Source organism: Ascaphus truei, chromosome 4 (genome assembly GCF_040206685.1).
Source record: "Ascaphus truei isolate aAscTru1 chromosome 4, aAscTru1.hap1, whole genome shotgun sequence".
Taxonomy (NCBI): domain Eukaryota; kingdom Metazoa; phylum Chordata; class Amphibia; order Anura; family Ascaphidae; genus Ascaphus; species Ascaphus truei.
Window position 1 is genome coordinate 101294247 of NC_134486.1, and position 144179 is coordinate 101438425.

Below are 144179 nucleotides of genomic sequence, written 5' to 3' on the forward strand. Positions count from 1 at the left end.
TATCCTTCCCGGTTTCTGGGATTGTCCTCTTAACCTGATGGAGTGTTCCCTAACTTTCTGCCAACCTATCCCATAGGGCATGACCTTTTGGGTAGATTTGTCATTTGAAATCTGTAAGCGAAGACTGTGGTTATGACAACGGCCAAAGAGCCACATAATACAAACAGGAAAGCCATAGAGAACTCTGCGCTTGTGATGATGTAACGTATTTGTGTGCTACATTATGGTGCAGAAGTAGTGAATGTGCACATTTTGCACACATATATTTAAGGAAGACCAGAAATATATAACACTCACAATATCAGACTCAGAATACAGAGCGTTACAGTTTATTAAGTGTAGACTTCTCATTGATTTAAAACATGCTTCACATTTGATTAAGCGTCTTGACTGGAGGGTTCACTATAACATCCTCACTTTGCCTTGCAGGAATGTTTTATAAGTGTTTTCTGAATGACTAATGGCACTTCATAGACTTCAAAGCGACACAGGAATTTCTGTAAGATTGAGATAAGCCAGTTATCTTAGAAACCACCAATGTAAAATATACATTTCTTAAAAAAAAAACAACTGAACATGTGAGAGGAAGGAAGCAAAATGATGGCGTGCCTATCTTGTATTTAAATTATAATACATGGGGTTACTTATTTTGGAACACATTGGCCCTTTTTCAGTAAACTGGAAGGAAAGCACAATTGTAGTCGCTATCGCAGCTTACTAAATAAAGGCCATTGACTTTAATGAGACCTGAGAGATTGCCTGCATGTCCATAGTAGGATAAATGATGAAAGGAACAAAGGGCACAACGGATTTAGAATATCCAAACTCATTTATTGAGCCAACACAACGTTTCGACCGTACTGGTCTTTATCAAGTGACATAGTGGCATAAACATAATCCCTTCAAACAACATATAAATAGTGCTCCAAAACCCCATAATGCAACATGTTCAATCAGTGATGATGGTGTTCATGTTCTGAACAAGTCCACCCTTCCAATGAAATGTCCATATTCGTAATAAGCTTATCTCTATCAGATGTTTTGAGACACTCCTGTGTCTCATGGGATCTTTTGCATTCTCCTCACTTCCTGGTTAATCGGCGGTGTCCATCTTGATGATGTCATCCATCCGGGTCAACGGCTTGTTGAGAACACTCCCCATATCCTGGTTCCTCGGCGGCGTCCATCTTTAATGATATCATCCATCTTTGAAAACATATGGGTCCTCCGTTCCTGGAACGCAATCCTCGCGCTATGCGTTTCATATTCCGCGTATGCGAAGTCCATTTAGTCCTCGATTTCCTTCAATCTGCTTCTCTTTGGACCGCATGAGGCGCAGACTGCGTGTCACTATCTGCGCATGCGCTAGTTGATCCGCCCGCAGTAGGAGTGATGATCAAATCTTCAATCTTCCTCTGTGGTGGTCCCGCGACGTGTCCTCATCTCCTTATATTCAATGGGTGGGGGTGGGGAGGGAGAGAATGCGTTGTCTTCATCATCATAGATTCGTAATGAGTATAAAAAGAAAGAAAAAAGGATGGAATACATCAGCACAGCACTGTGAGCTACTTGCAAAATATATCTTCCTACAGTGCAAAGTGAATTATAATAAAAATAAAAAAGTGATTAAAAGAAAGGTTTGTCTTTGTCATATTTATAATTCACAACCCTTTGAGATATACAGACCTTACAGTTTTTATCTAATACAGCAAGCAGTGGCAGCAACCTATAGCTAGTGGAAAAGAAACAATATTTATCTTTCCTCTATGAAGCACCCTAATGACAAAAAGTCATTCAGTCCATTGGGATAAACAGTGTCTAATGTATGAATCCAGAAGGATTCACGCTGTAGTAGTAAAACATCCTTGACTAGACCTGCCCTGGCTTTTTTAACATGCTCAATACCCATTAGTTTTAATGAAGATATTGGGTGATACGATTGTATCACCTGCACAACCACAAATATAGTGTACATGATTAAATGTCCATGTGGATTATGTATTATCGGTAAGAGCAATCGTATGCTCAAAACAAGATTTATAAATTTATAAGAACATAAAAGTAAAATTAACCATCGTGCAGACGATACTGCTCTTATCAGACATTGTAGTGATTTCAGTCACCCAATATCTTTATTAAAACTAATGGGTATTGAGCATGTTAAAAAAAAGCCAGGGCAGGTCTAGACAAGGATGTTTTACTACTACAGCGTGAATCCTTCTGGATTCATACATTAGACACTGTTTATCCCAATGGACTGAATGACTTTTTGTCATTAGGGTGCTTCATAGAGGAAAGATAAATATTGTTTCTTTTCCACTAGCTATAGGTTGCTGCCACTGCTTGCTGTATTGGATAAAAATTGTAAAGTCTGTATACCTCAAAGGGTTGTGAATTATAAATATGACAAAGACAAACCTTTCTTTTAATCACTTTTTTCTTTTTATTATAAATCACTTTGCACTGTAGGAAAATATATTTTGCAAGGAGGTCACAGTGCTGTACTGATGTATTCCACCCTTTTTCTTTTTTTTTATACTCATTACGGATCTATGATGATGAAGACAACACATTCTCTCCCTCCCCACCCCCACCCATTGAATATAAGGAGACGAGGACACGTCGCGGGACCATCACAGAGGACGATTGAAGATTTGATCATCACTCCTACTGCGGGCGGATCAACTAGCGCATGCGCAGATAGTGACACGCAGTCTGCGCCTCATGTGCTCCAAAGGGAAGCAGATTGAAGGAAATCGAGGACTAAATGGACTGCGCATACGCGGAATATGAAACACATGGCGCGAGGATTGCGTTCCAGGAACGGAGGACCCGTATGTTTTCAAAGATGGATGATATCATTAAAGATGGATGCCGCCGAGAAACCAGGATGTGGGGAGTGTTCTCAACAAGCAGAGGACACGGATGGACGCTGCCGATTAACCAGGAAGTGAGGAGAATGCAAAAGATCCCATGACACACAGGAGTGTCTCAAAACATCTGATAGAGATAAGCTTATTAAGAATATGAACATTTCATTGGAAGGGTGGACTGGTTCAGCACATGAACACCATCATCACTGATTGAACATGTTGTATTATGGGGTTTTGGAGCACTATTTATATGTTGTTTGAAGGGATTATGTTTATGCCACTATGTCACTTGATAAAGACCAGTACGGTCGAAACGTTGTGTTGGCTCAATAAATGAGTTTGGATTTTCTAAATCCGTTGTGCCCTTTGTTCCTTTCATCATCTATCCAGGACTGATCACAAGCTTTCGTACAAACATTGGAGCACCGGTAACTGTATCTACTTTGTTTATAATTTAAGGAGTGCTGCATTTTCCCTTTCTGTCTGGCATAGTAGGATAAAAACATAACAAATATGAAATTGCTATACAGTATATATATATATATATATATATATATATATATATATGTCAAAAAATAAATAGATGATACCGTTCTGTGGCTAACGAAATGCTTTTATTTGTGCGAGCTTTCGAGATACACTGATCTCTTCTTCCGGCGATGTTACAATGAATGAATCAAGCAAAGGGTATACTTAAAAACAGTGTCTCTTGGAATGTTATCTGTGCTTGTCCTTCCTCCGGTGTGGATGAGATTTATGGCTAGAGGTGTTAAATGATTCCTGAATGTAAGTGATGTAAGAGTGTGTGTGTGTGTGTAACTGTGTGAATATAAATGAATGGAGAGCCCACAGTGTATTCAGTGCTTTACAAAAGAGGTGTGTGGAGTGGGAGTTAATATAAATGGTGTGGGTAGGTGTGGAAATGTGAGAGATAGTAGCATAACTAAAAGTGTGTGTGGATACTATTTCTCTGACTCTGGCCATAAGATGAACGATCTGAGGGTTGCCATACTCTAAGGTAATCTTAAAACACCGAAAGAGAGACGGTTGCATGAATATACATTTATGCTACTGTTCGGGACACTTAATGGTGGCCTAAACAGAGATCGAAATTTTATGAGTCATTACTGACACAAGTGAACTCTCTTCCCATGAGCGCTAAAGACCATGTCTGTACATACTGTGCTATATGTATGCACACATAGCTGTCTCTTACACATACCAATACTCCTTGTTTTTCCATCCCTATACACCAATAGGGACCACATAGTATCCACACACACTTTTAGTTATGCTACTATCTCTCACATTTCCACACCTACCCACACCATTTATATTAACTCCCACTCCACACACCCCTTTTGTAAAGCACTGTATACACTGTGGGCTCTCCATTCATTTATATTCACACAGTTACACACACACACTCTTACATCACTTACTTTCAGGAACCATTTAGCACCTCTAGCCATAAATCTCATCCACACCGGAGGAAGGACAAGCACAGATAACATTCCAAGAGACACTGTTTTTAAGTATACCCTTTGCTTGCTTCATTCATTGTAACATCGCCGGAAGAAGACATTAGTGTATCTCGAAAGCTCGCACAAATAAAAGCATTTCGTTAGCCACAGAACGGTATCATCTATTTATTTTTTGATTATTGATGCTCGGCTAACGCGGTACTGATACCTCTATATATATATGTATTATGTATGTATATATATATATATATATATATATATATATATATATATATATATATATATATATATATATATATGTATATGTGTGTATGTTTAATATAAATTTACTACCAAAAATATTTTGCATGGGGTGATATAAATATTGTTTATTTTAATTTTACATAAATAGAATGGTTCACATATACAAACTTCAGTAAGACATTGTTTAAGAAAATTCTATTACAGAATTTTTCATTTTTATTCGCAGGGATTTTAGTAATAGCTTTGCATTGTTTTGCATTGCTTACATTATTTAATATTTATTTATATAAAGTAGATGAATTTCTATCAAACGACTGGTGGAATGACACAATAAGTAAAAGTGGGGCACATTTATGGAAGAAATAAGTGGTGGTACTGTCAAAGCTAAAGCCGCAATTGTTCCATTTATCAAAGAAATTACTGTACATAGAATCTACAGTGAATGAGTTTCATAAACACATGAGAAAAAGGAATGACATTAAACTGATTTGGTGCCACCAGAATGCCTGGAGAATTATTAAAGGAGCATTTCCTCAGACTCATTTCCCCCCCCATTTTTTTCACTCAGAGCTAAACACCACTAATTTCAACACTGAGGACCTCCCAGTTCCAGTGATACTTACTGGGTTCAAATCTCCCAGTGAGGAAAAAATGGCTGCCAATAGTAAGCTGCAACATCATGGCTTGGTGTTTTCTATTGCATGGCCATTTTAATCCTTTTTAAAATACAGGAAGTTTCTTGGGAATCAGGGGGGTCATTGGAGCTGCAAATAATGCAGTTCAGCTCTGAAGGACCCCTCTGTGTCAATCATGTAAAAAAAAAAATATAGATTATTAAGGGTGAGTTGTTTATTTAATTTTTATTATTATTGTTTATTTGTAAAGTGCCGACATATTCTGCAGTGTGGTACAGTGGGGGTACAGAGATTTGATGGTTACATAAACAGTTACATACAAATATGGACAAGCATGCAAAACAGATACAAAAGGTAATGAAGGGATGTGAGGGAACAGGATCAAGGGGGCTGGTTGTCCATAGTCCAGACTCACAAACATAGACAATGATTTACCTTAGCCAGGTTTGAGCTCTGAATCAAAGCACAGGATTCGGCGCTTTTAGTGGCGCCTTTCTTGCACTGTGTCCTTCCAATTTCCACTTCCAAGATATAATTTATTCCAGCAAGGTACTGCCAGAAAAGTTAAAAGGGGTATTACTATGGAAGCCTTTGGTATCAGTGTATCATATTCTTTTCTAGAATGCATACAGCATATACAGTTGTTTTCTGTGACCATAATAAAAATATAATTAGAATTTAACTAGACTGCGATTATATATACTTTTTAAAGTTATGCGGCATTTAATAATTAAACCTAGAATAAAATAAAGGCGTCAGTTGCAAAGGAGACTCCACAGACAGGCTCAGCTTACCAATATATGCTAAAAAGAGGAATACTTTGTTATGCTATTGTTTGAGTTTTGTCTGCAAAATATTTAATAGACAAAAATAAAACTGTGGAATCTTGATATACTTTAGTATTCAATACAACACACTACTTATCATTGAAAAGCTAACCAACGATGTATGAGCCAATTGTAATTACTTTATATTCAGTGCATTCTGTTTCTCTCGCTTATTAAGATTCCTCTGATGATTTGTTTTAATCAAAATGTATATTCATTCAGTCAAAAGTTTGGATTGTATTGAACATTACAATTGTTGCCTTTTTGTCAGGTTTATCTTACGTGTAGAGAAGGAAAAGAATGCCGGTGCACAGCACAAAAGTATCCCAGGCTGGAAAAAATGCACTTTATTGGTACATCCAAAAAAGTTAAAAGAATGAAAACACTCTTATCTTACTTTTAAACATGTCTGTAATTGTAACTAATGTAATAATGTTGTTAACTTAATATTTTGTAGCCAAGACATATTTGAACAGGAAAGAACTTAATGTATTTTCCTTCCTGATCAAATATATATATATATATATATATATATATATATATATATATATATATATATATATATATATATATATATATATATATATAATCTCCAATAAAGAATATCACTTGTGAGCACATTCACTGGGAAATGACATGCAAATGAGCACATAATGTGTCACCTTTTGCCTGAAATCCATTTTTACATGGAACCCCCATATAAGCAAATGCTCTGCTGTTCACACAGCTTTTAAGCATAGCATGGGATTAGATGCAAAGCCAGTCAAACCACACACAGACATGTTACATATGAATGTGCTCACAAGTGATATTCTTTAATGGCTATATGTTGACGTGGAGGTTTTTTGTCGCTTTTTTCACCCACAAAACTTAAAATGTATATACTGTATATATGTACATATATTTATAGATAAAAACAGAAAAGTTGCGCAAAGAATATTAGTTGGAATGTGATTAAACAATATAATTAATAAAATGAACACTATAATACTAAACACAAACATATATTAATCACACTTTTTTCAAACACACAAAGAATATAGATAAATGAATAATCTTAGCAGGAAAATAAAACACACTCTAAATGTGCAACTTATAAATGAACAACTAACAAGACAAACAAAACATAAAATATAAATAAACCAGTCCCAATGATGGAAGTCCAAGTTCAAAAATCAGCAAAATAATGAGATGGAGCTAAGGGGTCCAGGCAGCTCTCCCATGATGAACCACATCAAGATTAGACCTACTGTAGGAAAAGAAAAGAACAGAGAGTGCACGCCCCATAGTGTATAACAGTATTTAATAAAGGCAAAAGGGGGATGGAGGGTGGGAGGGGAAAGGCAAACTTACAATGGAAAACTGTTAAAATAGCATTTGTGAATCAATAATATCACCCCCAGCTGGACACTTTATCCAAAGTGAAAGTGGAGCAGCCTGAGTCCTGTTGCAGGGAAGTAATTGCGGAAATCCTCCCGGTCTCAGAAGTGCTCTGAGTCTGGTCCAACCCCACCAGACTCTGCATGATGATGTAATTGCCTGCACCTTACGCGTTTCATCACTACCCTGTGACTTTTTCAAAGGCTTAATCCTAATGGGTTTAAATACCCCAATGTTGCTAACAACATATAAACAGGAAGTGATACACCAATCCACAAAATGGCTGACTTTTAAAATGCATCTGCTAAATTCATAAGATATAAAAACCTTACATTAAATAGTTTACAAACAAATATAACAATAAAGGTACAGACAAACAACCATAATCCAAGGAACAAATGAATGAATAAAATACATCTTATACTATATTAGTGAAAGCACTGTATGTTTGCCTGCCTGCCTGGATGTCCGGAGTCCCTAGGGGAAATCTCATTGGTCCCTTGGCCCGCCCGCCCCCGCACACCTCTCATTGGCCTGAGGCGGAGTGACGGGCCAAAGGACACACAGGGACACACACACACACACACAGGGAACACAGGGACACACACACACAGGGAACACAGGGACACACACACAGGGAACACAGGGAACACAGGGACACACACAGACACACACACACACACACACACACACACACACAGGGACACACACACACAGTGACAGACACACACACACACACACACACACACACACACACACACACACACACACACACACACACACACACACACACACACACACACACACACACACACACACACACACACACACACACACACACACACACACACACACACACACACACACAGTGACAGACACACACACACACACACACACACACACACACACAGGGACACAGGGACACACACACACAGTGACACACACACACACACACACTGTTACATACATTAGCGGGGCTCACAGTGTTAGCAGCACCCGCGCGCACCTCCTCCTCTCCCCGTGTCTCCCGCGCTTTCACCCCGACCCCCCCCTCCCCCGGCGCCGCTACAGTCAGCGGGACACACACGCTATTATTACCCCTTCAGCGCCCCCCCCCCCACCCAGTGTCAGCGGCCGTGCGAGACCCCCCCTCTATATCTCCCACCTCTCCCCCCCCCCCACATATACATGCCCCCCCCTCCCCGGCGCTACAACTCACCCCTCCCCGGCGGGGGAACAGCCAATGGCCAGGCAGGCTGCCTCGCGGCGCCGAGTGCCCAAGATGGCGGCGCCCGGGACACAGCGGGGGAGCGGCCACAACACGCTGCCTCCCGCCTCAGATCCACGTGGGACCTGCCGGATGGGTGAGTGAGCGGCCTTCACCTCCCCTCACCCACCCATCACCTCCCCTCACCCCCTTTCACCTCCCCTCACTCCACTTCTCCCTTCCACCCCCCTTCACCTCCCCCCTCCACCCCCCCCCTTCCACCCCCCCTTCACCTCCCTTCCACCCCCCCTTCACCTCCCTTCCACCCCCCCTTCACCTCCCTTCCACCCCCCCCCCTTCACCTCCCTTCCACCCCCCCCTTCACCTCCCTTCCACTCCCCCCCTTCACCTCCCCTCCACTTCACCTCCCCTCCACCCCCCCACCTTCACCTCCCCTCCACCCCCCCCTTCACCTCCCCTCCACCCCCCCCTTCACCTCCCCTCCACCCCCCCCTTCCCACCGCCTCCCCCCCCCCCCCTTCCCACTGCCTCCCCCCCACCTTCCCCCTCCTCCTCCTTCCCACCACCTCCCCCCTTCCCACCACCTCCCCCCTTCTCCCCCTTCCCACCACCTCCCCCCTTTTCCCCCTTTCCACCACCTCCCCCCTTCTCCCCCATTCCACCACCTCCCCCCCTCCTCCCCCTTCCCACCACTTCTCCCCTCCTCCCCCTTCCCACCACTTCTTCTCTCCTCCCCCTTCCCACCACTTCTCCCCTTCCCCCCCGCTTCCCTTCCCCCCCCCGCTCCCCTTCCCCCCCCGCTCCCCTTCCCCCCCCGCTCCCCTTCCCCCCCGCTCCCCTTCCCCCCCGCTCCCCTTCCCCCCCTCCGCTCCCCTTCCCCCCCTCCGCTCCCCTTCCCCCCCCCTCCGCTCCCCTTCAATCCCCCTCCGCTCCCCTTTCCACCCCCCCCTCCGCTCCTCTTCCCCCCCCTTCACCTCTTTTTCCCCTTTCCCCTCCCACCCCCTCCCACACTTCCACCCCCTCCTCTAACCCTTCCCCCCCTCCTCTAACCCTTCCCCCCCCTCCCCTAACCCTCCCCCCCCCTCCTCTAACCCTTCCCCCCCCTCCTCTAACCCTTCCCCCCTCCTCCACCCCTTGCCCCCCTCCTCCACCCCTTGCCCCCCTCCTCCACCCCCTTGCCCCCCTCCTCCCCTTCCCGCCGCCCTTCGCCTTCATGCCCGCCTTACCGCCTCCCCACCCCCGCCTCTGCCTTTCACCCGCCCTTACTCCGGCCGCCTCTGCCTTTCACCCACCGCCTCACAGCCGCTGCACGCACTGAACAGACACCCGCCACACTCGACACATACCTGCCGCCACACACACCTGCTGCCTCCCGCCCCTACGCACCGACATCACTGACCCACCGCCTCACACACTAGCAGGACCCCCACTCACAGACAGCACTCACAACCCACGCGCCAGCCGCCGCCTCACACCCTTGCAGGACCCCCACTCACAGACAGCACTCACAACCCACGCACCACCCGCCGCCTCACACCCTAGCAGGACCCCCACTCGCACACAGCACTCACAACCCACGTGCCACCCGCCGCCTCACACCCTAGCAGGACACACGACTCAGATTTTTACATCACTTATGCCACCAAAATATACATTGTACTGTGGTGTGGTTACAATAAACCATTTTTATACAACATCGTATTACATTTTCTTCCATCTTTCTTTTCAATATTATTATCCAACCTTTACAACAAACAGTCACCTATTGTTCCACGATTTATAAATAATACTACCTATTACGCATTTACATCCCGGGCAACGCCGGGTCTCTCAGCTAGTTCAAAATAAAAATCAGACAACAAGTCCAATAAAATAATACAAAATGCACACGTCATCATAACACAACAAATGAAACAACAAACTATACATCCAAAACCAAATATAATCTAATAAAACTAAATCTAATCGACTACAAAATCTAAAAATCGTAATAATGGAGCTATCCAATCCTGAATCCAGGAAGATAACCAGCTAAAAATAACCAAAGATCTTTTCTAAATAGGTCATAAGAAAAAACAAATGGGGTGCTCCACCCAGTGACGCTCAATCTCATAGGTATAAATCCATGAATACTCCAATGTTGGATAAGGAGTGGGTATATAAATGTAATGACCTGTGAGTCACTATGGGAATAAAGTCATCCCAGTACTCAGCTATAAAAGTCAAAAATAAAGTCTCTTACCCACTCCTGTGACATCCAAAGTAGGTAGCAGTGGCGTGCCAGCCATGAAGATAAATCCAGGAACAGCAAAACAGCAGCAAATGGCGCACAGCCAGGGAGCCAGGTGGTATAAAAATCAAACGTCCTTTATTTACATGTACTGAAATAAAGGACGTTTGATTTTTATACCACCTGGCTCCCTGGCTGTGCGTCATTTGCTGCTGTTTTGCTGTTCCTAAATAGGTCATAGAATTAGTTAGTGGTCATAACTACACATAGATTCACTAGAAAATCAAATAACGAAGGAGGACAGGGAAACCAAGACGTCGTCTATAAAGATGGACACCAAAAAAGTTGATATAACTATATATTTTCAATTTATTCTATAATGATGGACCCATAAAACAACCCCAGTGGGGGAGAACGAGTAGTATATGACAACTTTGCCAATATCCAGGGCAGCAGAGCGAACAGGAGAAGAAGAAAAACACGACACCAAATCAAACTATAGTGTTGGGGTCAAGATATTCATTTAATCCACATGGGGTCATGCTCACGCTTCTTCTCTGAGGACTGATCTCTGGAAGCGGACATGCTGAGGGTGATATTATTGATTCACAAACGCAATTTTAAACTTTCCTGTTGTAAGTGTGCCTTCCCCCTCTCCCCCTCCATTCCCCCTTTTCCCTTTATTAAATACTTTTATACGCTATGGAGCGTGCACTCTCTGTTCTTTTCTTTTCCCTGCTGAATCACACGCCACTCAAATAATTATTGATAAAAGCATAAGGATACCTTTCAAATCCTAGCACAGAATGATCATAGTGTTAATATTCTGGGATTTAAAAGCAGTAAACCAGGGTAGAAGTCAACACCAAGTATATATGTAGGTGTATGAGATTTGTGATGACGCTCCTCGCCACATGTCCGGGCTCTATGTATGATTATGTAGGGGCACAGATCGTGGCGGTCTATATATCAAGACAAAAGAAAAGGTTGATCTGGCACACAGTTTCTTTTACATCTTTATCAGTTATGTTGAATAAAAGAAGCTTGTTGGGCAAGCATGTCATTATCCACAGAAGCATATATCAACTTAGACTTGGTTAGATATATTTTTATCCTTAAAGGGGGAATATTTCAGAGAGGAAGAAGGTCCCACATTATACAGTATATAATGTATAACATTTCTCTCCAGACACTAACAATATCACCAAAGTAAGAGTCACTGTGGCCTATAGAGTATATTAGTGCACAGAAAACCTTGTTTTGAAGCATTGCACAAACTTTGCTCCAAATGTATATTAACCAAATGTAGCAGACGTTACCAATGTTAAGGATTTTTCGACACATACAGTATTAAAAGGAGAAAAAGTGACACACAAAGGTGCACAAATTGATAAGTCATTATAATCTGTCATGTAACTCTTCCTATTGACTCTCCCCACAAAACAGTCATTGATACCTCTGCGCAAAGAGGTGCAGCACAAAAATGATGCTATGTCTATGTGCCCCAGTTTCACTCCAAAATTGCTTTAGTACATAAGCCCCACTGTTGCCAACAGACACAGGATGAAAATGGTTCTACTAGCATTCATTTCATGGCAAAACACTGACTTCTACTGTACTGCACCGACACACTTTATTCGAGCAAATACCCAGTATGTACCTGGCAGATACCTGGAATGCGCCGCTCCTCACCTCTGACAAGCCTCGTTGCGTTTGCCTTCCCAGCCTGGGTTCATGCCTGGCTGACGGGCGGCTGATCTGTTAAATGATAATGATTAGGATTTAATAGGCTGCAATGCTTCGCGTGTCTACCAGATGGCATAAATTCATGAATTGTAATGCAGTATATATATATATACTGTGCAGTATTGCAGCCAGCGAGAATAAAATGCTTCAATCCCTGCTTGGAAAATACCTCAATGCACTCGGGCAGAAAACAGTCACAAACCTCAATACACCCGGGTATACCCGAAATCGTGGGACTAGCCGAGCTCGAATAAAGTGTGTCACCAGTGTAGGATGCATGCAGTCAGGGTTGGCTTGATTGCGGTGGCAATGGTGTGACTGCACCTGGCTCCGTGCTTACAGAGGCCCCGCGCGCTTCCCCGACCCAACTTCAGTAATCACAGTTTAATGTGGTTAACATTTAAACGGTGCTAGCCAGGACCGGGAGAGAGCACAGGGATTCTAAAAGGCATCTCCTTTTGCTACCTTGTGACGATACGTCACCATGACAGCACAATGTCACATGACGCCACGGCAATGGCGGTGGGCAAGAGGCTCCGTATATAACGTAACATTGCGTCTGCAGCAGTAGGATATGCTGGCTCCATAGCAGGTACTGTAAGAGGCCCTGGCAAACTCCCTCTGCACTGAGCCCCATGAAAGTCCTAGACGGCCCTGCATGGAACCTGTAAAGTTCTTTTTTGTGGCAATAAAATAAAGTTTAACCATAAAATGTAAACCTAGCACTGAATTATTAGAGGTTTCACAGTCTTATTTGTAATAGACTAAAGATTTTCAAATAATGATACTCATGTAGGAAGTTAGGGTTTACCATTTGCATCTCAGATATATTACCTGGGCTTTGGCTGATATAATTTTCAGAACTTTGTAGAGGTATTCATCCTTTGATTCTTTATTGTACGCATTCACAGCAAAGCTAGCAGCTTTCTTAACCTCTGGCAAGTTGGGATTAATGTCCTCTGGAGCTCCAACACTGACATCACTGGATACAGAAGCTGACGGAAGAGATAAACTCAGTGCAACACTGAAACAAAGGTATAAACCTGCAGCCATGGTGTTATCTATACAATAAAAATTGAGGAGAGAAAAATAAGACTGAAAGAAGAATTGCAGTTTTTATATGCTACTTGAGCACTTATCAAATGCAGAGTCAACAACTAGTATTAACAAACTGATCAGATATCAAATATATGATTTGCTTATTAACAAACAAAGAACTTTTTATTTTAATTTAAATTTGTCTTTGAATTAATATTTATTGTTCCCTATACTGTTTATTCAGTCATTAGTATGTACTGTATGCTTACAGCTCATGTATGTACTGTATGCTTCCACACTTTACAAAAACAGAACACAATGGAAATATGGTACACCACAATTTTCTACTGCACAGTGTAATCTTATCAAAATAAATGTGCATAGCATTTTGAATATGTCCATTAGAACTAGTTAGTAGGTGAACATTTAAACATTGCTGTAACAGAAAGCTCACTGTTCTTTAAACAACCATCTAAAGAATGACTCTGGTTGACCTGATCTTTCAGGATAACACAGCATTAGATCACTCCTCTAGACCTACTATTAGACATGCCACGGGGGTTCTTTATTGAACTGTGATAGTGCAGATCAGGTCACTATCACCCAGAAACTCCCATCGGGGTAGTATCACACAAAAGCTCCCATCGGGGAACTACCACACTACCATTGAATTGCTACAAATTTAGGAAATATTATATATCAGGATTTAAATCATCCTCTTTTCTTTACATTAAAACAGCGTTTTCCAACTCCAGTCCTCAATGAACCCCAACAGATCGGGTCTTAAGGATATCCCTGCTCCAGCACTGGTGGCTCAGTCAAAATGACTGAGCCACTGATTGACCCACTTGTGCTGGAGCAGTGATATCCTTAAGACCTGACCTGTTGGGGTTCCCTGAGGACTGGAGTTGGGAAACACTGCATTAAAAGATTCCTTTGCCATAGAACTCTCTTATGCGAGCTCTTCAATTGTGTATCAAATGTACTTTACACTTTATGGAATAAGAGGGATACATTAATAATATTTTTACTGTAAATCTTCAATTCCTGAAATCTAGTAAGAGAGGTATAACCTTTCCTCATCCAAATGGTTTGATTTGCTTGCTGCTTGAAGCAGAGCTATGTATTGCTAGCTCTTAATGAGGTAGATCAGTGGTTCCGCAACCTCTCCTCCGGGACCCCTGCCCAAGCAATGCTTTATGGATAACCAATGCACTTGCTCACAGAAAATTAATCTAATTTGGATGAATAGAATGTTGGGTGGTTACGTCACATGCCTGGTGGCCAGGAGTCCCTGATGAAAGGTTTGGGAACCACTGGAGTAGATAAATTGGAGTGTGATAACCGTAATCACGCACTATGTGCCATTCAAGTCAATCAATGAGTCTTAATACGTGATTGTTGTGCAATCACGACAATAGCATGCTAAGAAATCTTTCCCAATGGGATCTTCTCATCTCAACATCCAAGAAGCTCTTCCTCCAGTAATATAGAACAAATAGAAGAAAAACACATACACCAAGCTTTAAACCTACATAAAGTGGTGAATGAAAAACGTGATATAACCAAACTGTGATTCACAAATTGATGTGTGCAAGTTCTCTGACTGAGTGTGAATGAGCTGTCCCAAAAATCCAAACAGATATAAAGTGGCGACACCCTTTATTCTAACTCGGCTAGCTCCGCGAATTTCAGATTATCCCGGTTATGTGCGGTTTTGTGTCGTTTTCGCCTGGAGTGAATTGCGTTATTTTCGCGCTCGTGATTTAAGCATTTTATTCTCGCTGTCTGCAATACTGCAATGCCGTGTAAAAACTCATGGGGGCGTTTACGAGCTGTTGTCTTTGAAGTCTAATACTTTCGCGGTTCAACCTACGTCAGTACACAGTCTGTGCGTGCGCGCGCAGTAATAGTAAAATTGCATATTTAAAGTACATGCATTTGCAGTGCTGTGCTGCTGTATGGTACTGTACTGTATGTCTCATTTGAAAATTGTTGAAATGCATAGGCGTGTACAGTACTTTTGCAGTGTAAAGGGAACCCTCGCTACTGACATTGTTTGAGTAGCCCTTTTGGCAATATTGTATCTCCTTTCACATGTCAGTGCTACACACTGTAACAAACATTTAGAAACATTTAGAAACCATACACTGTATCATTGCATATACAGTTCTTACCTGCCCTGTTAGAGTGTATAGAGCTACAGTAGCCTAGAATTTATTTGGGATACATACTCCTTTTTGGTCTACCCGTCCTCCACCTTATTTTTAATTCGCCGCTAACATAGGATTTATGTATTGAGGACCGTATATTTTAATTGAGGATCTCTCCCAATAAATTTGTTTATAACTTGATCTCATTGCACATATTACATCTCTTCCACACCATTCCTTTGAACTTGTGTCTGGTTTGAATCACATTCCTGCTTGACAGCAGTAATTTGCTGCGCATGCGCATGTAACTTCGCCCACCACTGCTTGCTTACTGTACCTGAGTGAGTGACCAAAAAGAAATTTAAAGAAAGAAATTTAAAATAATTTGTTTTTGGGTTCCAGATTTCTGCTCATTCTGACTTAGCCGTTTCAAAGCAGCATGGATTTCTGCGCCTTTACGGTCAATGATAGAAACCTCCTCGCCGGCGTGACCCTTTCTCGTCGCCATTACTGGTCGGACCCTGTTGGGGTCAAGTTAGGGGGTTCCTAACATCTATGGGCAAAATGAATTTTATTTCTAGGTGCCATAGAACAGAAGTTCCCACGCCAATTGGCCGTGAACTTGATGAGGCCCTAGTTCCCACGCCAATTGCGCGATCATTGCTCTTTTTTGACAATGTTGCCGATCTTGCGGCTTTGCGGTCTGGCAGTAAAAAAACACACAACAACATCTCGTTTATTTATGTACAGTACAGCAGGTCAAAACATGTACAGTACAGTAGAGAACAATACAGTCCAGCTCAACAGTATGGTCTTACCTGTGATTACCAAAACAATTTTTATGGTAATTTTTTTTATTTTTCCTTTCTCAACAAGCCTGCAAAAACCATCTCACTGTATAACGATATTAAATCTGTGGAATGTGAATAAATATTAATCAAGAATATACTGTAATGTACTGTATAATATATACTGTATATATACTGTATATATACTGTATATAGAAATATTATTTTTCCGTCTGTACAGTATCTTGTTCCTCATTCTGTGAACAGTACAGTACTTCATTGAGAGAGGAGAGGTTTTGTGTAGAGTATACGTGGCGCTTTGCTCATTTTCTGCAGTTACTGTAGTCATTGTGTTTTTAATCCGTCCCTTGCTGCTCAATGCGCATGAGTCACCCAACCCCCTCTCTCCACAGAGTCGTTAATGTTCTAAATATTGCCATTGTGTTCTTAATCTGTCCATAGCTGAGCTACAAAGCCTCAGTGCGCCTGCGTGTTATCACACCACCCCGCCCCCCCCAACCCTTAGAGGCTTTAAAAGTAGAGTAAAAAAACCATTAACTGATTCATGTTATTTTTTCATTCATTCTTATACTGTCGGGGGGATGGGAGGGATGTGGTTGTTGTCAATGATTACGATAACCAGGAATGTGAATAAATATTTATTGTATTTCATCAGGGAAAAAAAAATACAAAGATAAAAATAATCATGAATAATACATACTGCAGCCTTTATTAAATTCTTCTGGCAGATTGAAATCGGAGAAACATTTACAAAACATCTGTAAAACATGGAGATACATGAAAAATGGACATTTATATGAAAATTAATTAATAATACATACTGTAATGTACTGTATAATATATATATTTATATATAGAAATATTATTTTTTCCGTCTGTACAGTATCTTATTCTTCATTCTGTGAACAGTACAGTATTTCATTGAGAGAGGAGAGGTTTTGTGTAGAGTATACGTGGTGCTTTGCATATACATTTTTCAGGCACAGGTCCCTGTCTGTCCGGTGGAGCTAACAATCTACTGTTTGTTTTTGGTGCCTGAGGCACAGGGAGTTAAAGTGACTTGCTTTTTATGTACTGTATTTGGGGGTTGTATTTGGGGGTTGTATTTGGGGGTTTATTGATCAAATTATTATGATTATGATGAACTGCCTTTTGAAATTACAGTACTGTACTCTACAGTATGTTATTTCTTTGAACTGCAGCACAACTAATCCTTCAGCCCTCCCCCACGCACACACAAACTATTTTAGCCACACACCTCCAGAATCATTCATTTTCTGCAGTTACTTTAGTCATTGTGTTTTTAATCCGTCCCTAGCCAAGCGACAATCGCCTGACTGCGCCTGCGTGTACTCTAATCCTGTTAGAGATGGGAGCTTGCTGCTTAATGCGCATGAGTCATCCAACCCCCTCTCTCCACAGAGTCGTTAATGTTCTGAATATTGCCATTGTGTTCTTAATCTGTCCATAGCCGAGCTACAAAGCCTCAGTGCGCCTGCGTGTAATCACACCACCCCCCCCCCAACCCTTAGAGGCTTTGTTTACGGTAACGCTTTGAAAAATCCCTTCTCGATTTTGAAATGTAAATCCGATTTGCACAGCATTGTGAGAATTGAGAGTAAAAAAACCATTAACTGATTCATGTTGTTTTGTCATTCATTCTTATTCATTGGTGTACTGTAGGGGTGGGAGGGGGGGTTGTGTTTTGTTGTCAATGATTATGATTAGCAGGAAAGTGAATAAATATTTATTTTATTTTATCAGGAACCAAAAAATACAAATATAAAAATAATCATGAATAATACATAATGCAGTCTTTATTAAGTTCTTTTGGCAGATTGAAATTGGATAAACATTTAGAAAACATTTGTAAAACATGGGGAAACATGAATAATGCACATTTATAAGAATATTATTTAATAATATATACTGTAATGTATAATATATATATATATATATATATATATATATATATATATATATATATATATATATACATAGTAATATTATTTTTTCCGTCTTTATCTTGTTCCTCATTCTGTCTACAGTACAGTAGTTCATTGAGAGAGGAGAGGTTTTGTGTACATCATTACTGCTGTTTATATACTGTACATTTTACTGTACAAACAGATTTGACTGGACACCAAACCCCACCTCCCCCCAGGCCACCCTTTTTTCTTGAAACGACAAGAAAACAAAAAAGTAGTGCAGTTACTGTATGTACGTACTGTATTATGGCATTGTGTGATGTGTAGTACTACTGTAGATGGCTGGTGCTGCTTTCTCTTGAAAGACAAAAATTGAGCAGTTACTAGGCAGTTACTTTAGTACTGTCAAACTAGTCTACTGTATACTGGAACTACTGTATACTCTGACTACTGTTAAATTCTATGTACTGTAACCTGATGGCTGGTGCTGCTCACTCTGTAAAGAAAAAACTGTAACTACTGTATACTCTGACTATCTGGAAAGAAAAAATCTGTACCATACTTACCTGTATCATACTGTACTTACAATACTACAGCACAGTACTACTTTCCTGATGCTTACCCATTACGCGCGATGACAATGGGCAACACAGTGGCAATATGGTCTATATATATATTGCAGCGTTCCACGGTGAGTACATCGTTCAAAAAACTCATTATGCCTTTCAACAACTCGTCCTTTTTGGAGGGTTTCGCCACATTCCGGATATGGTCCTTCGGCTGATGCCAGACCATTTCGATCGGATTGAAGTCTGGCGATTTGTCATTGGAAAAAAAGGACAATTAGTTTAAGAGATACAGTACAGTACACAGTGAAAACAGTGTGGGAAAAATGAGACACAGTTACCGCACTTACTCCGCTGGCGTCTTCACCCAGTTGATACCGCGCTCAAGGATATGCGCTGTTGACGTGGTGTGCTTCGGATCGTTGTCCTGGTAGAAGCGGTGACCATTGGGGAACTCGCGTGTGATGCATTATTAATAATAAGCTTTATTCATGATTCCTATAGCAAGAAAAGAAAAGAAAAGTGCTCAAAAAACTGCACAATAGTACAGTACAGTGCATACAGTAAGGCAACACTAGCAAAGTACAGTGCATAAGGCTACATTATATTTGATATATTTTACCTTCAAAGATGACAATGCATCCTGGTCCACGCCTAGAGATGGCACCCCACACATGCAGCTTCACGGGGTGTTTTGGCTGTGGCTTCAAAGATATGCAGCCTTTTTTGTGGAATGCAAAGCTGGCAAATCTCTCCAGTGACACAGTAGACTCATCAGTGAAGATGCAATCCTGGAAAGTCTCCCCACTGTCGATCCATGCCTGGGCCTGGACCACTCTTTTGATTTTGTTTGCATCCCATATCATGGGGTACGCTCTGTAATGACAAGGAATAAAAAAATTTAGCGGCACAGTACAGTACAGTTTCCTAAACAACACTTTTACCTCCTGTACTGTGCAGTACTAACCTCACACGTCCATATTTCCATCCAATGCTGCGTCTCATCTTCATTATGCTGCTCTCGGATACAGTCAGATTGTGCTTTTCCTGCAGAGTGTTTTTAACCCTTAATGCACTCCTCTCATCATTCTCCTCACTTATTTTGTCCACCAGAAGAGTTGTCTCCCTACAATGTAAAGAAAATATATTGATTTATTAATATACAGCAATTTAAAATGTATATAAATATAATGTTGTAATATAAATATAAATATACCAAAAATATATACTGTTGTACGATAAATATAAATATACAAAATATATATACTGTTGTACTATAAATATAAATATATAAAATATATATACTGTTGTACTATAAATATAAATATATAAAATATATATACTGTTGTAATATAAATATAAATATACATCCTATATATACCGTTGTACGATAAATATAAATATACAAAAAATGTATACTGTTGTACTATAAATATAAATATACAAACTATGTTGTAATATAAATCAACAGAAATAACAACAGTAATAGATACAGAACTGTACTGTAGATGTACTGTACTGTATAAAGTACAGTACGTACAGTTTTCTATATTTTTTTCTTGTTAAGTTTTATAAATATACTTACGCATTAGTTACCCTTGGTGCCCTTTTGCGGTCTCTGTTTTTCCCATATGCATGATTGCACACGGTGGTTGCTGGCACATGGAGGTCAGAAGTAGCTAGCCAGCGCTGGATAGCAGCAATTCGGTGTCCGCTCGTGTACATTTCCTTAATTCGCATGCTGAGCTCCTTTGAAAACTTTTTAACAGGCATTGCTGCGAGTAGAAAGAAATACAAACACAAGAATGTGTATTCGATGTTTAGTCGATGTGTATTCTATGTGCAGTCAATACACAAAATGGATGGTGTATTTATACGGTAATGACTCACATTAGAGTACGCCCACTTTCAACACCAGTACCTGGTCGCCATGCATAAAAGGTCACACACTTTGCATAGCCCACCATTCGATGATCTTTATCTGAACTTGCCCTTGTCCAGATACTGCATTGTGCCACCTGCTTCCATAGAGCAACCCCGATTCTATGGACACAGGAACCCACTCGCCTCTGCCGTGCCTGTCAAGCTGAAAAAGCGAAAGGTAGTTGCCGTTTCCACGCCAAGGCAAAAGCGACAGGCTAAGGCAAATAAAGAAAACCTTCTGCTGACCCCAAAGGCTAAGGGTTTTCTTAGACGTAAGCCTCATTATTTCAAGAAGATATACGGTGATGTACTCTCGACGCAAAACGATTGGCAGCCAACCCATCGAACCCGCAGACCACTTCCTCACATACGCTTCGACGACTCTGCTGTAGCTGTCCCGGAAATCTTCAGCCCGTCTTTTCCACCCCCATCTTCTCCGGTTCCATCCGACGACGACGCCGCCTCTGAAATCCACGGGTCACTTTCTCCTTTGCTCTTAGACGACTCTGCTTCTTTCCCGGAAATCCAAAGGTCACTTTCTCCATCCCTCTTCGACGACGCTGCCGCTTCTCCTCTACCGGGTATCCACAGGTCACCTCCTCCACTCTTCCTCGATGTCAATGCCGCTTCTGTCCATGGAACCCCCATCTCATCCTCCGTTGCACCCATCCCCCAGATGTCCAGACGCCATGCACAAGAAGCAGCTCGTTAGACCGGATGCTGAATGGGATAAGTGTGGATCTCCCCGGGAATTCTATTGTGCTAGCAAAGATAGATCTGCTTCTGGAGACAATGCTAAATGTGGAGCAACGTATGCTACAAATGGATCAACGGATGGATCAACAGATGGAGAAGATAGAGGCTGACATAGTGGGCATACATTATTTGCTCAGTGCTAATGCCCCTGTTTCCCCGACGCCGGAGCAGGGGGGTTACATGGATGTGATGAATGGGACCTTCAACCCCGTTCCATCACCAAGCGCACCCCCTCCACCAGAAGATGTAGTGTACATGTATGCCGTTGAGGAGGACATGACAACCCCGTCAAGACCACGCCAGGAGACAACACGGCGACCACGACCGGAGGCAAGCTTCCTCCCAGACAACCTACCATCGCCCGTCGCCTCAAGCACACCAGCTGCCAAAAGACCTACACTCGCTCGCATCGATACGGTGCCCGACATCACCCTGTGCGATCTGCCACCGAAGCTCAGGGAGAAGTATAGGGTGAAGAGTGCTGGTGCACCCCACAAGTATGCCTTGTTCATTTTTAAGCACCATGTTCTCTACTCTTTGTACTGCGACTGGGCCTTCAAAGTGAACTACAATGGGAATCGTGTAAAAAAGGCGCTTCCTGTCAATTTAAGGAAAAACATTCTGGATGAAATGCGACGCTTTTATCCAATTACAGATCCTGTAATGAAAGGCGTTCGAGACTGCATTAATGGCATTTTGCGCCATGCAAGGAATCGGCCATGGATGGACAATGTGGAGGACATTCTGTGAGACCATACTGTTGTGCTGAACTGTATTGTACTGTACATGTTTTGACCTACAGTACCTGCTGTACTGTACTTAAACAAAGGAGATGTTGTTGTGTGTTTTTTTACACAGGACATGCACAACTCCAGTCCCTGGGGGCAGCAAACAGGCACGGTTTTCAAGGTTGTCCTGAAAACCTGCCCTGTTTGCTGCCCTCGAGGACTGGTGCAGGTCTGACTGACAGTGTTGCACACCATCCCACTGTACTGTACTGTATACTGTGTTTCTTTAATAAAGGAGATGTTACTTAAAATGTTTCAACATTGTACAGTTTTTGTAAATAAATGTTTTTGCACTTACTCCACCAATAAAAGAACATGTTGATTTGTCTTACATTGTTTCCATTTGCTCCTTTGACAGTGTAACAAATGTCGAGGCTTACTGCACTGTTTTTTTACTGCCAGACCACAAAGCCGCAAGATCGGCAACATTGTCAAAAAAGAGCAACGATCGCGCAATTGGCGTGGGAACTAGGGCCTCGGTCAAGTTCACGGCCAATTGGCATGGGAACTTATGTTCTAGGGCACCTAGAAATAAAATTCATTTTGCCCATAGATGTTAGGAACCCCCTCACTTGACCCCAACAGGGTCCGACCAGTAATGACGACGAGAAAGGGTCACGCCGGCGAGGAGGTTCCTATCATTGACCGTAATGGCGGAGTAAGCCACGCTGCTTTGAAACGGCTAAGTCAGAATGAGCAGGAACCTGGAACCCATAACTCGGTTCTGTTCAACCTAGAGGGCTCAGATTCGGTCACCATGTAGTCCTAGTTCCAGCAGGATTGCATGGCAAATAGCGACCCTCTCGTGGCAACAGAATGGAGTCAGGGTAATGGTAAATTTAAGGTTTCTGCCATTGACTTGCATGGCAGTAAAAAGCCAATTTTGTAATGTGCTTTTAAACTGTATTTTTGGATCTCCGGTTCAGGGGGACGTGGAAGGCTGATATTTGGCCACTATTGCAAGGGTACTTCCACATGAGGACCAGGCAAATTTCGACCCGCTCAGACCCACAGAACGGATTATTTTAAATTATATTTATATATTTATATTTTAAAGATATTAAAGAATGTACTGTATTGTATTTTGGGTCAAGGACTGTAGTGGTGCAGACTGTTTTGCACACCATCCCACTGTACAGTATACAGTATGTATTGACTTGTCATTCTTTAATAAAGGAGATATTGCGTTTTGCTTTTTTTGTGAATTAAGAATTTGTTTTTAAAACATGTGACTGTAAACCATACTGACTGACAAATGTTTTTACACATGTACTGTAGCAGTAAACCATACACCTGTTGATGTTTTGAATTGCTGTGCACTTAAAATGTATTTACATTGTACAGTATTTGTAAATAAATGTTTTTGTACTTACTCCACCAATAAAAGGACATGTTGATTTGTCTTACATTATTTCCATTTGCTCCTTTGATAGTGTAACAAAATACAGTGTTTCTAGAATGTCGAGGCTTACTGCACTGTACTGTATACTGTAGACATGTTCAATATACTGTAAGAGTACTAAAAAAATAGAAGAATAGAAATACACAAACTGTACTGTACTGTATGTACTGGCAGTGTATACTGTAGAAGACACATAATGTAAGTGATACTGTACATGTAGAATAAATGCATAGTTTTATTTTTTCGGGTTTATTACACAGTATACTGTACGGCCGGAAAACATCAGCATACAGTACTGTTTCAGGTACAGTATTCTATTCTAATCAATAACAAGGGCAAAAAAACTGGAGACGTGGGGTTTTAAATCCGATTCAGCAATGTGCAGGCATTGTCACACAACGCGATATTATCCATCGAAATCCCCCCATTAGCCGTTTTCTTTTCTGAGGAAAAACAGAAAGAAAAGTTTTAATGTACAGTAATGGTCAGCCCCCTAAAGAAGTACCCAGCCAGCCCCACCAATAATTTTCTCCTGTTCACATGCGCATGCGCCTAGCGTTCCACCAATTGTTCAGTATCTGCAGTACAGTACTGTAGAAGCCGCTCAGCCAATGATATTGCTTACAGGAGAATAGCTTGACTTTGGAATCGCACCGATATTTATACAGTATTGTCAAAATAAAAAAAACACAGAAAATAATACAGCAACAATACTCACCATAGTATTTCCCATTCAGCTGGCGCCGGCGCCGGTCCACTGCCGGTCCAGCTTTCTTGATCATCCACGTCGATAGTTTGCAGTGGGACTAGTCCACCTGTAGTCAGCAGGTGAGGCTGGAAATTGCTTAGGTACATGCAAGCTTCATCGAAACTGCACGCGAAAAACAGCTCAGCCTCAGCCTCAGGCTCAGGCTCAGGGTTGTCACTGACGGCGGGACCATCATTGGAAGCCGGTGCTGGTGCATTGCTTGGCAGCGACTGTCGTTTCTTAGTTGGTTTTAACATGACCCTTCGCCTTTTGCCGCCTTCATGATCATAGATACCGGAAAAATCCAGCGATACACACCAATACCCTCCAACAAATTGTGGCTCAATACGATGAAAACAGGGATCGCTACATAACCTTTTCCTTACTGCACGCTTCCACGTACTGCACCGACACACTTTATTCGAGCAAATACCCAGTATGTACCTGGCAGATACCTGGAATGCGCCGCTCCTCACCTCTGACAAGCCCCGTTGCGTTTGCCTTCCCAGCCTGGGTTCATGCCTGGCTGACGGGCGGCTGATCTGTTAAATGATAATGATTAGGATTTAATAGGCTGCAATGCTTCGCGTGTCTACCAGATGGCATAAATTCATGAATTGTAATGCAGTATATATATACTGTGCAGTATTGCAGCCAGCGGGAATAAAATGCTTCAATCCCTGCTTGGAAAATACCTCAATGCACTCGGGCAGAAAACAGTCATAAACCTCAATACACCCGGGTATACCCGAATTCGTGGGACTAGCCGAGCTCGAATAAAGTGTGTCGCCAGTGTATGAGGAGTTGGCGAAAATTTGTAAAAGTCATAGTTTTCGATAAAATACTGATAAATTTGAACAACTGTTGCCATCTTATCCTCTGTTGCATTAATCGCGGCACATATCAAATACGCGTAACTTCTGTCGGGTTTTTGGAAAGCGGGCTGCACTTGAACACTCATGGCGGGCGGGTTTCTGGAGAATACTGTAACCGAAACTGGTCTTTGTCTTTCTTTAATATGAAAAGCCTAAATTGATACATTTTTGCAACCTCTTCCTTCAGTCTCAAGGCCAAGTTACAATAGCACACTGTGGTATATTTTTTTAAACGAAACACCTGCAAGTCGACACATTACTGAAGCGCATGCGCATTACAATTCATGAATTTCTGCAATCTGGCGGACACGCGAAGCATTGCAGCCTATTAAATCCGAACCATTATCAATAAACGCATCAACCGCGCGTCAGCCTGGCATGACCCGTGGCTGGGAACGCAAAATGAACGCGGCATGCGCCAGGTGTAGAGCGTCGCATTCCAGGTACAAGCCAGGGAAAAACCGGTGATTTGTTAGAATAAAAGCTGCCGCAGCAGTACTTCGTTACAAAGTAGTCCTCCTTGGTGCCAATTTCTTTATAGAAGAATTAGTCAAGATGTGGCCTTTCATCCAAGTGTCCAGTTGCTCCTTTTCAATTCAAAGGCACTGTGTAATCGGTCATAAATCGCCGGATTAATGAATCATGCTGCAGGATAAATGTAAAGAAAGAGGAACATAGCGCAATATGTCTGTTCTCTCACAGAGACTGTTGGTGTCTACTCCCGCTTTGTAATTCTGGTGGAGCATAAGCATATATGTAGATCCCTTCTCAGCAAGCTAATCTTATCCTTTCTTATTTCATTCCATTATATTCATAACGATGCAGCTCAGGAATCCCCCAAAAATAAAGGAAATAACATTTCTGGTCTTTTGTTGCCCTTTTAATATGCCGTCTGCAGCATGTGTAGATTGTCGGCATCTCCAGCTGGGGCTGATAGCGTCTCTCCCTGCAGCCATGTTACAGACAGCTCGCCTCCCTTGATGACATCAATACCTACTCTCTGCTTAACGTGCTGCTATGGGTGTTACGGTAGCTCCGCCAAATGCGTTTTGTAAACTCCCTGGGTCACTTCCTCAGTGTAAGGAATCAGGGAACACGCCCCCTGCGGCGTGCTCCCTCCTTACCTGCCGCATCTCTGTTCCCACTCTCCTTATAGAGCATGCACGCACCCGCGGTTCCCTACTCGTACCACGGAGCCCGGCCACCCCGGTCGCGTCACGCATTCTCTCACGCGTGGCGCGTACATGTGACAGCGTGCGCCGCCCTCCAGCTGTGAGTCAACTTCACGCCCCCTTGTGGCGTATTCTCTACCCATGCCTAGTTTCTTTGATGTCTCTCTGTATGGCATGCGCCGCCCTCTAGCTGCGAGTCAAGATTCCCTGTTAATTCTGTGTGTGGCGGGCGCTGCCCTCTTGCCTAGTTTTCCTGATGTCTCCCTGTATGGCGTGCGCCGCCCTCTAGCTTCGAGTCAAGATTCCCTGTTGATTCTCTGTGTGGCGGGCGCTGCCTCTAGCTGCGAGTCTTCCTTCTTATGCATCGCTGCCCCTTAGTTTCTTGGATCGCTCGGAGTTCGATCCTTAAGAGAGGGGTACTGTAACGATGCGCAGAACATGCCCCCTGTTGCGTGTTCCTTCCTTACCTGTTTACTTCTGATCGCCGCCCTCTAGCTGCGAGTCAAGATCATGTGTCTTTAAGTATTCTGAAGCAAGCAACGCCATCTTGCTTTGGCAAACCCTGCCCTCTTCCTCCTGGCAGGAAGTAAGCCTCTCTTTGACTTTCTCTCTGCTATTAGTCTTTTGCTGCCTGCCCTGGTGCCTGCTAGTACTCATCGCATACTGTTCCTGCCTGGACCTCCTTGGGACCTTTACTTATCTCCTGTGGATTCCGGAACACTGGGACAGTCACTCTTATACTACTGAGGTTGGTTTACCGTCGGGTAGTGTAGGTACCTGCTAAGTAGGGTTCACCTTGACGTGGCAGCAGGCTTATAATTCCTTGGCCAATGCATTAGACTAAGAACCCTTATGTTATGTTTAGTTTCGCTGCACCTTGCTGTTTCTGTCACTATGCCTTTAAGAAGTCTGGACGTTCTCCAAGAAGCAATCCTTCTCTGGATGTTACCTTGTGCTCTGGACTCCATGCCCATGTTCCATGTTTCATGTTTCCTGGTTTCCATTTCCAGACTCCTCTGCTGAAGCGTTGGCTTCCCAGCAACCCCCGCGTTGGTGCCTGAGAACGCGTCCACTCCCGCTCTGCTGTCAGAGCATGTGCGCACGTGCAGCTGGATCAGTCGTGTCTCTGAGCTTGACGCCGCACCTCCGGACGCGTCACGCATTCTCCTGCGCGCGGCGCGGTCACGTGACTACGTGTGCCGATCCCAAGCTGCGCGGCAACTTACTCTCTTCGTATCCCCTGCGGCCTCCCCACCTCGCTATTGTGTCCTTCTCCTTTCCCTGCGCTTGTGAGGAGAGCACAAGCGTGACACTCAGTGGTATTGACTAATTCGTGCCTTACCAGGCTTTAAATAGTCCGCTGATATACATTAACTCTGTCTACTAGAGAGCTGTTAATGTAAAAGTCCATGGCATCCAGGCATGCATTCTAAAACTTCGCTTCGAACAGGTACAGTACTATACTTCTCACAGGATATGTTCAAAATTATATTATAAAAAGTCCATATATAGAACATACAACATCATCATATGTATATGTGTATCTGATAATATCATTTATGGGACTGGGAGTATGTACAGTAGATGAATCTTCATATTTATGAAATACTACAAATGTAGGGAAATTAGTACAAGAATATTCTACTAGTCCCCCAAAAAAGCATCTGGGTCAAAATCTATGTTAAGACCATTGAAGGCTAATGTTTGGACAAGGACAAGGCCCTAAATAACTTTTTTTGCAAGGGAATGGATTTTCCCAAGCATAATTGGAGAGGGGAAAACAGGAACAATCAGATTTCTAGAAGGAAAAGCTACTGGATTTATAATCTTAAACATTAGCCCTCGATGGTCTCAAGATAAATTTTGACCTACTGTAGGTGCTACATTTGAAGAATCTCTTAGGTATGGAGGTTAATCCACATGATCCCAGGGAAGGGGGGGTGGTGCCAGTGTTGAAAAGGCAGAGCATTCTCTCCATGGCAGCCAGGCATCTAACCGAGGGAGATGTGGAGCAGTAATTGGAAAACTTGAAAGGCAGGAGAGTTGTATATATATCCGATCAAACCTCCAAATAACAGAGAGAGATGCCTGTGCTGAAAAGGGAGCACACTTGAGGTACCCTGGGAGATATGATTTTGGCTACGCAAAGTATATTTAAATGAGTCACATCCCACGCTACTTAAAAGGCTCTCCATAAGAACTATATTGAATTGACAAGCCAAAGACTAGTAATAGACCCACCAGAACTAGAACCCACAACCACTGCTTTTCAAGAGAGCAGCACTAGCAGTGTGAGCTAAACCAGCTGATGGCTAGCAGAGCATCACTCTAACTGTCTACTATCAAATCTCAAAGGAATATTTATTATCTTGATTGTAACCTTTAAAGTACTTTAAGCACAAAGTAATATGTTACTGAGGCCAGGTACAACACAGGTTTTCTGACACACACACGCACGTAAAAACAAGGTGAAGCACAGCAAATAAAGCAGATGCAGGGAAAAAGTAATATAACAAAGTGACCTGGTAACTTGTGTTAGTAGTACTTCTAATCTTATAAAAGGTAAAGACAATGGGCTATATTTATTAAGCAGTGTTTTGTAGTAAGGCATTTTCGGTGCTGGGATACATTGCAACCCATTCAAATAAATGTACTGTAAGGTGTCTTCCCATGCCAGAAGCTGTCTAGTTTCAGAAGAACAATATAATCTCCCTAATGGGGAAGGGCTCAAAGGGTGCAGGATGCACTAATAAAGAAAACAGGTAGGACTGGATATGATCCCAATATGTTCCCTCCAATAAAGGATAATTGCAATGTTGTGGAATGTACCCTAAGCAAGTCTTACAATAAGTCCATTCAAGAGTATATCTTGTGGAGTTATAAAGTAGAAATTCCACTCAAAAAGTGGAAAAGAGGCACAAATTGTAAATGCCCCAATATCCGGGGGCAACCTCATATTGTAATGACAGTTCAATAATGAATTGAAAGGTACACACACATGAATGAATCAATATCCTCTCCTTTGGTGTAATCCACTTTGTAATAAGGAGTCTTCACTTGCCGGGTGCAATCCCTGGTGTACAATGAGCTGAAGGTAGAATCAGAGAAAAAGGTGGCAAATAGCCAAAAGTCGCCGCACCACATAAATAAATCAGCAAAGAGGGTGATAAATAAAACGATTTAATAAGCAAAAATGAGAGAAAATCACACTAGTGTGATCACAATAGTGTGATTTTCTCCCGTTTTTGTTCTTATTAAATCGTTTTATTTTTCATCCTCTTGCTAATTTCTTTAAATGGTGCGGCGACTTTTGGCTATTTGCCACCTTTTTCTCTAATTTCAGAAGAATGCTTATTAGATATGGTTCTCTATTCCAGAAGATGGTAACGTGCTTTGTACAGGTATAAGCACTGAGACGTACAGCTCAAAAGTATGTTCAGCGATTCAAAAAAATATTCTGAGTTCAGTGATGTCAGCTGGGTTACTTCACACTGCAAGAGCTGCTGCCTGGAAAAGCAGTGGTTGTGGGTTTTAGTCCTGTTGAGTCTGACCATTCCCATCACTTGGTGCCTTAGGCTTATCAATATAGTTCTTATGGAAATCCTTTTAGGAAGTGTCAGTTGTAACTAGTTTAATTATACCTCAAGTGTGCTCCTTTTTCAGCTCGCGTCCATTGAGGTGGGTTTCAGGGTCTGTGGTGCCCTGGAATAGAAGTCTGGTTCCTGGTATCTTGCAGCAGCACAGTCCTTCTGTTATCCAGACAATGTTTATATGAGTCTCATCTGGAAACACAGTCCCTGTGTGTTCAAGAGATCCCCTGCTGTTGAAGCAGGAGGCTTTTCTACCTGTCTGATGAGCCAGGTGGAGACTGGTTAATTATCTCTAGCTGCAATTAACCAGCTCCCTGCTGGATTCTTCAGACCAATACAAGCGTTCAATTGAAGCCCCTTTTAGACAGGAGTTAAGGCCCTGTTACAATAGCTAATAAAGGCCAGCATATCCCAAAAGGTGGGACAGCGGCACGCAACAGAGGGCCTCAGGAAAGAGGGCTCCCGGGTGTTGGCGGATTGACTCTACCTGCAGATTCGCACTGTGTTGCTCCCTGTTTGTTCCGGCCAGAATAAACTTGCGTTATTTAACCTCTCATTCTGCCTGGTGTTTACGATCCCTGTTAAAAATCTGGTCTACCGTGAGACCATGGAAAACTGTAATAATTAATAATAATAATAATGTAATAATTAAACCTAGAATCAAATAAAGGCATGTCAGAGTTGCAAAGGAAGCTCCACAGACAGGCTCTGTTTAACAATATATGCTAAAAAGAAGAATACTTTGTTATGGTTCATTACTATTGTTTGAGTTTTGTCTGCAAATATTTAATAGACAAAAATAAAACTGTGGAATCTTGATGTACTTTAGTGTTCAATACAACACACTACTTGTTATTAAAAAGCTAACCAACTATGTATGATGTCTTTAAATTAATATTTATTGTTCCCCATACTGTTTATTCAGTGATAAGTATATACTGTATGCTTATAGCTCCTGCAATTCCAAACTTTACAAAAAGAGAACACAATGGAAATATGGTTTACCACAATTTTCTACTGCACAGTGTAATCTTATCAAAATAATTGTGCATAAAATGTTGAATATGTCAATTAGAACTAGTTAGTAGGTGAACATTTAAACATTGCTGTAACAGAAAGCTCACTATTCTTTAAACAACCATCTAAAGAATGACTCTGGTTGACCTGAACTTTCAGGACAACACAGAATTAGAAAACTCCTGTAGACCTACTTTTAGAGATTCCAGGGTTTTTCATTATGAACTGTGATATTGCCGATCAGGTCACTATTACCCGGAAACTCCCATTGGGGTAGTATCACACAAAAGCTCCCATCGGGTAACTATAACACTACCATTGTTGCTATAAATATAGGAAATATTATATATCAGGACTTAAATCATCCTCTTTTTTTTTTTACATTAAAAGATTCCTGTGCCATAGAACTCTCTTATGTAAGCTCTTCAATTGTGTATCAAATGTGTATCAAAAGTACTTTAGACTTTATGGATTGAGGCATACATTAATAATGATTTTACTATAAATCTTTAATTCCTGAAATCCTGTATAGAGGTATAACCTTTCCTCATCCAAAGGGTTTGATTTCCTTGCGGCTTGAAGCAGAGTTACAGTATGTATTGCTAGCCCTTAATGGGGTAGATCAGTGGTTCCGAAACCTCTCCTCTAGGACCCCTGCCCAAGCAATGCTTTATGGATAACCAATGCACTTGCTCACAGAAAATGAATTTAATTTGGATGAATAGAATGTTGGGTGGTTACATCACATACCTGGTGGCCAGGAGTCCCTGATGAGAGATTTGGGAACCACTGGAGTAGATTAATTGAAGTGTGATAACCATAATCACGCACTAAGTGCCATTCAAGTCAATAAATGGGGGTCATGCACTAAGCTCCGATAAATCACTTTTAGAGCACAAAGTGCTCTTAGAACGTCATGTCACGCTCAACCCGATGCTCTAAGCAATGCAAACAGGCACTTTGCGCTCTAAAACTGACATTTTTCTGAAATTAAGTCCAACTTTGCTCGTTCGTAACCCTGTTTGCGTTAAATTCTGCCCTTAAGCGGGATGCACTAAGCAATGCAACCTTAGCGTACACGAAAGTTGCGTTGATCAGAACACTTCAGGTCAGAGTAGACACAAAAAAAGCTGGTCTTAGAAAAAATCATTGCTTTTCATTTTTGCATGTGCAAAACCCATACAACAGGCCGGCGAGTGTCCCCGGCTTACCCTGCGGGGGTCCCTCTGCGGGAGCCAGAGGGTCACGCGGGCATCCCGGGGTACCCGCAGGAGTCCCGGGGTACCCGCGGGCCTGCGGTACCAATGTTGCGCCTCCAAAATAATAAACAATATTTATAACTAAATACAACCCCCTAACACATACAGTGATGTGCAAAATTACTATTATCCACATATGGATAATAATGCATTTGCCCATTTAAAAAACATATAACTTTCAATAAATACAGTGAAAACATATTACACTTACCTTTTACAGGCACCAACGATGAAGGCCGTCTTCATCTTCATCTTCATCGTGCCCATGCCCCCTCCAATGCAGCAAAACATACACAAGAATAAAAACATCCAATGTAATGTCCCCTAACCCCTTAATCGCCATAGTGGCTATTAACTGCTACAGTCATTAAGGGGGTAACCCTCCATCACCCACCTCTCGGGAGGCCTACATATCATCCCCCACTAACCCCCCACCCCATGAGGCCTAACCACCCTCACCCACTACCCACAAGGGAGGCCTAACCACATACCCTTGGGGCCAATACCCCCTCCCCCCCACCCCCAGTACCCATAATAAAAACATTACACTGACCCACAATAAACATCATTCTATTTATTAAATACATAACCCATCCCCTGTGCCCCCCCCTAAATACATGATTTATTCTTTTACATACAGGGTTCATACCCCAGGCCCATGGGAGTCCCCGGTGGGCCTGACGGGTCACCTCACAGACCTACAGGTTACCAGCAACATGTTTCACACTGGTTCTGGAGGTCTTTGGTTGGCCCCGCCAGGTGCCATGGCCCACCAGGTGGTCTCCGCGGGTCACCGTGGGCCACAATTGGGTCCCCATGGTAGGCCCGCAGATGTCTGGGAGCCCAGGGTCAGACCCACAGGTGTCTGAGGGGCCTTGGGTGGTTCTCACGAGGGTCTGGTGACCCACGGGTGGTCCCTACGGATCCGCAGTGCCCCCACAGATGTGGGGCCACCGGTTCTTCTCCGCAGATGTCCCCTGTGGACCACACAGCCTGGTACCCGTGAGAAGTCCGAGGATACCTCAGGTGGTCTCCAGAGGTCTCTCGCAGACCAAAGGAACCAACCCTGTATGTTAAAAAAATAATAGAACAGGGAAAAACCCAGGCGCTCCCTCCGAAGTGTATATTAAACGAGGTAAATGCAATAAGTAGTCCCCTCAATGTCGTCGTCTCTCCTATGGCTCTGACCCCAATAGGATCTATCCAGGATCCTTGTTGGCACAGGGATACAGAAAGAAAGGGGGAGCACAGGTAGAGGAATGGTATAGTGATATGTGTAACCTCTAATAAATGATGGTGGGGGTAATAAAAATGGAAACACACTTACACGGCCATGTGTAAATGCTATCCCATCAAGGTTTCTTTGTGGTCTTCTTTTTCTGCTATGATGGTTTTCTATCTTCTCAGATCCAGGTATATTCTTAGGTTCGCCGACGACTTTCCATTCAGACGTCGCCCTCGAGGCAAACAGATATATAAACAAAGTTTAAGAGAGGGTACAAAAATATTATTGGGTGTCAGGCTATGGTGTAAAATAAAGCAGCAATCAACTGCAGTCACTCACACGGACAGGTGTGAGTGCAACCTATGGGGTAGGTATATTTTCTTTTTTCACATGGAGAGTGACCTTGTTCAGTGTCTTATAAACACATGCAGATGGTGGGTGATAAATAATAAGTATAATAATAATAAATATAAAAATGATACTCACACGGCCTTGTGTGAGTAGGCACACATAAAGGTATCTTTTTAAGAAACTTCTTTTAACTCCAATGTTGGCTTCCAAGTATAGGGAGAGTGGCAGGACGCTCCTCCCCTTTAGTAATGAGACGAAGTACAGTCTCAAATGCAAAGTGCCAGTCCTTTATTAAGCAATAAAAAAAAAATACTTAAATAAAACAAAAAAGATAAAAAACGAATAAAAGAATAAAGACAGTCTTAAGGAGGAGTTGTTGTAGGGCGCGTGGCATGCAGCTAAATGCCGCCGTGTCCGGATATGGTGCTGCGTTCCTGGTGTCCTACTCCTCGACGGTGGCTGTGAGTGTCCAAAATTGCTAACAAGAAAGAGCAACACGTTTCGCCCCTTTGTGGGCTTCCTCAGGCTCCGTAGATGGCGGGGTAAGGCTGATATCGGTATATATACTACTGGTAGCCAATCCCCTGTCTTGTAAGCATAAATAGTCTTGATTGATAAAATTAAAACACTGAACTGCTCCGTGCATATCTCATTGGGGGTAAAAACGTCTTTGTGAATACACTAGAAACAAGTGCCGACATGAGCACATAAATAGAGGAACATATAATGATGTTATACGTTATATATATTATAAATGAAGAATTTGACCTACTAGATAAATTCCCGAAGAGAGAAACGAGAATTTTTTTTAGATATGGCCTATCTAGAGGAATATTTAAGGGTAACTAGGATTCTGAGGGGTCTCAGGACAAGTAAAAAACCGACCTTCGACCTAGAAGAAATAGAATACACAGGCTCATGGGAAAACATATTAGATACATGTGGAAGGGATCTGATGAAACTTTTAATCGAACATCACAAACATACACTAGGGAAAATAGATGAAGAGGTGAATGCTATAAAATCAAAATTAGAACCTCTAATGGAACACCAAATATTCCTAGACAGAAATAAAAAACTGTCAGATGAGAATGATGCCTTAGAGAAAAGTCTAGAAATTAGCAAAAACATAAAATTCCAAAGGGATAAGGAAGACTATGAGGAAGGCTTAAATAAAAGGTGGGATAAAAGTTGCTCCAATAATAAAAATTATGACACAAATAGAGATGAGAGTACTCACACACCAGGGAGATACAGAACACACTCTAAAGACACTCATAAAAAGAAAGCTAAACAAGAGAACAACAGTCCAACTCTTCCTCCCCTACCCCCCCCCCCCCACCTCCGCCTATTCCTCCAATAAATAGAAAAGGTAAAGAAGAAAAACTAGAAACCAGTAAGGGAGCTAGAGAGAAGAAACATCAAGACAGAACAATGCCCCACCAATATAGACCTTATCATCAAGGGAGATCCTATCATCCTAGAGGTGGGGATAGGAGAATGGAATATAGAGACAGAAGTCATTACCAAAGGAGAGATTATCACAGTCAAGAGACATAGAGATTGGGAAAGGAGAACCCATCACGAAAGGGATTATGTAAGAGATAGAGAGGATAGAAGAGACATACCAGATTGGAGGGATGAGAGGGAGGAATATAGAGATAGAAGAGAAAGATCAAGACCAAAAGACAGGGAGACAGAAATAGGAGATATGCCAGAAGATCCCCAATCAGAAGCCCAGTTTGGGAAAAAACTAAACAAAATAGTGCGGTAGCTTTTTTAGATCAAAGTCCTCCGCACCCCACATTAATCAAAAATCAATTCGATCCTCTGGCGAATGTAAATACAGAGGAGAGACATCAAGGGAAAAGAGAAAGAGAGGAAAAAGGGGCAGACGGAAGCAACAAAATGAAACAAATGAGGTAAGGGGAGTGTTTAATATTAGCAAAACTACATTCACTGAAACTCAATTAAGCCTGATATCCAGAGGCCTTAATTTTGCTCCATCCACAAAAGCCAGTGGCTTTAATATGTTTCTGGATGCTAATAAATTTCTGAGACTATTGACAATGAAGCGTTTTTTTCTCAACAAGGATGCCCAAAGCAGGGAGACATTAGGGGCAAGTCAAATTATATCACAAATAGACGACCCAGCTAACAATTTCTCACACTCGGAATTACGGGAAAAGTCCAAATTCTATCCAAGCAATAGTAAAGGTCATCACCTGGAGGTATATCACCAACTAGTATCAGAGGACCTAGAAAAACTTGCAGAGAATAGGAAACATCCTAGGGATAATCTCAGCAAGGAAGAAAAAGAGGCTCTAAAGACATTAACGGAAAATAGATCCAGCCGACAAAGGCGGAGACGTGGTAGTGAGGGATACGGAGTACTACTTACAAGAGGCAGGACGAATTTTGGGAGATGAAAAGACCTATCAAAAACTAAATAAAGACCCAACTCAACAACATAAAAAGGAACTTGATTTGATTCTAGATAGGGGCAAAACCTTGGGGATATTAAATAAGAAAGAATGGGGATACATACATCAAGACAAACTCATTTTACCCATCTTCTACTTCTTACCCAAGATACATAAATGTTTAGAAGCCCCCCAGGGAGACCGATCATATCTGGTTTTGACTCCCTCACACAAAACTTGTCCGAGTACTTAGTCGTCTTTCTTCAAAAGTATGCCACTAAAGGAAGATCTTATTGAAAAGATACTATGCAAGTCCTCGACACATTAGGTGAAATAGAATGGCAGGAAGACCTTATACTAGCCACGTGTGATGTCAAATCCCTATACACCTGCATACAACATAAGGATGGTATAGAGGCTATTGATAGCATCATCTCCAAAGATAGAACTATCCCAGCTGAGCAGCGTACATTTATCTTGGACAGTATAGATTTCATTCTGCGATACAACATATTTTGGTTTAATGAAGAGATATACCTCCAGCTATGTGGAACTGCAATGGGGACCAAGTTTGCACCCAGTTTTGCCAATATTTTTATGGCCAACTGGGAAGACAGTAACATCTGGTCCGAACACCGGTTTGGAGCAAACTTGGTCTCTTGGCACCACTACATAGATGACGTATTATTCCTATGGAAAGGGAATGAAGATTCGTTAAAATAATTTATTGAATATATTAATAATAACCAGGTCAATTTAGTATTCACATCGGAATATAGCAGAGAAGCTATAAATTTCCTTGACCTCACCATATATGTCGAAAATAAGGAAATCAAAACCAAAACTTTCTTTAAACATACAGATGCGAACAATTTTCTGTTAACTTCAAGTTGCCATCATCCAAGATGGCTTAACAATATCCCCTTAGGCCAATTTAGGAGGATAAAGAGAAATTGTACAGACATGGAGGTCTTTAAAGAACAAACGCATAAAATAAAGGACAGATTTTTAGAACGAGGCTACAAGCCACAACTGATAAACGCAGCAATAGATAAAACCAACCTGATCCCAAGAGAGGATCTGCTTAGACCATCAACGAAAAGAAAAGACACTACTTTCACGTCAGCGTTTATCACTACATATAGCACAGACGCTGCCAAGGTGAAAGATATTATACAAAAACATTGGCATGTAGTACAGTTAGATCCCATTCTAAAGGGACATATCCCCCCCAGTACCAAAGGTTATCTATAGAAAAGCTCCCTGCATTAAGTCACAGTTGGCACCTAGTACATCTAGGAGAGAAACAGTGAGCAACAACCAAAATTGGCTACCTCCCCCAATAGGCTTTTTTAATTGCATCAGCTGCAAAGCGTGCAAACAAATGATGAAAGGAGACAAAGCGGTGTTTAGCTGTAATGTAACCAAAGAAAAATTTTATAATAAAAAAGCGATCAGCTGCCTTACATATTTTGTTGTATACCTGCTTGCTTGCCTGTGTGGTCTCCAATGTGTAGGACGTACCTCGAGACCTTTGAGGGTACGCATTTTGGAGCACATGGGTAACATACGCAAGCAGGTATTAACACACAGTGTCTCAAGACATTATAGTCTGTTCTACGAAGGAAACCCGGAGAGTCTCAGCTTCAAGGGGATCGAGAGAGTAGATCCACATTGGAGAGGCGGAGACAGATTCCAAAGATTATGCCAAAGAGAAACGTACTGGATCTATAAACTTAAAACCTTGACCCCCAGAGGTATGAACATAGATATAGATCTGGGGGCATTCATATAGTTTCCAGTACTCTTCGCCTCACAGCTTCCCCCTCCTCCCCCCTCCCCTCTCTCCCCCCTCTCTCTCTTTTCTAGATATTATTATTGCCCAATTATTTTACCATCTCTCTTCTAGACATTAATATTGCTTAACTATTTTACCAACCCTGACAGAAAAAGATGGGATTTTCTAGATATGTTTATAGTTCATATCACAATATGTCTTTATTATAAATATATATGTATATTCACTTTTACCATTTCTGATTCTTTCAGATTCATGTCCATAATGTAAATCATATATGTAATATGCTGTCAGAGGATTTTCCGTATGTTCTGATAACTAAAAGTAATTTTTTTTTAAACTTCTGAATATTTATATATATTACCTATGTTTTTAGTATAACAACATGAATATTTTTTTATTTGCTAAATGGCACTATATCTTGGACGATCATTTTAATCCACAGACTATATTACAGGATACTCTGAAAATATACATTCTGATTGACTATATAGTACTTTACATATAATCTTCTTTGGATATGTGCACATACTGTATTGTGCGGAATTTATAGCTCTTGCATATTTATGTGCATATTTCAATATCATTGTATATTGATCAATTAATTTTATTGATATAATGGTTTATTATGTCTCTGTAAGTTTTAACTGATTTATCTACCTTATTAGTCATAACTATACCATGATGTAAATATAGAATAGTATACCACATTACACGTGTATTTAAACACTTTTATACGACTCACATATGGATATCCACTTTATCCATTTAAATATGCCAGTATTATGTTTGGCATACACCTTGAAAATTCTAAAAAAATATAAACACTGATATCACAATTGTATGTGTTTACTTTTGAATGTGCGTCTAAATAGGGGCACACACTACACCTATTCACTCACAATTATATGCACATGTCACACTTCTTATACGTCACATTATAACCTGCAATCAGTTCTTTGCACATCTGCACTTCTACACAGATGTTTGACACCCTGGCAATATTAATATGCCCATACCATGTCACCCAGCACCAATATATTGTTACACTCATTTTTTTCATTGGGACATCATTATATGTTCCTCTATTTATGTGCTCATGTTGGCACTTGTTTCTAGTGTATTCACAAAGAAGTTTTTACCCCCAATGATATATGCATGGAGCAGTTCAGTGTTTTAATTTTATCAATCAAGACTAATTATGCTTATGTAGCCCTTTTTGTGCCTGCATGCGCTAAGTAGCTACGGGTGTTGCATGTACCTGTGGCTTCAGGAGCTCTGAGCCTCCGCTAATTGGGAGCCTGGGGTCATACCCTTACTTATCACGGTGCAGCGCCTCCACTTGCCTAGGATCCCCATAATAGAGAATATACCCTAAGCAAGAACATAACAACCATATTGTGCAACAGCAACCTTTTATGTATTATGCATACTGAACGGAATAAATGCAGAATATATATCTCAACGTTACACACACACACAGTGGCTCGGCCACACCTTATCAGGGATAATGTTCTGTACACAGGTGGCTCTGCCACTCTCCCTAGGAGTATGTCCTATAACCAGTATCTGTATTGTACCATATGGTTTCACACGGATGTCCCAATTAGTTAGTGGGAGGCGGGATCAGCGCCTGTTGACCGGTGTAGGTGCACTTGTAGACAATGATACCTTCCGGTCACTGCGATAACCGTCACACTCCACACAGGGTCCCTTAGCGTTGTTCCAGCCTTTCGCTGACACTCCGTTATGCTGCGCCGTCTGTATCCAATCCAAGATGGCGACCGCAGCTCCGCAGCTCCGCAGCTCCGCAGCTCAAACCGCACTAAAGGGAAACGTCCCTAACCGCTATGGCCGTCCCTACAAAACGTCACCCTACGATGACAGGGGAATGCTCCTCGGGCCTGGGGAAAGTCTCTCACCTAAGCGGGAAGGTCACTGACCCTCCGCTCACGCACACGAGGTTCCGCCAACCTCCTCCTTCACCTCCCTCTCGTGTCTGACCCACCGCCCACACGCATCCTGTTCCTCTCTCCAGAGTCTCGCACCCGATTGGTCCTCAGCCTCAGCTGACTCTCTCACAGTTCAGAGTTCAAAGTGCAACCCCCAAAGTCCCTCCAGATTGGTTGCCTTTCGCGCGCTTTCCTCGCGCATGCGCAGCCTGACTCTTACTCAGTGACCTTACTGGCAAAAGAACAGCATGGCGCCTCCTATGTCAGTGACAGCGCGGAACCCCACATACACATGTATACACATCCTTACACTTACAAGACAGGGGATTGGCTACCAGTAGTATATATACCGGTATCAGCCTTACCCCGCCATCTACGGAGCCTGAGGAAGCCCACAAAGGGGCAAAACGCGTTGCTCTTTCTTGTTAGCAATTTTGGACACTCACAGCCACCGTCGAGGAGTAGGACACCAGGAACGCAGCAACATATCCGGACGCGGAGGCAGTTAGCTGCATGCCCTGCTCCCTACAACAACTCATCCTTAAGACTGGCTTTATTCTTTTATTCGTTTTTTATCTTTTTTGTTTTATTTCAGTATTTATTTTTTTTATGCTTAATAAAGGACTGGCACTTTGCATTTGAGACTGTACTTCGTCTCATTACTAAAGGGGAGGAGCGTCCTGCCACTCTCCCTATACTTGGAAGCCAACATTGGAGTTAAAAGAAGTTTCTTTAAAAGATACCTATATGTGTGCCTACTGACACAAGGCCGTGTGAGTATCATTTTTATATTTATTATTATTATACTTATTATTTATCACCCACCATCTGCATGTGTTTATAAGACACTGAACACAGTCACCCTCCATGTGAAAAAAGAAAAGATACCTCCCCCATAGGTTGCACTCAGACCTGTCCATGTGAGTGACTGCAGTTGATTGCTGCTTTATTTTACACCATAGCCTGACACCCAATACTATTATTTGTACCCTCCCTTAAACTTTGTTTATATATCTGTTTGCCTCCAGGGCCACGTCTGAATGGAAAGTCAATGGCGAACCTAAGAATATACCTGGATCTGAGAAGATAGAAAACCATCATAGCAGATAAAAGAAGACCACAAAGAAACCTTGATGGGATAGCATTTACACAAGGCCGTGTAAGTGTGTTTCGATTTTTATTACACACACCATCATTTATTAGAGGTTATACATATCACTATACCATTCCTCTACCTGTGCTTCCCCTTTCTTTATGTATCCCTGTAAAAAAAATAAACTTGACCTATACATTAAATACATACATCCACACCCCCCCCCAACACATACAGTACAATAATGTGCAAAATAACTATTATCCAAATATGGATAATAGATTATTTGCCCATTATTAATCACATTAACTAGCATAATAACATAAATAAAGTTCTACTGACCTCATCAATAAGAAGCCCCCGTCGCCAGCAAAATCCTTGTCCTCCGTTGCCAACAAAATACATAGCCAATACATTGCAATTACATTCAGATATCAATTAACCCCTTAATCACGTTATCGGATAATAACCGCAAAGATAATTAAGGGGTTAAGCACCCAGGCCCGATACCCACCCTTCACAGGGAGAGAGAGAGAGAACGAACCATGTGACAGGGGCTTGGGGGAGAATGGATGTGACATCATTGAAAGCATGTCACACGGTACTAGAGCCAATCAGAGTTGGGATGTATTTCCCATGCTCTGATTGGCTACGGTACCATGTGAGGCCGGCCATCTTTCTTTTCATGACGTAATCTTAAAGGCAATTGAAGCACAGTCTTTCTGATTGGTTGTGCTTTTATTGCCTTTAAATGACGTCATCATTTTTTTTTCTCGGCCAAAGCACATGGTTTTCAGGGCCGTGGGAACCATATGACGAAAATGTGACGTCATAGGCCTTTAAAAGGCTATGTCGTCTCATTTTGAAGGCAGACGCCGAGGAGGAAGGACCTCCGGAAGAAGAAAGAAGACCAGGGCGTGGCCGAATAAGAGATGAAGACCCCAAAAGAGAGCGGAAGATACAAGAAAGAAGAATACAGATGAAGATGGATTATAAATAGAAGACCCTTGGATTGTTTTGGTTTATTATTTTATTGTTTATTATTTTGCGGTTTATTATTTTATGGGTTCCTGTGCGTGGATTGGTTCGAGAGTAAGCTGTTCAACGGGAGTCGGTGAGTGGGTCAAGTAATGGTAAGTAAACAAAAGAAATGTATTTTATTTAACTTGTTCAATTTTTTTTGTTTTTTTACATGTGTTTTTTTTTTAACCTCTTTGATTTCAGCCTCTGGCACCCACTACTTCAGGAGATACAGGCCCCATTATTGGGTGCCGGTATCCCCTGCAGAATTGAAATGTCCCGGTCACATGACACGGGAGCTTTAAAGTGCAGGGGATACCGGCACACCATAACAGGGCCTGTATCTCCTGAAGTAGGGGGTCCTCGGACCTGAAACCAATGCGGTACAGGCCCTGAGACCCCCTGCTCATGTACACTATAATGAAAATGTATTTATTTAGTGTACGATCGCCTGTACCAGTCTTGCATGGAGATACAGAATCTCCATGCAAATGTTACAAGCGGCTAGCGTACGTAAAGGTTAAGAACGCTAGCAGGGGGGAAAAAAGCAACATGTACGCTGTGGCTGTTCTGAGCTATTTTGAGCGGGTATGTTAAAAAATGGGCTCAAGGCCTTAGTGAATCACGTCCCCGGCTTCACTTTTTAATGAACCTGCTTTTTTGGAAAATCAGAACGCAAAGCCATTGAGCTTAGTGCATAGCCCCCAATGAGTCTTAATATGAGATTGTGGTGCAATCACGGCAATGCATGCTAAAAAAAAATTCCCGATGGGATCTTCCCATCTCAATGTCCAAGAAGCTCTTCCTTCAGTAATATAGAACAAATAGAAGAAAAACACATCACCAAGCGTTAAATCTACTGAAAGTGGTAAATGAAAAACGTGATATAACCAAACTATGATTCACAAAGAGAGATGTGCAAGTTCTCTGAATATGAGCGTGAATGAGCTGTCCCTAAAAACCGGGATGGCAGCCTGGAAAACTTATAGGTTCTTGCCAAAAAGCAAAGCAGATATACTTAGTTGAAAAGTAGACCTCCTTGGCGCCAATTTCTTAATAGAAGAATTAGTCAAAATGTGGCCTTTCATCCAAGTGTCCAGTTGCTCCTTTTCAATTCAAAGGCACTGTGTAATCGGTCATAAATCACCGGATGAATGAATCATGCTGCAGGATATATGTAAAGAAAGAGGAACATAGCGCAATATGTCTGTTCTATCTCAGAGACTGTTGGTGTCTACTCCCGCTTTGTAATTCTGGTGGAGCATTTTAAAATTGTTGATTGCAACAATTTTATTCTTAGATCCAGTTGCCACCACCATCAATGGATGGACGGAGTTCCCTATAGTTAATATAGGAGACAACGTAGAAATTGCACCGAGGAGAACATTTTTACTGACCAGTGTAAAGTGTTAGAGAAACGTTTTGTAGAAAAGAATTATAGCCAGGAAACTTTAGATATGGCATTAACAAAGGCAAAAAATCTACAAAGAAAGGAAGTCTTGGAATCACAGAAAAAGTCTCCCACTAAAAATAAAAACGTATATGATACTGCCTTTCTCACCACTTTTAATAAAGAAGCAAAGAATATAGGAAAAATCCTACGTAAACACTGGCATGTTCTAAAATCAGATACCATTTTAAATGAAATTTTACCAGAAAATCCAAAAATAATTTTTAAAAAGGCACAGAATATTAAAAATTTAATAGCACCAAGCGCCTTGAGAAATTTAAAAGGGGAGAATCAGAGCTGGCTCAAAAATCTGACAGGCTTTTATGGATGTGTATCGTGCAAAGCCTGTCAGCATAAAACGAAAGAAAAATCAAAGTTTATTAGTAACAAAAGCAAAGAAACATTTAAAATCAAACAATACATGAATTGCTACACAGATTTTGTGATTTATGTCCTCCAATGCCCTTGCGGGTTACAATACGTAGGAAAAACTTCTAGACCTATACGTACCCGCATCATAGAACATTTAAGTAACATAAGAAGGGGCATTTTAACTCACAGCGTCTCTAAACATTACGCCAAATACCACAACTCAAACCCAGATAGCCTTAGATTTATTGCTATTGAAAATGTACAACAACACTGGAAGGGACGCTGTAGAGAGATGGATTAAAGTAAGAGAGAAATGTACTGGATTCACAAATTAAACACACTGATTCCAAATGGTTTGAATTCAGATTTTGAGATTTTACCGTTCTTACATACCTAATGCTTTTATAACTTTTAAGCTTTGCCTCCTTTTTCTCGAGATAAGCTTCTTTTGTGTGCCTTTTTAATCTTTTTAACTATTTTTACTAATTATTTAAAAAAAAATTTTTTTAAATAATATTACTTTTCTATGCTTATTATATTTTACCATTAATGTGTATTATATGATTAATAATCTATATGGAATACTACAATGGAGAGTTATGGATTATACTAAGCACTTTATACTATAATTATCTTAATCATATTAACATTATAGAATTTTGCTTTTTAATGTTGAGCAAACCGAGCTGATTCTAACCCTGCCAAATTTTTTGAGTGATGTATGGTTCTAATTTTATAATGTTTTATATAGATGTGATGTTGTTAACAATACTGATGCTCTCTCTCTGTCTTTTCTCCCTCCCATACACATCTTGCTACAAATATTATTCTACTCATTATTCTTGTGGCAAAACTTTTTAATGAGATCTAATTTCCATTGAGATTGACTTTAAGTGAGATTGAATACATATGGTTAATGGAGTGTCTTTATACCAGACCCTGCAGTTTTTTAGTTTTTTTTTTTTAGTTTTGTTTTGAATGTTATTATAATTTATATTATGCTGATTTTATTATGTTTTAATTGTACTCAAGAGTACTATAAATGAAATCATTTTAATTTTATTTTTTGGACCACAGAGTGAACTGTGCCTATGTAAAGGCGATCCTGTGGGTTTAATTATGTGCTGATTGAATTTATTGGATTATCATTAGTAAAGCAATTAGGGAACACCATATAAATACATGACACCCACACTAGTCATTATACTGCTCCTGACGAAGCTGTGTACTACAGCGAAACGCGTAGAGCCAACGAATCTGCAGCAGCTGCCTCCAAGAGAAGACGCCGGATGCTAGAACTCTCCCGCAGACTCTTCACCATCGCCTGTTGCCATCCCTTTCCACCGGATGCGGTCACCCGCGAGACGGAAGTGACGTCACGCGTCACCGCCGGCGGCACGGCTGGTAGCAGAGGAGAATCGGGAGGATACACCGCCGCGATTGTGAGCATTCAATTGCCAAAGATACCCTTACGTGTACAGATCTTTTGTACTTAGTGTGAGTACATTTCTTATCCTTTTAATGATATAAATCCATTGTATTGTAATCTGCACCATTGGGCCGTTCTGTGTCTTCTATTTTGCATATACCATATTGGGAGCTGAATACCTGGAACAGTCTCCTTGCGTGAAAACAGAATGGGGCCAATATACTTCTAAAAGGTATAACCAACTACCTACACATCTCCTGGTTGAACTATATCATAAACACTACACTTTATTTTTATAAGTAAGTTACTCCTCAAGAGCCAAGACGTTTTATTTAATTTACAGCACAATAATATATTGCACTATTATTGCTTTTTCACGTTTTTTACTTATATGAGGTGTTCCCGATTGGATCGCTCCCTTTCCACCCCAAACAAAGACTGTATCTGTGGGAAATCTTAGCACATTTCCTTGGAAAGGTTGAGAAGTATCGTGTTGGGTAACATTTCATGTTTATTTTTATTTTTATTTTTTCAATTTAACACTGTTGATAATTAAGGAACTGTGGCGCCTATGCAAATCATTTAAGTACATAGTGCCAATCAAGTCACTATCACCCGGAAACTTTCATTTGGTTAGTATCACACAAAAGCTACCATAGGGAAACTATAACACTAACATTGTTGCTACAAATGTAGGAAATATATATCAGGACTTAGATCATCCTCTTTTTTTACATTATAAGATTCCTTCGCCATATAACTCTCTTATGTAAGCTCTTCAATTATGTATCAAATGTACTTTAGACTTTATAGAATAAGAGGGATGTTTTACTGAAATCCTGTAAGAGAGGTAAATCCTTTCCTCATCCAAATGGTTTGGTTTGCTTGCAGCTTGAAACAGAGTAATGTATTGCTAGCTCTTAATGAGGTAGATCAGTGGTTCCGAAACCTCTCCTCCGGGACCCCTGCCCAAGCAATGCTTTATGGAAAACCATTGCACTTGCTCACAGAAAATTAATCTAATTTGGATGAATAGAATGTTGGGTAGTTACGTCACATGCCTGGTGGCCAGGAGTCCCTGATGAGAGGTTTGGGAACCACTGGAGTTGATTCATTGAAGTGTGATAACCATAATCACGCATTAACTTCCATTCAAGTCAATCAATGAGTCTTAACATGTGATTGTGGTGCAATCACGACAATAGCATGCTAAAAAACTTTCTCAATGGGATCTTCTCATCTCAACTTCCAAGAAGCCCTTCGTCACGGGAGACCAGTGCTTATAACACAAAAATATCTGGATTCTTTGATTGAACAAAACGTGAGATAAAATAAATTGTAATTTATTCACACAAGAAACACACACAGCTTGATTTACAAAATAACACAAAATAACTCTTGCGGGAATGAGGTAAAACAAAATAAATGGTTTCCAGAACGAAAGTCCACGAAATACAGTCTTTAGGTATCAATTCCCAGGATCGGGGTTGATACGCAAACAAGAGACTCAAAGCCGTCTTTGGGTAGGGGTGCCCCTTGCAGCCCCTGTTTCTCTGCCGAAATAAATATCTTAGGTTCTGCTCTTGCAGAATTTGTTTATAAGTCCTTAGTTCTAATGAACTTTTTTAGTGGGGTACAGTCGTTGGTTGCGATGGAATCGTCTCTGTATCACACGCTATACCTTCAGATGGATCACAGAAGAACACAGTTGAACACCCACCTGATAGCCTGCATGGGCTTATAAAACCCTCCCACGCCTATCTAGGTAATACACAGCCAATCTTGGAGTGGGAAGCAAATTCCCACCCAATGGCATGTTTGCCAACAGTTCCTGCAGCCGGGCAAAGTGCTTCGTGGAATGCCAAGGGACATGCACTAACCTCAAAGACTGTGCGGTCAGTCAAGCCGCCTTCAGGAGCAGCTGTGACGGCCCCTATACTTTGAGGTGGGGAGGTGTGATGTTGAAGGGGTACCCAGGTCTTGAAATAAAGGCATTCTGCTCGGCCTAAGTCAGAAAGAGTGGCTGTAGAGTGTCAGTTCTGCAGCCCAGGGCTGGATGCTGTCCTAGTAATATTATGTAATAACATGTCTAAACTGTGCCCGCTAGGAAAAAGGACCTTATAGCACTGTTTAAAGGGTTAATTGGATAAGCATGCCTGTGGTTATGTGGTCAGTCTGGCATTACAACACTGTATCACTGTGTAACCGCAGACAAGCAAGGGAAGACTTAACTGCGAGCTAAATTGGTTAAGTGGTCTGCAGTCATGAAAAGATGCCGGATTGCAACATTGTATAATGTGGTCTCATCATTCAATTAAGGTCAATTGGTAAAGTGCATCTGCGGTTATCGATTGAGTCCGGGCGCTGCAACATTGCATCCCGGCCCCAAACCGCAGACCGGGGAAAAGTTAAACCACATCACAGCCCACACATAATTAACCAGCTAACTTTTGATAGGAATGTCCTAGCTTTCTAATTTTTAGTATGCAGAGTGCTAGGGGGTAGATATGTAATCAGCTATAGTTATGAGACTCTAACATTTATTTAAAGGCATAAATGAGAAGTAGCTCGGAGTTTAGTATTTTAAAGTTATAGGAACCGGGACATTTACATTTCAGCCAGGCAGGACAGCGGATACATTAAGCATTCACTATTGTCATTTATGATCAGCCATGACAGGGATGAGTCATGCATAAGGTAAGTTTGGACTTCTGAGACTCCCTGTGGAGCAGACTCCAGAGTATCTGCAAAAGTCCTGGCCTTCAAAAGGTAACGACCTGGTGAAAGTGCTAAATGTCAGGAAATGTATATACTGTAAATAGTTTGCCAAGCAGATGTCCGGGCATCCTGCAGAAAGGTAGACATTCTGCCGCCATGCACGGGGGCTTTGTCAGGTATGCTAAGCGGGTTAAGTGTGAAGTTAGCGCATGACCCTCGGCATACATTGTCTAAAAAAGAGCTTTGATCACTCCCCGGTCAAGTTCAATCACAATTGGCGTGGGAAACTTAGGTTCTAGGGCACCCAGGAATAAAATTATTTTTGCCCCTAGAACCTAGGAACCCCCACACTCGACCACCACCGGGTCCAGGGATGAAGGACCCCCGTAAAGGGTCGCGCTCGCCACGTGGGTCACGCCATTGACTCTACAGGGAGCGGAGGTCCCATTGAATCCTATGGCTGCGCCGGCCCATGCATTTCCCATGGCGGTGCCGGCCATATTGATTCTAATGGAGGAGAGCTTTGAAATGGCTAAGTCCGAAATTGTGAATATTGTAAGCCCATATCTCTGGTTCTGTGAGTACCAGAGGGCTGGGATTTTGGTCGCAGGTAGTCACTGTTTTGGTATGACTGCATGGCCAATTCCAGCCCTCTCCTATCAACCAGACAGAGTATGGGCAAATGTTAAAATTGTGATCTCCCCATTGACTTCAATGGCGGAGTTGCTCCATTGAAAGCCTATAGCGGCGGAGCCCATTGATTTCAATAGGAGAGTGAAACGCAGAGATTTCTTTTAGCTTAGAGCGGAGAATCCTGCATTAAAGTTAATAGGGGATTTTAACTTGTTTTTTGTATCTCCGGTTCTAGGGGTCGTGGAAGGCTGATATTTGGCCACTATGGCAAAGGTCCTCCAGCATGAGGACCTGGCAAATTTCAGCCTGCTCAGACCCACAGAACGGATTATTTTAATATGTGTAGATATTAAAGAATGTATTGTATTTTGGGTCTGGTTACAAAACCCAGAGCCCATATGATATATTATTGCTCAGGGGGGAGACAAGTTGTTTACAATAAACCCCCTGATCAAAGGCTCCCCCACCCTGCTTGTGTATGCTATCACAAAGGAAACCAGGACGTGGGTACTTTATGATAAGTGTTGTGTTTCACACCTTGGGACAAAGGCTTTCCTGTCCCAACCAAACTTTCAGATGCCAGTCTTGTGGAAGGGGGGCTAGGGAAATAAGCCACTGATTAGAATAATATCCACCCAGTGGGCAGGTTTTACTGTGCCTATCAAGTGAGGTGGCAAGGAGGGATTGGGTGTAGATAATTGTCCTCCAATGACTTGCACTCAATGCCAGAGTATAGGAGTGGAACTCCATATATAAACGAGTATAAAAGCTCTATACTCAGTGTCTTTCGTGTCTTTCGTGATGTCTTCATCTGAACCTGTATTTCTGAATGAATTGCCAATCCTGTACCTGATGGCTTCATTGTCCAACCCTTAAGTAAGTGTCAATATTTTGTCTGTTATTTGTATAATGTTGTGTGTCCTCCTTCTTTAAGGAATAAACTATATTTATTATATCTACTGCTGCGACACACTTTATTTGAGCAAATACCCAGTATGTACCTGGCAGATACCTGGAATGCGCCGCTCCTCACCTCTGACAAGCCCCGTTGCATTTGCCTTCCCAGCCATGGTTCATGCCTGGCTGACGGGCGGCTGATCTGTTAAATGATAATGATTAGGATTTAATAGGCTGCAATGCTTCGCGTGTCTACCAGATGGCATAAATTCATGAATTGTAATGCAGTATATATATATATACTGTGCAGTATTGCAGCCAGCGGGAATAAAATGCTTCAATCCCTGCCTGGAAAATAACTCAATGCACTCGGGCAGAAAACAGTCACAAACCTCAATACACCCGAGTATATCCGAATTCGTGGGACTAGCCGAGCTCGAATAAAGTGTGTCGCCAGTGTAAGTCGTGTTCAATTCAACCCTGATATTTTGATGTGTATTATAACCTATCACTAGCTACCGTGACAGGGGGGAAGGGGGTATTGATTTATTTAAATGTAGGACATGTTTAATTTTTTGTACATACAGGGTTGGTATCTTAGGTCTGTGGGCACCTGTGGAGACCACCTGAGGACCCCCTGACGCCCACGGGTACCACCTGCGGACCCACAGGGTTCACTTGCGGGGAAGAACTGGGAGCCCACAGCTGAGGAGGCCCGGCGGACCCAAAAGGACCCCCCGAGGGCCCCAGACCCCCATAGGAACCACCGGAGAGCCGCCAGACACCTGTGTGGTCGACCCATGGACCCCCAGACACTCGCGGGCCTACCCGTAGACCCCATTGTGGCCCACGGTGACCCACAGGGACCACCTGGAGGCCCACGGCGCCTAGCGGGGACCACCCAGAGACCCCCAGACACTGTGAGTACCGCCCTCTTGTGCACTGTGGGTCCTGCGGACTCCCTTGGGGAACAATGGGGACAGCCGTAGGCCTGGGGTATTAACACTGTATGTAAAATAATAAATCATGTTTTTATGGGGTGGTAAAGGGGGTGGGTGGGTTATGTATTAATGTTTATTAAATATGTTAATATTTATTGTGGAGCCTAGGAGGTGGGTAGTGGGGCTGTTCAGTGTAGTGTTTTTATTGTTGGTAGTGGGTGTGGGTGAAGGGGGTATTGTCCCAAAGGGTGGGCCTTCCTGGTGGGTAGTGGGTGAGGGTGGTTAGGCCTCATGTGTGGGTAGTGGAGGAGGGTGGTTAGGCCTCCTGGGTGGGTAGTGGGTGAGGTGGGTTAACCCCTTAATTTCTCTAGCGGTTGATAACCGCTTTGGTGATCAAGGGTTTAGGGGACATTAGATTTTCTCTTTTTATTCTTGTGTATTTTTAGCAGCACCGGAGGGCAGGGATGGGGTGAGGATGATGACGGCCTTCATCGTGGGTGCCTGGCAGGGGTGAGTGCAAGATGTATTTATTTTATTTCTGCTGCTTCTTGTATTTGAAATGGACAAATGCTTTATTATCCATATGTGGATAATAGTAATTTTGCCCATTACTGTATGTGTTAGGGTGTGGGGTGGGGGGGTGTATTTATTTTAAAGTATTTATGTATTTATAATTAATTTTTGGGGGCACAGAATTGGTACTGCAGGCAAGCGGGGACCCCCGGACACCTGCGGGGACCATCCGCCGGCCTGTAGTATAATTCCTGTGCATAAGAAAATGTAATTTATGTTAGGGGGGTATAGGGGTTGTTGGGGACACAGGGGGTGGGTAGTGTATTTGATATAGTAATGTTTATTGAGGGCCTAGGAGGTGGGTAGTGGGGCTGTAGTGTGTATTGTTTTTATTGTGGGTAGCAGTCGTGGGTGAAGGGGGTAGTAGCCCCAAGGATAGATGTTTAGGCCTACTGGGTGGGTAGCGGAAGGGGTAACCCCTTCATTACCTTAGCGGTATTAACCCCGCAAGGCCTAAACACCCACCAAGGACCAAATACCCCCTTCACCGACCCCTGCTACCCACAATAAGCCTGGCACGGATGGTTTACCCCTTCATTGCCTTAGCGGTTAGCCGCTAAGGTAATGAAGTGGGCTGTAAATGCATTTTTCATGCATTGGATGCATGCCGGGGGGCTCCGGTGTTGGTATTAATGGTTATCAGCTCCGGAGATACTTTTCGCCACTTAGTCTTATAAAACTGAGTTTGAAAAAATGACAATGCAACGTCAACTTAAATGTCTTTTGGGGAAGATGTTACAATATACTTTATTCTCCTTTGTCACTACTATTTTACAAAGGCAACAGATGACATTCATTACTCTGGTACTTTTATAATAAGAGGAACATAAATGCTATTTATTTAGTAGACGCACGTCTTAACGCAGTATTATTGGTACCTGCCCCTTCCGATCAGTTGCAGAATGGTGCGGGTGTATAACTGGCATCGCCGGTAATGCGGGGAAGGCTGTGGGTAGTTGCGGCGGTTGACTGTGTCGGCGGTGCGCCCCGGCGGCTCCCTTTGCAAGTTGCCGTCATCTTGATTGCGATTGCGCTTGTGCAAGACACAGTATAGGCACGCAAATTGGCCATTAGATAGAATAGGCTCCGCAAGGGATTACAACCCCCAGCAGCTTCAGGGGCTGCGATCACATGGGCGCAAAGAGCCAATCGGGCTTCAGCTTCTCCTGCAGGGAGATATTGATATATTTGGCTCGTCAGCACCATGCCAGTCAGAGCTGGGACACGGAAGGGGTAAGGCTGTGGCACCTGCACTAGGTCAGATATCCCCTATTAGTCCCCAGTTGCCCCGACTCCCCTGTGTAGCTTGTGGTTGCTCCAGGGAAAGGCCCATAGATAGGGACACTGCCCCTGTAGCACTAGCCCATAGGGACACAGACAAGACACGACTACATCCTGTCCTCAGGTGGTCTAGGACCAGGCACCTGCTCCATAAGAGACTCATCAGTGTAGGACCCTCCAGCTGGATACCACCCAGCACGGAGGCGGACTCATCGCTGACATCACTGGATCAGTGGATCCTATCTTCCACCGCACGCCTGGGTGTGGGATCACCCGGCAGGTACCCAACGCATTCTTGCCCCAACAAACACTTTAGTGGGCAGTGCTGTACCAGACATTGGGTGGGGGTATTAACTCCGTGGACACCAGGGTGGTTGGGTGCCTAGGGTTATCTTTGTACTTGGGGTTAAACCCTACGAGGGTAAGAACACGGTGCAAAGGGAAGCATGGTGAAGGGTTTCTGCCCTGCGAGGCTTGTATGTTTTGGAGTGTGACATTATTCTGTGCAGTAAAACTGTTATACTTATACAAGTGTGTCTTATTACATGGAGTACCTGTAACGGGTTCATTCCACTCTGTGGAATCCCGTACAGGTGGAGGTGCTACTGAACCACGACTCAGGTACACCCCAGGTTCCCAGCAGCGGGGGCTCAGGTTTCCTGTGAGCCACAGGTATTGCACCCCACCCACACATACCGTAGATACATATCTTCCAGGTGTTGGGGGAAAGTGCGCTACAATAATACAGTATGGTTTTTTTTTTAATCAGTTGTGTAGTATTAGATAATACTTACTGCATTTCTCTCCCCCCCCTCTCACTTGTTATGCCCTTTAATGGATTTGAATGTATTAAGCTTCATTCTGTGGCCATAGCAAACATTTAGGAAGTCACAGCACTTCCTCTTTTAAAATTGGCAGCTATATTGGGTGCTCTGGGAAGCAGGAACTTCACTGAGCCATCACAAGAGAACAGATTGATTGGCAGCTTAGGTAATTATATTGTCCTAAAGCCAACTCCTGCAGCTCTTAAATTAAAAACAAAAAGGTGGCAAAAGGCAATGCCACTTTAAGTGGATATTTCCGTATTGGCCCAAATATAGTGCTATGTTTTTTTCCTAAAAATGTCCTTCCGAAAACTGTAGTCGTATTATATGTGCAGCTTAACACCTTTTCTTTTTCATGTAGAACACCATCAAAAATTTTTGGTCGTATAATGTGCGAGGCCGTACTACATTCAGGCCAATACAGTACTTTAGCTGTGGTGTTACTGGTAATTACAGACTGTTATTACTATATGAAGGCAATTGCTATTACACATGTGCAAGGACATTTCTTACCCTTTCATCATCCTCTCTAGTTCTTAATCGAGACTCTCGTTTTGCTTAATGACAATCCCCATTTCCACTTATCTTTTTATTTGTCTCTAAATAATATACTGATGCTGTTTAATTCTCTTACACCAATCCTTTCAACCCTCTATTTTTTTTCCAGTACATTTTTTCACTTTTTTAAAACTAATTTTCAATTGGACCCACCTACAGTATTCTTTCTTCTGTATCACTTTCTCCAACCTGCATTATTTTCTTACTTAAACATTTAGCCCTTTTGTAGGCCAGCATCAATTAATTGCATCCTGAATCCATTTGCTCCGCAGCCAGTTCAAGTTCTTCCTCAGCCTGTACACAGCTTTAACCTGGGAACCTACTATCCTTCCCGGTATATGGGATTATCCTCTTAACCTGATGGAGTGTTCCCTAACTTTCTGCCAACCTATCCCATAGGGCATGACCTTTTGGGTAGATTTTTCATTTGAAATCTCTAAGCGAAGACTGTGGTTATGACAACGGCAAGAGAGCCACATAATACAAACAGGAAAGCCATAGAGAACTCTGCGCTTGTGATGATGTAACGTATTTGTGTGCTACATTATGGTGCAGAAGTAGACTCATAAATAGTGAATGTGCACATTTTGCACACATATATTTAAGGAAGGCCAGAAATATATAACACTCACAATATCAGACTCAGAATACAGAGTGTTACAGTTTATTAAGTGTAGACTTCTCATTGATTTAAAACATGCTTCACATTTGATTAAGCGTCTTTACTGGAGGGTTCACTATAACATCCTCACTTGTGCCTTGCAGGAATGTTCTACAAGTGTTTCCTTATTGAGCCATGGCACTTCATAGACTTCAAAGCGGCACAGGAATTTCTGTAAGATTGAGATAAGCCAGTTATCTTAGAAACCACCAATGTAAAATATACATTTTTAAAAAAAAAAAACAACTGAACATGTGAGAGGAAGGAAGCAAAATGATGGCGTGCCTATCTTGTATTTAAATTTTAATACAGGGGGTTACTTATTTTGGAACACATTGGCCCTTATTCAGTAAGCTGGAAGGAAAGCACAATTGCAGTCGCTATCGCAGCTTACTAAATAAAGGCCATTGACTTTAATGAGATCTGAGAGATTGCCTGCATGTCCATAGTAGGATAAATGATGAAAGGAACAAAGGGCACAACGGATTTAGAATATCCAAACTCATTTATTCAGCCAACACAACATTTCGACCGTACTGGTCTTTATCAAGTGACATAGTGGCATAAACATAATCCCTTCAAACAACATATAAATAGTGCTCCAAAACCCCATAATGCAACATGTTCAATCAGTGATGATGGTGTTCATGTGCTGAACCAGTCCACCCTTCCAATGAAATGTTCATATTCTTAATAAACTTATCTCTATCAGATGTTTTGAGACACTCCTGTGTTTCATGGGATCTTTTGCATTCTCCTCACTTCCTGGTTAATCGGCAGTGTCCATCTTGATGATGTCATCCATCCGGGTCCTCTGCTTGTTGAGAACACTCCCCACATCCTGGTTCCTCGGCGGCGTCCATCTTTAATGACGTCATCCATCTTTGAAAACATACGGGTCCTCCGTTCCTGGAACGCAATCCTTACGCTATGTGTTTCATATTCCACATATGCGGATTCCATTTAGTCCTCGATTTCCTTCAATCTTCTTCCCTTTAGACTGAATGAGGCGCAGACAACGTGTCACTATCTGCGCATGCGCTAGTTGATCCGCCCGCAGTAGGAGTAATGATCAAATCTTCAATCTTCCTCTGTGGTGGTCCTGTGATGTGTCCTCGTCTCCTTATATTCAATAGGTGGGGGTGGGGAGAGAGAGAATGCGTTGTCTTCATCATCATAGATTCGTAATGAGTATAGAAAGAAAAAAGGGTGGAATACATCAGCACAGCACTGTGAGCTACTTGCAAAATATATCTTCCTACAGTGCAAAGTGAATTATAATAAAAATTAAAAAGTGATTGAAAGAAAGGTTTGTCTTTGTCATATTTATAATTCACAACCCTTTGAGGTATACAGACCTTACAGTTTTTATCCAATACAGCAAGCAGTGGCAGCAACCTACAGCTAGTGGAAAAGAAACAATATTTATCTTTCCTCTATGAAGCACCCTAATGATAAAAAGTCATTCAGTCCATTGGGATAAACAGTGTCTAATGTATGAATCCAGAAGGATTCACGCTGTAGTAGTAAAACATCGTCTAGACCTGCCCTGGCTTTTTTAACATGCTCAATACCCATTAGTTTTAATGAAGATATTGGGTGACTGAAATCACTACAATGTCTGATAAGAGCAGTATCGTCTGCACGATGGTTAATTTTACTTTTAAGGTGATCGTTTCACCTGCACAATCACAAATATAGTGTACATGATTAAATGTCCATGTGGATTATGTTATATCAGTAAGAGCAATCGTATGCTCAAAACAAGATTTATCGAACATAAAAGTTAAATTAACCATCGTGCAGACGATACTGCTCTTATCAGACATTGTAGTGATTTCAGTCACCCAATATCTTCATTAAAACTAATGGTTATTGAGCATATTAAAAAAGCCAGGGCAGCTCTAGACAAGGATGTTTTACTACTACAGCGTGAATCCTTCTGGATTCATACATTAGACACTGTTTATCCCAATGGACTAAATGACTTTTTGTCATTAGGGTGCTTCATAGAGGAAAGATAAATATTGTTTCTTTTCCACTAGCTATAGGTTGCTGCCACTGCTTGCTGTTTTGGATAAAAACTGTAAGGTCTGTATACCTCAAAGGGTTGTGAATTATAAATATGACAAAGACAAACCTTTCTTTTAATCACTTTTTTATTTTTATTATAATTCACTTTGCACTGTAGGAAGATATATTTTGCAAGTAGCTCACAGTGCTGTGCTGATGTATTCTACCATTTTTTCTTTCTTTTTATACTCATTACGGATCTATGATGATGAAGACAACGCATTCTCTCCCTCCCCACCACCACCCATTGAATATAAGGAGACGAGGACACGTCGCGGGACCACCACTGAGGAAGATTGAAGATTTGATTATCACTCCTACTGCGGGCGGATCAACTAGCGCATGCACAGATCGTGACATGCAGTCTGCGCCTCATGCGGTCCAAAGGGAAGAAGATTGAAGGAAATCGAGGACTAATTGGACTGCGCATACGCGGAATATGAAACGCACGGCACGAGGATTGTGTTCCAGGAACGGAGGACCCGTATGTTTTCAAAGATGGATGCCGCCGAGAAACCAGGATGTGGGGAGTGTTCTCAACAAGCAGAGGACCCGGATGGATGACATCATCAAGATGGACGCCGCCGATTAACCAGGAAGTGAGGAGAATGCAAAAGATCCCATGACACACAGGAGTGTCTCAAAACATCTGATAGAGATAAGCTTATTAAGAATATGGACATTTCATTGGAAGGGTGGACTGGTTCAGCACATGAACACCATCATCACTGATTGTACATGTTGCATTATGGGGTTTTGGAGCACTATATGTTGTTTGAAGGGATTATGTTTATGCCACTATGTCACTTGATAAAGACCAGTATGGTCGAAACGTTGTGTTGGCTCAATAAATGAGTTTGGATATTCTAAATCCGTTGTGCCCTTTGTTCCTTTCATCATCTATCCAGGACTGATCACAGGCTTTCGTACAAACATTGGAGCACCGGTAACTGTATCTATTTTGTTTATAATTTAAGGAGTGCAGCATTTTCCCTATCTGTCTGGCATAGTAGGATAAAAACATAACAAGTATGAAATTGCTATACAGTATATATCAGTATATACAGTATATCTTCCGAAGATGTTACAATGAATGAAGCAAGCAAAGGGTATACTTAAAAACAGTGTCTCTTGGAATGTTATCTGTGCTTGTCCTTCCGCCGGTGTGGATGAGATTTATGGCTAGAGGTGTTAATGGTTCCTGAAAGTAAGTGATGTAAGAGTGTGTGTGTGTGTGTCTGTAACTGTGTGAATATAAATGAATGGAGAGCCCACAGTGTATAGAGTGCTTTACAAAAGCAGTGTGTGGAGTGGGAATTAATATAAATGGTGTGGGTAGGTGTGGAAATGTGAGAGATAGTAGCATAACTAAAAGTGTGTGTGGATAATATTTCTCTGACTCTGGCCATAAGATGAACGATCTGAGGGTTGCCATACTCAAAGGTAATCTTAAAACACCGAAAGAGAGACGGTTGCATGAATACAAATTTATGCAACTGTTAGGGATACTTAACGGTGTCCTAAACAGAGATCGAAATTTTATGAGTCACTACTGACACAAGTGAACTCTCTTCCCATGAGCGCTAAAGACCATGTCTGTACATACTGTGCTATATGTATGCACACACAGCTGTCTCTTACACATACCAATACTTCTTGTTTTTTCCATCCCTATACACCAATAGGGACCACATAGTATCCACACACACTTTTAGTTATGCCACTATCTCTCACATTTCCACACCTACCCACACCATTTATAATAACTCCCACTCCACACACCCCTTTTGTAAAGCACTGTATACACTGTGGGCTCTCCATTCATTTATATTCACACAGTTACACACACCCACACTCTCTTACATCACTTACTTTCAGGAACCCTTTAATACCTCTAGCCATAAATCTCATCCACACTGGAGGAAGGACAAGCACAGATAACATTCCAACAGACACTGTTTTTAAGTATACCCTTTGCTTGCTTCATTCATTGTAACATCGCCGGAAGAAGAGATCAGTATATCTCGAAAGCTTGCACAAATTAAAGCATTTCGTTAGCCACAGAACGGTATCATCTATTTATTTTTTGATTATTGAAGCTCGGCTAATATGGTACTGATACCGCTATATATATATGTACATATATATATATATATGTATATGTGTGTGTTTTTTAATATAAATTTACTACCAAAAATATTTTGCATGGGGTGATATAAATGTTGTTTTTTTTAATTTTACATAAATAGAATGGTTCACATATACAAACTTCAGTAAGACATTGTTTAAGAAAATTCTATTACAGAATTTTTCATTTTTATTCGCAGGGATTTTAGTAATAGCTTTGCCTTGTTTTGCATTGCTTACATTATTTAATATTTATTTATATACAGTAGATGAATTTCTATCAAACGACTGGTGGAATGACACAATAAGTAAAAGTGGGGCACATTTATGGAAGAAATAAGTGGTGGTACTGTCAAAGCTAAAGCCGCAATTGTTCCATTTATCAAAGAAATGATATAGAATCAACAGTGAATGAGTTTCATAAACACATGAGAAAAAGGAATGAAGTTAAACTGATTTGGTGCCGCCAGAATGTCTGGAGCAATTATTAAAGGAGCATTTCCTCAGACTCATCCCCCCCCCCCCATTGTTTTCACTCAGGGCCAAACACCACTAATTTCAACCTCCCAGTTCCAGTGATACTTACTGGGTTCAAATCTCCCAGTGAGGAAAAAATGGCTGCCAATAGTAAGCTGCAACATCATGGCTTGGTGTTTCCTATTGCATGCCCATTTTAATCCTTTTTAAAATACAGGAAGTTTCTTGGGAATCAGGGGGGTCATTGGAGCTGCAAATAATGCAGTTCAGCTCTGAAAGACCCCTCTGTGTCAATCATGTAAAAAAAATTGAGATTATTAAGGGTGGGTTGTTTATTTAATTATTATTATTATTATTATTATTATTATTATCGTTTATTTGTAAAGTGACAACATATTCTGCAGTGTGGTACAGTGGGGGTACAGAGATTTGATGGTTACATAAACAGTTACATACAAATATGGACAAGCATGCAAAACAGATACAAAAGGTAATGAAGGGATGTGAGGGAACAGAATCAAGGGGGCTGGTTGTCCATAGTCCAGACTCACAAACATAGATAATGATTTACCTTAGCCAGGTTTGAGCTCTGAATCAAAGCACAGGATTCTGCGCTATTAGTGGCGCCTTTCTTGCACTGTGTCCTTCCAATTTCCACTACCAAGATATAATTTATTCCAGCAACGACCTGCCAGAAAAGTTAAAAGGAGTATTACTAGGGAAGCCTTTGGTATCAGTGTATCATATTCTTTTCTAGAATGCATACAGCACATACAGTTGTTTTCTGTGACCATAATAAAAATATAATTAGAATTTAACTAGACTGCGATTATATATACTTTTTAAAGTTATGCGGCATTTAATAATTAAACCTAGAATAAAATAAAGGCGTCAGTTGCAAAGGAGACTCCACAGACAGGATCAGCTTACCAATATATGCTAAAAAGAAGAATACTTTGTTATGCTATTGTTTGAGTTTTGTCATCAAAATATTTAACAGACAAAAATAAAACTGTGGAATCTTGATATACTTTAGTGTTCAATACAACACACTACTTATCATTGAAAAGCTAACCAACTATGTATGAGCCAATTGTAATTACTTTATATTCAATGCATTCTGTTTCTCTCGCTTATAAGGATTCTTCTAATGATTTTTTTAAATCAAAATATATATTCATTCAGTCAAAAGTTTGTATTGTATTGAACATTACAATTGTTGCCTTTTTGTCAGGTTTATCTATTTATATTTTACGTGTAGAGGAGGAAAAAACGCCGGTGCACAGCACAAAAGTATCCGAGGCTGGACTGAAAAAATGCACTTTATTGGTACATCCAAAAAAGTTAAGAGAATGAAAACACTCTTATCTTACGTGTAAAAATAAATAAATTCTGCATGTACTATATATATATATATATATATATATATATATATATATATAGTGTATATGATTCAATGCAACAAATGTGACCAAGGTTGCTACATTGGGGAAACCAGCCAAAAATTACAAGGAAGAATGAATATGCACAGACACTCTATACTCCATCACGAAGAAGGAAGATACTGCTCACCTGTGGGACATCACTTCTCACAACCAGATCATTCCATAAATGATTTAAAAATCACAATCCTCAATGGAATGTTTAAAAGCACCCAAGAACGGAAAACATTTGAGCTCAGAATGATAAGACTCTTTGACACCAAAACCAAAGGACTTAATGTGGACATGGGTTTTCTCAAACCCTACCAAAATTGTCTGTAATTATCCTGCTTGCCTCAACTCTTATCCACACTTTCTCTCCCTCCCCCCCCCCCCAGCATCCCTTCCCCTCCCCACCTTTCTTTGACAGTGTCTCCTGGCTTCAAACACTTAACACCCTACCTTATCTACAGTAAATATCTGTTTTTTTTTCTCTCTCTATACACTGTTTTAGCCATTGATTCCTGTGTAAATCAGTATTGCAGACCTGAAGAAGAGAGGAGAACTCTCGAAAGCTTGTCCTATGACATAAATTGTTAGTCCAATAAAAAAGGTATCACCTAATACTGAAGAACTCATTTATTCTGCACTATATATATATATATATATATATATATATATATAGATATAGATATACTGTACTATTAAACATGTCTGTAATTGTTTCTAATGTAATAATGTTGTTAAGTTAATATTTTGTAGCCAAGACATATTTGAACAGGAAAGAACTTAATGTATTTTCCTCCCTGATAATATATATATATATATATATATATATATATATATATATATATATATATATATATATATATATCCAATAAATAATCACTTGTGAGCACATTCACATGTCTTAGACAGGTCTGCAACCCTGCCTTTCAACCATTACCACCTAGCATACAGAGCTTCCACTGCAGTAAGGGATTCTGGGAAATGACATGCAAATGAGCACACAATATGTCACCTTTTGCCTGAAATCCATTTTAACATCCATTTCACACAGCTATTAAGCCCAGCATGGGATTCCTGTAAGTGTGCCTTGCCTCCCCACCCTCCCCTCCACCCCCCTTTTCCCTTTATTAAATACTTTTATACGCTATAGGGCGTGCACTCTCTGTTCTTTTCTTTTCTCGGCTGAATCACACGCCACTCAAATAATTATTGATAAAAGCATAAGGATACCTTTCAAACCCTAGCACAGAATGATCATAGTGTTAATATTATGGGATTTAAAAGCAGAAAAGCAGGTTAGAAGTCAACACCAAGCATAAATGTAGGTGTATGAGATTTGTGATGACGCTCCTCGCCACATGTCCGGGCTCTGTGTATGATTATGTAGGGGCACACAGAACCCCTACAAGCTCATATTGAACTCCCAAAATAACCACAATATATATGCGTATAAGTGTCAAAGAGGAGTGCTACTGAGCATGGCAATATATATTTAAAACCAGGGACAGGGGTTCTGTGTGTTTTGTAATTCTGTTCAGCTGTTCCTAGCTGATTTGGAGGGTGGCTCCTCCTTCCCAAGTTTGAAGCTCACCCCCACCCACTTTGAAATGGTTAAAGCTCACTTCATCTCACCTTCCACACTCATGGGAAATTGTAGACAGTTTGATTGCGACAAATCTAATACAGAGTGCTTTTCCTGGTATTATACAGGTTAATAAGAGCTTCAATCAGACTTAGAACTATGCAACTAATTTTGACAGATTTATTATAAATTACTCTTCCTGGTAATGTACAGGTTATTAAGAATTCATATTAGTGTTAGGACCCTTGAGACGTGGTCTGCCTTGGAGGAGCTCAAGGGCTTACAACACTTTGGCCAAAGAGTTAAACTAAAAGACCATTTTATTCAAAAGATACTTATACATATATATATATATATATTTAGGCACTGTACTGTGTATTTGTGTCATAGGATGTAGTGCTGAGCTCTGTCTGTGTTTCATGTTCTGTCTCTGGTTTTAAATGATTATGTAGGGGCACAGATTGTGGCGGTCTATTTATCAAGACAAAAGAAAAGGTTGATCTGGCACACAGAATTTCTTTTAGTCTTTATCAGTTATGTTGAATAAAAGAAGCTTGTTGGTCAAGTATGTCATTAACCACAGAAGCATACTGTATATCACCTTAGACATGGTTACATTTTTTTTTATCCTAAAAGGGGGAAAAGTACAGAGAGGAAGAAGGTCCCACATTATACAGTATATAATGTATAACATTTCTCTCCAGATACTAACAATATCACCAAAGTAAGAGTCACTGTGGCCTATAGAGTATATGAGTGCACAGAAACCCTTGTTTTGAAGCATTGCACAAACTTTGCTCCAAATGTATACTGCTGCGGCACAGTTTATTCGAGCATTTGCCCGTTCTGTGCCGCAGCAGTAGCCTGGCGCGCGCCCGAGTGTGACGGGCGCGCGCCGAAGCAGCGGAAGAGCGCCCTCCGATCGGGGCGCTCTCCCTCCCGCTGCCGGGTCCGCCGGGTCCCCCGGAACCCCCTGCCGCCGTCCCGCAGATCGCGGGACACCAGGGCTCCCTCGGGGAGCCCTGGACGCGCGTGCAGGGGGCGTAGGCTCCCGAAGACGCGTGACCGCGCGTCTATGACGCGCGGCACGCCGAGGGGCGGCCACTAGCAAGCCGGGAAATCTCCCGGCTTGCGGATCTGGCCGCACTGCGATAAAGTGTGTCGCCAGTGTATTAGCCAAATGTAGCAGACGCTACCAATGTTAAGGATTTTTCGACACATATTAAAAGGAGAAAAAGTGACACACAAAGGTGCACAAATTGATACGTCATTATAATCTGTCATGTAACTCTTCCTACTGTCTCCCCACAAAACAGTAATTGATACCTAAGCACAAAGAGGTGCAGCACAAAAATGATGCTATGTGCCCCAGGTTCACTCCTAAATTGCTTTAGTACATAAGCCCCACTGTTGCCAACAGACACAGGATGAAAATGGTTCTACTAGCATTAATGTCATGGCAAAACACTGACTTCTACTGTATGATGCATGCAGTCAGGGTTGGCTTGATGTCATGGCATCGGTGTGAGAGGCCCCGCGCTCTTCCCCGACCCAACTTCAGTAATCACAGTTTAATGTGGTTAACATTTAAACGGTGCTAGCCAGGACCGGGAGAGAGCACAGGGCTTCTAAAAGGCATCTCCTCTTGCTACCTTGTAACGACACGTCACCATAACAGCGCAATGTCACATGACGCCACGGCAATGGGATGTCACATGACTTGACAGTGGGCAAGAGGCCCCGTATATAACGTAACATTGCATCTGCAGCAGGAGGATATGCCGGCTCCATAGCAGGTAAGAGGCCCTGGCAAACTCCCTCTGCAATGAGCCCCATTAAAGTCCTAGCCGGCCCTGCATGGAACCTGTAAAGTTCTTTTTTTGTGGCAATAAAAAAAAGTTTAACCATAAAATGTAAACCTAGCACTGAATTATTAGAGGTTTCACAGTCTTATTTGTAATAGACTAAAGATTTTCAAATATTGATACTCATGTACAGTAGGAAGTTAGGGTTTATCATTTGCATCTCAGATATGTTACCTGGGCTTGGGCTGATATAATTTTCAGAACTTTGTAGAGGTATTCATCCGTTGATTCTTTATTGTACGCATTCACAGCAAAGCTAGCAGCATTCTGAACCTCTGGCAAGTTGGGATTAGTGTTTTCTGGAGATCCAATATCAACATCACTGGATACAGAAGCTGACAGAAGAGATAAAGTCAGTGCAACACAGAAACAAAGGTATAAACCTGCAGCCATGGTGTTATCTATACAATAGGAATTGAGGAGAGAAAAAGAAGACTGAAAGAAGAATTGCAGTTTTTATATGCTACTTGAGCACTTATCAAATGCAGAGTCAACACCTAGTATTTGCAATATGATCAGATATCAAATATATGATTTGCTTATTAACAAACAAAGAAATTTTTATATTAATTTAAAGTTGTCTTTGAATTAATATTTATTGTTCCCCATACTGTTTATTCAGTGATTAGTATGTACTGTATGCTTACAGCTCATGTATGTACTGTATGCTTCCACACTTTACAAAAACAGAACACAACGGAAATACGGTATACAATTTTCTACTGCACAGTGTAATCTTATCAAAATAAATGTGCATAGCATTTTGAATATGTCCATTAGAACTAGTTAGTTGGTGAACATTTAAACATTTCTGTAACAGAAAGCACGCTGTTCTTTAAACAACAATCTAAAGAATTACTCTGATTGACCTGAACTTTCAGGATAACACAGCATTAGATCACTCCTCTAGACCTACTATTAGACATGCCAGGGGGGTTCTTTATTGAACTGTGATAGTGCAGATCAGGTCACTATCACCCCGAAACTCCCATCGGGGTAGTATCACACAAAAGCTCCCATCGGGGAACTACCACACTACCATTGAGTTGCTACAAATTTAGGAAATATTATATATCAGGATTTAAATCATCCTCTTTTCTTTACATTAAAACAGCGTTTTCCAACTCCAGTCCTCAGGGAACCCCAACAGATCAGGTCTTAAGGATATCCCTGCTCCAGCACAGGTGGCTCAGTCAAAATGACTGAGCCACTGATTGACCCACCTGTGCTGGAGCAGTGATATCCTTAAGACCTGACCTGTTGGGGTTCCCTGAGGACTGGAGTTGGGAAACACTGCATTAAAAGATTCCTTTGCCATAGAACTCTCTTATGCAAGCTCTTCAATTGTGTATCAAATGTACTTTACACTTTATGGAATAAGAGGGATACATTAATAATGTTTTTACTGTACATCTTCAATTCCTGAAATCCTGTAAGAGAGGTATAACCTTTCCTCATCCAAATGGTTTGATTTCCTTGCTGCTTTAAGCAGAGCTATGTATTGCTGGCCCTTAATGAGGTAGATCAGTGGTTCCGAAACCTCTCCTCCGGGACCCCTGCCCAAGCAATGCTTTATGGATAACCAATGAACTTGCTCACAGAAAATTAATCTAATTTGGATGACTAGAATGTTGGGTGGTTACGTCACATACCTGGTAATCTCAGAACGTACTGACGTCATTGGTGATGTGTCCCGAGACTTCCGGGTTCGTCACTTCCGGTTACTCACTGTCTCCAAACATTGAGAAGGTTCCCGGCTTTACAGACGCTCACGGTCTGTATTTTATGCGCCTCAGGGGGGTGGAGTATATTCTATCTGCAATCTATGCCAAAGGTCTGTGCTGCATACATGACTATATCACCTTTTGTTCTCCAATGCCTTGTGCCCTAGTACACCTCACAACTACATGGTAAATAGACGCACAAGACATACAGTAGTATAATCCACAGAATCAGCTTGATGTGGTTACACTGCATGGGCACTGTATACCAGTACCACTGCTTTCATTCACTGTACATGCATGATCTTTTAGAGTGTGTCTTATCCTGTGATAATTTGCACTGACGTGTACTAAGTGTGAGGGTATTTAACACCGGGCACAAGTCGTTGTCTGCTAAAACATCAGGGCAGATTAGGATGCTGCCCTTTTGTTAGACTCGCAGCACTGGTTCATTTGAGTTGGTTACAGTCACAGATCATATAGACCAACTAGACATGTACAGTACCGACCAAATTTATTCTAAAACGGCTAGAGCCGCAAGCCGCGAGGTTTCCCGGCTTTCTAAATGAATCCCCTCGGCGTGCTGCGCATCCCGAAGGGAGCCCTTGTGTCCTCTAATGTGGGGGACGGCGGTGGGGGGCTCCGGGGGTCCCGGTGGACCCGGAGAGGGGTGCCTCGATCCGAGGACCGATCCTCCGAGGCTCCGGCGCGCGCATGGGACACCCTGGCGCGCGCTCGGTTTCTGTCGCGGCCGAGACCAGGCAAAAGTTAGAATAAACTCGGCCGCGACAGTATGCACTCTTCACTGTTTGAGACAATTGGTTGTTGATAAGCATCACTTAACCATACAGTTCACAAGTCTATGCAGAGAGGGCTCCGGGCAAAAGTCGTTGTCTGAAACACCTTGGCAGTGATTACTTACCTGCTATCTTGTTTTACTCACAGCACTGGATTTATGTGTAACATTATATAAGGCTATGTTTCTATTGCATTATACTTTCTCTGAGTCTTTGGTACATACTTACCTTTAATACTAGAGGGTATTCAGACAGCCCATAACTGCATTAGACGTATTGCTCCATTGGCTCACCCCACCTTCATTACATTTTAATTCGCCGCTTGATTAGGATTTTATATTCATTTAGGACATTTATTTTATTTGAGGTAATCTCCCAATAAAGTTGTTTTTAATTTTACTCACCTACATCACTTTAGTATATTGTGTTCTTCATAAGGTCACCCCAATCTCTCACATCAGTATCATTGGCCAGCCGAGTGCTCCCACTATAGGGGTTCTTTTTCTCCTTGTGTTTTGTTGCTTATTTCCCCTGGTCGCAGCACCCCAGTCACGGGCAGCAGCGAGGTACCCTCCTACCCAACCCCCCTTCCTCTTCCCTTTCCCTTGGTTTGTTGGTTACGTCACATGCCTGGTGGCCAGGAGTCCCTGATGAGAGGTTTGGGAACCACTGGAGTAGATAAATTGAAGTGTGATAACCGTAATCACGCACTATGTGCTATTCAAGTCAATCAATGAGTCTCAATACGTGATTGTTGTGCAATCAGGACAATAGCATGCTAAGAAATCTTTCCCAATGGGATCTTCTCATCTCAACGTCCAAGAAACTCTTCCTCCAGTAATATAGAACAAATAGAAGAAAAACACATACACCAAGCGTTAAACCTACTTAAAGCGGTGAATGAAAAACGTGATATAACCAAACTGTGATTCACAAATAGATGTGTGCAAGTTCTCTGACTGAGTGTGAATGAGCTGTCCCTTAAAATAGGGGTGGCAGCCTGGAAAACTTATAGGTTCTTGCCAAAAATCCAAACAGATATACTTAGTTACAAATTAGTCCTCCTTGATGCCAATTTCTTTATACAGTGGCGGCCGCCTTTAGCCTCGTGCAGCTGTAGCGGCGCAACTCTGATAACTGCGGACAGATGCATTTTGTTTTTTTTTTGTCCGGAGTGTATTGCGGTATTTTAGCACTCGTAATATTAGCATTTTATTATCGCTGTCTGCAATACTGCAATACTGTCTAAAAACTCAGGGGGGCGTTTGCGAGCTGTTGTCTTCGAAGTCTAATACTTTAGCACAGGCCTGCACAACATACGGCCCACGGGCCGCATGCGACCCGTCTGGCCTCTCTGTGCGGCCCGCGATGACTCTGGCCGGGCGCCAGTTAATTAAGTAAATGTAAAAAAAAAAAAAAGTTTAAAAAAATGGCGGTGATTCATCCCTCCTCCCTCCCTCTCCCTCCTCCCAGCCCCCTCCCTCCAAGCCCCCAGGTTTTGCGGTGCACGGGGGCAGCAGCAGCATGAGGAGGATGCGGCAGCCGTGTGTTTTTTTCTCTTCAATAGCAGGCTGCCGGGGAGGTCAGAGCATGCCGGGGGCAGGGCTTAGTACCGGGGAGAGAGGATGTGCTGAGCTGATCTAAGAGAGGTGTGTGTGTGTGTGTGAGAAAAACGGGCTGGTGGGGGATGGGTGTGAAAAACAGGCTGGTGGGGGGGTGGTTGTGAAAAACGGGATGGTTGTGAAAAATGGGCTGGTGGGGGGGCGGGCTGCTGACATGTGAGGGGGCGGGCTGCTGACATGTGAGGGGGCTGGGCTGCTGACATGTGAGGGGGGGGTGGGCTGCTGACATGTGAGGGGGTGGGCTGCTGACATGTGAGGGGGGGCTGCTGACATGTGAGGGTCGGGCTGGGCTGCTGACATGAGGGGCCGGGGGGGGAGAGATCCTTCATGCAGAAGGAGCTAATCCTTCATGCAGCTGTACCCTGTTAACCCCTCCCCCACGCACACACACAAGGCTCGCTCAAGGATTTCAAACTCTTATCGACAGACACCTCTACAGAGTCATTCAGTTTCTGAAGCTTGCCATTGTGTTTTTAATCCGTCCCTAGCCGAGCATCACCTCTCTCTCTGTGCCTGCGTGCCTAATTTTCCTATTGTTGTTTTAGAGTCACCTCTCTGTAATCCTCTTTGGGAAGGGAGCTAGCTGATGATTACTGCGCATGACTCACGCATCCAACCCCCCAACCCTTTGAGGCTTTGTTTACGGTAACGCTTTTGAAAATCCCTTCTCGAATTTGATATGTAAATCTGATTTGCACAGCACTGTGAAATTGAGCGTTAAAAAAAACATTATCTGATTCATGTTGTTGATGCAGTAAATTACCACTTTTTGTCATTCTTTCTTTTTCTTTGGTGTGGGTGTGGGGGGGGGTTGTCAATGATTATGATTATCATGAATGTAAATAAATATTTATTTTATTTTATCAGGAACCAAAAAAATAAATATAAAAATAATCATGAATAATACAAAATGCAGTCTTTATTAAGTTCTTCTGTCAGATGGAAATTGAGGGCCGGTGGATAATCATGAATAATGCACATTGATAATAATATTAATTAATAATATATAATATTATAAAATATAGTAATATATTAATATATTTTTTTCCGTCTTTATCTTCTTCCTCATTCTGTGTACAGTACAGTAGTTCATTGAGAGAGGAGAGGTTTTGTGTACATCATGACTGCAGTTTAGATACTGTACACTTAACTGTACAAACAGTTCACAGACTTTACACGATACCATCCCTCTCCCTCAGTCCATCCTTTTTTTCTGAAAAGACAAGAAAACAAAAAAAAAAATGAGTGCAGTTATGTGCATACTGTATTATGGCATTGTGTGCTGTATAGTACTTTCAAACTAGTCTATACTGGAACTACTGTATACTCTGACTACTGGTAAATACTTTGTAACCAGATGGCTGGTGCTGCTCTCTCTAAAAAGAAAAAAATTGAGCAGTTAGGTGCATACTGTATTATGGCATTGTGTACTGTATAGCTACTCCATATTGGATTACAGTATGCAGTTAGTACTGTCAAACTAGTCTATACTGGAACTACTGTATACTCTGACTACTAGGAAAGAAAAAATCTGTGCCATACTTACCTGTATCAAACTGTACTTACAATACTACAGTACAGTACTATACCATACTACCTTCCTGATGCTTGCCCATTACGCGCGATCACAATGGGCAACACAGTCGCAATATGGTCAATATATTTATTGCATCGTTCCACGGTGAGTACATCGTTCCAAAAACTCAGTATGCCTTGCGCCAACTCATCCTTTTTGGAGGGTTTCACGACTTTTCGGATATGGTCAATCAGCTGATGCCAGACCATTTCGATAGGATTGAAGTCTGGCGATCTGTCATTGGAGGGGGAAAAAAGGACAATTAGTTTAAGAGTAACAGTACACAGTAAAAACAGTGGGAAAAAATGAGACACGGTTAACACACTTACTCCGCTGGCGTCTTCACCCAGTTGATACCGCGCTCAAGTATATGCGCTGTTGACGCGGTGTGCTTCGGATCATTGTCCTGGTAGAAACAGTGACCATCCGGGAACTCACGTGTGATGTATTCCACAATCTCAGGCACAATTTTCTCTTGGAAGAAAGCTTTATTCATGATTCCTATAGCAAGAAAATAAAAGTGCTCAAAAAACTGCACACTAGTACAGTACAGTGCGTAAGGCAAAAGCGTGTGACATACATTTTACTGTACCTTCAAAGATGACGTTGCATCCTGGTCCACGCCTAGAGATGGCACCCCACACATGCATCTTCACTGGGTGTTTTGGAGCTCTCCTGCTCCTGGACCCTGCTTTCAGATACGACTTCGCTGTCTTCTGTTACCCCTGGACTCTTGCCTATGGACATCACCATCCTGCTCTCTATTGCCCTGGACTCTGGCACATGGACATCACTATCCGAACTCTAAGACCCAAGGCGTGGCAAGTATACCTTAACCCTTTTTCTACAGGCCTGGCAACGCACTACCACACTCCGGGCATGCCCTGACTGCTGTGGGTGCGTGGTAAAACCCTTCCCACCTCAGTACTGGGGACTGGCCAGGTCTGCGGGCATACAGGTGTTACAGCATGATAGCACATGGTGGTTGATGGCACAACGAGGCCAGAAGCAGCTAACCAGCGTTGGATATCTGCAATTCGGTGTCCGCTTGTGTACATCTCCTTAATTCTCATGCTGAGATCCTTTGAAATCTTTTTAACAGGCATTGCTGCGAGTAGACAGAAATACAAACACAAGAATGTATATTCGATGTTTAGTCGATGTGTATTCAAGGTGCAGTGAATCCACAAAATGGATGATATATTTATACGCTAATGACTCACATTAGAGTACGCCCACTTTCAACACCTGTACCTCATCGCCATGCATTAAAGGTTACACACTTTGCATAGTCCACCACTCGATGATCTTTATCTGAACTTGCACTTGTCCAGATACTGCATTGTGCCATCTGCTTCCATGGATCAACCCCGATTCTATGGACACAGGAACCCACTCACCTCTGACGTGCCTGTTATGCAGAAAAAGTGAAAGGCGGCAGTGGCGGCAGACGTTTCCAAGCCAAGGCCAAAGCCCTCCACAGGGCACCAGGAGCTGTTGACAGAGGGTTTGCTTTAACTTGTTCACTGATTGACATCTGATATCTGCATATGTTCTGTGTCTTTTACAATATTCATGTATTCACATTTATTTTTTGATATCTGATATCTGCTTAGGTGATTTGCCCTCTTTAGACTTTAGATTTATATAATTAGCTGAGGGTGGGATTATTTGACAGTGCGGAGGGACGGCTTAGGGAAGTACCTCTGGGACCCATTGGGACCAGGGGGAATGGGCCAGATGAAGAGGTCACCCCTCGAAACGTCGCCCCCCTAGTTTGCTTTCCTTTTTCCATTTTTGTGATTTTTTCCTTTTGTTTCATGTTTTTTTCCCTTCTCCTTCTTTCCCCTCTACCCCCTTTTATTTTTTGGTTTGCTCTATGGTGATATTTATTCTTGCATTGGCTTATTGGCTATTGTTGCTGTATTTTCAGTTTATTATTAGTGTCATTAAATTATTCATATTCCCTACACTGGTATTCGCTTATATCTATAGCTGTGAGACAGAGAGTGCTGGTACTATCTTTTGGTTTGTTAGTACTTTTGAAGGGAATTAGGGTCCCTTCCTGTGCCGTGCACCCTGCAACCTTGCTGAGTCATTGTGTCAGAGTGCTGTCTATCACACCCCCCATTTCTACCAACCTACATACGCTTGCATCGATACGGTGCCCGACATCATCCTGCGCGAGCTGCCACTGGCACTCAGGGAGAAGTATAGGGTGATGAGTGCTGGTTTACCCCAGAAGTATGCCATGTTCATTTTTAAGCACCACGTGTCCTACTTGGTGTACTGTGGGTGGGTCTACAAAGTGAACTACAAAGGAAATCGCGAAAAAAGGGCACTTCCTGAAAATTTAAGAAGGACTCTTGTGGAGGAATTGCGCCCTATTTTTCAATTACAGATCCTTTAATGAAAATCATTCGAGACTCCATTAATGGCATTTTGCGCCATACAAGGCATCGGCCCTGGTAGGACAATCTGGTGGGTATCGCATTTGCGTGACTGTTCAACTGTTGTTTATTTTTTGTAAATGTTTTTGTAAATATTTTGACTTTCTGTACTTTAATAAAGGAGATGTTGCGTTTTTTAAATTTTCTGAATAAATGTTTTTATTTAATAACACCATACTGTTGTGCTGTACATGTTTTGACTTGCTGTACTTTAATAAAGGAGATGTTGTGTGTTTTAACTTGTATTAATAAAGAAATGTTTTTACTTACTGTACACAGGACCTGCTTAATTCCAGTCCCCGAGGGCCGCAAACGGGCCCGGTTTTCAAGGCTATCCTGAAAACTGGGCCTGTTTGCGGCCCTCGAGGACTGGAGTTGTGCAGGCCTGACTGACTGTTCTGTACACCATCCTACTGTAAATGTTTTGACTTTCTGTACTTTAATAAAGGAGATTTTGCTTTTTTTACATTTTCTGAATAAAGAATTTTTTTTAATTACACCATACTGTTGTGCTGACTGTAAACCATACTAACATAATACATGTAGAATAAATGCATACTTTTTATTTTTTCGGGTTTATTATACAGTATATATAAAAAAGTATTGTATACGTCTGAAAACATCAGTATACTGTTTCAGGTATTCTATCCTACTCAATAACAACAGCCACTATACTGTAGACTCCGGTACGTGTTTTTTTTAACTCAGATTCAGCAATGTGCAGGCATTGTAACACAAAGCGATATTATCCATCGCAATCCCTCCATTTGCAGTTTTCCGCATGAGATGAGAAAGTTTTCTTTTCTGAGGAACAAAAAAAAAGTTAAAGTTTTACTGTGATGGTCAGTCAGTTCCCACAGTCAGTCCCACCAATAATTTTCTCGGGGGGCGTCTCCTGTTCACATGTGCATGCGCCTACCGTCGATGTGATGACGCGCATACAGTATGCGTTTCAAGAAGGTTCCAATGCGCATGCGCCTAGCTTTTAACCAATTGTGCAGTATCTACTCTAGAAGCCGCTCAGCCAATGATATTGCTTACAGGAGAATTGCTTGACTTTTGAATCGCACTGATATTTTCAAAATAAAAAAAACAGAATAAAATACGGCAACATTACTCACCATAGACTTTCCCAATCAGCTGGCGCCGAGCCACTGCCAGTCCCGTATTTTTGATCATACACGTCGTCGACAGGTGACAGCGGGACTACTACACCTGTAGTCAGCTGATGAGGCTGGAAATCGCTTAGGTACATGCAAGCTTGCTCGAAACTGTACTCGAAATCCGGCTCAGGCTGCAGGTATCCGGGAGGGGACAGACAGCAAGGGTTGCAGGTCACCAGATTTCACTGATGGTCGGACCGTTATTGCAAGCTGTCGCTGTCACATTGCTTGCCAGCGACTGACGTTTCTTAGTTGGTTTTAACATGATCTTTCGCCTTTTGCCGTCTCCATGATCATAGATACGGGAAACACCCGGTGATACACACCAATACCCTCCAATAAAATGGGGATCAATACGAAAAAAACATGGATCGCTACATAACTTTTTTCTTATTGCACGCTTCCACACATGAGCATCTGGCGAAAATTTGTAAAATATTAAATACAAAAGTACTGTGACAAGCGCTAGACCTAATATTACAGTGCTGAGCACTAAAAAATTAAGCTGCCTGGTAATCTACTGAGACATCTCATATATCTCAAAACATAATCAATAAACACAAAAATAGATGCAAAACCTGGCGCATAAGTGTGTGATGAAAAAAGTCCCAAATGAGTACTGCTGCGGCCGAGTTTATTCGAGCATTTGCCCGTTCTCGGCCGCAGCAGTTACCTGGCCCGCGCCGGAGGGTGCCGGGCGCGCGCCGAAGCAGCGGAGGAGAGGCCCGCCGATCACGGCTTCCCCCTCTCCTCTCCGGGTCCGCCGGGTCCCCCGGAACCCCCTGCCGCCGTCCCCCACATCGCGGGACACCAGGGCTCCCTCGGGGAGCCCTGGACGCGCGTGCAGGGGGCGCAGGCACCCGATGACGTGTGACCGCACATCGGTGACGCGCGGCACGCCGAGGGGATGCCACTTGCAAGCCGGGAAATCTCCCGGCTTGCGGAACTGGCCACACTTCAATAAAGTGTGTCGCCAGTGTATGTGATAAAGTGATAGTTCCAATTTTACAACCTTGAGTGACCGGTGAGAAACGAACCCAGTTCACAGTTCATAGGGGCAACAAGCAGTTCTTCTCATGGGATGGACTTGATCCTGCATTTATGAAATATCAAGCAGAGAGAGCAAACATTGCGCAGTATATTTGAACAAACAATGGTTATTCCAAAAGCTGAGTTATCTGAAATGCCTACTTACTAGAAGTGGCTAGATCACATGCAGGGGAGAGAAACTGTTCTTTATGCCTTCCTGATCCTTGAAGCCTCGGTTATAGCACGAACCCCTCGTGGTATCCGGTGTCTCCGTGGGTCCTGAAAAGCTGTCTCTTCGAATCCTGTCTTTAAGGGATCCTGCACCTTTTTCTTCGTTAAGGAACAGAAAAAGGACAGAAGATTGCGCAGCACAGTAAAAACTTTTAATGACGCCTTCCTAAAAACATAGATAAAAAATACTCACAAGAGAAGGTGAATATACACACAATACAGAAGTGCTCGGCCCAGCACACACAACACAGCCGCCTCAGTCACTGAGAGTCCGTTCCGGTACCGCGTGTACCTCGCGTGTATCCGGCGCACTTGGGTGACGTCACCGTCTTCAGTTTGACTGGCAGCCGGGATGTCTGGGACACTGCTTCTTAGGCTCCTCCCTACGCGTTTCGTGATGGGGAACGTCACTTCGTCAGGGGAAGGTGGAGCCTCATCAATCCCATGTCAGTTTTATAGCCGCAGATTAACCCCTTACATAGAGGGACCACCTGAGGCTAATGAATAGCAATAAAATAGCAAAAAAATGTTCCTATTGTCCTGGTGATTCTTACCAGCGGGGTTATTTAGGAAGCATCTTCAACAAAAGCACTTTGAAATACAATTACTTCTAAAATGATCCATGACTCTTAATGATAGTCATAAATCACATAAAATACACTTTAAAATAAACTGGATGGGAGCTAATAATAAAGAGGTGTATTGTCCAAAACAAGAAATGACAGGTCATAAAAATGAAGCTAAGTCAAAATCAATTGTAAAAGTCATACTGTAGTTTTCGATAAAATACTGGTAAATTTGAAAAACTGTTGCCATCTTATCATCTGTTATTAAATACTAAATAAGCGTACGTTCTGTCGGGTTTTTGGAACACGGACTGCAGTTGTGCACTCATGTCGAGCCTCTCAGAACAATAAAACAACACCAGACACTGTGCATGTATTTTTTAATATGAAAAGCCTAAATTGATACATTATTGTAACTTCTTCCTTCAGTCCCAAGGCCAATTTACATTGGAACACTGTGGGATTTTTTTTAAACACCTGCAAGTCGACACATTACTGAAGCGCATGCGCATTACAATTCATGAATATCTGCCATCTGGCGGATACACGAAGAATTTCAACCAATTAAATCCGAACCATTATCAATAAACACATCAACCGCGGGTGTGAATGCAACATGAATGCGGTCAGAATGCGGCATGAACGTGGTGAAGTGCGGTGAAGTGCGTGTCATTCGGACAAAATCCCGGAAAAATTTGGAGATGTTGGAGAATAAAAGGGGCCGCGGCTGTAGAAGAATTAGTCAAGATGTGGCCTTTGATCCAAGTGTCCAGTTGCTCCTTTTCAATTCAAAGGCACTGCGTAATCGGTCATAAATCGCCAGATGAATGAATCATGCTGTAGGATAAATGTAAAGAAAGAGGAACATAGTGCAATATGTCTGTTCCCTCACAGAGACTGTTGGTGTCTACTCACTCTTTGTAATTCTGGTTGGCATAAGCATATATGGAGATCCCTTCTCAGCAAGCTAATCTTATCCTCTCTTATTTCATTCCATTATATTCATAACGATGCAGCTCCCAAATAGCCCAAAAATAAAGGAAATACCTGTAACATTTCTGGTCTTTTGTTGCCCTTTTAATATGCCGTCTGCAGCATGTGTAGATTGTCGGCATCTCCAGCTGGGGCTGATAGCGTCTCTCCCTGCATCCATGTTACAGACAGATCGCCTCCCTTGATGACATCAATGCCTCCTCTCTGTTTAACGTGCTGCTATGTGTGTTACGGTAGCTCCGCCCAATGCATTTTGTAAACTCCCTGGGTCACTTCCTCAGTGGTATTGACTAATTCGTGCCTTACCAGGCTTTAAATCAGGCCTGCACAACTCGTAAAGTGAGAAGGGCCGAACTGCTCCAAGGAAAAAAATTTGGGCCGCACGGGTAAAATCATCATCATCATCATCATCATCATCATCATCATCATCATCATCATCATCATCATCATCATCATCATCATCATCATCTCTCCTCCAGCACCTATCATCATCTCTCCTCCAGCACCTCTCATCATCCTCAGATATCTCCCCCAGCACCCCTCATAATCATCCTCATATCTCCCCCAGAACCCCTCAATATCAACCTTTGCGATACTCCCCATCTATCTCTCATACCCCATCTCTCCCCCTCACCCACAAACATAATACTCCCCCTCCACATCAAACACACAATAACCCCTGCACACCACACACATCCAACCCCCCCTGCACCTCACATCACTCTCCCCCCTGCACCTCACATCACTCTCCACCCCTCCCCCCATGCAACTCACACCACTCTCCCCCCTCACAAGGAAAACAGAGTCAGGCCCCACAGCCCCCCACAGCCCATATCAGCAGCCCCCCACAGCCCATATCAGAAGCCCCCCCAAGCACATTCCATTTCAGCAGCCCCCCCCAGCCCTTCCATTTCAGCAGCCCCCCCAGCCCATTCAATGTAAGCAGCCCCCCACCCCCCTCCCATGTCAGCAGCTCCCCAAGCCCATTCCATGTCACCAGCCCCCCACCCCCCTCCCATGTCAGCAGCCCCCACCCCCCTCCCCTGTCAGCAGCCCCCCTCCCATGTCAGCAGCCAGCCACCCCCCTCCCATGTCAGCAGCCCCCTTCCCATGTCTGCAGCCCCCCACCCCCTCCCATGTCAGCAGCCCCCCATCCCCTCCCATGTCAGCACCCCCCACCCCCCTCCCATGTCAGCAGCCCCCACCCCCATCCCATGTCAGCAGCCCCCACCCCTTCCCATGTCAGCAGCCAATGTCAGGAGCCCACAACCCCCTTCCCATGTCAGCACCCCCCCCCCATGCTTACCTGGCGATGGCGGCGAAGCGTGAGGGAAGCGCTCTAGCAGCAAACCCGGAAGTTCCGGGTCGCTCTACACTGCTAGAGAGCGTCCCCGTGCTGGAGGAGTGAGGAGGTTAGGGGAGAGCGCGCACAGACACTGCTGGAGCGCGCTCCTGCTGGAATGAGTCCTTCTTTCCCTACCAGGGAAGAGGGGTAATGAAGGGGGGGATGAAGGGGGTCCATCGTGGGCCGCATGGGGTGCCCCGGCAGGCCGCATGCGGCCCGCGGGCCGTATGTTGTGCAGCCCTGCTTTAAATAGTCCGCTGATATACATTAACTCTTTGTCAACTAGAGAGTTGTTAATGTAAAAGTCCATGGCATCCAGCCTTGCATTCTAAAACATCGCTTCGAACAGCTACTACAGTATACTTCTCACAGGATATGTACAAAATTATATTATAAAAAGTCCATATATAGAACATACAACATCATCATATGTATATGTGTATCTGATAATATCATTTATAGAACTGGGAGTATGTCGATGAATCCCCATATTTATGAAATACTACAAATGTAGGGAAATTAGTACAAGATTATTCTGCTGGTCCCCCAAAAAATAATCTAGGTCAAAATCTATGTTGAGACCATTGAAGTCTAATGTTTGGACAAGGACAAGGCCCTAAATAACTTTTTTGCAAAGGAATGGATTGTCCCAAGCGTAATTGGAGAGGGGAAAACAGGAACAATAAGATTTCTAGCACAAAAAGCTACTGGATTTATAATCTTAAACATTAGACACCGATGGTCTCAAGATAGATTTGGACCAAGGTGCTACATTTGAAGAATCTCTTAGGTATGGAGGTTAGTCCACATGATCCCAGGGAAGAGGGGGAGGGGGGGGAGGAGGGAGTGTTGAAAAGGCAGAGCATTCTCTCCACGGGAGCCAGGTATCTAACCGAGGGAAATGTGGAGCAGTAATTGGAAAACTCGAAAGGCAGGAGAGTTGTATATATATATCCGATCAAACCTCCAAATAACAGAGAGAGATGCCTGTGCTGAAATGGGAGCACACTTGAGGTACCCTGGGAGATATGATTATGGCTACGCAAAGTATATTTAAATGAGTCATATCCCACACTTCTTAAAAGGCTCTCCATAAGAACTATATTGAATTGACAAGCCAAAGACTAGTAATAGACCCACCAGAACTAGAACCCACAACCACTGCTTTTCAAGACAGCAGCACTAGCAGTGTGAGCTAAACCAGCTGATGGCAAGCAGTGCATCACTGTAACTGTCTACTACCATTTCTCAAAGGAATATGTATTATCTTGATTGTAACCTTTAAAGTACTTCAAGCACAAAGTAATATGTTACTGAGGCCAGGTAAAACAAAGGTTTTCTGACACACGCACGTAAAAACAAGGTGAAACACAGCAAATAAAGCAGATGCAGGGAAAAAGTAATATAACAAAGTGACCTTGTAACTTGTGTTAGTAGTACTTCTAATCTTATAAAGGATAAAGACAGTGGGCTATATTTATTAAGCAGTGTTTGGCAGTAAGGCACCTTTGGTGCTGGGATACATTACAACCCATTCAAATAAATGTACTGTAAGGTGTCTTCCCATACCAGAAGCTGTCTAGTTTCAGAAGAACAATAGAATCTCCCTAATAGGGAGGGACTCAAAGGGTGCAGGATGCACTAATAAAGAAAACAGGTAGGACTGGATATGATCCCAATATGTTCCCTCCAATAAAGGATAATTGCAATGTTGTGGAATGCACCCTAAGCAAGTCTTACAATAAGTCCATTCAAGAGTATATCTTGTGGAGTTATAAGGTAGAAATTCCACTCAAAAAGTGGAAAAGAGGCACAAATTGTAAATGAATCCAAAATACGAAATGTGTGCAGCGCACAGCAATTAGTGAGGATAGCAGGTCTGGCAAAATGAAATCCTTTAATGAGAAGCCATAAAATAGAGGGCTGCAATCCTTCTACGCGTTTCGTGCTAGTGCACATTATCAAGAAGTGTCATACACGGTATACAAAACATTTAATTACAGCTGACTGCCGCTTTTCCCGCCAAACCAATGACGTCATAAATCCAAGTTAACCAATACACATCGCTCGTCTAGCGCATGCGCCACACGACTAGGTGCAGGAGGAGCTAAAAAAGCAAAAGAAGCAATTAAAAAGTATATTCCTATACCAGTATAAAAATATATGTGCACCCTCTTGATGAAACAGAGGTCATAATAATCATTTAAACCATTGACTCCAAAAAACAATGTTTTTGCATTATTAAATTATGGTCCTTTGGGCACCAGCATGTGACTCTGTGATCGTTGCCTTCACAGTTTGCCTAAGGCATCATGAGGATGTGCGCGTTCATAGTGTCAACACTGGAGCTTATTTTGCGGTTTATATCATCCACGCATTTGTGTATAGTAATGACAGGGTGAATGGAATTTCATCTCCAATGTTGCTCGTCTGCGCATGCGCGGACCGACGGGACGGAGGAGTGTCTCTTATCGCAGGGCTGGGCTTGTCATAGTGTTCAGATGGGCGCGACCCACTGGGACTGTGGATTGGCTTGTGTATGTGGTAGGGGCTCCTCCTGGACCTAGTCGTGTGGCGCATGCGCTAGACGGGCGATGTGTATTGGTTAACTTGGATTTATGACTAGAAGGAAAGGATGGTGTATACAGCGCTAAAAATAAATGTGAATATAGTGAATACTATTATTATACAACAATGTGGTAAACAATATGTAAATGAGGCAAGGCTGCCAGGAATAACTAACCCAAACACAGTTAGTGAAAAACACAAGAAAAACAATACAGACCGGCGCCTTAAAGTCCAAATAATTGGGCTAAAGATAGGTCCAGAGATTCGCTGCAATGTCCAATAGATGGTGATCCAGTCCAGTGGACAGCAGGCTCCTCAGCAACAACAATGATATATAATGCAGGGGAGACAAGAGGAAAGAATCATAGCGTAACAAGGTAAGAACAGAACATATAACACATGGACATGGACAAACAAGCACATACAACACTAAACAAATAGGCTGACTAATATACAGAGAATTTATTAAACACAATAAAATACAGAAAACTGTTGGAGAGCAAGTCTAGGATCCGGTGTGTAAAACCGGAATCCTACTTACAGCAAGTCCACAGGATACAGGCAGGAGGTGTATATAGTAAAGTGGTCCGGCAACAGCTGTTGGTGGACGCGTGCCACTTGTAGAAGCTTGCAGGTACCTCTTCCGATCGATGCCAGTTTGGGCGTCACTGCAGACAGCTTCTCACGACGCCTTCCGTTCGCGCCCGGAACTGCGTCACAGTGGGCGGGACAGCGTGCCGGAACTCGCTTCTGATATTAATTCTCCTGTATGCCGCAACCAAAGGAACTCCTGCAGGGGTCTGCTCCTATACCAGTTGACTGAAAAATAACTCTCAAAGGCCCAACGCGTTTCGTGCGCATGCGCACTTCTTCAGGGGGTAATTGGCACAGTCCATGATGTCTTTAAATACTGACAGAAGACACACCATTGGTTAAATAAAATTTCTATCAAGATTGACTTATACTGACCGTGATTGGTTAGAATTCCTGTCAGTCATGTCCTGTGTAAAAAGCAGCCTAACACACAAATACTACAGACATATACTACATAAAAACACACACATTTAACAAAAAATATACTATTCATACCTGATACATCTTATCAATCAGAACATTATTAGTATAACAGTTATATAATCAATAATATTCATAACATAATCTATTCCATACTGATGTAGCACATTTTGCACGCTATTGGCTTTTGATTGTGCAAATTTGCAACAGATGGTATTTGTTATCCATATATAACCGCGTCTTTATAGATAAAATTTATAATATAAATAACTATTAATTAAAAAATATATATTTAAAACTATGAATTAAAAAAAAAATTATTTATAAAAATATATTAAAATCCATTAAAATCCATATATATATATATATATATATATATATATATATATATATATATATATAGTTAGAATTAATAACATTTTCATTTAAGAAAGACGCCTAGATCGAAATCAATGTTGAGACAATTAGGTGAGAGGGTCTTTAATTCATAGATCCAGTAGGCTTCACGCCTACCGATCTGCTTTAGTTGATTGCCTCCCCTCCAATTAGTCTGTACGATTTCTATGGCTTGACACTTAAGACCCATCGGATTTCTATTATGATGAATGTTAAAATGATGTGAGACACTATGTGTAATTAAACCTCGTTTTATATTATAAATATGTTCATATACCCTTCTCTGATAACATCTTCCAGTCCTACCTACATATTGCAAGGCACACGGGCACTGTAACAAGTAAATTACAAATGTGGAGTGACAGTTGATTGATGTTTTAATGGTATATGTTTTATCTGTAACATTTGATTTAAAGGTTTCAGTGCTGCTGCTAAATGAACAAGCCGTGCATTTTGTGCATTTAAAAAAGCCCTTTCTTTTGCTGCTTGATTTTGAAACTGAGTTGAGGAAGCGTCCCTTCAGGTGTCTCCTGACTTCTATAGAAAGAAGAAGGCACTTCGTGTCTTTGAAAATGTCATGGATATCGACTCCAATGATATTGCTGATTTAAAAATATACTTTCAGAAATTAGAAAAACTGCTGATTTATAAAACAAGGATCTGGTGGGACATTGTTGCAACAGAGAACTATTTAAAAATGAAAAGAATTCGTAGAGGCTTGAGAGTCAATAAAGTCCCAACTTTTGGCTTTCCTGACAAAACCTTTGAGGAACAGTGGATAGAAACACTCAATAACTGTTCATTCAATGGAATAAATTTTGCAACATAAGTTAAAAGAAAAAACAACACTGGACAATCAGAATAAGGAGTTGCAGGATAAACTATGGAAATTCAAGGACATTGAGGGCTTTTCTAAATTTGATCAAATCTTAGCTAAAACCATAGAAGATGCAGAGAGAGATATAATGATAAGAAAGCAGAATAAATATGATCGTGATCGTATTGATTATGAGAAAAATCAAATCTATAACTGGCAAAGAACCGTTCCTGTTTTTGACTGTTTTTCACAGGATTCATCTAAAAACATGTCGCGAAGATCAACCCGAGTAAATCAATCTTGAAACCGAGTATTTTGACTATCAAAGTGGTGATTCTGAACTATCTGATGTAGAAACAACCTCCCATTCTGTTTTATTTTGGGATATGGAGAGCAGATCCAGTGGTCCACAACGTGGAAATAGTAATTATACCAGAGATGAGAGGCGTCCATCAGATGGAAATACTTCTCGGGGGGATCCTGTTCCAGGGAAATCAACTGATTCCTATCACCCAGAACAACAGTCAAAAAACTATTCAATGTTCAGGAAAAACGAAAGAGAACCAGGAGGGGGAAGAAAAGATGCAGGGGGAAAAACGGCCAACAAAAGGAAGAAGAATTATTGAATAATGTTGATAATGTTATTAATATTTCAGGTGTGGAGTTGTCGCACGCAGAGATCTCACTCCTCAATAAAGGATTAAAATATGCTCCAACTATTGACATCGACCTCTTTGGTGTAGCGGTGGATGTGCAGAAGTTTGTTCGAAAATTAACTTTAAAAAAATTCTATCATCAACCCAATGTTGAGGAGGGGTCTTTGACTGTGACAACTCCTGATGAAATTCCTTTGGAAGATTCCAGTGAACCCATGCCTGATATAACTAATCCTCCTTCCCCCCTCTTAGAATCTCTGGAATCTTTTCGTGATTACTGTACGCTTAGGGATATGGAAGATCTTCATGAACAGGGTAACACTATGGATGATTTGAAACCCATACACTTGGGGATTGGGGGTCTAAACTCAAGGATAAATCTGTTTTTTACCCTACTTTTTTCAAAGGCCCTTATCTCACTATGTTTGAGAACTTGGTTGTTCGCGACCTTAGATTACTAGCTCAGGGCTTTTCCTTTTCTCACTTGGGTTATGACAATCTTAGTAAGGAGGAGCGTGTGGCCATGAAAACGCTGCAGGATAATGCCATGTTAGTCATTAAGAATGCCGACAAAGGGGGTGCTGTGGTGGTTCAGAGTAGGACTGATTACTTTAAGGAAGCCTTCCGCCAACTTGGGGATGTATCCTTCTACTCTGAGCTACCACGGGACCCCACAGATGATTTTTTGAAGGAGCTTCTTGAGCTGGTTGATCTGGGGTCAGCAACACACGTATTGAATAAGGATGAAATGGGCTTCATAGTCAACCTCCATCCGGTGATCCCCATATATCACCATCTCCCAAAGATCCATAAGACTTTGGTCGACCCTCCTGGTCGGCCAATAGTCTCTAGCATTGGATCTTTGGGAGATGGTTTGTCCCGTTATGTCAACTCTTATTTACAGCCGTCCTTCATTTTCGATTCAGGGGACTTATTAACACAACTACAGGATATTACATGGGACCAAGATTTTTTGTGGGTAACCATGGATGTGGTCTCCTTGTATTCGATCATACAACACGATCTGGGCATGACGGCTGTCCGTCATTTTATAGAATGTCCAGGTAGCTCTATTCTTATGACTACATTTATTACGGAATCTATACTTTTTCTCACGCACAATTATTTTCTTTTTGAGCACCAATTTTATTTACAACTTCGGGGGACGGCAATGGGGACGAGTTTCGCCTCCTCCTATGCCAATCTTTTTATGGGGTGGTGGGAGAATAACTTTATTTATAGTAGAACAAATATTTATAGACACAATATTATTTTTTGTAACCGATTTATAGATGATTGGATTATTATTTGGCACGGATGCACGGACACGTTAACGGCATTTTTTGATTATGTAAATGATAACACTTTAGATATTCACTTTACTACCAATCACAATGCACATCATATCAGCTACCTGGACATCCTATTTTATATAGACATGAATCTTAAAATACAATCTGATATTTATAAAAAATTTAATTCAAGGAACTCTTTTTTGAGAGCGGACAGCTGTCACCCCAGATCAGTGACTTCAGGTATTCCAAAGGGTCAGTACGTAAGGCTGAGGAGAAATTGCTCTACTATTAGCGATTTCGTCAGAGGAACTGACCAATAGATTTGTAGAAAGAGGTTATGATCGGGAGACCCTCCAATCCACATTACAAGAGGTAATGGAAATTGACAGAAAAACGTTGCTCCCCTTGAAAAAATCCAGGGTGAGGGATGGCGGTCAAGGGAAGAACTTTTTGAACTCTAATACGGGGACAAGGAGTGGTAAAATTTGCCCCTTGTTCATTTCTCAATACAATAAGTCAAGTGGTCAGGTGAATATTATCATTAGCAGGCATTGGGAATTATTGCGGATGGATCCCATACTCCATGAATACACCGAGAGGGGACCAAAATGTGTATACAGAAGAGCGAAAACATTAGCCACATTTATTTCTCCAAGTGTCATTTCCACTCCTGTGGGTGATCCTGATCGCTTTTTAACTAGGGGATCCTTCAGATGCAATCATTGCAATATGTGTAAATTCATGAAACCATCCAATCATATCTTTTCCCATGGTCCACATAAACGTTACAATATCTATAGTTTTATTAATTGTAATACTTCTTTTGTTATTTATCTCATTAATTGTGGCTGTGGGAAAAGATATGTTGGTAGGACAACGAGGGCGCTTAAGATCAGGATGCAGGAGCATTGCTGACTCATTCGGAAAAAGGATTTGGAGCATCCTGTATCTAAGCACTTTACAGAGAGTAGAGAGGGGGGCATCAATATTTTTTCTTTTATTGGTGTAGAAAGAATCTTCAGAAAGGAGAGAGGAGGTGATATGGTTAAAACTTTGGATTGTAGAGAATCCTATTGGATTTTCATGTTAAAAACTAGATTTCCAGATGGGATCAATATAGAGTGGAATATCAATCATTTTTTGACATGAATCTCCTCTCTCAGTGGTCTGTAAATTGCCCTGTGAATACTTTGACACCTGTAGGGATTTATTAATCTCATTATTAATTCAATATGAGATATGCATTATTGTAATTACTTGAGATTATATAAGTTAAATGATAAAAACTACTTATAAAATGGATTTTTCAAATGAGTTTGATCCTTTAACTATACTTGAAATATAAAAATATGATATATGTATAAATAATACACTTTATATGATATCTGAGTTTATTGTTTATTTTCTGTAACAGTTAAAGATGGGAATGTCAACAAATGCTCTTATTGTATCATTTATGATGTATGGAATGTATTACTGTTAAATATCTCTTTTGGACAAATCCACATATTGTTTTTTGGAGTCAATGATTTAAATGATTATTATGACCTCTGTTTCATCAAGAGGGTGCACATATGTTTTTATACTGGTATAGGAATATACTTTTTAATTGCTTCTTTTGCTTTTTTAGCTAGATAACTGTTTAAATATCTGTATCTTTATACATTTTGTTACTGACTGCCTAATACTAGCTCTCCGTCTGTTTTTGCATTATTAAATTATGGTCCTTTGGGCACCAGCATGTGACTCTGTGATCGTTGCCTCCACAGTTTGCCTAAGGCATCATGAGGATGTGCGCGTTCATAGTGTCAACACTGGAGCTTATTTTGCGGTTTATATCATCCACGCATTTGTGTATAGTAATGACGGGGTGAATGGAATTTCATCTCCAACGTTGCTCGTCTGCGCATGCGCGGACCGACGGGATGGAGGAGTGTCTCTTATCGCAGGGCTGGGCTTGTCATAGTGTTCAGATATGCGCGACCCACTGGGACTGTGGATTGGCTTGTGTATGTGACAGGGGCTCCTCCTGGACCTAGTCGTGTGGCGCATGCGCTAGACGAGCGATGTGTATTGGTTAACTTGGATTTATGATGTCATTGGTTTGGCGCCAAAAACGGCAGTCAGCTGTATTTAAATGTTTTGTATACCGTGTATGGCACTTCTTGATAAAGTGCACTAGCACGAAACGCGTAGAAGGTTTGCAGCCCTCTATTTTATGGCTTCTCATTAAAAAGGCTACTAAAGGTTTTGTGGTACCTCGCTCAAACCCCTAGGTGATTAGATATGGTCGCGTGCTGCCAGGGATTAATGCGTAGGAGAAAAGTGGTGTACAGGGTACACAGAAAGATCCCTAATAAAGGCGCACCGCAGACCTGAGTAGTATTAGATCACCCTATTCGCTGATTTATTTAAGTGGTGCAGCGTCTTTTGGCTATTTGCCTCTTTTTTCTCTAATTTCAGAAGAATGCTTATTAGATATGGTTCTCTATTCCAGAAGAGGGTAACGTGCTTTGTACAAGTATAAGCACTGAGTTGTACAGCTCAAAAGAATGTTCAGTGATTCAAAAAATATTCTGAGTTCAGTGATGTCAGCTGGGTTACTTCACACTGCTAGAGCTGCTGCCTGGAAAAGCAGTGGTTGTGGGTTCTAGTCCTGTTGAGTCTGACTATTCCCACCACTAGGTGCCTTAGGCTTGTCATATCAATATAGTTCTTATGGAAATCCTTTTAGGATGTGTCAGTTGTAACTAGTTTAATTATACCTCACGTGTGCTCCTTTTTCAGCACAGGCATCTCTGTACTCGCGTCCATTGAGGGGCCATCCTCTGGCGGGTTTCAGGGTCTGTGGTGCCCTGGAATAGAAGTCTGGTTTCTTGTATCTTGCATCAGCACAGTCCTTCTGTTATCAAGACAATGTTTCTGTGAGTCTCTTTCTGGAAACACAGTCCCTGTGTGTTCAAGAGATCCCCTGCAGTTGAAGCAGGAGGGTTTCAACCTGTCTGATGAGCCAGATGGAGACTGGTTAATTATCTCTAGCTGCAATTAACCAGCTCCCTGCAGGATTCTTCAGACCAATACAAGCTTTCAATTGAAGCCCCTTTTAGACAGGAGTTAAGGCCCTGTTACAATAGCTAATAAAGTCCAGCATATCCCAAAAGGTGGGACAGCGGCATGCAACAGAGGACCTCAGGAAACAGGGCTCCCGGGTGTTGGCGGATTGACTTTACCCGCAGATTCGCACTGTGTTGCTCCCTGTTTGTTCTGGCCAGAATAAACTTGCGTTATTTAATTCTCTCATTCTGCCTGGTGTTTACGATCCCTGTTAAAAATCTGGTCTACCGTGAGACCATGGAAAACTGTAATAATTAATAATAATAATAATAATGTAATAATTAAACCTAGAATCAAATAAAGGCATGTCAGAGTTGCAAAGGAGGCTCCACAGACAGGCTCTGCTTAACAATATATGCTGAAAAGAAGAATACTTTTTTATGGTTCATTACTATTGTTTGAGTTTTGTCTGCAAATATTTAATAAACAAAATAAAACTGTGGAATCTTGATGTACTTTAATGTTCAATACAACACACTACTTGTTATTAAAAAGCTAACCAACTATGTATGATGTCTTTAAATTAATATTTATTGTTCCCCATACTGGTTATTCAGTGATAAGTATGTACTGTATGCTTATAGCTCCTGCAATTCCACACGTTACAAAAAGAGAACACAATGGAAATATGGTTTACCACGATTTTCTACTGCACAGTGTAGTCTTATCAAAATAATTGTGCATAAAATGTTGAATATATCAATTAGAACTAGTTAGTAGGTGAACATTTAAACATTGCTGTAACAGAAAGCTCAGTATTCTTTGAACAACCATCTAAAGAATGACTCTGGTTGAGCTGGACTTTCAGCACAACACAGAATTAGAAAACTCCTGTAGACCTACTATTAGACATTCCAGGTGTTTTCATTATGAACTGTGATAGTGCCGATCAGGTTACTATTACCCGGAAACTCCCATTGGGGTAGTATCACACAAAAGCTCCCATCGGGGAACTATAACACTACCATTGTTGCTATAAATATAGGAAATATTAAATATCAGGACTTAAATCATCTTCTTTTTTTTTTACATTAAAAGATTCATTTGCCATAGAACTCTCTTATGTAAGCTCTTCAATTGTGTATTAAATGTACTTTAGACAATATGTATTGAGGCATACATTAATAATGTTTTTACTATAAATCTTCAATTCCTGAAATCCTGTATAGAGGTAAATCCTTTCCTCGTCCAAATGGTTTGATTTGCTTGCTGCTTGAAACAGAGCTATGTATTGCTAGCCCTTAATGGGGTAGATCAGTGGTTCCGAAACCTCTCCTCCGGGACCCCTGCCCAAGCAATGCTTTATGGATAACCAATGCACTTGCTCACAGAAAATGAATCTAATTTGGATGAATAGAATGTTGGGTAGTTACGTCACATGCCTGGTGGCCAGAAGTCCCTGATGCGAGATTTGGGAACCACTGGAGTAGATTAATTGAAGTGTGATAACCATAATCACGCACTAAGTGCCATTCAAGTCAATCAATGAGTCTTAATACGTGATTGTGGTGCAATCACGGCAATGCATGCTAAAAAATGTTTCCCGATGGGATCTTCCCATCTCAACGTCCAAGAAGCTCTTCCTCCAGTAATATAGAACAAATAGAAGAAAAACACATACACCAAGCTTAAACCTACTCAAAGTGGTAAATGAAAAACGTGATATAACCAAACTATGATTCACAAATAGATGTGTGCAAGTTCTCTAAATATGAGTGTGAATGAGCTGTCCCTAAAAACCGGGATGGCAGCCTGGAAAACTTATAGGTTCTTGCCAAAAAGCTAAGCAGATATACTTAGTTGAAAAGTAGACCTCCTTGGCGCCAATTTCTTTATAGAAGAATTAGTGAAGATGTTGTCTTTGATCCAAGTGTCCAGTTTTTTCTTTTCAATTCAAAGGCACTGTGTCATGGAACATGAACTGCACTTCTGTTTCACCCCCCCCCCTTTTTTCCTTGAAGTTCTGCCTGTCAGTTTTATTTTCAGCTGCACAGAGTTTGCATAAACATACTGTGCCTGTGTGACATGTAACAATGTTGCATTTCTTGCCTCTGGGCACGAAATCAGTGAGCTGCTACTGCAGCCTCTGAGATCCTCACCAGAATGGGCTAGTCTGCCCCCCCTCCTGTTGGTTCAGGATAGTCTGTCCCAAGGCTATTCCTCTTTCCCACACTGCCCCTCACTTCCTTTTCCACCCTGGAGACAGTGAGTACAGCACCCTTCTATGTAATCTCCCTCGGTGAGGTCATTTCTTTTTACCTGTTTCCAACTATAAATCACCACTACACACCATTCACAAGAACCTGTATTCTGCTGATTTTCCCAATAAAGTGGAGGAAATATTATAGGACTTGGAGTGATTTAAAAAGGGAGCCGAGTTAATGCTATCTGGGGCTAATCACACATCACACGTGACCCTGGCTTCAGAATACACTGTGTATTCCGTCATAAATCTCCGGATGAATGAATCATGCTGCAGGATAAATGTAAAGAAAGAGGAACATAGCGCAATATGTCTGTTCTATCTCAGAGACTGTTGGTGTCTACTCCCGCTTTGTAATTCTGGTGGAGAATAAGCATATATGGAGATCCTTTCTCAACAAGTTCATCTTATCCTCTCTTATTTCATTACATTATATTCATAGCGATGCAGCTCACAAATAGCCCAAAAATAAAGGAAATAACATTTCTGGCCTTTCGGAGCCCTTTTAAAATGCCGTCTACAGCATGTTTAGATTGTCGGCATCTCCAGCTGGGGCTGATAGCGTCTCTCCCTGTAGCCATGTTACAGACAGCTCGCCTCCCCTGATGACATCAATGCCTCCTCTCTGCTTAACGTGCTGCTATGTGTGTTACGGTAGCTCCGCCCAATGCGTTTTGTAACCTCTCCGGGTCACTTCCTCAGGGGTATTGACTAATTCGTGCCTTACCAGGCTTTAAATAGTCTGGTGATGTACATTAACTCTTTGTCTACTAGAGAGTTGTTAATGTAAAAGTCCATGGCATCCAGCCATTCATTCTAAAACTTCGCTTCGTACAGCTACTATAATTCTCACAGGATAATATGTACAAAATTATATTATTAAAAAGTCCATATATAGAACATAAAACATCATCATATGTATATCTGATAAAATCATTTATAGGACTGGGAGTATGTGGATTAACTTCCATAATTATGAAATACTACAAATGTGGGAAATTAGTCCAGGATTATTGTACTGGCCCCCAAAAAAGCATCTAGGTCAAAATCTATGTTGAGACCATTGAGGGCTAACGTTTGGATAAGGACAAGGCCCTAAATGACTTTTATGCAAGGGAATGGATTGTCCAAGCGTAATTGGAGAGGGGAAAACAGGAACAATAAGATTTCTAGAAGGAAAAGCTACTGGATTTATAATCTTAAACATTAGCCCCGATGGTCTCAAGATAGATTTTGACCTAGGTGCTACATTTGAAGAATCTCTTAGGTATGGAGGTTAGTCCACATGATCCCAGGGAAGGGGGGAGGATGGAGTGTTGTACAGGCAAAGCATTCTCTCCACGGCAGCCAGGCATCTACCCGAGGGAGATGTGGAGCAGTAATTGGAAAACTCGAAAGTCAGGAGAGTTGTATATATATATCCGATCAAACCTCCAAATAACAGTGAGAGAAATGCCTGTGCTGAAAAAGGAGCACTCTTGAGGTACCCTGGGAGATATGATTATGGCTACGCAAAATATATTTAAATGAGTCACGTTCCACACTTCTTAAAAGGATTTCCATAAGACCTATATTGAATTGACAAGCCAAAGGCTAGTCAATTACTAGTAATAGACCCACCAGAACTAGAACCCACAACCACTGCTTTTCAAGACAGCAGCACTAGCAGTGTGAGCTAAACCAGCTGATGGCTAGCAGAGCATCACTCTAACTGTATACTACCAAATCTCAAAGGAATATTTATTATCTTGATTGTAACCTTTAAAGTACTTCAAGCACAAAGTAATACTGAAGCCAGGCGAAATGAAATAAAACACAGGTTTTCTGACACGCGTGCACACACACGCACACGCACACGCACACACACACACAAACGTATAAACGAGGTGAAGCACAGCAAATAAACAGGTGCAGAAATAAAGTAATATAACAAAGTGACCTGGTAACTTGTGTTAGTAGTACTTCTAATCTTATAAAGAATAAAGATGGTGGGTTATATTTATTAAGCAGTGTTTTGCATTTAGGCACCTTCGGTGCTGGAATACATTACAATCCATTCAAATAAATGGACTGTAAGGTGTCTTCCCATACCAGAAGCTGTCTAATTTCAGAATAATGCTTAATAGGTATGGTTCCCTATTCCAGAAGAGGGTAAAGTGCTTTGTACAGGTATGGGCACTGAGAAGTACAGCTCAAAAGTACGTTCAGTGATTCAAAACATATTCTTCAGTGATGTCAGCTGGGTTACTTCACACTGCTAGAGCTGCTGCCTGGAAAAGCAGTGGTTGTGGGTTCTCGTCCTGTTGAGTCTGACCATTCCCATCACTAGGTGCCTTAGGCTTGTCACATCAATATATTTCTTATGGAAATCCTTTTAGGAAGTGTCAGTTGTAACTAGTTTAATTATACCTCAAGTGTGCTCCTTTTTCAGCACAGGCATCACTGTGCTCGCGTCCATTGAGGGGACATCCTCTGGCGGGTTTCAGGGTCTGCTGTGACCTGGAATAGAGGTCTGGTTCCTAGATCCTTGCAGCAGCACAGTCCTTCTGTTATCAAGACTTTGTTTCTATGAGTCTCTTTCTGGAAACACAGTCCCTCGGTGTTAAAGAGATCCCCTGCAGTTGAAGCAGGAGGCTTTTCTACCTGTCTGATGAGCCAGGTGGAGACTGGTTAATTATCTCAAGAGGCAATTAACCAGCTCCCTGCAGGATTCTTCAGACCAATACAAGCTTTCTATTGAAGCCCCATTTGGACAGAAGTTAAGGCCCTGTTACAATAACTAATAATGTCCAGCATATCCCAAAAGGTGGGACAGCGGCACGCAACAGAGGGCCTCAGGAAAGAGGGCTCCCGGGTTTTGGCGGATTGGCTCTACCCACAGATTCGCACTGTGTTGCTCCCTGTTTGTTCCGGCCAGAATAAACTTGCGTTATTTAACTCTCTCATTCTGCCTGGTGTTTACGATCCCTGTTAAAAGTCTGGTCTACCGTGAGACCATGGAAAACTGTAATAATTAATAATAATAATAATAATAATAATGTAATAATTAAACCTAGAATCAAATAAAGGCATGTCAGAGTTGCAAAGGAGGCTCCACAGACAGGCTCTGCTTAACAATATATGCTAAAAAGAATAATAATTTGTTATGGTTCATTACTATTGTTTGAGTTTTGTCTGCAAATATTTAATAGACAAAAATAAAATATTACATTATAGATTCATTTGCCAAATAACTCTCTTATGTAAGCTCTTCAATTATGTATCAAATGTACTTTAGACTTTATGGAATAAGAGGGATACATTAACAATGTTTTTACTGAAATCCTGTAAAAGAGGTAAATCCTTTCCTTATCCAAATGGTTTGGTTTGCTTGCGGCTTGAAACAGAGTAATTTATTGCTAGCTCTTAATGAGGTAGATCAGTGGTTCCGAAACCTCTCCTCTGGGACCCCTGCCCAAGCAATTCTTTATGGAAAACCATTGCACTTGCTCACAGAAAATTAATCTAATTTGGATGAATAGAATGTTGGGTAGTTACGTCACATAACTGGTGGCCAGGAGTCCCTGATGAGAGGTTTGAGAACCACTGGAGTTGATTAATTGAAGTGTGATAACCATAATCACGCATTAACTTCCATTCAAGTCAATCAATGAGTCTTAACATGTGATTGTGGGGCAATCACGACAATAGCATGCTAAAAAACTTTCTCAATGGGATCTTCTCATCTCAACTTCCAAGAAGCCCTTCGTCACGGGAGACCAGTGCTTAAAACACAAAAATATCTGGATTCTTTGATTGAACAAAACGTGAGATAAAATAAATTGTAATTTATTCACACAAGAAACACACACAGCTTGATTTACAAAATAACACAAAATAACTCTTACGGGAATGAGGTAAAACAAAATAAATGGTTTCTAGAACGAAAGTCCACGAAATACAGTCTTTAGGTATCAATTCCCAGGATCGGGGTTGATACGCAAACAAGAGACTCAAAGCCGTCTTTGGCTAGGGGCGCTGCTTGCAGCCCCTGTTTCTCTGCCGAAATAAATATCTTAGGTTCTGCTCTTGCAGAATTTGTTTATAAGTCCTCAGTTCTAACGAACTTTTGTAGTGGGGTACTGTCCTTGGTTGCGATGGAATCGTCTCTGTATCGCACGCTATACCTTCAGATGGATCACAGAAGAACACAGTTGAACACCCACCTGATAGCCTGCACGGGCTTATAAAACCCTCCCACGCCTATCTGGGTAATTCACAGCCAATCTTGGAGTGGGAAGCAAATTCCCACCCAATGGCATGTTTGCCAACAGTTCCTGCAGCCGGGCAAAGGGCTTCGTGGTATGCCAAGGGACATGCACTAACCTCAAGGAATGTGCGGTCAGTCAAGCCGCCTTCAGGAGCAGCTGTGACGGCCCCTATACTTTGAGGTGGGGAGGTGTGATGTTGAAGGGGTACCCAGGTCTTGAAATAAAGGCATTCTGCTTGGTCTATGTCAGATAGAGTGGCTGTAGAGTGTCAGTTCTGCAGCCCAGGGCTGGCTGCTGTCCTAGTAATATTATGTAATAACATGTCTAAACTGTGCCCGCTAGGAAAAAGGACCTTATAGCACTGTTTAAAGGGTTAATTGGATAAGCATGCCTGTGGTTATGTGGTCAGTCTGGCATTACAACACTGTATCACTGTGTAACCGCAGACAAGCAAGGGAAGACTTAACCGCGAGCTAAATTGGTTAAGTGGTCTGCAGTCATGAAAAGATGCCGGATTGCAACATTGTATAATGTGGTCTCATCATTCAACATTGCATCCCGGCCCCAAACCGCATCACAACTGGGAAAAGTTAAACCTCAAACCACATCACAGCCCACACATAATTAACCAGCTAACTTTTGATAGGAAGGTCCTAGCTTTCTAATTTTTAGTATGCAGAGTGCTAGGGGGTAGACATGTAATCAGCTATAGTTATGAGACTCTAACATTAATTTAAAGGCATAAATGAGAAGTAGCTCGGAGTTTAGTATTTTAACGTTATAGGAACCGGAACATTTACATTTCAGCCAGGCATGACAGCGGATACATTAAGCATTCACTATTGTCATTTATGATCAGCCATGACAGGGATGAGTCATGCATAAGGTAAGTTTGGACTTCTGAGACTCCCTGGGGAGCTGACTCCAGAGTATCTGCAAAAGTCCTGGGCTTCAAAAGGTAACGACCTGGTGAAAGTGCTAAATGTCAGGAAATGTATATACTGTAAATAGTTTGCCAAGCAGATGTCTGGGCATCCTGCAGAAAGGTAGACATTCTGCCGCCGTGCACGGGGGCTTGGTCAGGTATGCTAAGTGGGTTAAGTGGGAAGTTAGCGCATGACCCTCGGCATACTAATCTGGGCTTTTTGCCAACCTTCCTCTCCCAAGTAATGTCTCGTGATAAGTTATATCTTGCACTAAGCAAAAACACAAATCACAATGTCGTACTTGTAGATTTCTCGGTTCACACTCACTTGCAAGAGTATTGTGAGATTATTATAAAGAAAGGTCACTCAGAGTTTGTATAAGATAAGGTTTGTCATTTATTGTATCACAACAATAATCAGAAATATCACAACAAGCAACTTGTAAGCTTACAGTAAGTTAACAATCCATTTCTAACTATGCAGAGATTATTCAGCTAATATGCTCATCATACTCACAAAACCCAAAGATATTTATGATAGGTCAGCCAGTCTCAGCTAAGTCTCATCTGTGTGGTTCCCCACCTCGGTTCTAATCAATATGGAGTCACGCAAACTTATATAGCATCTTATTGTTTGCTGCGTACGTGATATGATATCATACTCTGTGGTTACTGACGTATGATGTTTACCAGCATTTACTTATGATGTGATTCAGCATCTACAGTTTGACCACATGCCTAACCACTGCTTGTTTACCCCGAGTTAGTTCCCCTTTTATGTGTAGCTACCTATGTCCAAATATCCCGTTCACTTCATAGCAAAACAACCTTTATTTCTAAGACAAAAGTAAGCTATGATTTTGACAATATGCTCTAAGCTGTACTAGGCCTTATAATGATACTATATATGTACCTGTGACCTGTATTAATTATGCTATATGCCATAAGATACTTGTAATCCATAACAAAACATTGTCTAAAAAAGAGCTTTGATCACTCCCCGGTCAAGTTCAATCAGAATTGGCATGGGAAACTTAGGTTCTAGGGCACCCAGGAATAAAATTATTTTTGCCCCTAGACCCTAGGAACCCCCACACTCGACCACCACCGGGTCTGGGGATGAAGGAACCCCATAAAGGGTCGCACTCACCACGAGGGTCACGCCATTGACTCTAATGGGAGCGGAGGTCCCATTGAATCTTATGGCGGCGCCGGCCCATGCATTTCCTATGGCGGTGCCGGCCATATTGATTCTAATGGAGGAAAGCCGCGTGGCTTTGAAACGGCTAAGTCCGAAAGTGTGAATAGTGTAAGCCCATATCTCTGGTTCTGTGAGTACCAGAGGGCTGGGATTTTGGTCGCAGGTAGTCAATGTTCTGGTATGACTGCTTGGCCAATTCCAGCCCTCTCTGATCAACCAGACGGAGTATGGGCAAATGTTAAAATTGTGATTTCCCCATTGACTTCAATGGCGGAGTTGCTCCATTGAAAGCCTATAGCGGCGGAGCCCATTGATTTCAATAGGAGAGTGAAACGCAGAGATTTCTTTTAGCTCAGAGCGGAGAATCCTGCATTAAAGTTAATAGGGGATTTTAACTTGTATTTTGTATCTCCGGTTCTGGGGGTCATGGAAGGCTGATATTTGGCCACTATGGCAAAGGTCCTCCGGCATGAGGACCTGGCAAATTTCAGCCTGCTCAGACCCACAGAACGGATTATTTTAATATGTGTAGATATTAAAGAATGTATTGTATTTTGGGTCTGGTTTAAAAACCCAGAGCCCATATGGTATGTTAATGCTCAGGGGGGAGACAAGTGGTCTACAATAAACCCCCTGATCAAAGGCTCCCCCACCCTGCTTCTGTATGCTATCACAAAGGAAAGCAGAACGTGGGTACTTTATGATAAGTGTTGTGTTTCACACCTTGGGACAAAGGCTTTCCTGTCCCAACCAGACTTTCAGGCGCCAGTCTTGTGGAAGGGGGGCTAGGGAAATAAGCCCGTGATTAGAATAATATCCACCCAGTTGGCAGGTATTACTGTGCCTATCAAGTGAGGTGGCAAGTAGGGATTGGGTGAAGATAATTGTCCTCCAATGACTTGCACTCAATGCCAGGGTATAGGAGTGGAACTCCATATAAACGAGTGTAAGCTCTATACTCAGTGTCTTTCGTGTCTTTCGTGATGTCTTCATCTGAACCTGTATTGCTGAATGAATTGCCAATCCTGTACCTGATGGCTTCATTGTCCAACCTTTAAGTAAGTGTCTATATTTTGTCTGTTATTTGTATCATCTTGTGTGTCCTCCTTCTTTAAGGAATAAACTATATTTATTATATCTAAGTCATGTTCAATTCAACCCAGATATTTTGATGTGTATTATAACCTATCACTAGCTACCGTGAAGGAGGGGGGGGGGGGGTATTGATTTATTTAAATGTTGGACATGTTGAATTTTTTGTACATACAGGGTTGGTACCTTAGGTCTGCGGGCACCTATGGAGACCACCTGAGAACCCCTGGACGCCCACGGGTACCACCTGCAGACCCACAGGATTCACTTGCGGGGAAGAACTGGGAGCCCACAGCTGTGGAGGCCCGGTGGACCCACAAGGACCTCCCGAGGGCCCCAGACCCCCATGGGAACCACCCGAGAGCCGCCAGACACCTGTGTGGTCGACCCATGGACCCCCAGACACTCGAGGGCCTACCCGTGGACCCCATTGTGGCCCACGGTGACCCGAGGGGACCACCTGGAGGCCCACGGCGCCTAGCGGGGACAACCCAGAGACCCCCAGACCCTGTGAGCACCGCCCTCTTGTGCACTGTGGGTCCTGCGGACTCCCTTGGGGACCAATGGGGACAGCCATAGGCCTGGAGTATTAACACTGTATGTAAAATAATAAATCATGTTTTTATGGGGTGGTAAAGGGGGTGGGTGGGTTATGTATTAATGTTTATTAAATATGTTAATTTTTATTGTGGAGCCTAGGAGGTGCATAGTGGGGCTGTTCAGTGTAGTGTTTTTATTGTGGGTAGTGGGTGTGGGTGAAGGGGGTATTGTCCCGAAGGGTGGGCCATCCTGGTGGGTAGTGGGTGAGGGTGGTTAGGCCTCACGGGTGGGTAGTGGAGGAGGGTGGTTAGGCCTCCTGGGTGGGTAGTGGGTGAGGTGGGTTAACCCCTTAATTTCTCTAGCGGTTGATAACCGCTTTGGTGATCAAGGGTTTAGGGGACATTAGATTGTCGCTTTTTATTCTTGTGTATTTTTAGCAGCACCGGAGGGCAGGGATGGGGTGAGGATGATGACGGCCTTCATCGTGGGTGCCTGGCAGGGGTGAGTGCAAGATGTATTTATTTTATTTCTGCTGCTTCTTGTATTTGAAATGGACACATGCTTTATTATCCATATGTGGATAATAGTAATTTTGCCCATTACTGTATGTGTTAGGGTGTGGGGTGGGGGGGTGTATTTATTTTAAAGTATTTATGTATTTATAATTAATTTTTGGGGGCACAGAATTTGTACTGCAGGCAAGCGGGGACCCCCAGACACCTGCGGGGACCATCCGCCGGCCTGTAGTATAATTCCTGTGCATAAGAAAATGTAATTTATGTTAGGGGGGTATAGGGGTTGTTGGGGACACAGGGGGTGGGTAGTGTATTTGATATAGTAATGTTTATTGAGGGCCTAGGAGGTGGGTAGTGGGGCTGTAGTGTGTATTGTTTTTATTGTGGGTAGCAGGGGTGGGTGAAGTTGGTAGTAGCCTCAAGGATAGATGTTTAGGCATACCGGGTGGGTAGCGGAAGGGGTAACCCCTTCATTACCTTAGCGGTATTAACCCTGCAAGGCCAAAACACCCACCAAGGACCAAATACCCCCTTCACCAACCCCTGCTACCCACAATAAGCCTGGCACGGATGGTTTACCCCTTCATTGCCTTAGCGGTTAGCCGCTAAGGTAATGAAGTGGGCTGTAAATGCATTTTTCATGCATCGGATGCATGCCGGGGGGCTCCGGTGTTGGTATTAATGGTTATCAGCTCCGGAGACCCCCGGCATCAATTCCATGCAGGAAAAGGGCCTGATTTTTTCTAAGTCCTGTTTCGCAGCTCATCGCCACTCATCGCCGTTCATCGCCACTCATCGCCGCTCATCCCCAGCTTCTTATCAACTTTTTGTGCCAGGGGATTTGGAGAGGAATTGTCAATTCTAGAATGGCGAGGAGCTGATTGGGGCTACTAGAATTCAGAGAGTTTTTAAAAAAGTGACTTTTTGCCGCGCGACTGCCGGAAAAAAAAATTTGGCAAAAAAAAGGGAGTTTGTTCTCGCCAGATTCTCGCTGCTTACTTAATCTAGCAGGCATTTTTGGTGAGAAAGTGACGAAAAGTGCCTTTTTGACACTTACTGCATAGACCCCTTAGTCTTATAAAACTGAGTTTGAATAAATGACAATGCAACATCAACTTAAATGTCTTTTGGGGAAGATGTTCCAATATACTTTATTCTCCTTTGTCACTACTGTTTTACAAAGATGACTTTCTTTACTCTGGTACTTTTATAATAAGAGGAACATAAATGCTATTAATTTAGTAGACTCACGTCTTAACGCAGTATTATTGGTACCTGCCCCTCCCGATCAGTTGCAGAAGGGTGCGGGTGTATACCTGGCATCGCCGGTAATGCGGGGAAGGCTGTGGGTAGTTGCGGCGGGTGACTGTGTCGGCGGTGGTCCCCGGCGGCTCCCTTTGCAAGGTGCCGCCATCTTGATTGCGATTGTGCATGTGCAAGACACCGTGCATGCACAGTATAGGCACGCAAAGTGGCCATTAGAGAGAATAGGCTCCGCAAGGGATTACAACCCCCAGCAGCTTCAGGAGCTGCGATCACATGGGCGCAAAGAGCCAATCGGGCTTCAGCTTTTCCTGCAGGGAGATATTGATACATTTGGCTCGTCAGCACCATGCCAGTCAGAGCTGGGACACGGAAGGGCTAAGGCTGTTGCACCTGCACTAGGTCAGATATCCCCTATTAGGCCCGAGTTGCCCCGACTCCCCTGTGTAGCTTGTGGTTGCTCCAGGGAAAGGCCCATAGATAGGGACACTGCCCCTGTAGCACTAGCCCATAGGGACCCAGACAAGACGCAAATACATCCTGTCCTCAGGTGGTCTAGGACCAGACACCTGCTCCATAAGAGACTCATCAGTGTAGGACCCTCCAGCTGGATACCACCCACCGTGGAGGCGGACTCATCGCTGACATCACTGGATCAGTGGATCCTATCTTCCACTGCACGCCTGGGTGTGGGATCACCCGGCAGGTACACAATGCATTCTTGCCCCAACAAACACTTTAGTGGGCAGCGCTGTACCAGACATTGGGTGGGGGTATTAACTCCGTGGACACCAGGGTTGTTGGGTGCCTTGGGTTACCTTTGTACTTGGGGTTAAACCCTACGAGGGTAAGTACACGGTGCAAAGGGAAGCATGGTGAAGGGTTTCTGCCCTGCGAGGCTTGTATGTTTTGGAGTGTGACATTATTCTGTGCAGTAAAACTGTTATACTTATACAAGTGTGTCTTATTACATGGAGTACCTATAACGGGTTCATTCCACTCGGTGGAATCCCGTACAGGTGGAGGTGCTATTGAACCACGACTCAGGTACACCCCAGGTTCCCAGCAGCGGAGGCTCAGGTTTCCTGTGAGCCACAGGTATTGCACCGCACCCACACATACCGTAGATACACATCTTCCAGGTGTTGGGGGAAAGTGCGCTACAATTATACAGTATGTTTTTTTTTTTTAATCAGTTGTGTAGTATTACATAATACTTACTGCATTACTCTCCCCCCCCCCCCTCTCACTCGTTATGCCCTTTAATGGATTGCAATTTATTAAGCTTCATTCTGTGGCTATAGCTAACATTCAGGAAGTCACAGCACTTCCTCTTTTAAAATTGGCAGCTATATTGGGTGCCCTGGGAAGCAGGAACTTCACTAAGCGATCACAAGAGAACAGATTGATTGGCAGCTTAGGTAATTATATTGTCTTAAAGCCAACTCCTGCAGCTCTTAAATTAAAAACAAAAAGGTGGCAAGAGGCAATGCCACTTTAAGTGGATATTTCTGTATTGGCCCAAATATTGTGCTATGTTTTTTTCCTAAAAATGTCCTTCCGAAAACTGTAGTCGTATTATATGTGCAGCTTAACACCTTTTCTTTTTCATGTAGAACACCATCAAAACATTTTGGTCGTATAATGTGCGAGGCCGTACTACATTCAGGCCAATACAGTACTTTAGCTGTGGTGTTACTGGTAATTACAGACTGTTGTTACTGTATGAAGGCAATTGCTATTACACATGTGCAAGGACATTTCTTACCCTTTCATCATCCTCTCCAGTTCTTAATCGAGACTCTCATTTTGCTTAATGACAATCCCCATTTCCACTTATCTTTTTATTTGTCTCTAAATAATATACTGATGCTGTTTAATTCTCTTACACCAATCCTTTCAGCCCTCTTTTTTTTTCCAGTACATTTTTTCCCTTTTTTTAAACTAATTTTCAATTGTACCCACCTACAATATTCTTTCTTCTGTATCACTTTCTCCAACCTGCATTATTTTCTTACTTAAACCTTTAGCCCTTTTGTAGGCCAGCATCAATTTATTGCATCCTGAATCCATTTGCTCCGCAGCCAGTTCAAGTTCTTCCTCAGCCTGTACACAGCTTTAACCTGGGAACCACTATCCTTCCCGGTTTCTGGGATTGTCCTCTTAACCTGATGGAGTGTTCCCTAACTTTCTGCCAACCTATCCCATAGGGCATGACCTTTACTGTAGATTTTTCATTTGAAATCTCTAAGCGAAGACTGTGGTTATGACAACGGCCAGAGAGCCACATAATACAAACAGGAAAGCCATAGAGAACTCTGCGCTTGTGATGATGTAACGTATTTGTGTGCTACATTATGGTGCAGAAGTAGTGAATGTGCACATTTTGCACACATATATTTAAGGAAGGCCAGAAATATATAACACTCACAATATCAGACTCAGAATACAGAGTGTTACAGTTTATTAAGTGTAGACTTCTCATTGATTTAAAACATGCTTCACATTTGATTAAGCGTCTTGACTGGAGGGTTCACTATAACATCCTCACTTTGCCTTGCAGGAATGTTCTGTAAGTGTTTTCTTGACTAATGGCGCTTCATAGACTTCAAAGCGGCACAGGAATTTCTGTAAGATTGAGATAAGCCAGTTATCTTAGAAACCACCAATGTAAAATATACATTTCTTAAAAAAAAAAAACAACTGAATAGTGAGAGGAAGGAAGCAAAATGATGGCGTGCCTATCTTGTATTTAAATTATAATACATGGGGTTACTTATTTTGGAACACATTTGCCCTTATTCAGTAAGCTGGAAGGAAAGCACAATTGCAGTCGCTATCGCAGCTTACTAAATAAAGGCCATTGACTTTAATGAGACCTGAGAGATTGCCTGCATGTCCATAGTAGGATAAATGATGAAAGGAACAAAGGGCACAACGGATTTAGAATATCCAAACTCATTTATTGAGCCAACACAACGTTTCGACCGTACTGGTCTTTATCAAGTGACATAGTGGCATAAACATAATCCCTTCAAACAACATATAAATAGTGCTCCAAAACCCCATAATGCAACATGTTCAATCAGTGATGATGGTGTTCATGTTCTGAACCAGTCCACCCTTCCAATGAAATGTCCATATTCGTAATAAGCTTATCTCTATCAGATGTTTTGAGACACTCCTGTGTGTCATGGGATCTTTTGCATTCTCCTCACTTCCTTGTTAATCGGCGGTGTCCATCTTGATGATGTCATCCATCCGGGTCCTCTGCTTGTTGAGAACCCTCCCCACATCCTGGTTCCTCGGCGGCGACCATCTTTAATGACATCATCCATCTTTGAAAACATACGGGTCCTCCGTTCCTGGAACGCAATCCTCGCGCTATGCGTTTCATATTCCGCATATGCGGAGTCCATTTAGTCCTCGATTTCCTTCAATCTGCTTCCCTTTGGACCGCATGAGGCGCAGACTGCGTGTCACTATCTGCGCATGCGCTAGTTGATCCGCACGCAGTAGGAGTGATGATCAAATCTTCAATCTTCCTCTGTGGTGGTCCTGCGACGTGTCCTCGTCTCCTTATATTCAATGGGTGGGGGTGGGGAGGGAGAGAATGCGTTGTCTTCATCATCATAGATTCGTAATGAGTATAAAAAGAAAGAAAAAAGGATGGAATACATCAGCACAGCACTGTGAGCTACTTGCAAAATATATCTTCCTACAGTGCATAGTGAATTATAATAAAAATAAAAAAGTGATTAAAAGAAAGGTTTGTCTTTGTCATATTTATAATTCACAACCCTTTGAGATATACAGACCTTACAGTTTTTATCCAATACAGCAAGCAGTGGCAGCAACCTATAGCTAGTGGAAAAGAAACAATATTTATCTTTCCTCTATGAAGCACCCTAATGACAAAAAGTCATTCAGTCCATTGGGATAAACAGTGTCTAATGTATGAATCCAGAAGGATTCACGCTGTAGTAGTAAAACATCCTTGTCTAGACCTGCCCTGGCTTTTTTAACATGCTCAATACCCATTAGTTTTAATGAAGATATTGGGTGATACGATTGTATCACCTGCACAACCACAAATATAGTGTACATGATTAATGAAGATATTGGGTAATACGATTGTATCACCTGCACAACCACAAATATAGTGTACATGATTAATGAAGATATTGGGTAATACGATTGTATCACCTGCACAACCACAAATATAGTGTACATGATTAAATGTCCATGTGGATTATGTTATATCGGTAAGAGCAATCGTATGCTCAAAACAAGATTTATCGAACATAAAAGTAAAATTAACCATCGTGCAGACGATACTGCTCTTATCAGACATTGTAGTGATTTCAGTCACCCAATATCTTTATTAAAACTAATGGGTATTGAGCATGTTAAAAAAAAGCCAGGGCAGGTCTAGACAAGGATGTTTTACTACTACAGCGGGAATCCTTCTGGATTCATACATTAGACACTGTTTATCCCAATGGACTGAATGACTTTTTGTCATTAGGGTGCTTCATAGAGGAAACATAAATATTGTTTCTTTTCCACTAGCTATAGGTTGCTGCCACTGCTTGCTGTATTGGATAAAAATGGTAAAGTCTGTATACCTCAAAGGGTTGTGAATTATAAATATGACAAAGACAAACCTTTCTTTTAATCACTTTTTTATTTTTATTATAAATCACTTTGCACTGTAGGAAGATATATTTTGCAAGTAGGTCACAGTGCTGTGCTGATGTATTCCAACCTTTTTTCTTTCTTTTTATACTCATTACGGATCTATGATGATGAAGACAACGCATTCTCTCCCTCCCCACCCCCACCCATTGAATATAAGGAGACGAGGACACGTCGCGGGACCACCACAGAGGAAGATTGAAGATTTGATCATCACTCCTACTGCGGGCGGATCAACTAGCGCATGCGCAGATAGTGACACGCAGTCTGCGCCTCATGTGGTCCAAAGGGAAGCAGATTGAAGGAAATCGAGGACTAAATGGACTGCGCATACGCGGAATATGAAACGCATGGCGCAAGGATTGCGTTCCAGGAACGGAGGACCCGTATGTTTTCAAAGATGGATGATATCATTAAAGATGGATGCCGCCGAGAAACCAGGATATGGGGAGTGTTCTCAACAAGCAGAGGACACGGATGGATGACATCATCAAGATGGACGCTGCCGATTAACCAGGAAGTGAGGAGAATGCAAAAGATCCCATGACACACAGGAGTGTCTCAAAACATCTGATAGAGATAAGCTTATTAAGAATATGAACATTTCATTGGAAGGGTGGACTGGTTCAGCACATGAACACCATCATCACTGATTGAACATGTTGCATTATGGGGTTTTGGAGCACTATTTATATGTTGTTTGAAGGGATTATGTTTATGCCACTATGTCACTTGATAAAGACCAGTACGGTCGAAACGTTGTGTTGGCTCAATAAATGAGTTTGGATATTCTAAATCCGTTGTGCCCTTTGTTCCTTTCATCATCTATCCAGGACTGATCACAGGCTTTCGTACAAACATTGGAGAACCGGTAACTGTATCTACTTTGTTTATAATTTAAGGAGTGCTGCATTTTCCCTTTCTGTCTGGCATAGTAGGATAAAAACATAACAAATATGAAATTGCTATACAGTATATATATATATGTCAAAAAATAAATAGATGATACCGTTCTGTGGCTAACGAAATGCTTTTATTTGTGCGAGCTTTCGAGATACACTGATCTCTTCTTCCGGCGATGTTACAATGAATGAATCAAGCAAAGGGTATACTTAAAAACAGTGTCTCTTGGAATGTTATCTGTGCTTGTCCTTCCTCCGGTGTGGATGAGATTTATGGCTAGAGGTGTTAAATGGTTCCTGAAAGTAAGTGATGTAAGAGTGTGTGTGTGTGTAACTGTGTGAATATAAATGAATGGAGAGCCCACAGTGTATACAGTGCTTTACAAAAGGGGTGTGTGGAGTGGGAGTTAATATAAATGGTGTGGGTAGGTGTGGAAATGTGAGAGATAGTAGCATAACTAAAAGTGTGTGTGGATACTATTTCTCTGACTCTGGCCATAAGATGAACGATCTGAGGGTTGCCATACTCGAAGGTAATCTTAAAACACCGAAAGAGAGACGGTTGCATGAATATAAATTTATGCTACTGTTCGGGACACTTAATGGTGGCCTAAACAGAGATCGAAATTTTATGAGTCATTACTGACACAAGTGAACTCTCTTCCCATGAGCGCTAAAGACCATGTCTGTACATACTGTGCTATATGTATGCACACACAGCTGTCTCTTACACATACCAATACTCCTTGTTTTTCCATCCCTATACACCAATAGGGACCACATAGTATCCACACACACTTTTAGTTATGCTACTATCTCTCACATTTCCACACCTACCCACACCATTTATATTAACTCCCACTCCACACACCCCTTTTGTAAAGCACTGTATACACTGTGGGCTCTCCATTCATTTATATTCACACAGTTACACACACACACACACACACACACACTCTTACATCACTTACTTTCAGGAACCATTTAACACCTCTAGCCATAAATCTCATCCACACCGGAGGAAGGACAAGCACAGATAACATTCCAAGAGACACTGTTTTTAAGTATACCCTTTGCTTGCTTCATTCATTGTAACATCGCCGGAAGAAGAGATTAGTGTATCTCGAAAGCTCGCACAAATAAAAGCATTTCGTTAGCCACAGAACGGTATCATCTATTTATTTTTTGATTATTGATGCTCGGCTAACACGGTACTGATACCTCTATATATATATGTATTATGTATGTATATATATATATATATATATATATATATATATATATATATATATATATATATATATATGTATATGTGTGTGTTTTTAATATAAATTTACTACCAAAAATATTTTGCATGGGGTGATATAAATATTGTTTATTTTAATTTTACATAAATAGAATGGTTCACATATACAAACTTCAGTAAGACATTGCTTAAGAAAATTCTATTACAGAATTTTTCATTTTTATTCGCAGGGATTTTAGTAATAGCTTTGCATTGTTTTGCATTGCTTACATTATTTAATATTTATTTATATAAAGTAGATGAATTTCTATCAAACGACTGGTGGAATGACACAATAAGTAAAAGTGGGGCACATTTATGGAAGAAATAAGTGGTGGTACTGTCAAAGCTAAAGCCGCAATTGTTCCATTTATCAAAGAAATTACTGTACATAGAATCTACAGTGAATGAGTTTCATAAACACATGAGAAAAAGGAATGACATTAAACTGATTTGGTGCCACCAGAATGCCTGGAGAATTATTAAAGGAGCATTTCCTCAGACTCATTTCCCACCCCCATTTTTTTCACTCAGAGCTAAACACCACTAATTTCAACACTGAGGACCTCCCAGTTCCAGTGATACTTACTGGGTTCAAATCTCCCAGTGAGGAAAAAATGGCTGCCAATAGTAAGCTGCAACATCATGGCTTGGTGTTTTCTATTGCATGGCCATTTTAATCCTTTTTAAAATACAGGAAGTTTCTTGGGAATCAGGGGGGTCATTGGAGCTGCAAATAATGCAGTTCAGCTCTGAAGGACCCCTCTGTGTCAATCATGTAAAAAAAAATATAGATTATTAAGGGTGAGTTGTTTATTTAATTTTTATTATTATTGTTTATTTGTAAAGTGCCGACATATTCTGCAGTGTGGTACAGTGGGGGTACAGAGATTTGATGGTTACATAAACAGTTACATACAAATATGGACAAGCATGCAAAACAGATATAAAAGGTAATGAAGGGATGTGAGGGAACAGGATCAAGGGGGCTGGTTGTCCATAGTCCAGACTCACAAACATAGACAATGGTTTACCTTAGCCAGGTTTGAGCTCTTAATCAAAGCACAGGATTCGGCGCTTTTAGTGGCGCCTTTCTTGCACTCTGTCCTTCCAATTTCCACTTCTAAGATATGATTTATTCCAGCAAGGTACTGCCAGAAAAGTTAAAAGGAGTATTACTATGGAAGCCTTTGATATCAGTGTATCATATTCTTTTCTAGAATGCATACAGCACATACAGTTGTTTTCTGTGACCATAATAAAAATATAATTAGAATTTAACTAGACTGCGATTATATATACTTTTTAAAGTTATGCGGCATTTAATAATTAAACCTAGAATAAAATAAAGGCGTCAGTTGCAAAGGAGACTCCACAGAGAGGCTCAGCTTACCAATATATGCTAAAAAGAGGAATACTTTGTTATGCTATTGTTTGAGTTTTGTCTGCAAAATATTTAATAGACAAAAATAAAACTGTGGAATCTTGATATACTTTAGTATTCAATACAACACACTACTTATCATTGAAAAGCTAACCAACTATGTATGAGCCAATTGTAATTACTTTATATTCAGTGCATTCTGTTTCTCTCGCTTATTAAGATTCCTCTGATGATTTGTTTTAATCAAAATGTATATTCATTCAGTCAAAAGTTTGGATTGTATTGAACATTACAATTGTTGCCTTTTTGTCAGGTTTATCTTACGTGTAGAGAAGGAAAAGAATGCCGGTGCACAGCACAAAAGTATCCCAGGCTGGACTGAAAAAATGCACTTTATTGGTACATCCAAAAAAGTTAAAAGAATGAAAACACTCTTATCTTACGTGTAAAAAAAAAATCTGGATGTACTTTATTTATATATATACTGTACTTTTAAACATGTCTGTAATTGTAACTAATGTAATAATGTTGTTAACTTAATATTTTGTAGCCAAGACATATTTGAACAGGAAAGAACTTAATGTATTTTCCTTCCTGATCAAATATATATATATATATATATATATATATATATATATATATATATATATATATATATATATATATATATAAAATCTCCAATAAAGAATATCACTTGTGAGCACATTCACTGGGAAATGACATGCAAATGAGCACATAATGTGTCACCTTTTGCCTGAAATCCATTTTTAAATGGAACCCCCATATAAGCAAATGCTCTGCTGTTCACACAGCTTTTAAGCATAGCATGGGATTAGATGCAAAGCCAGTCAAACCACACACAGACATGTTACATATGAATGTGCTCACAAGTGATATTCTTTAATGGCTATATGTTGACGGTGGAGATTTTTTGTCGCTTTTTTCACCCACAAAACTTAAAATGTATATACTGTATATATGTACATATATTTATAGATAAAAACAGAAAAGTTGCGCAAAGAATATTAGTTGGAATGTGATTAAACAATTTAATTAATAAAATGAACACTATAATACTAAACACAAACATATATTAATCACACTTTTTTCAAACACACATAAAGAATATAGATAAATGAATAATCTTAGCAGGAAAATAAAACACACTCTAAATGTGCAACTTATAAATGAACAACTAACAAGACAAACAAAACATAAAATATAAATAAACCAGTCCCAATGATGGAAGTCCAAGTTCAAAAATCAGCAAAATAATGAGATGGAGCTAAGGGGTCCAGGTAGCTCTCCCATGATGAACCACATCAAGATTAGACCTACTGTAGGAAAAGAAAAGAACAGAGAGTTCACGCCCCATAGTGTATAACAGTATTTAATAAAGGCAAAAGGGGGATGGAGGGTGGGAGGGGAAAGGCAAACTTACAATGGAAAACTGTTAAAATAGCATTTGTGAATCAATAATATCACCTCCAGCTGGACACTTTATCCAAAGTGAAAGTGGAGCAGCCTGAGTCCTGTTGCAGGGAAGTAATTGCGGAAATCCTCCCGGTCTCAGAAGTGCTCTGAGTCTGGTCCAACCCCACCAGACTCTGCATGATGATGTAATTGCCTGGACCTTACGCGTTTCATCACTACCCTGTGACTTTTTCAAAGGCTTAATCCTAATGGGTTTAAATACCCCAATGTTGCTAACAACATATAAACAGGAAGTGATATACCAATCCACAAAATGGCTGACTTTTAAAATGCATCTGCTAAATTCATAAGATATAAAAACCTTACATTAAATAGTTTACAAACAAATATAACAATAAAGGTACAGACAAACAACCATAATCCAAGGAACAAATGAATGAATAAAATACATTCAAAATAAAAATCAGACAACAAGTCCAATAAAATAATACAAAATGCACACGTCATCATAACACAACAAATGAAACAACAAACTATACATCCAAAACCAAATATAATCTAATAAAACTAAATCTAATCGACTACAAAATCTAAAAATCGTAATAATGGAGCTATCCAATCCTGAATCCAGGAAGATAACCAGCTAAAAATAACCAAAGATCTTTTCTAAATAGGTCATAAGAAAAAACAAATGGGGTGCTCCACCCAGTGACGCTCAATCTCATAGGTATAAATCCATGAATACTCCAATGTTGGATAAGGAGTGGGTATATAAATGTAATGACCTGTGAGTCACTATGGGAATAAAGTCATCCCAGTACTCAGCTATAAAAGTCAAAAATAAAGTCTCTTACCCACTCCTGTGACATCCAAAGTAGGTAGCAGTGGCGTGCCAGCCATGAAGATAAATCCAGGAACAGCAAAACAGCAGCAAATGGCGCACAGCCAGGGAGCCAGGTGGTATAAAAATCAAACGTCCTTTATTTACATGTACTGAAATAAAGGACGTTTGATTTTTATACCACCTGGCTCCCTGGCTGTGCGTCATTTGCTGCTGTTTTGCTGTTCCTAAATAGGTCATAGAATTAGTTAGTGGTCATAACTACACATAGATTCACTAGAAAATCAAATAACGAAGGAGGACAGGGAAACCAAGACGTCGTCTATAAAGATGGACACCAAAAAAGTTGATATAACTATATATTTTCAATTTATTCTATAATGATGGACCCATAAAACAACCCCAGTGGGGGAGAACGAGTAGTATATGACAACTTTGCCAATATCCAGGGCAGCAGAGCGAACAGGAGAAGAAGAAAAACACGACACCAAATCAAACTATAGTGTTGGGGTCAAGATATTCATTTAATCCACATGGGGTCATGCTCACGCTTCTTCTCTGAGGACTGATCTCTGGAAGCGGACATGCTGAGGGTGATATTATTGATTCACAAACGCAATTTTAAACTTTCCTGTTGTAAGTGTGCCTTCCCCCTCTCCCCCTCCATTCCCCCTTTTCCCTTTATTAAATACTTTTATACGCTATGGAGCGTGCACTCTCTGTTCTTTTCTTTTCCCTGCTGAATCACACGCCACTCAAATAATTATTGATAAAAGCATAAGGATACCTTTCAAATCCTAGCACAGAATGATCATAGTGTTAATATTCTGGGATTTAAAAGCAGTAAGCCAGGGTAGAAGTCAACACCAAGTATATATGTAGGTGTATGAGATTTGTGATGACGCTCCTCGCCACATGTCCGGGCTCTATGTATGATTATGTAGGGGCACAGATCGTGGCGGTCTATATATCAAGACAAAAGAAAAGGTTGATCTGGCACACAGTTTCTTTTACATCTTTATCAGTTATGTTGAATAAAAGAAGCTTGTTGGGCAAGCATGTCATTATCCACAGAAGCATATATTAACTTAGACTTGGTTAGATATATTTTTTATCCTTAAAGGGGGAATATTTCAGAGAGGAAGAAGGTCCCACATTATACAGTATATAATGTATAACATTTCTCTCCAGACACTAACAATATCACCAAAGTAAGAGTCACTGTGGCCTATAGAGTATATTAGTGCACAGAAAACCTTGTTTTGAAGCATTGCACAAACTTTGCTCCAAATGTATATTAACCAAATGTAGCAGACGTTACCAATGTTAAGGATTTTTCGACACATACAGTATTAAAAGGAGAAAAAGTGACACACAAAGGTGCACAAATTGATAAGTCATTATAATCTGTCATGTAACTCTTCCTATTGACTCTCCCCACAAAACAGTCATTGATACCTCTGCGCAAAGAGGTGCAGCACAAAAATGATGCTATGTCTATGTGCCCCAGTTTCACTCCAAAATTGCTTTAGTACATAAGCCCCACTGTTGCCAACAGACACAGGATGAAAATGGTTCTACTAGCATTCATTTCATGGCAAAACACTGACTTCTACTGTAGGATGCATGCAGTCAGGGTTGGCTTGATTGCGGTGGCAATGGTGTGACTGCACCTGGCTCCGTGCTTACAGAGGCCCCGCGCGCTTCCCCGACCCAACTTCAGTAATCACAGTTTAATGTGGTTAACATTTAAACGGTGCTAGCCAGGACCGGGAGAGAGCACAGGGATTCTAAAAGGCATCTCCTTTTGCTACCTTGTGACGATACGTCACCATGACAGCACAATGTCACATGACGCCACGGCAATGGCGGTGGGCAAGAGGCTCCGTATATAACGTAACATTGCGTCTGCAGCAGTAGGATATGCTGGCTCCATAGCAGGTACTGTAAGAGGCCCTGGCAAACTCCCTCTGCACTGAGCCCCATGAAAGTCCTAGACGGCCCTGCATGGAACCTGTAAAGTTCTTTTTTGTGGCAATAAAATAAAGTTTAACCATAAAATGTAAACCTAGCACTGAATTATTAGAGGTTTCACAGTCTTATTTGTAATAGACTAAAGATTTTCAAATAATGATACTCATGTAGGAAGTTAGGGTTTACCATTTGCATCTCAGATATATTACCTGGGCTTGGGCTGATATAATTTTCAGAACTTTGTAGAGGTATTCATCCTTTGATTCTTTATTGTACGCATTCACAGCAAAGCTAGCAGCTTTCTTAACCTCTGGCAAGTTGGGATTAATGTCCTCTGGAGCTCCAACACTGACATCACTGGATACAGAAGCTGACAGAAGAGATAAACTCAGTGCAACACTGAAACAAAGGTATAAACCTGCAGCCATGGTGTTATCTATACAATAAAAATTGAGGAGAGAAAAATAAGACTGAAAGAAGAATTGCAGTTTTTATATGCTACTTGAGCACTTATCAAATGCAGAGTCAACAACTAGTATTAACAAACTGATCAGATATCAAATATATGATTTGCTTATTAACAAACAAAGAACTTTTTATTTTAATTTAAATTTGTCTTTGAATTAATATTTATTGTTCCCTATACTGTTTATTCAGTCATTAGTATGTACTGTATGCTTACAGCTCATGTATGTACTGTATGCTTCCACACTTTACAAAAACAGAACACAATGGAAATATGGTATACCACAATTTTCTACTGCACAGTGTAATCTTATCAAAATAAATGTGCATAGCATTTTGAATATGTCCATTAGAACTAGTTAGTAGGTGAACATTTAAACATTGCTGTAACAGAAAGCTCACTGTTCTTTAAACAACCATCTAAAGAATGACTCTGGTTGACCTGATCTTTCAGGATAACACAGCATTAGATCACTCCTCTAGACCTACTATTAGACATGCCACGGGGGTTCTTTATTGAACTGTGATAGTGCAGATCAGGTCACTATCACCCAGAAACTCCCATCGGCGTAGTATCACACAAAAGCTCCCATCGGGGAACTACCACACTACCATTGAATTGCTACAAATTTAGGAAATATTATATATCAGGATTTAAATCATCCTCTTTTCTTTACATTAAAACAGCGTTTTCCAACTCCAGTCCTCAATGAACCCCAACAGATCGGGTCTTAAGGATATCCCTTCTCCAGCACTGGTGGCTCAGTCAAAATGACTGAGCCACTGATTGACCCACTTGTGCTGGAGCAGTGATATCCTTAAGACCTGACCTGTTGGGGTTCCCTGAGGACTGGAGTTGGGAAACACTGCATTAAAAGATTCCTTTGCCATAGAACTCTCTTATGCGAGCTTTTCAATTGTGTATCAAATGTACTTTACACTTTATGGAATAAGAGGGATACATTAATAATATTTTTACTGTAAATCTTCAATTCCTGAAATCTAGTAAGAGAGGTATAACCTTTCCTCATCCAAATGGTTTGATTTGCTTGCTGCTTGAAGCAGAGCTATGTATTGCTAGCTCTTAATGAGGTAGATCAGTGGTTCCGCAACCTCTCCTCCGGGACCCCTGCCCAAGCAATGCTTTATGGATAACCAATGCACTTGCTCACAGAAAATTAATCTAATTTGGATGAATAGAATGTTGGGTGGTTACGTCACATGCCTGGTGGCCAGGAGTCCCTGATGAAAGGTTTGGGAACCACTGGAGTAGATAAATTGGAGTGTGATAACCGTAATCACGCACTATGTGCCATTCAAGTCAATCAATGAGTCTTAATACGTGATTGTTGTGCAATCACGACAATAGCATGCTAAGAAATCTTTCCCAATGGGATCTTCTCATCTCAACATCCAAGAAGCTCTTCCTCCAGTAATATAGAACAAATAGAAGAAAAACACATACACCAAGCTTTAAACCTACATAAAGTGGTGAATGAAAAACGTGATATAACCAAACTGTGATTCACAAATTGATGTGTGCAAGTTCTCTGACTGAGTGTGAATGAGCTGTCCCAAAAATCCAAACAGATATAAAGTGGCGACACCCTTTATTCTAACTTGGCTAGCTCCGCGAATTTCAGATTATCCCGGTTATGTGCGGTTTTGTGTCGTTTTCGCCTGGAGTGAATTGCGTTATTTTCGCGCTCGTGATTTAAGCATTTTATTCTCGCTGTCTGCAATACTGCAATGCCGTGTAAAAACTCATGGGGGCGTTTACGAGCTGTTGTCTTTGAAGTCTAATACTTTCGCGGTTCAACCTACGTCAGTACACAGTCTGTGCGTGCGCGCGCAGTAATAGTAAAATTGCATATTTAAAGTACATGCATTTGCAGTGCTGTGCTGCTGTATGGTACTGTACTGTATGTCTCATTTGAAAATTGTTGAAATGCATAGGCGTGTACTGTACTTTTGCAGTGTAAAGGGAACCCTCGCTACTGACATTGTTTGAGTAGCCCTTTTGGCAATATTGTATCTCCTTTCACATGTCAGTGCTACACACTGTATCAAACATTTAGAAACATTTAGAAACCATACACTGTATCATTGCATATACAGTACTTACCTGCCCTGTTAGAGGGTATAGAGCTACAGTAGCCTAGAATTTATTTGGGATACATACTCCTTTTTGGTCTACCCGTCCTCCACCTTATTTTTAATTCGCCGCTAACATAGGATTTATGTATTGAGGACCGTATATTTTAATTGAGGATCTCTCCCAATAAATTTGTTTATAACTTGATCTCATTGCACATATTACATCTCTTCCACACCATTCCTTTGAACTTGTGTCTGGTTTGAATCACATTCCTGCTTGACAGCAGTAATTTGCTGCGCATGCGCTTGTAACTTCGCCCACCACTGCTTGCTTACTGTACCTGAGTGAGTGACCAAAAAGAAATTTAAAGAAAGAAATTTAAAATAATTTGTTTTTGGGTTCCAGATTTCTGCTCATTCTGACTTAGCCGTTTCAAAGCAGCATGGATTTCTGCGCCTTTACGGTCAATGATAGAAACCTCCTCGCCGGCGTGACCCTTTCTCGTCGCCATTACTGGTTGGACCCTGTTGGGGTCAAGTTAGGGGGTTCCTAACATCTATGGGCAAAATGAATTTTATTTCTAGGTGCCATAGAACAGAAGTTCCCACGCCAATTGGCCGTGAACTTGACGAGGCCCTAGTTCCCACGCCAATTGCGCGATCATTGCTCTTTTTTGACAATGTTGCCGATCTTGCGGCTTTGCAGTCTGGCAGTAAAAAAACACACAACAACATCTCGTTTATTTATGTACAGTACAGCAGGTCAAAACATGTACAGTACAGTAGAGAACAATACAGTCCAGCTCAACAGTATGGTCTTACCTGTGATTACCAAAACAATTTTTATGGTAATTTTTTTTATTTTTCCTTTCTCAACAAGCCTTCAAAAACCATCTCACTGTATAACGATATTAAATCTGTGGAATGTGAATAAATATTAATCAAGAATATACTGTAATGTACTGTATAATATATACTGTATATATACTGTATATATACTGTATATAGAAATATTATTTTTCCGTCTGTACAGTATCTTGTTCCTCATTCTGTGAACAGTACAGTACTTCATTGAGAGAGGAGAGGTTTTGTGTAGAGTATACGTGGCGCTTTGCTCATTTTCTGCAGTTACTGTAGTCATTGTGTTTTTAATCCGTCCCTTGCTGCTCAATGCGCATGAGTCACCCAACCCCCTCTCTCCACAGAGTCGTTAATGTTCTGAATATTGCCATTGTGTTCTTAATCTGTCCATAGCCGAGCTACAAAGCCTCAGTGCGCCTGCGTGTAATCACACCACCCCCCCCCAACCCTTAGAGGCTTTGTTTACGGTAACGCTTTGAAAAATCCCTTCTCGATTTTGAAATGTAAATCCGATTTGCACAGCATTGTGAGAATTGAGAGTAAAAAAACCATTAACTGATTCATGTTGTTTTGTCATTCATTCTTATTAATTGGTGTACTGTAGGGGTGGGAGGGGGGGTTGTGTTTTGTTGTCAATGATTATGATTAGCAGGAAAGTGAATAAATATTTATTTTATTTTATCAGGAACCAAAAAATACAAATATAAAAATAATCATGAATAATACATAATGCAGTCTTTATTAAGTTCTTTTGGCAGATTGAAATTGGATAAACATTTAGAAAACATTTGTAAAACATGGGGAAACATGAATAATGCACATTTATAAGAATATTATTTAATAATATATACTGTAATGTATAATATATATATATATATATATATATATATATATATATATATATATATATACATAGTAATATTATTTTTTCCGTCTTTATCTTGTTCCTCATTCTGTCTACAGTACAGTAGTTCATTGAGAGAGGAGAGGTTTTGTGTACATCATTACTGCTGTTTATATACTGTACATTTTACTGTACAAACAGATTTGACTGGACACCAAACCCCACCTCCCCCCAGGCCACCCTTTTTTCTTGAAACGACAAGAAAACAAAAAAGTAGTGCAGTTACTGTATGTGCGTACTGTATTATGGCATTGTGTGATGTGTAGTACTACTGTAGATGGCTGGTGCTGCTTTCTCTTGAAAGACAAAAATTGAGCAGTTACTAGGCAGTTACTGTAGTACTGTCAAACTAGTCTACTGTATACTGGAACTACTGTATACTCTGACTACTGTTAAATTCTATGTACTGTAACCTGATGGCTGGTGCTGCTCACTCTGTAAAGAAAAAACTGTAACTACTGTATACTCTGACTATCTGGAAAGAAAAAATCTGTGCCATACTTACCTGTATCATACTGTACTTACAATACTACAGCACAGTACTACTTTCCTGATGCTTACCCATTACGCGCGATGACAATGGGCAACACAGTGGCAATATGGTCTATATATATATTGCAGCGTTCCACGGTGAGTACATCGTTCAAAAAACTCATTATGCCTTTCAACAACTCGTCCTTTTTGGAGGGTTTCGCCACTTTCCGGATATGGTCCTTCGGCTGATGCCAGACCATTTCGATCGGATTGAAGTCTGGCGATTTGTCATTGGAAAAAAAGGACAATTAGTTTAAGAGATACAGTACAGTACACAGTGAAAACAGTGCGGGAAAAATGAGACACAGTTACCGCACTTACTCCGCTGGCGTCTTCACCCAGTTGATACCGCGCTCAAGGATATGCGCTGTTGACGCGGTGTGCTTCGGATCGTTGTCCTGGTAGAAGCGGTGACCATTGGGGAACTCGCGTGTGATGCATTATTAATAATAAGCTTTATTCATGATTCCTATAGCAAGAAAAGAAAAGAAAAGTGCTCAAAAAACTGCGCAATAGTACAGTACAGTGCATACAGTAAGGCAACACTAGCAAAGTACAGTGCATAAGGCTACATTATATTTGATATATTTTACCTTCAAAGATGACAATGCATCCTGGTCCACGCCTAGAGATGGCACCCCACACATGCAGCTTCACGGGGTGTTTTGGCTGTGGCTTCAAAGATATGCAGCCTTTTTTGTGGAATGCAAAGCTTGCAAATCTCTCCAGTGACACAGTAGACTCATCAGTGAAGATGCAATCCTGGAAAGTCTCCCCACTGTCGATCCATGCCTGGGCCTGGACCACTCTTTTGATTTTGTTTGCATCCCATATCATGGGGTACGCTCTGTAATGACAAGGAATAAAAAATTTTAGCGGCACAGTACAGTACAGTTTCCTAAACAACACTTTTACCTCCTGTACTGTGCAGTACTAACCTCACACGTCCATATTTCCATCCAATGCTGCGTCTCATCTTCATTATGCTGCTCTCGGATACAGTCAGATTGTGCTTTTCCTGCAGAGTGTTTTTAACCCTTAATGCACTCCTCTCATCATTCTCCTCACTTATTTTGTCCACCAGAAGAGTTGTCTCCCTACAATGTAAAGAAAATATATTGATTTATTAATATACAGCAATTTAAAATGTATATAAATATAATGTTGTAATATAAATATAAATATACCAAAAATATATACTGTTGTACGATAAATATAAATATACAAAATATATATACTGTTGTACTATAAATATAAATATATAAAATATATATACCGTTGTACGATAAATATAAATATACAAAAAATGTATACTGTTGTACTATAAATATAAATATACAAAATATATGTAATGTTGTACGATAAATATAAATATACAAAAAATGTATACTGTTGTACTATAAATATAAATATACAAACTATGTTGTAATATAAATCAACAGAAATAACAACAGTAATAGATACAGAACTGTACTGTAGATGTACTGTACTGTATAAAGTACAGTACGTACAGTTTTCTATATTTTTTTCTTGTTAAGTTTTATAAATATACTTACGCATTAGTTACCCTTGGTGCCCTTTTGCGGTCTCTGTTTTTCCCATATGCATGATTGCACACGGTGGTTGCTGGCACATGGAGGTCAGAAGTAGCTAGCCAGCGCTGGATAGCAGCAATTCGGTGTCCGCTCGTGTACATTTCCTTAATTCGCATGCTGAGCTCCTTTGAAAACTTTTTAACAGGCATTGCTGCGAGTAGAAAGAAATACAAACACAAGAATGTGTATTCGATGTTTAGTCGATGTGTATTCTATGTGCAGTCAATACACAAAATGGATGGTGTATTTATACGGTAATGACTCACATTAGAGTACGCCCACTTTCAACACCAGTACCTGGTCACCATGCATAAAAGGTCACACACTTTGCATAGCCCACCATTCGATGATCTTTATCTGAACTTGCCCTTGTCCAGATACTGCATTGTGCCACCTGCTTCCATAGAGCAACCCCGATTCTATGGACACAGGAACCCACTCGCCTCTGCCGTGCCTGTCAAGCTGAAAAAGCGAAAGGTAGTTGCCGTTTCCACGCCAAGGCAAAAGCGACAGGCTAAGGCAAATAAAGAAAACCTTCTGCTGACCCCAAAGGCTAAGGGTTTTCTTAGACGTAAGCCTCATTATTTCAAGAAGATATACGGTGATGTACTCTCGACGCAAAACGATTGGCAGCCAACCCATCGAACCCGCAGACCACTTCCTCACATACGCTTCGACGACTCTGCTGTAGCTGTCCCGGAAATCTTCAGCCCGTCTTTTCCACCCCCATCTTCTCCGGTTCCATCCGACGACGACGCCGCCTCTGAAATCCACGGGTCACTTTCTCCTTTGCTCTTAGACGACTCTGCTTCTTTCCCGGAAATCCAAAGGTCACTTTCTCCATCCCTCTTCGACGACGCTGCCGCTTCTCCTCTACCGGGTATCCACAGGTCACCTCCTCCACTCTTCCTCGATGTCAATGCCGCTTCTGTCCATGGAACCCCCATCTCATCCTCCGTTGCACCCATCCCCCAGATGTCCAGACGCCATGCACAAGAAGCAGCTCGTTAGACCGGATGCTGAATGGGATAAGTGTGGATCTCCCCGGGAATTCTATTGTGCTAGCAAAGATAGATCTGCTTCTGGAGACAATGCTAAATGTGGAGCAACGTATGCTACAAATGGATCAACGGATGGATCAACGGATGGAGAAGATAGAGGCTGACATAGTGGGCATACATTATTTGCTCAGTGCTAATGCCCCTGTTTCCCCGACGCCGGAGCAGGGGGGTTACATGGATGTGATGAATGGGACCTTCAACCCCGTTCCATCACCAAGCGCACCCCCTCCACCAGAAGATGTAGTGTACATGTATGCCGTTGAGGAGGACATGACAACCCCGTCAAGACCACGCCAGGAGACAACACGGCGACCACGACCGGAGGCAAGCTTCCTCCCAGACAACCTACCATCGCCCGTCGCCTCAAGCACACCCGCTGCCAAAAGACCTACACTCGCTCGCATCGATACGGTGCCCGACATCACCCTGTGCGATCTGCCACCGAAGCTCAGGGAGAAGTATAGGGTGAAGAGTGCTGGTGCACCCCACAAGTATGCCTTGTTCATTTTTAAGCACCATGTTCTCTACTCTTTGTACTGCGACTGGGCCTTCAAAGTGAACTACGATGGGAATTGTGTAAAAAAGGCGCTTCCTGTCAATTTAAGGAAAAACATTCTGGATGAAATGCGACGCTTTTATCCAATTACAGATCCTGTAATGAAAGGCGTTCGAGACTGCATTAATGGCATTTTGCGCCATGCAAGGAATCGGCCATGGATGGACAATGTGGAGGACATTCTGTGAGACCATACTGTTGTGCTGAACTGTATTGTACTGTACATGTTTTGACCTACAGTACCTGCTGTACTGTACTTAAACAAAGGAGATGTTGTTGTGTGTTTTTTTACACAGGACATGCACAACTCCAGTCCCTGGGGGCAGCAAACAGGCACGGTTTTCAAGGTTGTCCTGAAAACCTGCCCTGTTTGCTGCCCTCGAGGACTGGTGCAGGTCTGACTGACAGTGTTGCACACCATCCCACTGTACTGTACTGTATACTGTGTTTCTTTAATAAAGGAGATGTTACTTAAAATGTTTCAACATTGTACAGTTTTTGTAAATAAATGTTTTTGCACTTACTCCACCAATAAAAGAACATGTTGATTTGTCTTACATTGTTTCCATTTGCTCCTTTGACAGTGTAATAAATGTCGAGGCTTACTGCACTGTTTTTTTACTGCCAGACCACAAAGCCGCAAGATCGGCAACATTGTCAAAAAAGAGCAACGATCGCGCAATTGGCGTGGGAACTAGGGCCTCGGTCAAGTTCACGGCCAATTGGCATGGGAACTTATGTTCTAGGGCACCTAGAAATAAAATTCATTTTGCCCATAGATGTTAGGAACCCCCTCACTTGACCCCAACAGGGTCCGACCAGTAATGACGACGAGAAAGGGTCACGCCGGCGAGGAGGTTCCTATCATTGACCGTAATGGCGGAGAAAGCCACGCTGCTTTGAAACGGCTAAGTCAGAATGAGCAGGAACCTGGGACCCATAACTCGGTTCTGTTCAACCTAGAGGGCTCAGATTCGGTCACCATGTAGTCCTAGTTCCAGCAGGATTGCATGGCAAATAGCGACCCTCTCGTGGCAACAGAATGGAGTCAGGGTAATGGTAAATTTTAGGTTTCTGCCATTGACTTGCATGGCAGAAAAAAGCCAATTTTGTAATGTGCTTTTAAACTGTATTTTTGGATCTCCAGTTCAGGGGGACGTGGAAGGCTGATATTTGGCCACTATTGCAAGGGTACTTCCACATGAGGACCAGGCAAATTTCGACCCGCTCAGACCCACAGAACGGATTATTTTAAATTATATTTATATATTTATATTTTAAAGATATTAAAGAATGTACTGTATTGTATTTTGGGTCAAGGACTGTAGTGGTGCAGACTGTTTTGCACACCATCCCACTGTACAGTATACAGTATGTATTGACTTGTCATTCTTTAATAAAGGAGATATTGCGTTTTGCTTTTTTTGTGAATTAAGAATTTGTTTTTAAAACATGTGACTGTAAACCATACTGACTGACAAATGTTTTTACACATGTACTGTAGCAGTAAACCATACACCTGTTGATGTTTTGAATTGCTGTGCACTTAAAATGTATTTACATTGTACAGTATTTGTAAATAAATGTTTTTGTACTTACTCCACCAATAAAAGGACATGTTGATTTGTCTTACATTATTTCCATTTGCTCCTTTGATAGTGTAACAAAATACAGTGTTTCTAGAATGTCGAGGCTTACTGCACTGTACTGTATACTGTAGACATGTTCAATAAACTGTAAGAGTACTAAAAAAATAGAAGAATAGAAATACACAAACTGTACTGTACTGTATGTACTGGCAGTGTATACTGTAGAAGACACATAATGTAAGTGATACTGTACATGTAGAATAAATGCATAGTTTTATTTTTTCGGGTTTATTACACAGTATACTGTACGGCCGGAAAACATCAGCATACAGTACTGTTTCAGGTACAGTATTCTATCCTAATCAATAACAAGGGCAAAAAAACTGGAGACGTGGGGTTTTAAATCCGATTCAGCAATGTGCAGGCATTGTCACACAACGCGATATTATCCATCGAAATCCCCCCATTAGCCGTTTTCTTTTCTGAGGAAAAACAGAAAGAAAAGTTTTAATGTACAGTAATGGTCAGCCCCCTAAAGAAGTACCCAGCCAGCCCCACCAATAATTTTCTCCTGTTCACATGCGCATGCGCCTAGCGTTCCACCAATTGTTCAGTATCTGCAGTACAGTACTGTAGAAGCCGCTCAGCCAATGATATTGCTTACAGGAGAATAGCTTGACTTTGGAATCGCACCGATATTTATACAGTATTGTCAAAATAAAAAAAACACAGAAAATAATACAGCAACATAACTCACCATAGTATTTCCCATTCAGCTGGCGCCGGCGCCGGTCCACTGCCGGTCCAGCTTTCTTGATCATCCACGTCGATAGTTTGCAGTGGGACTAGTCCACCTGTAGTCAGCAGGTGAGGCTGGAAATTGCTTAGGTACATGCAAGCTTCATCGAAACTGCACGCGAAAAACAGCTCAGCCTCAGCCTCAGGCTCAGGCTCAGGGTTGTCACTGACAGCGGGACCATCATTGGAAGCCGGTGCTGGTGCATTGCTTGGCAGCGACTGTCATTTCTTAGTTGGTTTTAACATGACCCTTCGCCTTTTGCCGCCTTCATGATCATAGATACCGGAAAAATCCAGCGATACACACCAATACCCTCCAACAAATTGTGGCTCAATACGATGAAAACAGGGATCGCTACATAACCTTTTCCTTACTGCACGCTTCCACGTACTGCACCGACACACTTTATTCGAGCAAATACCCAGTATGTACCTGGCAGATACCTGGAATGCGCCGCTCCTCACCTCTGACAAGCCCCGTTGCGTTTGCCTTCCCAGCCTGGGTTCATGCCTGGCTGACGGGCGGCTGATCTGTTAAATGATAATGATTAGGATTTAATAGGCTGCAATGCTTCGCGTGTCTACCAGATGGCATAAATTCATGAATTGTAATGCAGTATATATATATATACTGTGCAGTATTGCAGCCAGCGGGAATAAAATGCTTCAATCCCTGCTTGGAAAATACCTCAATGCACTCGGGCAGAAAACAGTCATAAACCTCAATACACCCGGGTATACCCGAATTCGTGGGACTAGCCGAGCTCGAATAAAATGTGTCGCCAGTGTATGAGGAGTTGGCGAAAATTTGTAAAAGTCATAGTTTTCGATAAAATACTGATAAATTTGAACAACTGTTGCCATCTTATCCTCTGTTGCATTAATCGCGGCACATATCAAATACGCGTAACTTCTGTCGGGTTTTTGGAAAGCGGGCTGCACTTGAACACTCATGGCGGGCGGGTCTCTGGAGAATACTGTAACCGAAACTGGTCTTTGTCTTTCTTTAATATGAAAAGCCTAAATTGATAAATTTTTGCAACCTCTTCCTTCAGTCTCAAGGCCAAGTTACAATAGCACACTGTGGTATCTTTTTTTAAACGAAACACCTGCAAGTCGACACATTACTGAAGCGCATGCGCATTACAATTCATGAATTTCTGCAATCTGGCGGACACGCGAAGCATTGCAGCCTATTAAATCCGAACCATTATCAATAAACGCATCAACCGCGCGTCAGCCTGGCATGACCCGTGGCTGGGAACGCAAAATGAACGCGGCATGCGCCAGGTGTAGAGCGTCGCATTCCAGGTACAAGCCAGGAAAAAAACGGTGATTTGTTAGAATAAAAGCTGCCGCAGCAGTACTTCGTTACAAAGTAGTCCTCCTTGGTGCCAATTTCTTTATAGAAGAATTAGTCAAGATGTGGCCTTTCATCCAAGTGTCCAGTTGCTCCTTTTCAATTCAAAGGCACTGTGTAATCGGTCATAAATCGCCGGATTAATGAATCATGCTGCAGGATAAATGTAAAGAAAGAGGAACATAGCGCAATATGTCTGTTCTCTCACAGAGACTGTTGGTGTCTACTCCCGCTTTGTAATTCTGGTGGAGCATAAGCATATATGTAGATCCCTTCTCAGCAAGCTAATCTTATCCTTTCTTATTTCATTCCATTATATTCATAACGATGCAGCTCAGGAATCCCCCAAAAATAAAGGAAATAACATTTCTGGTCTTTTGTTGCCCTTTTAATATGCCGTCTGCAGCATGTGTAGATTGTCGGCATCTCCAGCTGGGGCTGATAGCGTCTCTCCCTGCAGCCATGTTACAGACAGCTCGCCTCCCTTGATGACATCAATACCTACTCTCTGCTTAACGTGCTGCTATGGGTGTTACGGTAGCTCCGCCCAATGCGTTTTGTAAACTCCCTGGGTCACTTCCTCAGTGTAAGGAATCAGGGAACACGCCCCCTGCGGCGTGCTCCCTCCTTACCTGCCGCATCTCTGTTCCCACTCTCCTTATAGAGCATGCACGCACCCGCGGTTCCCTACTCGTACCACGGAGCCCGGCCACCCCGGTCGCGTCACGCATTCTCTCACGCGTGGCGCGTACATGTGACAGCGTGCGCCGCCCTCCAGCTGTGAGTCAACTTCACGCCCCCTTGTGGCGTATTCTCTACCCATGCCTAGTTTCTTTGATGTCTCTCTGTATGGCATGCGCCGCCCTCTAGCTGCGAGTCAAGATTCCCTGTTAATTCTGTGTGTGGCGGGCGCTGCCCTCTTGCCTAGTTTTCCTGATGTCTCCCTGTATGGCGTGAGCCGCCCTCTAGCTTCGAGTCAAGATTCCCTGTTGATTCTCTGTGTGGTGGGCGCTGCCTCTAGCTGCGAGTCTTCCTTCTTATGCATCGCTGCCCCTTAGTTTCTTGGATCGCTCGGAGTTCGATCCTTAAGAGAGGGGTACTGTAACGATGCGCAGAACATGCCCCCTGTTGCGTGTTCCTTCCTTACCTGTTTACTTCTGATCGCCGCCCTCTAGCTGCGAGTCAAGATCATGTGTCTTTAAGTATTCTGAAGCAAGCAACGCCATCTTGCTTTCTGGCAAACCCTGCCCTCTTCCTCCTGGCAGGAAGTAAGCCTCTCTTTGACTTTCTCTCTGCTATTAGTCTTTTGCTGCCTGCCCTGGTGCCTGCTAGTACTCATCGCATACTGTTCCTGCCTGGACCTCCTTGGGACCTTTACTTATCTCCTGTGGATTCCGGAACACTGGGACAGTCACTCTTATACTACTGAGGTTGGTTTACCGTCGGGTAGTGTAGGTACCTGCTAAGTAGGGTTCACCTTGACGTGGCAGCAGGCTTATAATTCCTTGGCCAATGCATTAGACTAAGAACCCTTATGTTATGTTTAGTTTCACTGCCCCTTGCTGTTTCTGTCACTATGCCTTTAAGAAGTCTGGACGTTCTCCAAGAAGCAATCCTTCTCTGGATGTTACCTTGTGCTCTGGACTCCATGTCCATGTTCCATGTTTCATGTTTCCTGGTTTCCATTTCCAGACTCCTCTGCTGAAGCGTTGGCTTCCCAGCAACCCCCGCGTTGGTGCCTGAGAACGCGTCCACTCCCGCTCTGCTGTCAGAGCATGTGCGCACGTGCAGCTGGATCAGTCGTGTCTCTGAGCTTGACGCCGCACCTCCGGACGCGTCACGCATTCTCCTGCGCGCGGCGCGGTCACGTGACTACGTGTGCCGATCCCAAGCTGCGCGGCAACTTACTCTCTTCGTATCCCCTGCGGCCTCCCCACCTCGCTATTGTGTCCTTCTCCTTTCCCTGCGCTTGTGAGGAGAGCACAAGCGTGACACTCAGTGGTATTGACTAATTCGTGCCTTACCAGGCTTTAAATAGTCCGCTGATATACATTAACTCTGTCTACTAGAGAGCTGTTAATGTAAAAGTCCATGGCATCCAGGCATGCATTCTAAAACTTCGCTTCGAACAGGTACAGTACTATACTTCTCACAGGATATGTTCAAAATTATATTATAAAAAGTCCATATATAGAACATACAACATCATCATATGTATATGTGTATCTGATAATATCATTTATGGGACTGGGAGTATGTACAGTAGATGAATCTTCATATTTATGAAATACTACAAATGTAGGGAAATTAGTACAAGAATATTCTACTAGTCCCCCAAAAAAGCATCTGGGTCAAAATCTATGTTGAGACCATTGAAGGCTAATGTTTGGACAAGGACAAGGCCCTAAATAACTTTTTTTGCAAGGGAATGGATTTTCCCAAGCATAATTGGAGAGGGGAAACAGGAACAATCAGATTTCTAGAAGGAAAAGCTACTGGATTTATAATCTTAAACATTAGCCCTCGATGGTCTCAAGATAAATTTTGACCTACTGTAGGTGCTACATTTGAAGAATCTCTTAGGTATGGAGGTTAATCCACATGATCCCAGGGAAGGGGGGGTGGTGCCAGTGTTGAAAAGGCAGAGCATTCTCTCCATGGCAGCCAGGCATCTAACCGAGGGAGATGTGGAGCAGTAATTGGAAAACTTGAAAGGCAGGAGAGTTGTATATATATCCGATCAAACCTCCAAATAACAGAGAGAGATGCCTGTGCTGAAAAGGGAGCACACTTGAGGTACCCTGGGAGATATGATTTTGGCTACGCAAAGTATATTTAAATGAGTCACATCCCACGCTACTTAAAAGGCTCTCCATAAGAACTATATTGAATTGACAAGCCAAAGACTAGTAATAGACCCACCAGAACTAGAACCCACAACCACTGCTTTTCAAGAGAGCAGCACTAGCAGTGTGAGCTAAACCAGCTGATGGCTAGCAGAGCATCACTCTAACTGTCTACTATCAAAACTCAAAGGAATATTTATTATCTTGATTGTAACCTTTAAAGTACTTTAAGCACAAAGTAATATGTTACTGAGGCCAGGTACAACACAGGTTTTCTGACACACACACGCACGTAAAAACAAGGTGAAGCACAGCAAATAAAGCAGATGCAGGGAAAAAGTTATATAACAAAGTGACCTGGTAACTTGTGTTAGTAGTACTTCTAATCTTATAAAAGGTAAAGACAATGGGCTATATTTATTAAGCAGTGTTTTGTAGTAAGGCATTTTCGGTGCTGGGATACATTGCAACCCATTTAAATAAATGTACTGTAAGGTGTCTTCCCATGCCAGAAGCTGTCTAGTTTCAGAAGAACAATATAATCTCCCTAATGGGGAAGGGCTCAAAGGGTGCAGGATGCACTAATAAAGAAAACAGGTAGGACTGGATATGATCCCAATATGTTCACCCCCAATAAAGGATAATTGCAATGTTGTGGAATGCACCCTAAGCAAGTCTTACAATAAGTCCATTCAAGAGTATATCTTGTGGAGTTATAAAGTAGAAATTCCACTCAAAAAGTGGAAAAGAGGCACAAATTGTAAATGCCCCAATATCCGGGGGCAACCTCATATTGTAATGACAGTTCAATAATGAATTGAAAGGTACACACACATGAATGAATCAATATCCTCTCCTTTGGTGTAATCCACTTTGTAATAAGGAGTCTTCACTTGCCGGGTGCAATCCCTGGTGTACAATGAGCTGAAGGTAGAATCAGAGAAAAAGGTGGCAAATAGCCAAAAGTCGCCGCACCACATAAATAAATCAGCAAAGAGGGTGATAAATAAAACGATTTAATAAGCAAAAATGAGAGAAAATCACACTAGTGTGATCACAATAGTGTGATTTTCTCCCGTTTTTGTTCTTATTAAATCGTTTTATTTTTCATCCTCTTGCTAATTTCTTTAAATGGTGCGGCGACTTTTGGCTATTTGCCACCTTTTTCTCTAATTTCAGAAGAATGCTTATTAGATATGGTTCTCTATTCCAGAAGATGGTAACGTGCTTTGAACAGGTATAAACACTGAGACGTACAGCTCAAAAGTATGTTCAGCGATTCAAAAAAATATTCTGAGTTCAGTGATGTCAGCTGGGTTACTTCACACTGCAAGAGCTGCTGCCTGGAAAAGCAGTGGTTGTGGGTTTTAGTCCTGTTGAGTCTGACCATTCCCATCACTTGGTGCCTTAGGCTTATCAATATAGTTCTTATGGAAATCCTTTTAGGAAGTGTCAGTTGTAACTAGTTTAATTATACCTCAAGTGTGCTCCTTTTTCAGCTCGCGTCCATTGAGGTGGGTTTCAGGGTCTGTGGTGCCCTGGAATAGAAGTCTGGTTCCTGGTATCTTGCAGCAGCACAGTCCTTCTGTTATCCAGACAATGTTTATATGAGTCTCATCTGGAAACACAGTCCCTGTGTGTTCAAGAGATCCCCTGCTGTTGAAGCAGGAGGCTTTTCTACCTGTCTGATGAGCCAGGTGGAGACTGGTTAATTATCTCTAGCTGCAATTAACCAGCTCCCTGCTGGATTCTTCAGACCAATACAAGCGTTCAATTGAAGCCCCTTTTAGACAGGAGTTAAGGCCCTGTTACAATAGCTAATAAAGGCCAGCATATCCCAAAAGGTGGGACAGCGGCACGCAACAGAGGGCCTCAGGAAAGAGGGCTCCCGGGTGTTGGCGGATTGACTCTACCTGCAGATTCGCACTGTGTTGCTCCCTGTTTGTTCCGGCCAGAATAAACTTGCGTTATTTAACCTCTCATTCTGCCTGGTGTTTACGATCCCTGTTAAAAATCTGGTCTACCGTGAGACCATGGAAAACTGTAATAATTAATAATAATAATAATGTAATAATTAAACCTAGAATCAAATAAAGGCATGTCAGAGTTGCAAAGGAAGCTCCACAGACAGGCTCTGTTTAACAATATATGCTAAAAAGAAGAATACTTTGTTATGGTTCATTACTATTGTTTGAGTTTTGTCTGCAAATATTTAATAGACAAAAATAAAACTGTGGAATCTTGATGTACTTTAGTGTTCAATACAACACACTACTTGTTATTAAAAAGCTAACCAACTATGTATGATGTCTTTAAATTAATATTTATTGTTCCCCATACTGTTTATTCAGTGATAAGTATATACTGTATGCTTATAGCTCCTGCAATTCCAAACTTTACAAAAAGAGAACACAATGGAAATATGGTTTACCACGATTTTCTACTGCACAGTGTAATCTTATCAAAATAATTGTGCATAAAATGTTGAATATGTCAATTAGAACTAGTTAGTAGGTGAACATTTAAACATTGCTGTAACAGAAAGCTCACTATTCTTTAAACAACCATCTAAAGAATGACTCTGGTTGACCTGAACTTTCAGGACAACACAGAATTAGAAAACTCCTGTAGACCTACTTTTAGAGATTCCAGGGGTTTTCATTATGAACTGTGATATTGCCGATCAGGTCACTATTACCCGGAAACTCCCATTGGGGTAGTATCACACAAAAGCTCCCATCGGGTAACTATAACACTACCATTGTTGCTATAAATATAGGAAATATTATATATCAGGACTTAAATCATCCTCTTTTTTTTTTTACATTAAAAGATTCCTTTGCCATAGAACTCTCTTATGTAAGCTCTTCAATTGTGTATCAAATGTGTATCAAATGTACTTTAGACTTTATGGATTGAGGCATACATTAATAATGATTTTACTATAAATCTTTAATTCCTGAAATCCTGTATAGAGGTATAACCTTTCCTCATCCAAAGGGTTTGATTTCCTTGCGGCTTGAAGCAGAGTTACAGTATGTATTGCTAGCCCTTAATGGGGTAGATCAGTGGTTCCGAAACCTCTCCTCTAGGACCCCTGCCCAAGCAATGCTTTATGGATAACCAATGCACTTGCTCACAGAAAATGAATTTAATTTGGATGAATAGAATGTTGGGTGGTTACATCACATACCTGGTGGCCAGGAGTCCCTGATGAGAGATTTGGGAACCACTGGAGTAGATTAATTGAAGTGTGATAACCATAATCACGCACTAAGTGCCATTCAAGTCAATAAATGGGGGTCATGCACTAAGCTCCGATAAGTCACTTTTAGAGCGCAAAGTGCTCTTAGAACGTCATGTCACGCTCAACCCGATGCTCTAAGCAATGCAAACAGGCACTTTGCGCTCTAAAACTGACATTTTTCTGAAATTAAGTCCAACTTTGCTCGTTCGTAACCCTGTTTGCGTTAAATTCTGCCCTTAAGCGGGATGCACTAAGCAATGCAACCTTAGCGTACACGAAAGTTGCGTTGATCAGAACACTTCAGGTCAGAGTAGACACAAAAAAAGCTGGTCTTAGAAAAAATCATTGCTTTTCATTTTTGCATGTGCAAAACCCATACAACAGGCCGGCGAGTGTCCCCGGCTTACCCTGCGGGGGTCCCCGCGGGAGCCAGAGGGTCACGCGGGCATCCCGGGGTACCCGCGGGAGTCCCGGGGTACCCGCGGGCCTGCGGTACCAATGTTGCGCCTCCAAAATAATAAACAATATTTATAACTAAATACAACCCCCTAACACATACAGTGATGTGCAAAATTACTATTATCCACATATGGATAATAATGCATTTGCCCATTTAAAAAACATATAACTTTCAATAAATACAGTGAAAACATATTACACTTACCTTTTACAGGCACCAACGATGAAGGCCGTCTTCATCTTCATCTTCATCGTGCCCATGCCCCCTCCAATGCAGCAAAACATACACAAGAATAAAAACATCCAATGTAATGTCCCCTAACCCCTTAATCGCCATAGTGGCTATTAACTGCTACAGTCATTAAGGGGGTAACCCTCCATCACCCACCTCTCGGGAGGCCTACATACCATCCCCCACTAACCCCCCACCCCATGAGGCCTAACCACCCTCACCCACTACCCACAAGGGAGGCCTAACCACATACCCTTGGGGCCAATACCCCCTCCCCCCCACCCCCAGTACCCATAATAAAAACATTACACTGACCCACAATAAACATCATTCTATTTATTAAATACATAACCCATCCCCTGTGCCCCCCCCTAAATACATGATTTATTCTTTTACATACAGGGTTCATACCCCAGGCCCATGGGAGTCCCCGGTGGGCCTGACGGGTCACCTCACAGACCTACAGCTTACCAGCAACATGTTTCACACTGGTTCTGGAGGTCTTTGGTTGGCCCCGCCAGGTGCCATGGCCCACCAGGTGGTCTCCGCGGGTCACCGTGGGCCACAATTGGGTCCCCATGGTAGGCCCGCAGATGTCTGGGAGCCCAGGGTCAGACCCACAGGTGTCTGAGGGGCCTTGGGTGGTTCTCACGAGGGTCTGGTGACCCACGGGTGGTCCCTATGGATCCGCAGTGCCCCCACAGATGTGGGGCCACCGGTTCTTCTCCGCAGATGTCCCCTGTGGACCACACAGCCTGGTACCCGTGAGAAGTCCGAGGATACCTCAGGTGGTCTCCAGAGGTCTCTCGCAGACCAAAGGAACCAACCCTGTATGTTAAAAAAATAATAGAACAGGGAAAAACCCAGGCGCTCCCTCCGAAGTGTATATTAAACGAGGTAAATGCAATAAGTAGTCCCCTCAATGTCGTCGTCTCTCCTATGGCTCTGACCCCAATAGGATCTATCCAGGATCCTTGTTGGCACAGGGATACAGAAAGAAAGGGGGAGCACAGGTAGAGGAATGGTATAGTGATATGTGTAACCTCTAATAAATGATGGTGGGGGTAATAAAAATGGAAACACACTTACACGGCCATGTGTAAATGCTATCCCATCAAGGTTTCTTTGTGGTCTTCTTTTTCTGCTATGATGGTTTTCTATCTTCTCAGATCCAGGTATATTCTTAGGTTCGCCGACGACTTTCCATTCAGACGTCGCCCTCGAGGCAAACAGATATATAAACAAAGTTTAAGAGAGGGTACAAAAATATTATTGGGTGTCAGGCTATGGTGTAAAATAAAGCAGCAATCAACTGCAGTCACTCACACGGACAGGTGTGAGTGCAACCTATGGGGTAGGTATATTTTCTTTTTTCACATGGAGGGTGACCTTGTTCAGTGTCTTATAAACACATGCAGATGGTGGGTGATAAATAATAAGTATAATAATAATAAATATAAAAATGATACTCACACGGCCTTGTGTGAGTAGGCACACATAAAGGTATCTTTTTAAGAAACTTCTTTTAACTCCAATGTTGGCTTCCAAGTATAGGGAGAGTGGCAGGACGCTCCTCCCCTTTAGTAATGAGACGAAGTACAGTCTCAAATGCAAAGTGCCAGTCCTTTATTAAGCATAAAAAAAAAAATACTTAAATAAAACAAAAAAGATAAAAAACGAATAAAAGAATAAAGACAGTCTTAAGGAGGAGTTGTTGTAGGGCGCGTGGCATGCAGCTAATTGCCGCCGTGTCCGGATATGGTGCTGCGTTCCTGGTGTCCTACTCCTCGACGGTGGCTGTGAGTGTCCAAAATTGCTAACAAGAAAGAGCAACGCGTTTCGCCCCTTTGTGGGCTTCCTCAGGCTCCGTAGATGGCGGGGTAAGGCTGATATCGGTATATATACTACTGGTAGCCAATCCCCTGTCTTGTAAGCATAAATAGTCTTGATTGATAAAATTAAAACACTGAACTGCTCCGTGCATATCTCATTGGGGGTAAAAACGTCTTTGTGAATACACTAGAAACAAGTGCCGACATGAGCACATAAATAGAGGAACATATAATGATGTTATACGTTATATATATTATAAATGAAGAATTTGACCTACTAGATAAATTCCCGAAGAGAGAAATGAGAATTTTTTTAGATATGGCCTATCTAGAGGAATATTTAAGGGTAACTAGGATTCTGAGGGGTCTCAGGACAAGTAAAAAACCGACCTTCGACCTAGAAGAAATAGAATACACAGGCTCATGGGAAAACATATTAGATACATGTGGAAGGGATCTGATGAAACTTTTAATCGAACATCACAAACATACACTAGGGAAAATAGATGAAGAGGTGAATGCTATAAAATCAAAATTAGAACCTCTAATGGAACACCAAATATTCCTAGACAGAAATAAAAAACTGTCAGATGAGAATGATGCCTTAGAGAAAAGTCTAGAAATTAGCAAAAACATAAAATTCCAAAGGGATAAGGAAGACTATGAGGAAGGCTTAAATAAAAGGTGGGATAAAAGTTGCTCCAATAATAAAAATTATGACACAAATAGAGATGAGAGTACTCACACACCAGGGAGATACAGAACACACTCTAAAGACACTCATAAAAAGAAAGCTAAACAAGAGAACAACAGTCCAACTCTTCCTCCCCTACCCCCCCCCCCCACCTCCGCCTATTCCTCCAATAAATAGAAAAGGTAAAGAAGAAAAACTAGAAACCAGTAAGGGAGCTAGAGAGAAGAAACATCAAGACAGAACAATGCCCCACCAATATAGACCTTATCATCAAGGGAGATCCTATCATCCTAGAGGTGGGGATAGGAGAATGGAATATAGAGACAGAAGTCATTACCAAAGGAGAGATTATCACAGTCAAGAGACATAGAGATTGGGAAAGGAGAACCCATCACGAAAGGGATTATGTAAGAGATAGAGAGGATAGAAGAGACATACCAGATTGGAGGGATGAGAGGGAGGAATATAGAGATAGAAGAGAAAGATCAAGACCAAAAGACAGGGAGACAGAAATAGGAGATATGCCAGAAGATCCCCAATCAGAAGCCCAGTTTGGGAAAAAACTAAACAAAATAGTGCGGTAGCTTTTTTAGATCAAAGTCCTCCGCACCCCACATTAATCAAAAATCAATTCGATCCTCTGGCGAATGTAAATACAGAGGAGAGACATCAAGGGAAAAGAGAAAGAGAGGAAAAAGGGGCAGACGGAAGCAACAAAAAGAAACAAATGAGGTAAGGGGAGTGTTTAATATTAGCAAAACTACATTCACTGAAACTCAATTAAGCCTGATATCCAGAGGCCTTAATTTTGCTCCATCCACAAAAGCCAGCGGCTTTAATATGTTTCTGGATGCTAATAAATTTCTGAGACTATTGACAATGAAGCGTTTTTTTCTCAACAAGGATGCCCAAAGCAGGGAGACATTAGGGGCAAGTCAAATTATATCACAAATAGACGACCCAGCTAACAATTTCTCACACTCGGAATTACGGGAAAAGTCCAAATTCTATCCAAGCAATAGTAAAGGTCATCACCTGGAGGTATATCACCAACTAGTATCAGAGGACCTAGAAAAACTTGCAGAGAATAGGAAACATCCTAGGGATAATCTCAGCAAGGAAGAAAAAGAGGCTCTAAAGACATTAACGGAAGATAGATCCAGCCGACAAAGGCGGAGACGTGGTAGTGAGGGATACGGAGTACTACTTACAAGAGGCAGGACGAATTTTGGGAGATGAAAAGACCTATCAAAAACTAAATAAAGACCCAACTCAACAACATAAAAAGGAACTTGATTTGATTCTAGATAGGGGCAAAACCTTGGGGATATTAAATAAGAAAGAATGGGGATACATACATCAAGACAAACTCATTTTACCCATCTTCTACTTCTTACCCAAGAAACATAAATGTTTAGAAGCCCCCCAGGGAGACCGATCATATCTGGTTTTGACTCCCTCACACAAAACTTGTCCGAGTACTTAGTCGTCTTTCTTCAAAAGTATGCCACTAAAGGAAGATCTTATTGAAAAGATACTATGCAAGTCCTCGACACATTAGGTGAAATAGAATGGCAGGAAGACCTTATACTAGCCACGTGTGATGTCAAATCCCTATACACCTGCATACAACATAAGGATGGTATAGAGGCTATTGATAGCATCATCTCCAAAGATAGAACTATCCCAGCTGAGCAGCGTACATTTATCTTGGACAGTATAGATTTCATTCTGCGATACAACATATTTTGGTTTAATGAAGAGATATACCTCCAGCTATGTGGAACTGCAATGGGGACCAAGTTTGCACCCAGTTTTGCCAATATTTTTATGGCCAACTGGGAAGACAGTAACATCTGGTCCGAACACCGGTTTGGAGCAAACTTGGTCTCTTGGCACCACTACATAGATGACGTATTATTCCTATGGAAAGGGAATGAAGATTCGTTAAAATAATTTATTGAATATATTAATAATAACCAGGTCAATTTAGTATTCACATCGGAATATAGCAGAGAAGCTATAAATTTCCTTGACCTCACCATATATGTCGAAAATAAGGAAATCAAAACCAAAACTTTCTTTAAACATACAGATGCGAACAATTTTCTGTTAACTTCAAGTTGCCATCATCCAAGATGGCTTAACAATATCCCCTTAGGCCAATTTAGGAGGATAAAGAGAAATTGTACAGACATGGAGGTCTTTAAAGAACAAACGCATAAAATAAAGGACAGATTTTTAGAACGAGGCTACAAGCCACAACTGATAAACGCAGCAATAGATAAAACCAACCTGATCCCAAGAGAGGATCTGCTTAGACCATCAACGAAAAGAAAAGACACTACTTTCACGTCAGCGTTTATCACTACATATAGCACAGACGCTGCCAAGGTGAAAGATATTATACAAAAACATTGGCATGTAGTACAGTTAGATCCCATTCTAAAGGGACATATCCCCCCCAGTACCAAAGGTTATCTATAGAAAAGCTCCCTGCATTAAGTCACAGTTGGCACCTAGTACATCTAGGAGAGAAACAGTGAGCAGCAACCAAAATTGGCTACCTCCCCCAATAGGCTTTTTTAATTGCATCAGCTGCAAAGCGTGCAAACAAATGATGAAAGGAGACAAAGCGGTGTTTAGCTGTAATGTAACCAAAGAAAAATTTAATAATAAAAAAGCGATCAGCTGCCTTACATATTTTGTTGTATACCTGCTTGCTTGCCTGTGTGGTCTCCAATGTGTAGGACGTACCTCGAGACCTTTGAGGGTACGCATTTTGGAGCACATGGGTAACATACGCAAGCAGGTATTAACACACAGTGTCTCAAGACATTATAGTCTGTTCTACGAAGGAAACCCGGAGAGTCTCAGCTTCAAGGGGATCGAGAGAGTAGATCCACATTGGAGAGGCGGAGACAGATTCCAAAGATTATGCCAAAGAGAAATGTACTGGATCTATAAACTTAAAACCTTGACCCCCAGAGGTATGAACATAGATATAGATCTGGGGGCATTCATATAGTTTCCAGTACTCTTCGCCTCACAGCTTCCCCCTCCTCCCCCCTCCCCTCTCTCCCCCCTCTCTCTCTTTTCTAGATATTATTATTGCCCAATTATTTTACCATCTCTCTTCTAGACATTAATATTGCTTAACTATTTTACCAACCCTGACAGAAAAAGATGGGATTTTCTAGATATGTTTATAGTTCATATCACAATATGTCTTTATTATAAATATATATGTCTATTCACTTTTACCATTTCTGATTCTTTCAGATTCATGTCCATAATGTAAATCATATATGTAATATGCTGTCAGAGGATTTTCCGTATGTTCTGATAACTAAAAGTAATTTTTTTTTAAACTTCTGAATATTTATATATATTACCTATGTTTTTAGTATAACAACATGAATATTTTTTTATTTGCTAAATGGCACTATATCTTGGACGATCATTTTAATCCACAGACTATATTACAGGATACTCTGAAAATATACATTCTGATTGACTATATAGTACTTTACATATAATCTTCTTTGGATATGTGCACATACTGTATTGTGCGGAATTTATAGCTCTTGCATATTTATGTGCATATTTCAATATCATTGTATATTGATCAATTAATTTTATTGATATAATGGTTTATTATGTCTCTGTAAGTTTTAACTGATTTATCTACCGTATTAGTCATAACTATACCATGATGTAAATATAGAATAGTATACCACATTACACGTGTATTTAAACACTTTTATACGACTCACATATGGATATCCACTTTATCCATTTAAATATGCCAGTATTATGTTTGGCATACACCTTGAAAATTCTAAAAAAATATAAACACTGATATCACAATTGTATGTGTTTACTTTTGAATGTGCGTCTAAATAGGGGCACACACTACACCTATTCACTCACAATTATATGCACATGTCACACTTCTTATACGTCACATTATAACCTGCAATCAGTTCTTTGCACATCTGCACTTCTACACAGATGTTTGACACCCTGGCAATATTAATATGCCCATACCATGTCACCCAGCACCAATATATTGTTACACTCATTTTTTTCATTGGGACATCATTATATGTTCCTCTATTTATGTGCTCATGTCGGCACTTGTTTCTAGTGTATTCACAAAGAAGTTTTTACCCCCAATGATATATGCATGGAGCAGTTCAGTGTTTTAATTTTATCAATCAAGACTAATTATGCTTATGTAGCCCTTTTTGTGCCTGCATGCGCTAAGTAGCTACGGGTGTTGCATGTACCTGTGGCTTCAGGAGCTCTGAGCCTCCGCTAATTGGGAGCCTGGGGTCATACCCTTACTTATCACGGTGCAGCGCCTCCACTTGCCTAGGATCCCCATAATAGAGAATATACCCTAAGCAAGAACATAACAACCATATTGTGCAACAGCAACCTTTTATGTATTATGCATACTGAACGGAATAAATGCAGAATATATATCTCAACGTTACACACACACACAGTGGCTCGGCCACACCTTATCAGGGATAATGTTCTGTACACAGGTGGCTCTGCCACTCTCCCTAGGAGTATGTCCTATAACCAGTATCTGTATTGTACCATATGGTTTCACACGGATGTCCCAATTAGTTAGTGGGAGGCGGGATCAGCGCCTGTTGACCGGTGTAGGTGCACTTGTAGACAATGATACCTTCCGGTCACTGCGATGACCGTCACACTCCACACAGGGTCCCTTAGCGTTGTTCCAGCCTTTCGCTGACACTCCGTTATGCTGCGCCGTCTGTATCCAATCCAAGATGGCGACCGCAGCTCCGCAGCTCCGCAGCTCAAACCGCACTAAAGGGAAAAGTCCCTAACCGCTATGGCCGTCCCTACAAAACGGCACCCTACGATGACAGGGGAATGCTCCTCGGGCCTGGGGAAAGTCTCTCACCTAAGCGGGAAGGTCACTGACCCTCCGCTCACGCACACGAGGTTCCGCCAACCTCCTCCTTCACCTCCCTCTCGTGTCTGACCCACCGCCCACACGCATCCTGTTCCTCTCTCCAGAGTCTCGCACCCGATTGGTCCTCAGCTGACTCTCTCACAGTTCAGAGTTCAAAGTGCAACCCCCAAAGTCCCTCCAGATTGGTTGCCTTTCGCGCGCTTTCCTCGCGCATGCGCAGCCTGACTCTTACTCAGTGACCTTACTGGCAAAAGAACAGCATGGCGCCTCCTATGTCAGTGACAGCGCGGAACCCCACATACACATGTATACACATCCTTACACTTACAAGACAGGGGATTGGCTACCAGTAGTATATATACCGGTATCAGCCTTACCCCGCCATCTACGGAGCCTGAGGAAGCCCACAAAGTGGCAAAACGCGTTGCTCTTTCTTGTTAGCAATTTTGGACACTCACAGCCACCGTCGAGGAGTAGGACACCAGGAACGCAGCAACATATCCGGACGTGGAGGCAGTTAGCTGCATGTCCTGCTCCCTACAACAACTCATCCTTAAGACTGGCTTTATTCTTTTATTCGTTTTTTATCTTTTTTGTTTTATTTCAGTATTTATTTTTTTTATGCTTAATAAAGGACTGGCACTTTGCATTTGAGACTGTACTTCGTCTCATTACTAAAGGGGAGGAGCGTCCTGCCACTCTCCCTATACTTGGAAGCCAACATTGGAGTTAAAAGAAGTTTCTTTAAAAGATACCTATATGTGTGCCTACTGACACAAGGCCGTGTGAGTATCATTTTTATATTTATTATTATTATACTTATTATTTATCACCCACCATCTGCATGTGTTTATAAGGCACTGAACACAGTCACCCTCCATGTGAAAAAAGAAAAGATACCTCCCCCATAGGTTGCACTCAGACCTGTCCATGTGAGTGACTGCAGTTGATTGCTGCTTTATTTTACACCATAGCCTGACACCCAATACTATTATTTGTACCCTCCCTTAAACTTTGTTTATATATCTGTTTGCCTCCAGGGCCACGTCTGAATGGAAAGTCAATGGCGAACCTAAGAATATACCTGGATCTGAGAAGATAGAAAACCATCATAGCAGATAAAAGAAGACCACAAAGAAACCTTGATGGGATAGCATTTACACAAGGCCGTGTAAGTGTGTTTCGATTTTTATTACCCACACCATCATTTATTAGAGGTTATACATATCACTATACCATTCCTCTACCTGTGCTTCCCCTTTCTTTCTGTATCCCTGTAAAAAAAATAAACTTGACCTATACATTAAATACATACATCCACACCCCCCCCCAACACATACAGTACAATAATGTGCAAAATAACTATTATCCAAATATGGATAATAGATTATTTGCCCATTATTAATCACATTAACTAGCATAATAACATAAATAAAGTTCTACTGACCTCATCAATAAGAAGCCCCCGTCGCCAGCAAAATCCTTGTCCTCCGTTGCCAACAAAATACATAGCCAATACATTGCAATTACATTCAGATATCAATTAACCCCTTAATCACGTTATCGGATAATAACCGCAAAGATAATTAAGGGGTTAAGCACCCAGGCCCGATACCCACCCTTCACAGGGAGAGAGAGAGAGAACGAACCATGTGACAGGGGCTTGGGGGAGAATGGATGTGACATCATTGAAAGCATGTCACATGGTACTAGAGCCAATCAGAGTTGGGATGTATTTCCCATGCTCTGATTGGCTACGGTACCATGTGAGGCCGGCCATCTTTCTTTTCATGACGTAATCTTAAAGGCAATTGAAGCACAGTCTTTCTGATTGGTTGTGCTTTTATTGCCTTTAAATGACGTCATCATTTTTTTTTCTCGGCCAAAGCACATGGTTTTCAGGGCCGTGGGAACCATATGACGAAAATGTGACGTCATAGGCCTTTAAAAGGCTATGTCGTCTCATTTTGAAGGCAGACGCCGAGGAGGAAGGACCTCCGGAAGAAGAAAGAAGACCAGGGCGTGGCCGAATAAGAGATGAAGACCCCAAAAGAGAGCGGAAGATACAAGAAAGAAGAATACAGATGAAGATGGATTATAAATAGAAGACCCGTGGATTGTTTTGGTTTATTATTTTATTGTTTATTATTTTGCGGTTTATTATTTTATGGGTTCCTGTGCGTGGATTGGTTCGAGAGTAAGCTGTTCAACGGGAGTCGGTGAGTGGGTCAAGTAATGGTAAGTAAACAAAAGAAATGTATTTTATTTAACTTGTTCAATTTTTTTTGTTTTTTTACATGTGTTTTTTTTTTGAACCTCTTTGATTTCAGCCTCTGGCACCCACTACTTCAGGAGATACAGGCCCCATTATTGGGTGCCGGTATCCCCTGCAGAATTGAAATGTCCCGGTCACATGACACGGGAGCTTTAAAGTGCAGGGGATACCGGCACACCATAACAGGGCCTGTATCTCCTGAAGTAGGGGGTCCTCGGACCTGAAACCAATGCGGTACAGGCCCTGAGACCCCCTGCTCATGTACACTATAATGAAAATGTATTTATTTAGTGTACGATCGCCTGTACCAGTCTTGCATGGAGATACAGAATCTCCATGCAAATGTTACAAGCGGCTAGCGTACGTAAAGGTTAAGAACGCTAGCAGGGGGGAAAAAAGCAACATGTACGCTGTGGCTGTTCTGAGCTATTTTGAGCGGGTATGTTAAAAAATGGGCTCAAGGCCTTAGTGAATCACGTCCCCGGCTTCACTTTTTAATGAACCTGCTTTTTTGGAAAATCAGAACGCAAAGCCATTGAGCTTAGTGCATAGCCCCCAATGAGTCTTAATATGAGATTGTGGTGCAATCACGGCAATGCATGCTAAAAAAAAATTCCCGATGGGATCTTCCCATCTCAATGTCCAAGAAGCTCTTCCTTCAGTAATATAGAACAAATAGAAGAAAAACACATCACCAAGCGTTAAATCTACTGAAAGTGGTAAATGAAAAACGTGATATAACCAAACTATGATTCACAAAGAGAGATGTGCAAGTTCTCTGAATATGAGCGTGAATGAGCTGTCCCTAAAAACCGGGATGGCAGCCTGGAAAACTTATAGGTTCTTGCCAAAAAGCAAAGCAGATATACTTAGTTGAAAAGTAGACCTCCTTGGCGCCAATTTCTTAATAGAAGAATTAGTCAAAATGTGGCCTTTCATCCAAGTGTCCAGTTGCTCCTTTTCAATTCAAAGGCACTGTGTAATCGGTCATAAATCACCGGATGAATGAATCATGCTGCAGGATATATGTAAAGAAAGAGGAACATAGCGCAATATGTCTGTTCTATCTCAGAGACTGTTGGTGTCTACTCCCGCTTTGTAATTCTGGTGGAGCATAAGCATATATGTAGATCCCTTCTCAGCAAGCTAATCTTATCCTCTCTTATTTCATTCCATTATATTCATAGTGATGTAGCTCACAAATAGCCCAAAAATAAAGGAAATAACGTTTCTGGTCTTTTGGAGCCCTTTTAATATGCCGTCTGCAGCATGTGTAGATTGTCGACATCTCCAGCTGGGGCTGATAGCGTCTCTCCCTGCAGCCATGTTACAGACAGCTCGCCTCCCCCGATGACATCAATGCCTCCTCTCTGCTTAACGTGCTGCTATGTGTGTTACGGTAGCTCCACCCAATGCGTTTCGTACATCCTAATATATCAATGCTGATGTGCTCGAGGGCATGCCTAATTAATGACAGCAGAATAAAGTAGAGGTCCCTTATGTAGAGAGGTCCTGCGAAGCTCAATTGCTGCACAAAGGATCGTTGTATAGTAAAACACAGCAGGGACTCCGCAACTTAGAATCAATATCGGTAAATGTTGCGGTCACAGTGATGGCGTCACGCATGTGTGGGGGAGTGTGGCCAACGCATGTGTTTCACGTAGGAACGCTTCTTCAGGGCGCGTAACTCATAGGGGATCATATATTAGGATCAATGCTGATGTAGGGGACAGTGCATACAAGAGATAGTGTTCTGCCCTGATTAGGTTAGTCACCCTGTTGGTTCTGGATGTGCCCGATTAACACTTTACCTGGTGATCCTTTTATAACATTTATGCTTATATCATCTATTCCCTCTGTACACATCCTTGCTGTATAGTGCACACAAGGATCTACTCACGGGATTATATATTAGCCTTGGATCCGCTTCTATCATCAGCTGGGAACTGTCTGGTGTTTAGCTGCATTATTTGGTTATTTAACGGCACAGCCACTCACTTACTTTTGGGCTACGATGTTTGCTGCCATATACAGGGATACAACCTAGCTATATACATGGACATCATCTTCCTGTATGCACTAATTGCCTCCCTAATTATTTACTTTTATTACTGCCTCTGCTTACTTACCTTTCTGCAGCAGTGATTGTATCCTTATCCCTGCTGACGGTGTAGTGGCTGTGTGCTCCCACGGAGGGAGACACTCTCTGCTCGGTAGTGCACACAAGCATGTGGACACTGCATACCCTGACGGTTTTGTATCTTTCTATACTTTGAGGTGTATCTGCATTCAATATACAATTGTAGCAGTTCCATTCCTCTTTTGTAGCTCTTAGTCATTGAGCTACATTTACCTAAGTCACAACAATTGATACTACTGGCTGCTGAGGCATTTTCTATACAGCAGTTTAATTACTGGCCCCTTACTCTATCACATTAGGCTGTTAATTTACAGTATGAGATTTTGATTATTTGTCATATATCTCCCATATGCATAATCCACATAGCTGTTACAGCAATGTGATTCTGATTACAGTCACAGTCCATGCTGTTTGATCTAATTTTAAACCCATTTGTTCTATATTCATTGTTGGAAATAAAGAATATTTTTAATATTACCACAACACTTCTGCTGTGATTGAGTGCTCACCTACTAGGTTTCGTTTCTCTTTGTGTATGAAATAAAATAAAACACAGGTTTTCTGACACACATACACACGCGCGCACACGCGCACACGCGAACACACGCGCACACACACATAAAAACAAGGTGAAGCACAGCAAATAAACAGGTGCAGAGAAAAAGTAATATAACAAAGTGACCTGGTAACTTGTGTTTTTAGTACTTCTAATCTTATAAAGAATAAAGATAGTGGGTTATATTTATTAAGCAGTGTTTTGGAGTTAGGCAACTTCGGTGCTGGAATACATTACAACCCATTCAAATAAATGGACTGTAAGGTGTCTTCCCATACCAGAAGCTGTCTAATTTCAGAATAATGCTTAATAGATATGGTTCTCTATTCCAGAAAAGGGTAAAGTGCTTTGTACAGGTATGAGCACTGAGAAGTACAGCTCAAAAGTTTGTTCAGTGATTCAAAACATATTCTGAGTTCAGTGATGTCAGCTGGGTTACTTCACACTGCTAGAGCTGCTGCCTGGAAAAGCAGTGGTTGTGGGTTCTAGTTCTGTTGAGTCTGACCATTGCCATTACTAGGTGCCTTAGGCTTGTCACATCAATATAGTTCATATGGAAATCCTTTTAGGAAGTGTCAGTTGTAACTAGTTTAATTATACCTCAAGTGTGCTCCTTTTTCAGCACATGCATCTCTGTGCTCGTGTCCATTGAGGGGCCATCCTCTGCCGGTTTCAGGGTCTGCTGTGACCTGGAATAGAGGTCTGGTTCTTGGTGTCTTGCAGCAGCACAGTCCTTCTGTTATCAAGAATTTGTTTCTATGAGTCTCTTTCTTGAAACACAGTCCCTCTGTGTTAAAGAGATCCCCTGCAGTTGAAGCAGGAGGCTTTTCTACCTGTC

General features: G+C 41.7%; 2 protein-coding genes across 2 annotated transcripts; both read right to left on the reverse strand.

Annotated features, from left to right (window-relative positions):
• Positions 1–313: 313 nt before the first annotated feature.
• LOC142492968 (cystatin-like) lies at positions 314–13737 on the reverse strand. Its single transcript, XM_075596288.1, has 3 exons — positions 13481–13737; positions 5671–5787; positions 314–497 (listed from the first exon to the last, which is right to left on the reverse strand). The coding sequence occupies exons 1-3, from the start codon at positions 13697–13699 to the stop codon at positions 414–416; spliced, it is 420 nt and encodes a 139-aa protein (XP_075452403.1). The 5' UTR covers positions 13700–13737; the 3' UTR covers positions 314–413.
• A 41119-nt stretch (positions 13738–54856) lies between these two features.
• LOC142492966 (cystatin-like) lies at positions 54857–112760 on the reverse strand. Its single transcript, XM_075596285.1, has 3 exons — positions 112493–112760; positions 60118–60234; positions 54857–55041 (listed from the first exon to the last, which is right to left on the reverse strand). Exons 1-3 carry the CDS (start codon positions 112709–112711, stop codon positions 54946–54948), a joined length of 432 nt encoding a protein of 143 aa, XP_075452400.1. The 5' UTR covers positions 112712–112760; the 3' UTR covers positions 54857–54945.
• Between the last annotated feature and the right edge of the window lie 31419 nt (positions 112761–144179).

Excerpts from the sequence above, each read along its gene's own strand:
- LOC142492968 (XM_075596288.1), bottom strand. The coding sequence starts at position 13,699 with ATGGCTGCAGGTTTATACCTTTGTTTCAGTGTTGCACTGAGTTTATCT. Across the intron at positions 5,788-13,480 it reads TTATATCAGCCAAAGCCCAG|TACCTTGCTGGAATAAATTA; the intron begins GTAATATATCTG and ends CTTTTCTGGCAG. Across the intron at positions 498-5,670 it reads AGAGCTCAAACCTGGCTAAG|AAATTCCTGTGTCGCTTTGA; the intron begins GTAAATCATTGT and ends TCAATCTTACAG.
- LOC142492966 (XM_075596285.1), bottom strand. The coding sequence starts at position 112,711 with ATGGCTGCAGGTTTATACCTTTGTTTCAGTGTTGCACTGAGTTTATCT. Across the intron at positions 60,235-112,492 it reads TTATATCAGCCCAAGCCCAG|GTCGTTGCTGGAATAAATTA; the intron begins GTAATATATCTG and ends CTTTTCTGGCAG. Across the intron at positions 55,042-60,117 it reads AGAGCTCAAACCTGGCTAAG|AAATTCCTGTGCCGCTTTGA; the intron begins GTAAATCATTAT and ends TCAATCTTACAG.